Here is a 144,179-nt window from a genome sequence, read left to right as displayed (position 1 = left end):
TATAGAAGAATCTAAGAAAATGCGACATGGACCCCCGACACATAAAAAATCTGTACGCTAACAAACACGAAAAACTGGCAAAATCGCCTAATTCCTATTGCGTCGCCAATAAAATGCTTTTAAACCCCTCTAAATTACCACCGGGGCTACTGGAGTCATTTCCTAGGTCGTTACGGATGCTACTATGGAAGAATCCAAGAAAATTCGACCCGGACCCTCGGCACCTAAAAAATCTGTGGGCTAACACACACAAAAAACTAGGAAAATCGCCAAATTCCTGTTGCGTCGCAAATAAAATGCTTTTAAACCCCTCTAAATTACCACCGGGGCTACTGGAGTCATTTCCTAGGTCGTTACGGATGCTACTCTGGAAGAATCCAAGAAAATTCGACCCGGACCCCCGGCACCTAAAACATCTATGGGCTAACACACACAAAAAACTGGGAAAATCGCCTAATTCCTATTTTGTCAGCAATAAAATATTCCTAAACTCTTCTAAAGCGCCGCCGTGGCTACTGGAGTTTTTCCCTAGGTCGTTACGGACGCTACTATGAAAGAATCCAAGAAAATTCACCCCGGACCCCTGACACGTAAAAAATCTATGGGCTAACACACACGAAAAACTGGCAAAATCGCCTAATTCCTATTTCGTTGCCAATAAAATGCTCCTAAACCTTTCTAAAGCGCTGCCGGGGCAACTGGAGTTGTTACCCAAGTCATTACGGACGCTACTATTAAAGAATCCAAGAAAATTCAACCCGTACCTCTGGCACCTAAAAAATCTGTGGGCTAAAAAAACGAAGAACTGGTAAAATCGCCTAATTCCTATTTCGTTGCCAATAAAATGCTCCTAAACCCTTATAAAGCGTCGCCAGGGCTACTAGAGTCGTTCCCTAGGTCGTTACGGACACTACTATAGAAGAATCCAAGAAAATTGCCTAATTCCTATTGTGTCGCTAATAAAATACTCCTAAATCCTTCGAAAGCGTTGCCGGGACTACTGGAGTCATTACCCAGGTCGTTACGGATGCAACTTGTAACATTCCCTAAAAACGTTGTATACGATGTTTCAATTTTTGCCTAAACATGATACAGCCTCTGTATTTTGGTCATAACTTTTCATAGGAATATCCAAATTGAGTGATTCAAATTTCTGAGTAACCACAAGATCATTACCTACAACTTTTATGAGGACCATATTTTAAGATTCGGAGGTTAAGTAGGTCAAATAAATTAATTTTTGTAAGGTAGAATGCTGTGACGGAAATGAGTGTTTATAGAAGAAAAATCATATCTCACTGTAGGTTTATCCAAATTAGTTGATTCTTGAACGATAGGAAACAAGACTTCCATATCTACAATTCTTATGAAGACACCAAATCCTAATAAAGAATTTATCTTATTCAAACGTAGCTCCCAAAAAGAGTATTATGTCAAAGATAACTCATTTCACCTACCATAGAAAGATCTAGATACATTTGACATCACTCATGACATAAATTGTCCTCCATTTAACATAATCCATGACATCAATATATTCCACTAAATTTTCAGATTTTTTTTATAATTATTTTATTTATTATTAGGTCCCTCTTTCCCACCTATAAATACCCACCTTATTTCCTCATTTTATTCATCAAGCTTTCTCAAGCAAATCGTATCTCTATACACTTCTTTACACATTCTCAAATATAGTTTTAGTTCTTAGTAGTGACGAAATACTATTCCGGTGATTCATATACTCCGGGTAGTACACAAAACGTTCCGGCGAGAAGAGAAGCTAGGAATCAAGAGTGTTCATTAAGTCTTTCGGTACCAACTAAAGCTTCGGTTTCCAGGTATGTAAGGCTTTAATGAGAGTATTCCTTTCACTCTCATGTCTAAATTATTTTGATTATATGATAAATTATATTTATTTTCTTTAAGTTCTACTCTAAGTTATGTGTGTATTTATCCATGGGTTCTTCCACCCATGTAGTCCAAAAACACTTTCAATTAAATATCTTGATTTCAAGTAATATTTTCTTATGGTAAATTCTTATTTTTACTTAATAGTATGAATCATGGTTAAACTAATGATTATTGATCTATTTTGATGCAACATAATTTCATATTATGAATTGATGATTTGCAAGTAATTCCTCTATTTATCTATTTAAAGGTTCTTGAAATTCATGGTAGGTTGTTTAAAGCATGATTTTTAATTAATGGATTTCAAAGTATTTATGTATATTTATTTACATACATATTTGCAAGTTGAAGTGATTTGAACCCACCTAGTTTTACTATGTTTTTAATAAAGTTTGACTTGAAAGCTTTGACTCCAAATAAATGTTTATGAAAGCAATATCTATGATCAAAAAGGGAGTCTTATAAAATGAAAGAATGATGAAATGATATGAATGATGGATTATCTATGCAATAAGGACAATTCTTGCATATTTGAATTATCAAATGTTTTAATGAGCTATTTTACCGAATATGATGTTTGAATTCTCAAGTTATATGCTATGAATATTTTGAAGTATTAAACTATTCCGTGGGATTGACTTAGCACCGAATGAGGCATTGAGGTGGGATTCGATAAGGGAATCCTAGTAGCAACCCCTTGTCTCATTAACTATGTGTCAACATAGGAGCCCTTGTAGGCTTAGGCTAATGGATCCATAAATAGCCCTTAAAGTTAAAGTTAAAGAAATGAATGAAGTTGACGGAGTTCTACTTGGCAAGTAGTCTCCCCGGTCAACGTAGGGGGTTATGTTGGATTCCATGTAATAGCTCGAATGGTCTTAAATGTCGGTTATGGTTAATTTCCCACAAAATGAATATTTTAAAGGATATATATATGATTTATTATGCATACATTAAATTATGTTTCATATTACATAAATGTTTTAAGGTTTCCTCAATGTTCATGCATCCTTATATACTTAGTACATTCAAAGTACTAACGCATACTCTTTTGCCTACATGATATCACCATGTAGGGATCGGTGCTCCTCCTCGTTCTCCTCCACGTGGCTAGTTGATATTCCATTGAATACTACTTTTGGTGAGTTCCCATGTTCCGGGAACAATACTCCTTTATCTTTCTAGCTTATGATATGTTAAGATATTTTATTATGGCATTTCTTCTATTATGATTGAGGGTGAGCTAGGAACTTGTCTTAGCCCCATTAAATCTAATAATTAGAGGTATTGTTGGACATATGTAAGTTGAAGATTTATTACTATGAAAGGCTAAAAGAATGCTAAGAGGCTTGTTTGAGTTACTTTCGGGTTCCTCATTCGCCATGTCACGTCTACGCCCTAGGTTTGGGTCGTGACAAACTTGGTATCAGAGCCTGAGGTTTTGAATGATCCTTGGAGTCCAACATACCGCATCAAATAGGGTCTTGTTCATGGTTGTGAAGCGCGCCATAATTATGAATAGGAGACTATAAGGCGTTTAGGAAACAATTTCACTTCTTTCAAATTCATGTCATGCCTTAGAGCATCCTAAGCTTTCCTTTAACTAACGACCCATTTTGTGTGCTCTAGATAATGACTCGTGGAAGACCACCTCGAAGAGCAAGGGTTGACGATGAAGACCAAACTCCTCCGGTTCCCAATGCCCAATATCATGAGGATGGGGTAACCCATGCTGAGTTTCGCAGTGTTATTACTTTGTTAGCTCAAGTCGTAGCCAACCAAGGGAATCTAGGTGTTCTACCTCCCCAAATGCAAAATCCAGCCTCTAGGATTCGGGATTTCCAAAGGATGAATCCACCCGAGTTCGATGGTTCTAAACTAGATAAGGACCCTATGGAGTTCATTAATGAGGTATACCGGATTGTGGCTATCATGGGTGTGCCACCAAATAAGAAGGCTGAGCTAGTGGCCTATCAACTCAAAGGTGTGGCTCGAGTGTGGTACGAATAATGGATTATTGAGAGGGATGAAGAAATAGGGTCGATAGGATGGGAAGAGTTCAAAGGTGCCTTCCTAGACCGCTTCTTCCCATTGGAGCTAAGGGAGGCCAAAATCCAAGAGTTCATCAACCTCCGTCAAGGAAGTATGAGCGTGAGGGAGTATGCTCTCAAATTTACTAAGTTGTCAAAGTATGCTCCCTTCATGGTCTCCGACCCAAGATCTAGGATGAGCAAGTTTATTTTCGGTGTCTCAAGCTTGGTGTCCAAAGAGTGCAAAACGGACATATTGATCAAGGAGATGGATATCTCTCGGTTAATGACTTACGCAGAACATATTGAAGAAGAGAAGCTTAGAGAGAGATCAAGGGGGTTCAAAAAGGCTAGAGTAGATGGTGGAGGGTTTAACCCTCAAAGGTCCGATCATAGTAACAATGGCAAAGGCCAAGGTGGGCAACGATTTGTGGGACAAGGTTCCACCAATACTCCTCCTCCAAAGTTCAACAAGGACAAGAGTGGTAAACCAATGATTCCAAGAGATAATGTTGCTACTCAAACTTTCCCCACTTGCAAGAAGTGTGGAAGGACTCACAAAGGGGAATGCTTAGCCGGCTCCAATGTATGCTTTAAGTGTGGCAAGCTGGGCCACCATGCTAAGGATTGTAGAGATGGTGGTGGTAGGACTCAAGGACAAATTGCTCATGGTCAACAAGTCTAAGGAGGTGTCCAACGCACCAACCGCTTTTACGCCTTGCATGGGAGACAAGAGATTGAGGATGCACCCAATGTCATTACCGTTATATTAAAGGTCTTTTCTTTTGATGTGTATGCACTATTAGATCCGGGTGCAAATTTATCTTTTGTTACTCCATTCCTTGCTAATAGATTTGATGTTTTACCTGAAATGTTATTAGAGCCTTATTTGGTGTCTACCCCTGTTGGTGAGTCAGTTATTGCTAGAAAGGTCTATAGGGGTTGCCTTGTGTCTATCTTGCATAAAGTTATCCTTGTGATTTCATTGAGCTTGACATGATAGATTTCGATGTCATTCTTGGGATGGATTGGTTACATGCATCTTATGCTTCCATAGATTGTAGGAATCGTTGAGTCAAGTTCCAATTTCCAAATGAGCCTGTTATTGAATGGCAGGGTCGTGATTCGGTGGTAAAGGGTCAGTTTATTTCTTATCTTAAGGCTCGCAAAATGATTTCTAAGGGATGTATTTACCACATTGTGAGGGTTAGGGATGTCAACTCCAAAAGTCCTTCTCTTGAGTCAGTTCCTATAGTCAATGAATTCCCCGATGTCTTTCCCGATGACCTTCCCGGTGTCCCTCCCGAAAGGGAAGTTGATTTTAGTATCGATCTCCTCCCCGATACCCAACCTATCTCTATTCCTCCTTACCGTATGGCCCCAGCAAAATTGAAAGAGTTAAAGGAACAATTAAAGGACTTGTTGGAGAAGGGGTTCATAAGACCAAGTATTTCGCCATGGGGTGCTCCCGTTCTATTTGTAAGAAAGAAGGATGGGTCACTTCGAATGTGCATAGACTACCGGCAATTAAATAAGATGACCATTAAGAATAAGTACCCACTCCCTAGAATAGATGACTTATTTGATCAATTGCAAGGGGCAAGTCACTTCTCCAAGATCGACCTTCGGTCCGGCTATCACCAACTACGGGTAAGGGAGTGTGACATTCCCAAAACAACCTTCCAAACAAGGTATGGTCACTATGAGTTTGTAGTGATGAGTTTTGGGTTGACGAATGCACCGGCGGTGTTTATGGACTTGATGAATAGGGTGTTCAAACCTTACCCTGATACTTTTGTAGTGGTCTTCATTGATGATATTTTAATTTACTCTCGGGGTGAAAAAGAACATAAAAATCACTTGAGAGTTGTTCTTCAAATATTGAGGGATAAACAATTATTTGCAAAATTTAGTAAGTGTGAATTTTGGTTAAAGGAGGTAGCATTTCTTGGTCACGTAGTGTCCGGTGATGGAATCAAGGTTGATCCTAAGAAAATAGAGGCAGTCAAAAATTGGCCTAGACCATTATCTCCTTCAGATATTAGGAGCTTCTTAGGTCTAGCCGGGTACTATAGAAGGTTCGTCAAAGGCTTTTCTTCCATCTCATCTCCTATGACAAAATTGAACCAAAAGAAATCCAAATTCATATGGACAGATGAGTGTGAGAAGAGTTTCCAGACCTTAAAAGATCGACTTACCTCTGCTCCTATTTTGACTCTCCCAGAAGGATTAGAAGGGTTTGTAGTTTATTGTGATGCTTCAAAGATTGGTTTAGGCTGTGTCTTAATGCAAAAAGGCAAGGTAATAGCATATGCTTCTAGGTAATTAAAGGTGCATGAGCGCAACTACCCTACCCATGACCTTGAATTGGCGGCCGTTGTTTTTGTTCTAAAGATTTGGAGGCATTACCTCTATGGGGTGCATGTGGATGTGTATACTGATCATAAGAGTCTGCAATATGTGTTCACCCAAAAGGACCTTAATCTAAGGCAAAGGAGGTGGCTAGAACTCCTTAAGGACTATGACATGAGTGTGCACTATCATCCGGGTAAAGCCAATGTGGTTGCTGATGCACTTAGTAGAGTGTCTATGGAGAGTGTGGCCCATGTGGATGAAAGTAAGAGGGAGTTGGTGAAAGATGTTCACCGATTGGCTAGATTAGGGGTGAAGTTGGGTAGTACTAATGATGGGGGTATGGTTGTTCAAAATAGGTCTGAATCCTCTTTGGTGGTGGATGTTAAAACAAAGCAAGATCTTGACCCAAAGTTTATCGAGTTAAAGAAGTTGGTAAAAGAAAAGAAGATAGAGGTCTTTTTCCAAGGGGGAGATGGGGTTCTATACTACCAAGGTCGGATATGTGTTCCAGATGTTGATAGCCTAAGGAGTTTGATCTTGATGGAGGCTCATAATTCTAGATACTCCATTCATCCCGGTTCAACGAAAATGTACCGAGACTTAAAGGAGTTGTATTGGTGGGGTGGCATGAAGAAGGACATAGCAAGGTTTGTGTCTGAATGTACAAATTGCCAACAAGTGAAGGCCGAACATCAAAGGCCAGGTGACCTAGCCCAAGACATTGAAATCCCTACTTGGAAGTGGGAAGATGTGAATATGGATTTTGTAGTGGGTTTGCCTCATACCCGGAAGCGTCATGACTCGATTTGGGTAATTATTGATAGAATGACTAAGTCAGCTCACTTCCTACCAATTAAAACTTCCTATAGTGCCGAAGACTATGCCAAGTTGTATATTCGGGAGTTGGTGAGGTTGCATCGTGTGCCGTTATCCATTATTGCGAATCGTGGTACCCAATTCACTTCTCATTTCTGGAGATCATTTCAAAAAGGCCTCGGTACTAAGGTAAAGTTGAGCACAGCATTCCATCCTCAAACGGATGGGCAAGCCGAAAGGACAATTCAAACACTAGAGGATATGTTAAGGGCTTGTGTGTTGGAGTTTAAAGGGAATTGGGATGATCATCTACCTCTCATCGAGTTTGCCTATAATAATAGTTACCACTCAAGTATTGAGATGGTGCCGTTTGAGGCTTTGTATGGGAGACGATGTAGATCACCAGTTGGTTGGTTCGAAGTAGGCGAGATGACCTTGTTGGGCCCCGATTTGGTACTTGATGCTTTAGAGAAGGTGAAGATCATTAGAGAAAGGTTGAAAATGGCTCAAAGTCGTCAAAAGTCCTATTCTAACACTAGAAGAAGAGATCTTGAGTTTAATGTGGATGATTGGGTGTATCTGAAGGTTTCACCCATGAAAGGTGTGGTTCGATTTGGCAAGAAAGGGAAATTGAGCCCTAGATATGTAGGGCCTGATAGAATCGTGAGACGTGTTGGTAAGGTTGCATATGAGTTGGAATTACCATTGGAAATGGCCATGGTTCATCCGGTGTTTCACGTGTCTATGTTGAAAAAACGTGTGGGTGATCCTAGTTCCATTGTACCTATGGGAGTAGTGAATATTGAAGAAAACTTGACCTATGAAGAAGTTCCTGTAGAAATTTTGGACCGGCAAGTTAAGAGATTGAGGAATAAAGAAGTTGCATCTGTTAAAGTCCTTTGGAGGAATCAACAAATAGAAAGTGCAACATGGGAAGCGGAAGCGGATATGATTAAGAGATACCCTCATCTTTTCCCCTCTACCCAAACCTAAGGTATTAAGTTGCCCTTGCTCAATTACTTGAAATCTTTACATCTCAACTTTTCTTGTCATATGCTTGCAAAATTATGAAATATGTTTTAAATGATCTTTTAAATTATATTGTTGCATTAATGATAGGTTGTTTGTTAACACTCTACTCTACTCAAGCTAAGTCTTTTCTCATTCGAGGACGAATGTTCCCAAGGGGGAGATAATGTAACATCCCCTAAAAACGTTGTATACGATGTTTCAATTTTCGCCTAAACATGATACAGCCTCTGTATTGTGGGCATAACTTTTCATAGGAATATCCAAATTGAGTGATTCAAATTTCTGAGTAACCTCAAGATCATTAACTACAACTTTTATGAAGACCATATTTTAAGATTCGGAGGTTAAGTAGGTCAAATAAATTAATTTTTGTAAGGTAGAATGCTGTGACGGAAATGAGTGTTTATAGAAGAAAAAGCATATCTCACTGTAGGTTTATCCAAATTAGTTGATTCTTGAACGATATTAAACTAGACTTCCATATCTACAATTCTTATGAAGACACCAAATCCTAATAAAGAATTTATCTTATTCAAACGTAGCTCCCAAAAAGAGTATTATGTCAAAAATAACTCATTTCACCTACCATAGAAAGATCTAGATACATTTGACATCACTCATGACATAAATTGTCCTCCATTTAACATCATCCATAACATCAATATATTCCACTAAATTTTCAGATTTTTTTATAATTATTTTATTTATTGTTAGGTCCCTCTTTTCCACCTATAAATACCCACCTTATTTCCTCATTTTATTCATCAAGCTTTCTCAAGCAAATCTTCTCTCTATACACTTCTTTACACATTCTCAAATATAGTTTTAGTTCTTAGTAGTGAAGAAATACTATTTCGGTGATTCATATACTCCGGGTAGTACACAAAACGTTCCGGCGAGAAGAGAAGCTAGGACTCAAGAGTGTTCATTAAGTCTTTCGGTACCAACTAAAGCTTCGATTTCCAGGTATATAAGGCTTTAATGAGAGTATTCCTTCCACTCTCATGTCTAAATTATTTTGATTATATGATAAATTATATTTATTTTCTTTAAGCTCTACTCTAAGTTATGTGTGTATTTATCCATTGGTTCTTCCACCCATGTAGTCCAAAAACTCTTTCAATTAAATATCTTGATTTCAAGTAATATTTTCTTATGGTAAATTCTTATTTTTACTTAATAGTATGAATCATGGTTAAACTAATGATTATTGATCTATTTTGATGCAACATAATTTCATATTATGAATTGATGATTTGCAAGTAATTCCTCTATTTATCTATTTAAAGATTCTTGAAATTCATGGTAGATTGTTTAAAGCATGATTTTTAATTAATGGATTTCAAAGTATTTATGTATATTTATTACATACATATTTGCAAGTTGAAGTGATTTGAACCCACCTAGTTTTACTATGTTTTTAATAAATTTTGACTTGAAAGCTTTGACTCCAAATAAATTTTTATTAAAGCAATATCTATGATCAAAAAGGGAGTCTTATGAAATGAAAGAATGATGAAATGATATAAATGATGGATTTTTTATGCAATAAGGACAATTCTTGCATAGTTGAATTATCAAATGTTTTAATGAGCTATTCTACCGAATATGATGTTTGAATTCTCAAGTTATATGCTATGAATATTTTGAAGTATTAAACTATTCCGTGGGATTGACTTAGCACCAAATGAGGCATTGAGGTGGGATTCGATAAGGGAATCCTAGTAGCAACCCCTTGTCTCATTAACTATGTGCCAACATAGGAGCCCTTGTAGGCTTAGGCTAATGGATCCATAAATAGCCCTTAAAGTGAAAGTTAAAGAAATGAATGATGTTGACGGAGTTCTACCTGGCAAGTAGTCTCCCCGGTCAACGTAGGGGGTTATGTTGGATTCCATGTAATAGCTCGCATAGTCTTAAATGTCGGTTATGGTTAATTTCCCACAAAATGAATATTTTAAAGGATATATATATGATTTATTATGCATACATTAAATTATGTTCCATATTACATAAATGTTTTAAAGTTTCCTCAATGTTCATACATCCTTATATACTTAGTACATTCAAAGTACTAACGCATACTCTTTTGCCTACATGATATCACCATGTAGGGATCGGTGCTCTTCCTCGTTCTCCTCCACGTAGCTAGTTGATATTCCATTGAATACTACTTTTGGTGAGTTCCCATGTTCCGGGATCAATACTCTTTTATCTTTCTAGCTTATGATATGTTAAGATATTTTATTATGGCATTTCTTCTATTATGATTGAGGGTGAGCTAGGAACTTGTCTTAGCCCCATTAAATCTAATAGTTAGAGGTATTGTTGGACATATGTAAGTTGAAGATTTATTATTATGATTTCCGCTTGTCTATTTATCATCATTACCTATGAAAGGCTAAAAGAATGCTAAGAGGCTTGTTTGAGTTACTTTCGGGTTCCTCATTCGCCATGTCACGTCTACGCCCTAGGCTTGGGTCGTGACAAACTTGGTATCAGAGCCTGAGGTTTTGAATGATCCTTGGAGTCCAACATACCGCGTCAAATAGGGTCTTGTTCATGGTTGTGAAGCGCCACAATTATGAATAGGAGACTATAAGGCGTTTAGGAAAAATTTTCACTTCTTTCAAATTCATGTCATGCCTTAGAGCATCCTAAGCTTTCCTTTAACTAACGACCCATTTTGTGTTCTCTAGATAATGACTCGTGGAAGACCACCTTGAAGAGCAAGGGTCGACGATGAGGACCAAACTCCTCCGGTTCCCAATGCCCAACATCATGAGGATGGGGTAACCCATGCTGAGTTTTGCAGTGTTATTACTTTGTTAGCTCAAGTCGTAGCCAACTAAGGGAATCTAGGTGTTCTACCTCCCCAAATGCAAAATCCAGCCTCTAGGATTCGGGATTTCCAAAGGATGAATCCGCCCGAGTTCGATGGTTCTAAACTAGATGAGGACCCTATGGAGTTCATTAATGAGGTATACCGGATTGTGGCTATCATGGGTGTGCCACCAAATGAGAAGGCTGAGCTAGTGGCCTATCAACTCAAAGGTGTGGCTCGAGTGTGGTACGAACAATGGATTATTGAGAGGGATGAAGAAATAGGGTCGATAGGATGGGAAGACTTCAAAGGTGCCTTCCTAGACCGCTTCTTCCCATTGGAGCTAAGGGAGGCCAAAATCCAAGAGTTCATCAACGTCCGTTAAGGAAGTATGAGCGTGAGGGAGTATGCTCTCAAATTCACTAAGTTGTCAAAGTATGCTCCCTTCATGGTCTCCGACCCAAGAGCTAGGATGAGGAAGTTTATTTCCGGTGTCTCAAGCTTGGTGTCCAAGGAGTGCGAAACGGCCATGTTGGTCAAAGAGATGGACATCTCTCGATTAATGACTTACGCGAAACAAATCGAAGAAGAGAAGCTTGGAGAGAGATCAAGGGGGTTCAAAAAGGCTAGAGTGGATGGTGGAGGGTTTAACCCTCAAAGGTCCGATCAAGGTAACAATGGCAAAGGCCAAGGTGGGCAAAGATTTGTGGGACAAGGTTCCACCAATACTTCTCCTCCAAAGTTCAACAAGGACAAGAGTGGTAAACCAATGATTCCAAGAGAGAATGTTGCTACTCAAACTTTCCCCACTTGCAAGAAGTGTGGAAGGACTCACAAAGGGGAATGCTTAGCCGCCTCCAATGCATGCTTTAAGTGTGGCAAGCTGGGACACCATGCTAAAGATTGTAGAGATGGTGGTGGTAGGACTCAAGGACAAATTGCTCATGGTCAACAAGTCTAAGGAGGTTTCCAACGCACCAACCGCTTTTACGCCTTGCATGGGAGACAAGAGATTGAGGATGCACCCAATGTCATTACCGCTTGTCTATTTATCATCATTACCTATGAAAGGCTAAAAGAATGCTAAGAGGCTTGTTTGAGTTACTTTCGGGTTCCTCATTCGCCATGTCACGTCTACGCCCTAGGCTTGGGTCATGACATCAATATATTCCACTAAATTTTTAGATTTTTTTATGCAATAAGGACAATTCTTGCATATTTGAATTATCAAATGTTTTAATGAGCTATTCTACCGAATATGATGTTTGAATTCTCAAGTTATATGCTATGAATATTTTGAAGTATTAAACTATTCTGTGGGATTGACTTAGCACTGAATGAGGCATTGAGGTGGGATTCAATAAGGGAATCCTAGTAGCAACCCCTTGTCTCATTAACTATGTGCCAACATAGAAGCCCTTGTAGGCTTAGGATAATGGATCCATAAATAGCCCTTAAAGTTAAAGTTAAAGAAATGAATGAAGTTGACGGAGTTCTACCTGGCAAGTAGTCTCCCCGGCCAACGTAGGGGGTTATGTTGGATTCCATGTCATAGATCGCATGGTCTTAAATGTCGGTTATGGTTAATTTCCCACAAAATGAATGTTTTAAAGGATATATATATGATTTATTATGCATACATTAAATTATGTTCCATATTACATAAATGTTTTTAATGTTTCCTCAATGTTCATGCATCCTTACATACTTAGTACATTCAAAGTACTAACGCATACTCTTTTGCCTACATGATATCACCATGTAGGGATCGGTGCTCTTCCTCGTTCTCCTCCACGTGGCTAGTTGATATTCCATTAAAGACTACTTTTGGTGAGTTCCCATATTCCGGGAACAATACTTCTTTATCTTTCTAGTTTATGATATGTTAAGATATTTTACTATGGAATTTCTTTTATTATGATTGAGGGTGAGCTAGGAACTTGTCTTAGCCCCATTAAATCTAATAGTTAGAGGTATTGTTGGACATATATAAGTTGAAGATTTACTATTATGATTTCCGCTTATTTATTTATCATCATTACCTATGAAAGGCTAAAAGAATGCTAAGAGGCTTGATTGAGGTACTTTCGAGTTCCTCATTCGCCATGTCACGTCTAGGCCCTAGGCTTGGGTCGTGACAAACTTGGTATCAGAGCCCGAGGTTTTGAATGATCCTTGGAAGTCCAACATACTGCGTCGAATAGGTTCTTGTTCATGGTTGTGAAGCGCGCCACAATTATGAATAAGAGACTATGAGGCATTTAGGAAAATTTTCACTTCTTTCGAATTCATATCGTGCCTTAGAGCATCCTAAGCTTTCCTTTAACTAACGACCCATTTTGTGTTCTTTAGATAATGACTCGTGGAAGACCACCTTGAAGAACAAGGGTTGACGATGAGGACCAAACTCCTCCGGTTCCCAATGCCCAACATCATGAGGATGGGGTAACCCATACCGAGTTTTACAGTGTTATTACTTTGTTATCCCAAGTCGTAGCTAACCAAGGGAATCTAGGTATTCCTCCTCCCCAAATGCAAAATCCAGCCTCTAGGATTCGGGATTTCCAAAGGATGAATCCACCCGAGTTCGATGGTTCTAAACTAGATGAGGACCCTATGGAGTTCATTAATGAGGTGTATCGGATTGTGGCTATCATGGGTGTGCCACCAAATGAGAAGGCCGAGCTAGTAGCTTATCAACTCAAAGGTGTGGCTCGATTGTGGTATGAACAATGGGTTGTTGAAAGGGATGAAGAAATAGGGTCGATAGGATGGGAAGAGTTCAAAGGTGCCTTCCTAGACCGCTTATTCCCATTGGAGCTAAGGGAGGCCAAAATCCAAGAGTTCATCAACCTCCGTCAAAGAAGTATGAGCGTGAGGGAGTATGCTCTCAAATTCACTAAGTTGTCAAAGTATGCTCCCTTCATGGTCTCCGACCCAAGAGCTAGGATGAGCAAGTTTATTTCCGGTGTCTCAAGCTTGGTGTCCAAGGAGTGCAAAATGGCCATGTTGGTCAAGGAGATGGACATCTCTCTGTTAATGACTTACGCAGAACAAATCGAAGAAGAGAAGCTTGGAGAGAGATCAAGGGGGTTCAAAAAGGCTAGAGTGGATGGTGGAGGGTTTAACCCTCAAAGGTCCGATCATGGTAACAATGGCAAAGGCCAAGGTGGGCAAAGATTTGTGGGACAAGGTTCCACCAATACTCCTCCTCCAAAGTTCAACAAGGACAAGAGTGGTAAACCAATGATTCCAAGAGAGAATGTTGCTACTCAAACTTTCCCCACTTGCAAGAAGTGTGGAAGGACTCACAAAGGGGAATGCTTAGCCGGCTCCAATGCATGCTTTAAGTGTGGCAAGCTGGGCCACCATGCTAAGGATTGTAGAGATGGTGGTGGTAGGACTCAAGGACAAATTGCTCATGGTCAACAAGTCCAAGGAGGTGTCCAACGCACCAACCGCTTTTACGTCTTGCATGGGAGACAAGAGGTTTAGGATGCACCCAATGTCATTACCGATATGTTAAAGGTCTTTTCTTTTGATGTGTATGCACTATTAGATCCGGGTGCAAATTTATCTTTTGTTACTCCATTCCTTGCTAATAGATTTGATGTTTTACCTGAAATGTTATTAGAACCTTATTTGGTGTCTACCCCTGTTGGTGAGTCAGTTATTGCTAGAAAGGTCTATAGGGGTTGCCTTGTGTCTATCTTGCATAAAGTTATTCCTTGTGATCTCATTGAGCTTGACATGATAGATTTCGATGTCATTCTTGGGATGGATTGGTTACATGCATCTTATGCTTCCATAGATTGTAGGAATCGTCGAGTCAAGTTCCAATTTCCAAATGAGCCTGTTATTGAATGGCAGGGTCGTGATTCGGTGGTGAAGGGTCAGTTTATTTCTTATCTTAAGGCTCGCAAAATGATTTCTAAGGGATGTATTTACCATATTGTGAGGGTTAGGGATGTCAACTCCAAAAGTCCTTCTCTTGAGTCGGTTCCTATAGTCAATGAATTCCGCGATGTCTTTCCTGAAGACCTTCCTGGTGTCCCTCCCGAAAGGAAAGTTGATTTTGGTATCAATCTCCTCCCTGATACCCAACCTATATCTATTCCTCCTTACCGTATGGCCCCGGCAGAATTAAAAGAGTTAAAGGAACAGTTAAAGGACTTGTTAGAAAAGGGGTTCATAAGACCAAGTATTTCGCCATGGGGTGCTCTTGTTTTATTTGTGAGAAAGAAGGATGGATCGCTTCGAATGTTCATAGACTATCGTCAATTAAATAAGATGACCATTAAGAACAAGTACCCACTCCCTAGAATAGATGACTTGTTTGATCAATTGCAAGGGGCAAGTCACTTCTCCAAGATCGACCTTCGGTCTGGCTATCACCAACTACGGGTGAGGGAATGTGACATTCCCAAAATGGCCTTCCGAACAAGGTATGGTCATTATGAGTTTGTGGTGATGAGTTTTGGGTTAACGAATGCACCGGCGGTGTTCATGGACTTGATGAATAGGGTGTTCAAACCTTACCTTGATACTTTTGTGGTGGTTTTCATTAATGATATTTTGATTTACTCTCGGGGTGAGGAAGAACATAAAAATCACTTAAGAGTTGTGCTTCAAACTTTGAGGGATAGACAATTATTTGCAAAAGGAGGTAGCATTTCTTGGTCACGTAGTATCCGGTGATGGGATCAAGGTTGATCCTAAGAAAATAGAGGCAGTCAAAAATTGGCCTAGACCATTATCTCCTTCAGACATTAGGAGCTTCTTAGGTCTAGCCGGGTACTATAGAAGGTTCGTCAAAGGCTTTTCTTCCATTTCATCTCCTATGACAAAATTGACCCAAAAGAAATCCAAATTCATATGGACAGATGAGTGTGAGAAGAGTTTCCAGACCTTAAAAGATCGACTTACCTCTGCTCCTATTTTGACTCTCCCAGAAGGATTAGAAGGGTTTGTAGTTTATTGTGATGCTTCAAAGATTGGTTTAGGTTGTGTCTTAATGCAAAAAGGCAAGGTAATAGCCTATGCTTCTAGGCAATTAAAGGTGCATGAGCGCAACTACCCTACCCATGACCTTGAATTGGCGGCCATTGTTTTTGCTCTGAAGATTTGGAGACATTACCTCTATGGGGTGTATGTGGATGTGTATATTGATTTAATAGTCTTCAATATGTGTTCACCCAAAAGGACTTTAATCTAAGGCAAAGGAGGTGGCTAGAACTCCTTAAGGACTATGACATGAGTGTGCACTATCATCCGGGTAAAGCCAATGTGGTTGCTGATGCACTTAATAGAGTGTCTATGTGGAGTGTGGCCCATGTGGATGAAAGGAAGAGGGAGTTGGTGAAAGATGTTCACCGATTGGCTAGATTAGGGGTAAAGTTGGGTAGTACTAACGATGGGGGTATGGTTGTTCAAAATAGGTCTGGATCCTCTTTGGTGGTGGATGTTAAAACAAACCAAGATCTTGACCCAAAGTTTATTGAGTTAAAGAAGTTGGTAAAAGAAAAGAATATAGAGGTCTTTTCCCAAGGGGGAGATGGGGTTCTATACTACCAAGGTCGGATATGTGTTCCAAATGTTGATGGCCTAAGGAGTTTGATCTTGATGGAGGCTCATAATTCTAGATACTTCATTCATCCTGGTTCAACAAAAAATGTACCGAGACTTGAAGGAGTTGTATTGATGGGGTGGCATGAAGAAGGACATAGCAAGGTTTGTGTCCGAATGTACAAATTGCCAACAAGTGAAGGCCGAACATCAAAGACCGGGTGGACTAGCTCAAGAAATTAAAATCCCTACTTGGAAGTGGGAAGATGTGAATATGGATTTTGTAGTAGGTTTGCCTCATACCCGGAAGCGTCATGACTCGATTTGGGTAATTATTGATAGAATGACTAAGTCAGCTCACTTCTTACCGATTAAAACTTCCTATAGTGCTGAAGACTATTTCAAGTAGTATATTCGGGAGTTGGTGAGGTTGTATGGTGTGCCATTATCCATTATTTTGGATCATGGTACCCAATTCACTTCACACTTCTGGAGATCATTTCAAAAAGGCCTCGGTACTAAGGTAAAGTTGAGCACAGCATTCCATCCTCAAATGGATGGGCAAGCCGAAAGGACGATTCAAACACTAGAGGATATGTTAAGGGCTTGTGTGTTGGAGTTTAAAGGGAATTGGGATGATCATCTACCTCTCATCGAGTTTGCCTATAATAATAGTTACCACTCAAGTATTGAGATGGTGCCGTTTGAGGCTTTGTATGGGAGACGATGTAGATCACCAGTTGGTTGGTTCGAAGTAGGCGAGATGACCTTGTTGGGCCCCGATTTGGTACTTGATGCTTTAGAGAAGGTGAAGATCATTAGAGAAAGGTTGAAAATGGCTCAAAGTCGTCAAAAGTCCTATTCTAACACTAGAAGAAGGGATCTTGAGTTTAATGTGGATGATTGGGTGTATCTGAAGGTTTCACCCATGAAAGGTGTGGTTCGATTTGGCAAGAAAGGGAAATTGAGCCCTAGATATGTAGGGCCTTATAGAATCGTGAGACGTGTTGGTAAGGTTGCATATGAGTTGGAATTACCATTGGAAATGGCCATGGTTCATCCGGTGTTTCACGTGTCTATGTTGAAAAAACGTGTGGGTGATCCTAGTTCCATTGTACCTATGGGAGTAGTGAATATTGAAGAAAACTTGACCTATGAAGAAGTTCCTGTAGAAATTTTGGACCGGCAAGTTAAGAGATTGAGGAATAAAGAAGTTGCATCTGTTAAATTCCTTTGGAGGAATCAACAAATAGAAAGTGCAACATGGGAAGCGGAAGCGGATATGATTAAGAGATACCCTCATCTTTTCCCCTCTACCCAAACCTAAGGTATTAAGTTGCCCTTGCTCAATTACTTGAAATCTTTACATCTCAACTTTTCTTGTCATATGCTTGCAAAATTATGAAATATGTTTTAAATGATCTTTTAAATTATACTGTTGCATTAATGATAGGTTGTTTGTTAACACTCTACTCTACTCAATCTAAGTCTTTTCTCATTCGAGGACGAATGTTCCCAAGGGGGAGATAATGTAACATCCCCTAAAAACGTTGTATACGATGTTTCAATTTTCGCCTAAACATGATACAGCCTCTGTATTGTGGGCATAACTTTTCATAGGAATATCCAAATTGAGTGATTCAAATTTCTGAGTAACCTCAAGATCATTAACTACAACTTTTATGAAGACCATATTTTAAGATTCGGAGGTTAAGTAGGTCAAATAAATTAATTTTTGTAAGGTAGAATGCTGTGACGGAAATGAGTGTTTATAGACGAAAAATCATATCTCACTGTAGGTTTATCCAAATTAGTTGATTCTTGAACGATATTAAACTAGACTTCCATATCTACAATTCTTATGAAGACACCAAATCCTAATAAAGAATTTATCTTATTCAAACGTAGCTCCCAAAAGGAGTATTATGTCAAAAATAACTCATTTCACCTACCATAGAAAGATCTAGATACATTTGACATCACTCATGACATAAATTGTCCTCCATTTAACATCATCCATAACATCAATATATTCCACTAAATTTTCAGATTTTTTTATAATTATTTTATTTATTGTTAGGTCCCTCTTTCCCACCTATAAATACCCACCTTATTTCCTCATTTTATTCATCAAGCTTTCTCAAGCAAATCTTCTCTCTATACACTTCTTTACACATTCTCGAATATAGTTTTAGTTCTTAGTAGTAAAGAAATACTATTTCGGTGATTCATATACTCCGGGTAGTACACAAAACGTTCCGGCGAGAAGAGAAGCTAGGACTCAAGAGTGTTCATTAAGTCTTTCGGTACCAACTAAAGCTTCGATTTCCAGGTATATAAGGCTTTAATGAGAGTATTCCTTCCACTCTCGTGTCTAAATTATTTTGATTATATGATAAATTATATTTATTTTCTTTAAGCTCTACTCTAAGTTATGTGTGTATTTATCCATTGGTTCTTCCACCCATGTAGTCCAAAAACTCTTTCAATTAAATATCTTGATTTCAAGTAATATTTTCTTATGGTAAATTCTTATTTTTACTTAATAGTATGAATCATGGTTAAACTAATGATTATTGATCTATTTTGATGCAACATAATTTCATATTATGAATTGATGATTTGCAAGTAATTCCTCTATTTATCTATTTAAAGGTTCTTGAAATTCATGGTAGGTTGTTTAAAGCATGATTTTTAATTAATGGATTTCAAAGTATTTATGTATATTTATTTACATACATATTTGCAAGTTGAAGTGATTTGAACCCACCTAGTTTTACTATGTTTTTAATAAATTTTGACTTGAAAGCTTTGACTCCAAATAAATTTTTATTAAAGCAATATCTATGATCAAAAAGGGAGTCTTATGAAATGAAAGAATGATGAAATGATATAAATGATGGATTTTTTATGCAATAAGGACAATTCTTGCATATTTGAATTATCAAATGTTTTAATGAGCTATTTTACCGAATATGATGTTTGAATTCTCAAGTTATATGCTATGAATATTTTGAAGTATTAAACTATTCCGTGGGATTGACTTAGCACCGAATGAGGCATTGAGGTGGGATTCGATAAGGGAATCCTAGTAGCAACCCCTTGTCTCATTAACTATGTGTCAACATAGGAGCCCTTGTAGGCTTAGGCTAATGGATCCATAAATAGCCCTTAAAGTTAAAGTTAAAGAAATGAATGAAGTTGACGGAGTTCTACTTGGCAAGTAGTCTCCCCGGTCAACGTAGGGGGTTATGTTGGATTCCATGTAATAGCTCGCATGGTCTTAAATGTCGGTTATGGTTAATTTCCCAAAAAATGAATGTTTTAAAGGATATATATATGATTTCTTATGCATACATTAAATTATGTTCCATATTACATAAATGTTTTAAAGTTTCCTCAATGTTCATGCATCCTTATATACTTAGTACATTCAAAGTACTAACGCATACTCTTTTGCCTACATGATATCACCATGTAGGGATCGGTGCTCTTCCTCGTTCTCCTCCACGTGGCTAGTTGATATTCCATTGAATACTACTTTTGGTGAGTTCCCATGTTCCGGGAACAATACTCCTTTATATTTCTAGTTTATGATATGTTAAGATATTTTATTATGGCATTTCTTCTATTATGATTAAGGGTGAGCTAGGAACTTGTCTTAGCCCCATTAAATCTAATAGTTAGAGGTATTGTTGGACATATGTAAGTTGAAGATTTACTATTATGATTTCCGCTTATTTATTTATCATCATTACCTATGAAAGGCTAAAAGAATGCTAAGAGACTTGATTGAGGTACTTTCGAGTTCCTCATTCGCCATGTCACGTCTAGGCCTTAGGCTTGGGTCGTGACACTACTATTGATGAATCCAAGAAAATATAACCCGTACCTTCGGCACCTAAAAAATCTGTGGGCTAACACACACGAAAACTGCCAAAATTGCCTAATTCCTATTTTGTCGCCAATAAAATACTCCTAAACCCTTTTAAAGTGCCGCCAGGGCTACTGGATTCCTTCCCTAAGTCGTTACGGATGGTACTATAGATGAATCCAAGAAAATTTGACCAAAACCCCAGCACCTAAAAAATCTACAGGCTAACACACACGAAGAATGGCAAAATTGCCTAATTCCTATTTTATTGCCAATAAAATGCTCCTAAACCCTTCTAAAGCGCCGTCGGGGTTAATGGAATCATTCCCTAGGTCGTTACGAATGCTACTATGGAAGAATCCAAAAAATATCGACCAGGACCCCGGCACCTAAAAAATCCGTAGGCTAACACACACGAAAAACTAGGAAAATTGCCTAATTCCTATTTTGTTGCCCAATAAAATAGTCTTAAACCCCTCTAAAGCGCCACCGGGGTTACTAGAGTCATTGTCTAGGTCATTACAGATGCTACTATGGAAGAATCCAATAAAATTCGACCCGGACCCCCGGCACCTAAAAAATCTGTGGGTTAACACACATGAAATCTAGAAAAATCGCCTAATTTCTATTGCATCGACAATAAAATGCTCCTAAACCCCTCTAAAGCATCGCTGGGGCTATTGAAGTCATTCCCTAGGTCGTTACGAACGCTACTATGGAAGAATCTAAGAAAATTACACCCGAACTCCCGGCACCTAAAAAATCTATGGGCTAACACACACAAAAAACTGGAAAATTGCCTAATTCCTATTGCATCTCCAATAAAATATTCCTAAACTCTTTAAAAGCGTTGTCGGGGATACTGGAGTCGTTACCCAGGTCGTTACAAACTCTACTATTGAAGAATGCAAGAAAATTAGACCCGTACCTCTGGCAGCTAAAAAATCTATGGGCTAACACACACGAAAACTGGCAAAATTGCCTAATTCCTATTTCGTCGCCAATAAAATGCTCCTAAACCCTTTTAAAGCACCGCCGGAGCTACTGGATTCCTTCCCTAGGTCGTTACGGATGCTACTATAGAAGAATCCAAGAAAATTTGACTCAAACCCCCGGCACGTAAAAAAATATGTGTACTAACACACACGAAGAACTGGCGAAATTGCCTAATTCCTATTTCATTGCCAATAAAATGCTCCTAAACCCTTCTAAAGCGTCGTCGAGGCTACTAGAATTGTTCCCTAGGTCGTTACGGATGCTACTACGGAAGAATCAAAGAAAATTCGACCCGGACCCCCGGCAACTAAAAAATCCGTTCGTTAACACACATGAAAAACTAGGAAAATTGCCTAATTCCTATTGTGTCGCCAATAAAATGCTTTTAAACACCTCTAAATTACCACCGGGGCTACTGGAGTCATTTCCTAGGTCGTTACGGATGCTATTATGGAAGAATCCAAGAAAATTCGACCCGTACCCCCGGCACCTAAAACATCTGTGGGCTAACACACACAAAAAACTGGGAAAATCGCCTAATTCCTATTTTGTCACCAATAAAATATTCCTAAACTCTTCTAAAGCGTTATCGGGGCTACTTGAGTGGTTCCCTAGGTCGTTACGAACGCTACTATGGAAGAATCCAAGAAAATTCGACCCGGACCCCCGGCACCTAAAAAATCTGTGGGCTAACACACACAAAAAACTGGGAAAATCGCCTAATTCCTATTTTGTCACCAATAAAATATTCCTAAACTCTTCTAAAGCGCCGCCGTGGCTACTGGAGTTTTTCCCTAGGTCGTTACGGACGCTACTATGAAAGAATCCAAGAAAATTCGCCCCGGACCCCTGACACGTAAAAAATCTATGGGCTAACACACACGAAAAACTGGCAAAATCGCCTAATTCCTATTTCGTTGCCAATAAAATGCTCATAAACCTTTCTAAAGCGCTGCCGGGGCAACTAGAGTTGTTACCCAAGTCATTACGGACGCTACTATTGAAGAATCCAAGAAAATTCAACCCGTACCTCCGGCACCTAAAAAATCTGTGGGCTAAAAAAACAAAGAACTGGTAAAATTGCCTAATTCCTATTTCGTTGCCAATAAAATGCTCCTAAACCCTTATAAAGCGTCTCCAGGGCTACTAGAGTCGTTCCCTAGGTCGTTACGGACGCTACTATGGAAGAATCCAAGAAAATTCGACGTCCACCCCCGGTACCTAAAAAATCCGTTGGCTAACACACGAAGAACTGGCAAAATCATCTAATTCCTATTTCGTTTCCAATAAAATACTTCTAAACCCTTCTAAAGCGCCGTCGGGGCTACTGTAGTCATTCCCTAAGTCATTACGGACGCTACTATGGAAAAATCCAAGAAAATTCGACCTGGACCCCGGCACCTAAAAAATCTATGGGCTAAAACACACGAAAAACTGGCAAAATTGTCTAATTCCTATTTTATTGCCAATAAAATGCTCCTAAACCCTTCTAAAGCGCCGTTGGGGCTACTGAAATCGTTCCCTAGGTCATTACGGATGTTACTAAGTATGAATCCAAGAAAATTCAACCCGGACCCCCGTCACCTAAAAAATCTATGGGCTAACACACACAAAAAACTGGCAAAATCGCCTAATTTCTATTTTGTCACCAATTCAATATTCCAGAACCCCTATAAAGCACCGCCGGAGCTACTAGAGTCGTTTCCCAAGTCGTTACGGATGCTACTTGGGTAGAATACAAGAACATTCGACCCGAATCCCCGGCACCAAAAAATATCAGTGGGCTAACACACAGAACAAACTAGCAAAATCGCCTAATTCCTATTGCGTCCCCAATAAAATGCTCCTAAACCCCTCTAATGCACCGCCGGTGCTACTGGAATCGTTCCTTGCGTCTTTACAGATGCTACTATGGAATAATCAAGGATAATTCGACACGAAACACTGGCACCTAAAAAATCTGTGGCTAACACAGACAAAAAACTGGCAAAATTGCCTAATTCCTATTGCGTCGCCAATAAAATACTCCTAAACCCCTCAAAAGCGCCGTCGGAGCTACTGGAAGCGTTCTCCGAGTCGTTACGGATGCTACTATAGAAGAATCTAAGAAAATTTGACACAAACCCCCAGCACCTAAAAAATCTGTGGGCTAACACACACGAAAAACTGGCAAAATTGCCTAATTTCTATTGCGTCGCTAATAAAATACTTCTAAGCCCCTCTAAATCGCCGGAGGGGATACTAGAGTCGTTCCCTAAGTCGTTACGGATGCTACTATGGAAGAATCTAAGAAAATTTGACCCGAACCCCCAGCACCTAAAAAATCTGTGGGCTAACACATACGAAAAACTGGTAAAATAGCCTAATTTCTATTGCATTGCCAATAAAATGCTCCTAAAAACTTCTAATGCGCCGTCGGGGCTACTGGAATCATTCTCTAGGTCGATACGGACGCTAGTTTGGAAGAATCCAAAAAAATTCGACCGGGACCCTGGCACCTAAAAAATCTGTGGGCTAACACACACGAAAAATTGGAAAAATTACCTAATTCCTATTGTGTCGCCAATAAAATACTTCTAAATCCTTCAAAAGCGCTGTCGAGACTACTGGAGTCATTACCCAGGTCGTTACGGACGCTACTATTGATGAATCCAAGAAAATTTGACCCGTACCTCCCGCACCTAAAAAATCTGTGGGCTAACATACACAAAAACTGCCAAAATTGCCTAATTCCTATTTTGTCGCCAATAAAATGCTCCTAAACCCTTTTAAAGCACCGTCGGTGCTACTGGAGTCATTACCTAGGTCGTTACGGATGCTACTATAGAAGAATCCAAGAAAATTTTACCCAAACCCCCGGCACGTAAAAAAATATGTGTACTAACACACACGAAGAACTGGCGAAATTGCCTAATTCCTATTTCATTGCCAATAAAATGCTCCTAAACCCTTCTAAAGCGTCGTCGGGGCTACTAGAATCGTTCCCTAGGTCGTTACGGATGCTACTATGGAAGAATCAACGAAAATTCGACCCGGACCCCCGGCAACTAAAAAATCCGTTCGTTAACACACATGAAAAACTAGGAAAATTGCCTAATTCCTATTGCGTCGCCAATAAAATGCTTTTAAACACCTCTAAATTACCACCGGGGCTACTGGAGTCATTTCCTAGGTCGTTACGGATGCTACTATGGAAGAATCTAAGAAAATTCAACCCGGACCCCTGGGACCTAAAAGATCTGTGGGTTAACAGACACGAAAAACTAGGAAAATTGCCTAATTTCTATTTCGTCGCCAATAAAATACTCCTAAACCCCTCTAAATCGCCGTCAGGGCTACTAGAGTCGTTTTCTAGGTCGTTACGGACGCTACTATGGAAGAATACAAGGAAATTCAACACGGATCCCTGGCATCTAAAAAATCTGTGGGCTAAATCATACGAAAAACTGGCAAAATAGCCTAATTCTATTGCGTCGCCAATAAAATGCTCCTAACCACTTCTAAATCATCGTTGGGGCTACTAGAGTCGTTCCCTAGGTTGTTACAGATGCTACTATGGAGGAATCCAAGAAAATTCAACACGGATCCCCGGCATCTAAAATATCTGTGGGCTAAAACATAAGAAAAACTCGCAAAATAGCCTAATTCTATTGCGTCGCCAACAAAATGCTCGTAAACCCTACTAAAGCACTGTCGGGGTTACTGGAATCGTTTCCTAGGTCAATACGGACGCTACTATGGAAGAATATAAGAAAATTCGACTGGGACCCCCAGCACCTAAAAAATCTGTGGGATAACATAAACAAAAAACTGGCAAAATTGCCTAATTTCTATTGTGTCGCCAAAAAAATGCTTCTAAACACCTCTAAAGCATCGTCGGGGCTACTGGAGTTGTTTCTTAGGTCGTTGCAGATGATACTATGGAAGAATCCAAGAAAATTTGACCCGGACCCCCGGCACCTAAAAAATCTGTGGGTTAACACACGAAAAACTGGGAAAATCACCTAATTTCTATTGCATCACAAATAAAATGCTCCTAACCACTTCTAAAGCATCGTCGGGGCTACTGGAATCGTTCCCTAGGTCGTTACGGATGCTACTACGAAAGAATTTAAGAAAATTCGACCCAGACCCCCGACACCTAAAAAATCCGTTCGGTAACACACACGAAAAACTAGGAAAATTGCCTAATTTCTATTGTGTCACTAATAAAATGCTCCTAAACCCCTCTAAATTGCCGCAGGGGCTATTGAAGTCATTCCCTAGGTTGTTATGGACGCTACTATAGAAGAATCTAAGAAAATTCGACCCGGTCCCCCGGCATCTAAAATATCTGTGGGTTAACATACACGAAAAACTGGGAAAATCACCTAATTTCTATTGTATCACCAATAAAATGCTCCTAAACACCTCTAAAGTGTCGCCGGGGCTACTGGAGTCGTTCTCTTGGTCGTTACAGATGCTACTATGGAAGAATCCAAGAAAATTCAACACGGATCCCCGGCATCTAAAAAATCTGTGGACTAACAAATATGAAAAACTGACAAAATAGCCTAATTCTATTGCGTCGCCAATAAAATGCTCTTAAACCCTTCTAAAGCACCGTCGGGGTTATTGGAGTCGTTCCTTAGGTCAATACGGACACTACTATGGAAGAATATAAGAAAATTCGACCGAAACCCCCGCACCTAAAAAATCTGTGGGCTAACATACACAAAAAACTAACAAAATTGCCTAATTCCTATTGCGTCGCCAATAAAATGCTCCTAAACACCTCTAAAGCATCACCGGGGCTACTGGTGTCGTTCCCTAAGTCGTTGCGGAATATTATGGAAGAATCCACGAAAATTCGACCCGGACCCCCGGCACCTAAAAAATCTGTGAGTTAACACACATGAAAAACTAGGAAAATCACCTAATTTCAATTGCATCGCATATAAAATGCTCCTAACCACCTCTAAATCATCGCCAAGGCTATTGGATTTGTTCCCTAGGTCGTTACGGACGCTACTATGGAAGAGTCCAATAAAATTCGACGCAGACCTCCGGCACCTAAAAATTCCGTGGGCTAACAAACATGAAGGACTGGCAAAATCGCCTAATTCCTATTTCATTTCCAATAAAATGCTCCTAAACTCCTCTAAAGCGCCGCCGGGCTATTAGAGTCGTTCCCCTTGTCGTTACGGATGCTACTATGGAAGAATCCAAGAAAATTCGACCCGTACCTGTGGCACCTAAAAAATCCGTGGGCTAACACACACGAAGAACTGGCAAAATCGCCTAATTTCTATTTCGTTTCCAATAAAATGCTTCTAAACCCTTTTAAAGCGCCGTCAGTGCTATCGGAGTCATTCCCTAGGTATGTACGAACGCTACTATGAAAGAATCCAAGAAAATTCAACCCGGACCCCTGCACCTAAAAAATCTGTGGGCTAACATACACGAAGAACTGGCAAAATCGCCTAATTCCTATTTTGTTGCAATAAAATGCTCCTAAAACCTTCTAAAGCGTCGCCGGGGCAATAAAGTCATTCCTTAGGTCGTTATGGACTCTACTATGGAAGAATCCAAGAAAATTCGACTCGGACCTCGGCATCTAAAAAATCCGTAGGCTAACATACACGAAAAACTTTTAAAATTGCCTAATTCCTATTGCATCGCTATTAAAATGTTCTTAAACCCCTCTAAAGCACCGCCAGGGTTACTGGAGTCGTTCCCTAGGTCGTTACATTCGATACTATTGAATAATCCAAGAAAATTAGACCTGGATCTCCGGCACCTAAAAAGTTTGTGGGCTAACACACACAAAAAACTGGCAAAATCGCCTAATTCCTATTTTGTCACCAATTCAATACTCCAGAACCCCTGTAAAGCACCGTCAAGGCTACTGGATCGTTTCCTAGGTCTTTACGGACGCTACTATGGTAAAATCCAAGAAAATTTGACCTAAAACTTAGGCACCAAAATAATCCTTGAGCTAACACACACAAAAAATTGGCAAAATCGCCTAATCCCTATTGCGTCGTCAATAAAATGCTCATATACCCCTCTAATGCACCGCAGGGGCTACTGGAGTCATTCCCCAGGTCGTTACGGATGCTACTATGAAAGAATCCAAGAAAATGCGACACAAACCCCCGGCACCTAAAAAATCCATGGGCTAACGCACATGAAAAAAAAAAAGCAAAATTGCCTAATTTCTATTGCGTCGCCAATAAAATGTCCCTAAACCCCTATAAAGCGCCGCCAGGGATACAGGAGTCGTTACCAGGTCGCTACAGATGCTACTATAGAAGTATACAAGAAAATTCGTTACGTACGATACTATTGAAGAATCCAAGAAAATTAGACATGAACACCCAGCACATAAAAAATCTGTGGGCTAACACACATGAAAAACTGGCAAAAGCACCTAATTCCTATTGTGTCGCCAATAAAATGCTCCTAATCCCCTCTAAATCACCGCCGAGGCTACTGGAGTCATTCCCTGGGTCATTACGGATGCTACTATGGAAGAATCCAAGAACATTCGACATGAACCCCAGTACCTAAAAAATCCATGGGCTAACACACACAAAAAACTAGCAAAATCGCCTAATTCCTATTTTGTCACCGATACAATATTCCAGAACCCCTGTAAAGCACCGTTGGGGCTACTAGAGTCGTTCCCCAGATCGTTACGGATGCTTCTATAGAATAATCCAAGAAAATTCAACCGGACCCCAGCACCTAAAAAATTCGTGGGCTAATACACATGAAAAACTGGCAAAATCGCCTAATTCATATTGCATCGCTAATAAAATACTCCTAAACCCCTCTAAAGTGCCGCCAGGGCTACTGGAGTCTTCCTTGGGTCGTTAAGGAAGATACTATTGAAAAATCCAAGAAAATTCGACCTGAACCCATGGCACCTAAGAAGTCTGTGGGCTAATACACACGAAAAACTGACAAAATCGCCTAATTTCTATTGCGTCGCTAATGAAATGCTCCTAAACCCTTCTAAAGCGTCGTCGGGGCTACTAGAGTCATTACATAGGTCGTTACAGATTCTACTATGGTACAATCCAAGAAAATTTGATCTGGACCCCTGACATCTAAAAATTTTATCGGCTAATACACATGAAAAATTGGCAAAATCGCCTAATTCCTATTGTGTTGCAGATAAAATGCTCCCAAACCCCTTTAAAGCACCATCGGGGCTACTAGAATCGTTCTCTAGGTCGTTATGGATTCTACGATGAAAGAATCGAATAAAATTCGACCCGGACCTTGGCACCTAAAAAATCTATGAACTAATACACATGTAAAACTAGCAAAATCGCCTAATTCCTATTGTTTCGCCAATTAAATGCACCTAAACCCCTCTAAAGTGCTGCTAGGGCTACTGAAGTCGCTCCCTAGGTCGTTATGGATGCTACTATGGAAGAATCCAAGAAAATTGGATCCGAATCCTCGACACCTAAAAATTTGTGGCTAACACACACAGAAAATTGGCAAAATTGCCTAATTTTTATTGCTTCGCCAATAAAATACTCCTAAACCCCTCAAAAGCATCATCGGGGCTACTTGAGTCATTTCCTAGGTCGTTACGGATGCTACTATTAAAGAATCCAAGAAAATTCAACCCGAACCTCCGGCACCTAAAAAATCTATATGCTAACACACATGAGAAACTAGTAAAGTTGCCTAATTCCTATTGTGTCACTAATAAAATACTCCTAAACCCTTCAAAAGCACCGTCGTGGCTATTGGAGTAGTTTCCTAGGTCGTTACGGATGCTACTATGGAAGAATCCAAGAAAATTCGACTTGGACCCCCGGCACCTAAAAAATCTATGGGCTAACACACATGAAAAACTGGCAAAATTGCCTAATTCATATTACGTTGCTAATAAAATACTCCTAAACCCCTGTAAAGCTCCGCCGAGACTACTAGATTCATACCTTAGTCATTACGGACACTACTATAGATGAATCAAAGAAAATTCCACCCAAACCCCCGACACCTTAAAAATCTGTGGGCTAACACACACGAAAAACTAGAAAAATTGCTTAATTTCTATTGCGTCAAAAATGAAATGCTCCTAAATCCCTCAAAAGCGTAGACGAGGGTACTGGGTCGTTCTCTAGATTGTTACGGATGCTAATATGGAAGAATCCAAGGAAATTCGACCCAAACCCCAACACCTAAAAAATCTGTGGGCTAACACACATGAAAAACTAGCAAAATCGCCTATTTCTTATTGCGTCGCCAATACAATGCTCCTAAACCCCTCTAAATTACTGCCGAGGCTACTGGAGTCGTTCCCTAGGTCATTATAGACGCTTTTATGGAAGAATCCAAGAAAATTCGACCCGGACCCGTGGCACCAAAAAAATCAATGGGTTCACACACAAAAAATTGGCAAAATCACCTAATTCCTATTTGGTCGCCAATAAAATGATCCAAAACCCCTCTAAAGCACTACTGGGCAACTGGAGTCGTTCCCTAGGTTGTTACGGATGCTATTATTGAAGAATCTAAGAAACTTCGACCCGGACACCCGACACCTAAAAACTCTATGGGCTAACACACATGAAAAACTTGCAAAATCACCTAATTCCTATTGCATCGCCAATAAAATGCTCTTAAACACCTCTAAAGCGCCACCGGGGCTATTGGAGTCGTTCCCTAGGTCGTTACAGATGCTACTATAGAAAAATCAAACAAAATTTGACCCAGACCCCCGACACCTAATAAAATGTGGGCTAACACACATGAAAAACTGGCAAAATTGCCTAATTCCTATTGCATCGCCAATAAAATGCTCCTAAACCCCTCGAAAGTGCCTTCGGGGCTACTGGAGTTGTTCCTTAGGTCACTACGGATGCTACTATGGAAGAATCCAAGAAATTTTAACTCGCACCCCCGGCACCTAAAAAATCTGTAGGCTAACACACATGAAAAACTGGATAAATTGCCTAATTCGTATTGCGTCGCCATTAAAATACTCCTAAATACCTCTAAAGCACCGCCGGGGCTACTAGATTCATTCCCTAGGTCGTTACGTACGATACTATGGAATAATCCAAGAAAATTAGACCTAGACCCTCGGCACTTAAAAAATCTGTGGGCTAACACACACGAAAAACTGGCAAAATCGTCTAATTCCTATTTTATCACCAATACAATACTCCAGAACCCCTGTAAAGCGCCACCGGGGCACAAGAGTCATTCCCCAGATCATTACGGACTTTACTATGGTAGAATCCAAGAAAATCCGACTCGAACCCCAGGCACCTAAAAAGTCTATGGCTAATACACATGAAAAACTGGCAAAATCGCCTAATTTCTATTGTGTTGCCAATAAAATACTCCTAAACCCCTCTAAAGTGCCGCCGAGGCTACTGGAGTCGTTTCCTAGGTCGTTGCGGACGCTATTATGAAGAATCCATGTAAATTCGACCCGGACCCCCGGCACCTAAAAAATCTGTGTGCTAACACATATGAAAAACTGGCAAAATTGTCTAATTCCTATTGCATCGCCAATGAAATGCTCCTAAACCCCTCTAAAGTGCCGCTAGGGATACTGTAGTCATTCCCCAGGTCGTTACGGACGCTACTATGGAATAATACAAGAAAATTCAACCCGTACCCCTGGAACCTAAAAAACTATTGGCTAACATACACAAAAAACTGGCAAAATCGCTAAATTCCTATTGCGTCACCAATAAAATGCTCCTAAACCCTTCTAAAGCGATGCTAGGGCTACTGGAGTCATTCTCTAGGTCTTTACGGATGCTACTATAGAAGAATATAATAAAATTCGACCGGGAACTCGGCACCTAAAAATACGTGGGTTAACACACACAAAAAACTAACAAAATTACCTAATTTCTATTGCGTCGCCAATAAAATACTTCTAAACCTCTCTAAAGCACCGCCGGGGCTACTGTAGTCATTCCCTAGGTTGTTACGTACGATTCTATAAAAGAATCCAAAAAAATTAGACCTGCATCCCCGGCACCTAAAAAGTCTGTGGGCTAACACACACGGAAAACTGGAAAAATCACCTAATTCCTATTGCGTCGCTAATAAAATGCTCTTAAACCCCTCTAAATCACCGCCGGGGCTACTGTAGTCTTTTGCTAGGTCGTTACGGATGCTACTATGGAAGAATCCAAGAAAATTTGACCCGAACCCCCGACACCTAAAAAATCCATGGGCTAACACACACGAAAAACTGACAAAATTTCCTAATTTCTATTACGTCGCCAATAAAATGCTCGCTAACCCTTATAAAGCACCTCCGGGGCTACTGGAGTGATTCCCTAGTTCGTTACGGATGCTACTATAGAATAATCCAAAAAAATTCAACCACACCCCCAGCACCAAAAAAAATTGTGGGTTAAAACACACGAAAAACTGGCAATATCGCTAAATTCCTATTGCGTCGCCAATAAAATACTCCTAAATCCTTCTAAAGCACCATCGGGGCTACTTAGTCGTTCCCTAGGTCGTTACGGACGCTACTATGGAAGAACCCAAGAAAATTCGACTTGGACCCCCGGCATCTAAAAAATTCGTAGGCTAACACACATGAAAAACTTACAAAATTGCCTAATTCCTATTGCGTCGCCATTAAAATGCTCCTAAACCCCTCTAAATTGCTGCCGGGGCTACTGGAGTAATTCCCTAGGTCGTTACGTACGATATTATGGATTAATCCAAGAAAATTAGACCTGGACCCCCGACACCTAAAAAATTTGTGGGCTAACACACAAAAAACTGGCAAAATCGCCTAATTCCTATTATATCGCCAATAAAATTCTCCTAAACCCCTCTAAAGCGCCACCGGGGCTACTAAAATCGTTCCTTAGGTCATTACAGATGTTATTATAGAAGAATCCAAGAAAATTCGACCCGAACCCCCGGCACCTAAAAATTCTATGGGCTGAGACACACAAAAAACTAGCAAAAATGCCTAATTCATATTACATCGCAAATAAAATGCTTCTAAACCCCTTTAAAGCACCACCTGGGCTAATGGAGTCATTCCCTAGGTCGTTACAAACTCTAATATAGAAGAATCTAAGAAAATTCGACCCAAACCCCAAGCACCTTAAAATCTGTGGGCTAACACATGAAAAACTGGCAAAATTGCCTAATTCTTATTGTGTCGCTAATAAAATGCTCATAAACCCCTCTAAAGCACTGTCGGGGCTACTGGAGTCGTTCCCTAGGTTGTTATGGACGCTACTATGGAAGAATTTAAGAAAATTCAACCTGGACCCCCGGCACCCAAAATATCTGGTGGCTAACACACACGAAGAACTGGCAAAATTGCCTAATTCTTATTGCATGGCCAATAAAATGGTCTGAAACCCCTCTAATGCGCCTCCGAGGCTACTGGAGTCATTCCCAAGGTCGTTATGGATGCTTCTATGTAAGAATCCAAAAACATTCGACCTGGACGCCTGACACTTAAAAAATCAGTGAGTTAACACACACGAAAAACCAGCAAAATTGCCTAATTCCTGTTGCATCTCCAATAAAGTACTCTTAACCCCCTCTAAAGCACCGCTGGGGCTGCTGGAGTCATTCTCTAGGTCGTTACGGAAGCTACTATAAAATAATCCAAGAAAATTCAACATGGATCCCCGGCACCTAAAAAATCTGTGCACTAACACACACAAAAAACTAGCGAAATTGCCTAATTCTTCTTGCGTCGCCAATAAAATGCTTCTCTACCCCTCTAATGCACCTCCGGAGCTACTGGAGTCATTTCCTAGGTCGTTACGGACGCTACTATTGAAAATTCCAAAACAATTCAACCCGGACCCCCGACATCTAAAAAAATCCATTGGCTAACAAAAATGAAAAACTGGCAAAATCGCCTAAGTCCTATTGCGTCGCCAATAAAATGCTTCTAAACTGCTCTAAAGCACCATCGAGGCTATTGGAGTCTTTCCCTAGGTCATTAAGAACGCTACCATAAAAGAATCTTAGAAAACTCGACTCGAACCCCCGGCACCTAAAAAATATGTGGGCTAACACACATGAAAAACTGGCAAAATCGGTTAATTCCTATTGCGTCACCAATAAAATACTCATAAACCCCTCAAAAGCATCGCCGGAGCTACTAGAGTCATTTCCTAGGTCGTTATGTACGACATATGGAAGAATCCAAGAAAATTAGACCTGGACCGCCAGCACCTAAAAAATCTGTGGCTAACACACACGAAAAACTAGTAAAATCGCCTAATTCCTATTTTATCACTAATACAATACTCCAAAACCCATGTAAAACACCGTCGAGGCTACTGGAGTCGTTCCCCAAGTCATTACGGACGCTACTATGGTAGAATCCAAGAAATTTCGACCCGAACCCCCGGCACCTAAAAAATCTGTTGGCTAACACACAAGAAAAATAGACAAAATCGCCTAATTCCTATTGCGTCGCCAATAAAATGCTCCTAAACCCCTCTAAAGTGCTACCGGGGCTACTGGAATCGTTATCTATGTCGTTACGGATTATACTATGGAAAAATTCAATAAAAACGACCCAAACCCCCGGCACCTAAAAAATCCGTGGGCTGACACACACGAAAAATTGGCAAAATCACCTAATTCATATTGCATCGCCAATAAAATGCTTCTAAACCCTCTAAAGCACTGCCGAGGCTACTAGAGTCATTCCCTAGGTCATTACAGATGCTACTATGGAAGAATCCAAGAAAATTCGATCCGGACCCCCGACACCTAAAAAATCTGTGGGCTAACACACACAAAAAACTTGAAAAAATTGTCGAATTCCTATTGCGTCGCCAATAGAATACTCATAAACCCCTCAAAAGCACTGCCGAGGCTACTGGAGTCGTTCCCTAGGTTGTTACGAACTCTACTATTAAACAATCTAATAAAATACGACCCGAATCCCTGGCAACAAAAAATGTATGGGCTAACACACACAAAAAACTGGCAAAATTGCCTAATTCCTATTGCGTCGCTATTAAAATGCTCATAAACCCTCTAAAGCGCTACTGGGGATACTGGAGTCATTCCCCAGGTCCTTACGTACGATACTATGAAAGAATTCAAGAAAATTAGACTAGAACCCCCAGCTCCTAAAAAATCCGTGGGCTAACACACGAAAAACTAGCAAAATCGCCTAATTCCTATTATATCGCCAATAAAATTCTCCTAAACCACTCTAAAGCGCCACCGGGGCTACTAAAATCGTTCCTTAGGTCATTAAGATGTTACTACGGAAGAATCCAAGAAAATTCGACCCGAACCCCCGGCACCTAAACAATTTGTGGGCTGACACACACGAAAAACTGGCAAAATCGCCTAATTCCTATTGTGTCGCCAATAAAATGCTTCTAAACCCCTGTAAAGCACTGTCGGGGCTACTAGAGTCGTTCCCTAGGTCGTTACAGACACTACTATGAAAGAATCCAAGAAAATTCGACCCGAACCCCCGGCACCTAAAAAATCTGTGGGCTGACACACATGAAAGACTAGAAAAATTGCCTAATTCCTATTGCGTCGCCAATAAAATGCTCCTAAACCCCTCTAAAGCGCCGCCTGAGCTACTGGAGTCATTCTTTAGGTCGTGACGGATGCTACTAAGGAATAATCTAAGATAATTCGACCCGAACCCCCGACACCTAAAAAATCTGTAGGCTGACACACGAAAAACTGGCAAAATTGCTTAATTCCTATTGTGTCGCCAATAAAATGCTCCTTAACCCTTCTAAAGCACCGCCGAGGCTACTGGAATTGTTCTCTAGGTTGTTACGGATGATACTATGGAAAAATCCAAGAAATTTTGACCTAGACCCCCGGCATCTAAAAAATTCGTGGGCTAACACACAAAAAACTGGCAAAATCGCCTAATTCATATTGCGTCACCAATAAAATGCTCCTAAACCCTTATTAGGCGTCGCATGGCCTACTGGAGTCATTCACCAGGTCGTTACGTACGATACTATGGAATAATCTAAGAAAATTAGACCTAAACCCCCGACACATAAATAAACCATGGGCTAACACACATGAAAAACTGGCAAAATCACTTAATTTTTATTGCGTCGGTAATAAAATGCTCCTAAACTCCTCTAAAGATCTGCTAGGGCTACTGGAGTCATTCCCTAAGTCGTTACGGATGAAACTATGGAAGAATCGAAGAAAATTCTACCCGGACCTCGGCACATAAAAAATCCAAGGGCTAACACACGCGTAAAACTGGCAAAATCGCTTAATTCCTATTGTGTCGCCAATAAAATGCTCTTAAACATCTCTAAAGTGCCGTCGGGGCTACTGGAGTCGTTTCATAGATCGTTACGGATACTACTATGGAAGAATCCAAGAAAATTGAAATCGAATCTCTAGAACCTAAAAAATTTGTGGCTAACACACACAAAAAATTTGCAAAATAGCCTAATTTCTATTGTGTCGCCAATAAAATACTCTTAAACCCCTCAAAAGCACCGGTCCCGACCCTTACGAGTGAGAAGAAAAGGGAGGAGGAAAGAGGCCCTAGTGAACCGTCATAATTAGTGAACAAGTGTAAGCTTCGCTGCCCGATAGTGGGCTACTGGAATTATTACCTAGGTCGTTACGGACGCTACTATTAAAGAATTCAAGACAATTCGACCCGAATCTCCGGCACCTAAAAAATCTGTGGCTAACACACACGAAAAACTAGCAAAATTATCTAATTTCTAATGCATCACCAATAAAATGCTCCTAAACCTCTCTAAAGAGCCACCGAGGCTACTAGAGTCGTTCCCTAGGTCGTTACGGATACCTCTATGAAAGAATCCAAGAAAATTCAAACTGGACACCCGGCACCTAAAAATTCTATGGGCTAACACACATGAAAAACTAGCAAAATCGCCTAATTCCTATTTCATCGCCAATAAAATGATCCTAAACCCCTCTAAAGTGCCGCCGAGGCTACTGGAGTCATTTCCTAGGTCGTTACATACGATACTATGGAAGAATCCAAGAAAATTAGACTTGGACCCCCGACACCTAAAAAATCTGTGGGCTAACACACACGAAAAACTAGCAAAATCACCTAATTCCTATTGCGTTGCTAATAAAATACTCCTAAACCCCTCTAAAGAGCCGCTGCGGCTACTTGAATCGTTCCCTAGGTTGTTACAAATGTTACTATGGAAAAATCCAAGAAAGTTCGATCTGGCCCTCCGGCACATAAAAAATCCATGGACTAACACACATGAAAAACTGGCAAAATCGCCTAATACCTATTGCGTCGCCAATAAAATGCTCCTAAACCCTTCTAAAGCGCCGTCGGGGCTACTGGAGTCGTTCCCTAGGTCATTACAAATGCTATTATAAAATAATGCCAGAAAATTCGACTTGGACACCCGTTACCTAATAAACCTGTGGACTAACATACACGAAAAACTGGCAAAATGGCCTAATTATTGTTGCGTCGCCAATAAAATGCTCCTAAACCCCTCTAATGCACCTCTGGGGCTACTAGAGTCATTCCCTAGGTCGTTACGGATGCTACTATTTAGGAATCCAAAAAAATTCTACCTGAACCCCCGACACCTAAAAAATCCATGGGCTAACAAACATGAAAAACTGGCAAAATTGCCTAATTTTTATTGCGTCGCCAATAAAATGCTCCTAAACCCCTCTAAAGCGCTGCCGGGGCTACTGGAGTCATTCCCTAGATCGTTACAGATGCTACTATGGAGGAATCCAAAAACATTCGACCCGGACCCCCGACACCTAAAAAATCTGTAGGCTAACAAACACGAAAAACGGGCAAAATCGCCTAATTCCTATTGCGTCGCCAATAAAATGCTTCTAAACCCTTTTAAAGTGCTGCCCGGGTACTTGAGTCGTTCCCTAGGTCGTTACGGATGCGACTATTAAAGAATCCAAGAAAATTCGACCTGGACCCCCGCACTTAAAAAGTTTGTGGGCTAACACACACAAAAAAAACTGGCAAAATTGCCCAATTCCTATTGTGTCGCTAAGAAAATGCTCATAAACCCTTCTAAAGCACTGCCGTAGCTACTAGAGTCGTTCCCTAGGTCGTTACAGACACTTCTATGGAAGAATCCAAGAAAATTCGACCTACACCCCCAGTATCTAAAAAATCTGTGGACTAACACACACAAAAAATTGGCAAAATCGCCTAATTCCTATTGCGTCGCTAATAAAATGTTCCTAAACCCCTTTAAAGCACTGTCGAGGCTACTGGAGTCATTACGTAGGTTATTACGGATGCTACTAAGGAAGAATCGAAGAAAATTCTACCCAGACCTCAGCACCTAAAAAATCCAAAGGCTAACACATACGTAAAACTAGAAAAATTGCCTAATTCCTATTGTATCGCCAGTAAAATGCTCCTAAACCCCTCTAAAGCACCACCGAGGCTAATGGAGTCATTCCCTAGATCATTACAGACGCTACTATGGTAGAATCCAAGAAAATTCAACCTAATCTCCAGCACTTAAAAAAATTGTGGGCTAACACACAAAAAAAACTTGCAAAATTGCCTAATTCCTATTGTGTCGCCAATAAAATAATCCTAAATCCCTCAAAAGCACCACCAGGGCTACTGGAGTCGTTCCCTAGGTCGTTACGAATGCTATTATGGAAGAATCTAAGAAAATTCGAACTGAATCTCCAGCACCTAAAAAATCTGTGGGCTAACACACAAAAAAAACTTGCAAAATTGTCTAATTTCAATTGCGTTGCCAATAAAATACTCTTAAACCTTTCAAAAGCACCGCCGGGGATACTGGAGTCATTCCCTACTTCGTTATGGATGCTAGTATTGAAGAATCAAAGAAAATTCGACCCGAATCTCCGGCACCTAAAAAATCTGTGGGCTAACACACACAAAAAAAATTGGCAAAATTGTCTAATTCCTATTGCATCGCCAATAAAATACTCCTAAACCCCTCTAAAGTGCTGCCGAGGCTACTAGAGTAGTTCCCCAAGTCGTTACGGACATTACTATGAAAGATTCCAAGAAAATTCGACCCGTACCCCTGACACCTAAAAATTCCATGGGCTAACACACCTGAAAAATTGGCAAAATCGCCTAATTCTTATTTCATCACCAATAAAATGCTCTTAAACCCCTCTAAAGCGCCGCAAGGGCTACTGTAGTTATTTCCTATGTCGTTACGTACGATACTACGGAAGAATCAAAGAAAATTCAACCTGGACCCCCGGCATCTAAAAAATCTGTGGGCTAACACACAAAAAAAACTGGCAAAATCTCCTAAATCTAATGCGTCGGCAATAAAATGCTCCTAAACCCCTCTAAAGCACAGCCAAGGCTACTAGAATAGTTCCTTAGGTCACTACGGACACTACTATTGAAGAATTCAAGAAAATTTGACCCGAAGCCCCGGCACCTAAAAAATCTGTGGGCTAATACACACGAAAAACTGGCAAAATCACCTAATTCTTATTTTGTCACAAAGACAATACTCCAGAACATCTGTAAAGTGCCATCGGGGCTATTAGAGTCGTTCCCCAGGTCATTAAGGACGCTACTACGGTAGAATCCAAGAAAATTCGACCCGAACCCCTAGCACCTAAAAAATCCGCGGGCTAACACACATGAAAAACTGGCAAAATTGTCTAATTCCTATTGCATTGCCAATAAAATGCTCTGAAACCCTTCTAAAGCCTCGTCGGGACTATTGGAGTCGTTCGCCAGGTCGTTACGGACGCTACTATGGTAGAATCTAAGAAAATTCGACCTAGAGCACCGGCACCTAAAAAATCTGTGGGCTAACAGACACGAAATACTTGCAAAATTGCCTATTTTTTATTGCATCACCAATAAAATGCTCTTAAACCCCTCTAATGCACCTCCGGGGCTACTGGAATTGTTCTCTAGGTCATTACGGACGCTACTATGGAAGAATCCAAGAAACTTTGACTCGCACCCCCGGCACCTAAAAAATCTGTGGGCTAACACAAATGAAAAACTGGCAAAATTGCTTAATTCCTATTACGTCGCTAATAAAATGCTTCTAAACCCCTCTAAAGAACTGTCGGGCTTCTGGAGTCGTTCCCTAGGTCGTTACAGACGCTATTATGGAAGAATTCAAGAAAATTCGGCCCGGCCTGTTGGCACATAAAAAATCCATAGGCTAACACACATGAAAAACTGGCAAAATTGCCTAATTCCTATTGCATCGCCAATAAAATACTCCTAAACCCTTCTAAAGAGCTATCGGGGCTATTGGAGTCGTTTACCAGGTCGTTATGGACGCTATTATGGTAGAATCCAAGAAAATTCTATCGAGAACCCGAGCGTCTAAAAAATCTATGGGCTAACAGACACGAAATACTTGCAAAATTGCCTAATTCTTATTGCATCGCCAATAAAATACTCTTAAACCCCTCTAATGTGCCTCCGGGGCTACTAAAATCGTTCCCTAGGTCGTTATGTACTCTACTCTTGAATAATCCAAGAAAATTCAACCCGCACCCCCAACATCTAAAAAATCTGTGGGCTAACACAAATGAAAATCTGGCAAAATTGCCTAATTCCTATAACGTCGCCAATAAAATGCCTCTAAACCCCTCTAAAGCACCGCTGGGCTACTGGAGTCATTCCTTAGGTCGTTACAGATGCTATTATGGAATAATTCAAGATAATTCGGCCCCGCCCCGTCGGCACATAAAAAACCGTGGGCTAACAAACATGTAAAACTGGTAAAATCGCCTACTTCCTATTGCGTCACCAATAAAATGCTCCTAAACCCTTATAAAGCGTTGTCGGGGATACTGGAGTCGTTGACCATGTCGTTACATATGCTACTATGGTAGAATCTAAGAAAATTCAACCTGGACCCCCGGCACCTAAAAAATCTGTGCGCTAACAGACATGAAAAACTGGCAAAATTGCCTAATTCTTATTGCATTGCCAATAAAATTCTCTTAAACCCCTCTAATGCACCTCCAGGGCTACTGAAATCGTTCCCTAGGTTTTTATGGTCGATTCTATTGAGGAATCCAAAAAAATTCGACCCGGACCCCAACATCTAAAAAATCTATGGGCTAACAAACCCAAAAAAATGGCAAAATCGCTTAATTTCTATTGCGTCGCAATAAAAATGCTCTTAAACCCTTCTAAAGTGCCGTCATAGCTACTAGAGTAGTTCCCTAGGTTGTTACAGACGCTACTATGGAAGAATCTAAGAAAATTCGACCTGGACCTCCGGCATCTAAAAACTCTGTGGGCTAACACACACAAAAAACTGACAACATCGCCTAATTCCTATTGCATTGCCAATAAAATGCTCCTAAACCCCTTTAAAGCACTGTCGGGGTTACTAGAGTAATTCCCTAGGTCATTACGGACGCTACTATAGAAGAATCGAAGAAAATTCTACCCGGACCTTGGCACCTAAAAAATCCAAGAGCTAACACACACGTAAAACTGGCAAAATCACCTAATTCCTATTATATCGCCAATAAAATGCTCCTAAACCCCTCTAAAGCGCTGCCGGAGCTACTGGAGTCGTTCTCTTGGTAGTTACGAATGCTATTATGGAACAATCCAAGAAACTTCGAACCGAATCTCCGGCACCTAAAAAATTTGTGGGCTAACACACACAAAAAACTTGCAAAATTGCCTAATTCCTATTGCATCGCCAATAAAATACTCCTAAACCCCTCAAAAGCGCCACTGGGCTACTGAAGTCATTCCCTAAGTCTTTACAAACGCTACTATGGAAGAATCCAAGAAAATTTGACCCGAACCCCCAGCACATTAAAAATCCGTGGGCTAACACACACGAAAAACTAACAAAATTGCCTAATTCCTATTGCGTCACAAATAAAATGCTTCTAAACCCCTCTAAATCACTACCGGGGCTTCTGGAGTCGTTCGCCAGGTCATTACAGACGTTACTATGGAAGAATCCAAGAAAATTCGACCTGGCCCACCAGCACCTAAAAAATCTGTTGGCTAATACATGAAAAACTAGCAAAATCGCCTAATTCCTGTTGCATCACCAATAAAATGATCCTAAACCCTTCTGAAGCGTCGTCGGGGCTACTAGAGTCGTTCACTAGGATGTTATGGACGCTACTATGGTAGAATCCAAGAAAATTCGACCGGGAACCCCGGCACCTAAAAAATCTATGGGCTAACATACACGAAAAACTCACAAAATCGCCTAATTCCTATTGTGTCGCCAATAAAATGCTTCTAAACCCTTCTAAAGCACCGCTGGGATACTGGAATCATTCCCCAGATCGTTACGGATGCTAATATTAAAGAATCCAAGAAAATTCAACCCAAACTCCCGGCATCTAAAAAATTTGTGGGCTAACACACACTAAAAACTGGCAAAATTGCCTAATTCCTATTTTGTTGCCAATAAAATACTCCTAAACCCCACTAAAGCATCACCAAGGCTACTAGAGTTGTTTCCTAGGTCGTTACGTACAATACAAAGGAAGAATCTAAGAAAATTAGATCTGGACCCCCGGCACCTAAAAATTCTGTAGGCTAACACACACAAAAAACTGGCCAAATTACCTAATTCCTATTTTGTCACTAATACAATACTCCAGAACCTCTGTAAAGAACCGTCAGGGCTACTAGAGTTGTTCCTTAGGTCGTTAAGGATGCTACTATGCTAGAATCCAAAAAAATTCGACCCGAACCCCCGGCACCTAAAAAATCCATGGGCTAACACACACAAATATTGGCAAAATTGCCTAATTCTTATTGCATCAATAATAAAATGCTACTAAATCCCTCTAAAGTCTGTTGTGGCTACTGAAATCGTTCCCTAGGTCGTTACAGATGCTACTATGGAACAATCCAAGAAAATTCGACCCGAATCCCGGCACCTAAAAAATCAGTGGGCAGACACACATGAAAAACTAGCAAAATTGCATAATTCCTATTGCGTCACCAATAAAATACCTCTAAACCCCTCTAAAGCACCGCCGGGGATACTGGAGTCATTCCCTAGGTCTTTACAGATGCTACTATAGAAGAATTCAAGAAAATTTGACCTGGACCCCCGGTATCTAAAAAATCCGTGAGCTAACACACACACAAAAATGGCAAAATCGCCTAATTCCTATTGCGTTGCCAATAAAATGCTCCTAAACCCCTATAAGGCACCGTCGGGGCTACTAAAGTCATTCCCCAGGTCGTTACGAATGCTATTATGGAAGAATCCAAGAAAATTTGACCCGGACCTCCGGCACCTAAAAAACTATGGGCTAACAGACACGAAAAATTGGCAAAATCGTCTAACTCCTATTGCATCGCTAATAAAATTCTCCTCAACCCTTCTAAAGCGTCGTTGGAGCTACTAGAGTCGTTTCCTAGGTTTCTACGGATGCTACTATGGAAGAATCAAGGAAAATTCGACCTGGACCCCCGGCACCTAAAATATTATGGGCTAATAGACACGAAAAACTAGCAAAATCGTCTAATTCCTATAGCGTCGCCAATAAAATGCTCATAAACCCCTCTAAAGCGCCGCCGGGGCTACTGGAGTCGTTTCGAGGTCGTTACGGACTCTACTATGAAAGAATCCAATAAAATTCGACCCGGACCCCCGGCACCTAAAAAATTTGTGGGCTAACACACACGAAAAATAGGCAAACAATTGCCTAATTTCTATTGCGTCGCCAATAAAATGCTCCTAAACCCCTTTAAAGCACTGTCTGGGCTACTGGAGTCATTTCCTAGGTCGTTACAGACGCTTTTATGGAAGAATAGAAGAAAATTCTACCCGGACCTCGGCACTTAAAAATCCAAGGGTTAACACACACGTAAAACTGGCAAAATTGCCTAATTCCTATTGTGTCGCTAATAAAATGCTCCTAAACCCCTCTAAAGTGCCGCCGAGGCTACTGAAGTCGTTCCCTAGGTCGTTACGGATGCTAATATTAAAGAATACAAGAAAATACGAACTGAATCTCCATCACCTAAAAAATCTGTGGGTTAACACACACAAAAAAACTTGCAAAATTGCCTAATTCTACTGCGTCGCAAATAAAATATTCCTAAATCCCTCAAAAGAGCCGTTGGGGCTATTGGAGTTGTTTCCTAGGTAGTTACGTATAATACTATATAAGAATCCAAGAAAATTATACCTAGACCCCCGACATCTAAAAAATCTGTGGGCTAACACACACGAAAAACTGGCAAAATCACCTAATTCTTATTTTGTCACAAATACAATACTCCAGAACGTCTGTAAAGCCCCATCGGGGCAACTAGAGTCGTTCCCCAGATCGTTAAGGACGCTACTATGGTAGAATCCAAGAAAATTCGACCCGAACCCATGGGACCTAAAAAATCTATGGGCTAACACACACAAAAAATTGGCAAAATCATCTAATTTCAATTGCGTCGACAAGAAAATGCTCCTAAATCCCTCTAAAATGCCGCCGGGGCTACTAGATTTATTCCCTAGGTCTTTACGGACGCTACTATGGAACAATACAAGAAAATTCAACCCGAACCCCCGGCACCTTAAAAATTTGGAGGCTGACAAACACAAAAAACTGGCAAAATCGCCTAATTCCTACTGCATCGCTAATAAAATGCTTCTAAACCCCTCTAAAGCACCACCGGGGCTACTGAAGTCGTTCCCTAGGTCGTTACAGATGCTACAATGGAAGAATGCAAGAAAATTCAACCTGAACCCTCAGCATTTAAAAAATCCGTGGGCTAACACACACAAAAATCTGGAAAAATTGCTTAATTTCTATTTCGTCGCCAATAAAATGCTTCTAAACCCCTCTAAAGCGCCATCGGGGCTACTAGAGTTGTTTCCTAGGTCGTTACAGATGCTACTATGGAAGAATCCAAGAAAATTCGACCTGGACCCTCGACATCTAAATAATCTATGGGCTAACACATACAAAAAACTCGCAAAATCACCTAATTCCTATTGCGTTGCTAATAAAATGCACCTTAACCCATATAAGGCATCGTCGGGGCTACTGGAGTCGTTCCCCAAGTCATTATGAATGCTAATATGGAAGAATCCAAGAAAATTCAACCCCGACCTCTGGCACATAACAAACTGTGGGCAAACAACAACGAAAAACTGGCAAAATTACCTAATTCCTATTGAATCACAAATAAAATGTTCCTAAACCCCTCTAAAGCGCCGCCGGGGCTACTGGAGTCGTTCCCTAGGTCGTTACAGACTCTACTATAGAAGAATCCAAGAAAATTCGACCCGGACCTCCGGCACCTAAAAAATCTGTAGGCTAACACACACGAAAAACTAGCAAAAGCGCCTAATTCCTATTTTTCGCCAATAAAACGCTCCTAAACCCCTCTAAAGCGCCGCCGAGTCTACTGGAGTCATTCCCTAAGTCGTTACGGACGCTAGTATGGAAGAATCCAAGAAAATTCGACACGAACCCTAGCACCTAAAAAATATGTGGGCTAACACACGAAAAACTGGCAAAATTGCCTAATTCTTGTTATATCGCCAATAAAATGCTCATAAACCCCTCTAAAGCGCCGCCGGGGCTACTGGAGTCGTTTCGAGGTCGTTACGGACTCTACTATGAAAGAATCCAATAAAATTCGACCTGGACCCCCGGCACCTAAAATATCTGTGGACTAACACACACGAAAAACAGGCAAAATTGCCTAATTTCAATTGCATCGCCAATAAAATGCTCCTAAACCCTTCTAAAGCGCCGTCGGGGTTAATGGAATCATTCCCTAGGTCGTTACGGATGCTACTATGGAAGAATCCAATAAAATTCGACCTGGACCCCCGACCCCTAAAAAAATTGTGGGCTAACATACATGAAAAACTAGTAAAATTGCCTAATTCCTATTGCGTCAACATTAAAATGCTCCTAAACTCCTCTAAAGTGCCTCCAGGGCTACTGGAGTCATTCCCTAGGTCATTACGTACGATACTATGGAAGAATCCAAGAAAATTAGGCCTGAACCCCCGGCACATAAAAATTCTGTGGGCTAACACACACGAAAAACTGGCAAAATAGCCTAATTCCTATTTTTTCACCAAAAAATACTCCAGAACCCCTATAATGAGCCAGTGGGGCTACTGAAGTTGTTCCCCAGGTCGTTACGGCCGCTACTATGAAAGAATCCAATAAAATTCGACCCGTACCCCCGGCACCTAAACATTCTGTGGGCTAACACATACGAAAAACTGGTAAAATTGCCTAATTCTTATTTCGTCGCCAATAAATGCTTCTAAACCCCTCTAAAGCATCGTTGGGGCTACTAGAATCGTTTCCTAGGTCGTTACGTACGATACTATTAAAGAATTCAAGAAAATTAGACATGAACACCCAACACATAAAAAATCTGTGGGCTAACACACACGAAAAACTGGCAAAATGGCCTAATTCCTATTTTTTCACCAAAAAAATACTCCAAAACCCCTATAAAGAGCCGCTGGGGCTACTGAAGTTGTTCCCCAGGTTGTTATGGACGCTACTATGAAATAATCCAATAAAATTCGACCCGTACCCCCGGCACCTAAAAATTCTGTGGGCTAACACATACGAAAAACTAGTAAAATTGCCTAATTCCTATTTCGTCGCCAATAAAACGCTTTTAAACCCCTCTAAAGCATCGTCGGGGATACTAGAGTCATTTCCTAGGTCATTACATATGCTACTATGGAAGAATCCAAGAAAATTAAACATGAACACCCAACACATAAAAAATCTATGGGCTAACACACACGAAAAACTGGCAAAAGCACCTAATTCCTATTGTATCGCCAATAAAATGCTCCCAACCCCTCTAAAGCGCCGCCGAGGCTACTGGAGTCATTCCCTGGGTCATTACGGATGCTACTATGGAAGAATCCAAGAAAATTCAACACGAACCCCAGCACCTAAAAAATCTGTGGGCGTTCACACGAAAAACTGGAAAAATTATCTAATTCTTGTTGTATCGTCAATAAAATGCTCCTAAACCCCTCTAAAGCACCGCTGGGGCTACTGGAGTCGTTCCCATATCGTTACGGATGCTACTATGAAAGAATACAATAAAATTCGACCCAGACCCCCGGCACCTAAAAAATCTATGGGCTAACACACACGAAAAACAGGCAAAGTTGCCTAATTTCTATTGCGTCGCCAATAAAATGCTCATAAACCCTTCTAAAGCGCCGCCGAGGATACTAGAGTCGTTACCTAGGTCGTTACGGACGCTACTATGGAAGAATCCAATAAAATTCGACCTGGACCCCCGACACCTAAAAATATTGTGGGCTAACATACACGAAAAACTGGCAAAACTGCCTAATTCCTATTGCGTCAACATTAAAATGCTCCTAAACTCTACTAAAGTGCCTCCAGGGCTACTAGAGTCATACCCTAGGTCGTTACGTACGATACTATTGAAGAATCTAAGAAAATTAGGCCTGAACCCCCAGCACATAAAAAATCTGTGGGCTAACACACACGAAAAACTGGCAAAATGGCCTAATTCCTATTTTTTCACCAAAAAAATACTCCAGAACCCCTATAAAGAGCCTCCGGGGCTACTGAAGTTGTTCCCGATGTCGTTACGGACGCTACTATAAATAATCCAATAAACTTCGACCCGTACCCCCAGCACCGAAAAATTTCGTGGGCTAACACATACGAAAAACTGGTAAAATTGCCTAATTCCTATTTCGTCGCCAATAAAATGCTCTTAAACCCCTCTAAAGCATCGTCGGGGCTACTAGAGTCATTTCCTAGGTCGTTACGTACGATATTATGGAAGAATCCAAGAAAATTAGACCTGAACACCCAGCACATAAAAAATCTGTGGGCTAACACACACGAAAAACTGGCAAAAGCACCAAATTCCTATTGTGTCGCAAATAAAATACTTCTAAACCCCTCTAAAGAGCCGCCGAGGCTACTGGATTCATTCCCTGGGTCGTTACGGATGCTACTATGGAAGAATCTAAGAAACTTCGACACGAATCCAGTACCTAAAAAATCTGTGGGCTAACACACACGAAAAATTGGCAAAATTGCCTAATTCTTGTTTTATCGCCAATTAAATGCTTCTAAACCCCTCTAAGGCGCCGCTGGGGATATTGGAGTCATTCCCCAGGTCATTACGGACGCTACTATCAAAGAATCCAATAAAATTTGACCCGGACCCCCGGCACCTAAAAAATCTGTGGGCTAACACACACGTAAAACAGGCAAAATTGCCTAATTTCTATTGCATTGTCAATCAAATGCTCCTAAACCCTACTAAAGCGTCGCCGGGGATACTGGAGTCGTTCCCTAGGTCATCACAGATGCTAATATGGAATAATCCAATAAAATTCGACCAGGACCCCCGACACCTAAAAAAAGTGTGGGCTAACATACACGAAAACCTGGCAAAATTGCCTAATTCCTATTGCGTTAACATTAAAATGCTCCTAAACTCCTCTAAAGTGCCTCTAGGGCTATTGGAGTCATTCCCTAGGTCATTACGTACGATACTCTGGAAGAATCCAAGAAACTTAGGCCTGAACCCCCGGCACATAAAAAATCTGTGGGCTAATACACACGAAAAACTGGCAAAATGACCTAATTCTGATTTTTTTTTCACCAAAAAATACTCCAGAACCCCTATAAAGAGCCGACGGGGCTACTGAAGTTGTTCCCCAGGTCGTTACGGATGCTACTATGAAAAAATCCAATAAAATTCGACCCGTATCCCTGGCACCTAAAAATTCTGTGGGCTAACACATACGAAAAACTGGTAAAATTGCCTAATTCCTATTTCGTCGCCAATAAAATGCTCCTAAACCCCTCTAAAGCATCGTCGGGGCTACTAGAGTTATTTCCTAGGTCGTTACGTACGATACTATGGAAGAATCCAAGAAAATTAGACCTGAACACCCAGCACATAAAAAATCTGTGGGCTAACACACACGAAAAACTGGTAAAAACAACTAATTCCTTTTGTGTCGCAAATAAAATGCTCCTAAACCCCTCTAAAGCGCCGCCGAGGCTACTGGAGTCATTCCCTGGGTCATTTCGGATTCTACTATGGAAGAATCTAAGAAAATTCGACACGAACCCCAGCACCTAAAAAAATCGTGGGCTAACACACACGAAAAACTGGCAAAATTGTCTAATTCTTGTTATATCGCCAATAAAATTCTCCTAAACCCCTCTAAGGCGCCGCCGGGGCTACTGGAGTCATTACCAGGTCGTTACGGATGCTACTATGAAAGAATCCAATAAAATTCGACCCGGACCCCCGACACTTAAAAAATCTGTGGGCTAACACACACAAAAAACAGGCAAAATTGCCTAATTTCTATTGCATCGCCAATAAAATGCTCCTAAACCCTTCTAAAGTGCCGCCGGGGATACTGGGGTCATTCCCTAGTTCGTTACAGACGCTACTACGGAAGAATCCAATAAAATTCGACCTAGAACCCCGACATCTAAAAAAATTGTGGGCTAACATACACGAAAAACTGGCAAAATTGCCTAATTCCTATTGCGTCAACATTAAAATGCTCCTAAACTCCTCTAAAGTGCCTCCAGGGCTACTGGAGTCATTTCCTAGGTCATTACGTACGATACTATGGAAGAATCCGATAAAATTAGGCCTGAACCCCCGGCACATAAAAAATCTGTGGGCTAACACACACGAAAAACTAGCAAAATGGCCTAATTCCTATTTTTTCACCAAAAAATACTCCAGAACCCCTATAAAAAGCCGACGGGCCTACTAAAGTTATTCCCCAGGTCGTTACGGACGCTACAATGAAAGAATCCAATAATATTCGACCCGTACCCGTGGCACCTAAACATTCTGTGGGCTAACACATATGAAAAACTGGTAAAATTGCCTAATTCCTATTTCGTCGCCAATAAAATACTCCTAAACCCCTCTAAAGCATCGTCGGGGCTACTACAGTCGTTTCATAGGTCGTTACGTACGATACTATGGAAAATTCCAAGAAAATTAGACCTGAACACCCAGCACATAAAAAATCTGTAGGCTAATACACACGAAAAACTGGCAAAAGCACCTAATTCCTATTGTGTCGCCAATAAAATGCTCCTAAACCCCTCTAAAGCGCCGCTGAGGCTACTGGAGTCATTCCCTAGGTCGTTACGGATGCTACTATGGAAGAATCCAAGAAATTTCAACACGAACCCTAGGCAAAATTGCCTAATTTTTGTTATATCGCCAATAAAATGCTCCTAAACCCCTCTAAAGCAATGCCGGGGCTACTGGAGTCGTTCCCAGGTCGTTACAGATGCTACTATGAAAGAATCCAATAAAATTCGACCCGGACCCCCGGCACCTAAAAAGTCTGTGGGCTAACACACACAAAAAATAGGCAAAATTGCCTAATTTCTATTGCGTCGCCAATAAAATGATCCTAAACCCTTCTAAAGCGCCGCTGAGGCTACTGGAGTCATTCCCTAGGTCGTTACAGATACTACTATGGAAGAATCTAAAACAATTCAACCCGGACCCTCGGCATCTAAAAAATCTGTGGGCTAACACACACGAAAAACTGACAAAATTGCTTAATTCCTATTTTGTTGCCAATAAAATGCTCTTAAACCCCTCTAAAGTGCCGCCAGAGCTACTGGAGTCATTCCCCAGGTCGTTATGGATGCTACTATGGAAGAATCCAAGAAATTTTGATCCGGACCCCTGGCACCTAAAAAATCCATGGGCTAACACACACGAAGAACTGGCAAAATCGCCTAATTGCTATTTCGTAGCCAATAAAATGCTCCTAAACCCTTCTAAAGCACTGCCGGGGCTACTAGAGTCATTCCCTAGGTCGTTACGGACGCTACTATGGAAGAATCCAAGAAAATTCGACCCGAACCCCTGGCACCTAAAAAATCAGTGGGCTAACATACACGAAGAACTGGCAAAATTGTCCTTGTGATTTATTTCTCCCTTGAGTTCCAATTTCCATCAAATCATGCTTCTAATGTCCATTTGTACTCACTTAGACCTAAAAATTTCTAAACATGCTATTTAGTTACAATAATACAAAATATGCACAATATGAACTCAACTATAGGAATTTTGTTTTCTAATCTAGCAATAATTTATGGGTTTTAGTTGTTATTGGACACGTAAATGTGCCCAAGATAAAACTACAAGGCTAAAAAGCTTCTTGTATATGGTATTGGAGCTGAAGAATATAATAGAATCTCATCACGTGAGTCAGCTAAAGAGATTTGGGAATGTTTGAAGAATGATCATGAGGGAACTAAGCAAGTTAAAGAATCCAAAGTTGATATGCTAATCACCCTGAATGAGAATTTTGTCATGAAGGAAAGAGAGACCATTCATGAAATGTATGCCAGGTTAAAGAGAGACCATTCATGAAATGTATGCCAGGTTTTTTTCTATAACCAATGAGCTGAGATGTTTGGGAGAACTCATTATTCAAAGAAAGTAGGTCCGAAAGGTTCTAAGAGTTTTTCCAAAGTCATGGGAAAGCAAGGTGGATGCTATTACTGAGGCCAAGGATCTGAAGACCCTTACCATGGATGTACTTATTTAAAATCTTCAAACCCATGAGTTAAATAAGCAGCATGATAGTCATAAAAAAGACAATAATAAGGACAACTCCTTAGCTTTAAAGTCTAGTAAAAGTTATGATTATGATGAATAAGAGGATATGACTTACTTGACTTGCAGATTTCACAAGATTATGAGAAAGCACGGTGGGTTTATGAAGAAGGGAAACACCAGTAGGTCAGCAAATAGAAATGACCTATGTCACAAGTGTGGAAAGTCTGGACATTTCATCAGAGATTGTCCCTTGAAAAAGCAGGAATACAAAGAATACACCAAGCCTGGAGGAGACAGAAATAGAAGAAGGGACCAAGTCCCTGAGAGGTCAAGAAGAAGGGTTGCTGCTGACTATGTGGTAAAGAGAACTCTAGCTGTTTGGGGAAATTCCTCAAGTGATTCTGAAGAGTCCGAACATCCAGAGGATATCTCCATGTTGGTTGTCAAGAACGATGAAAATGTGTTTGATATCATGTTTGCCTTTATGGAAAAATCTAAAGATGAAGCTGATGAAATGGTAACCTTGCTTGACCTCAAAGAAAATCTTGACTATTATTCCATCATGAAACTAAGAAAACTGGTTGGTGTCTTGATTGATTCACTCTGTGAGTTAACTGTTGAAAAATATTTTCTCAATAATAGCATTGATATATTTCAAGATAAGAAAATTGCTTTAGTCACTCAAATAACTGAGTTGGAACAAAAAATTGCTATGCTGGATCCTGAGAATAACCATCTCAGTGAAATGATGAAGAAAAACCCTATAACTGATGTCAAGTTAAAGGGTAAGACAAATAAAATTGAGATGGAACTTGAAGAGAGTTTGAAGAACTCTGAGTTAAAGTTAGCATTATCACTAGAGAGAAATCTTCAACTAGAAAGAGACCTGGTTAGAGTCAAGCAGGAGTTAGACATGGCTCTAAAATGGGACAACTCTTCAAAGATGTTGACTAATCTAATCAACCAGGGACAAAATAATGTAAGAGGTCTTGGATGTCCAAGAATAAAATGTCCTTCTAATCCACATAGCAAGCATGTGTCTGTAGTTGATGACCTGTTGTGCATTCACTGTGATAGAAATGGGCATCTTAAAAGGGATTGTGAAGTATTCAGAATAAGTGTAAATAAATCCTTAGAATATTCTAAGTAGAAAGAAAACCTGAAGAAGGGACCTGGTCCTAGCATTAAAATGAGAAAACAAAACTTGCCCTTCTGGACTAAGAAAGCACTGATTACACCATTATCTGTGTTTTGGGAGCTCAAGCTTAAATGGGTTCCCAAACCTAACAGGTAATCTATTTAGCAGGAGAAGTCTAGAGAAAACAGTCAGTGATGGTTCAAGGATAATGGATGTTCCAAGCACATGGCTGGAAGGACTAAAAACTTTCTCTCACTTAAGGCACTGCAGGGTGGTAGAGTCTCTTTTGAAAACGGAAAGAAGGGATACATTCTTCGTTTTGGTAGAATTGTGGCATAGAAGACTGGGGAATGTGAGCACATCCTTATTGAAAAAACTTGTAACACGGGACCCGGTCCGTCCCAAAATGCTGAAGAAAGTGACCAAGCTCAACTTGAAGCTGCAGACTGATCAGATGTTGAAGATTGTGATCTTCTCAATTATGTGCTAAAAGTTGACAAAGATCCTTATGAACTAAAACAGGGGACCTAGCCTATAGAAAAAGTAACTCAGAAATTACTCATTTTTTTCCCTTGATTTCATGGGGCACAAAGAAGCGAAATTTAGTGGATCATCTCATAGCTAAAACAGAATACATAGCAACCCCATCATATTGTGCTTAGCTCCTATGGAACAAGCAACAACTCGAGAATTTTGAGATAGTCACCAATATTGTCCCACTCTTGTATGACAACACTAGCACATTGAACATGGCCAAGAATCTAGTAAATCACAAAAGAACCAAGCACATTGATGTGGGGCATCACTTTTGAAGGTCAATATGGAGAAGAAAAATATTTGCATTCAATTCTCCAAGACTGAAGATCAAGTGGCTGACATCCTCACAAAGACTTTTAACAGGGATCAGGTTGAGAAAAATAGGTTGAAGTTAGGGTTGATCAAGTTGAATTGAGCTATCCTGGCTGATATTTTCAACCCTCATATTGGTTATGATTAGAGAACAGGTATCTTTGTTAGTAATATACTTCTTTTGGTCTAAATTCAGTCTCATACCTTTTGTAGGTATACACACATGGTGGACTAGCAAAGGAAGAAAGGTTAATGGGACAGACTCAAGGCAAATCTTTTAGAAGTTCTGAAGAGGGACCAGGTCCTTTCTCAAAGGTTAGTATCAAACTTATTATTGTTTAAAATGCCTTTGAGAACTATTCAAAAATGCCACGTGTCTTCTCATACCTTTCTGAAGTGTTGTCACATTCTTACCACCCATTGATTTCTATTGTGTAAAATTCTCAAAATTCCTACAATGTCTAAACCATCCTCTCCCTCAAAGTCATTCTTTGGCAACAAGTCCCTATCTCTCCCTCACCTGAAATGTCCTTTACTCCTTTTCTTTCTTCTTCCAAGACGACCTTTATTCCTTTCGAGGCTTCGTCAGTTTCAGATTCAACTATCTTAAAACCTCTCTCAGAAACAGCTCTCTAGTTCAACCTGGTCCCTTTCCCAAAGGTGTAACAGAACGTATGTTTGAGGGTGACCTATTAGAAAAAATGAGGGATAGATCAATTATCCTAACAACTGAAAAATAGTGGGTAGTTTAGAGTTTGACTCAAATGAGCAAGAATCCTAAGGAAAATCTCAATGAGCAAGAATTTCTATATTCCTATGCACAAGGTTATGACTTCATGGGATGGAAAACATGAATTTTCCTACAGTTAATTCTTGAACAAGGTGTTTTCCCACTACAAGATGATTCTTGCATAAGATATGTAGGGATAGTGAAACAATCCTTCTTATTAACCACTCTCATTGAATGTGAGTGTGTTGAGGGAAGAATGGACAACAAAACAAAGTCCCAAGTGTCAAGACTTTTTGGGACAACAAAAGAAATTAAAGGCAGACTGACTCAGGGACCAGGTTATGATGAGACTTTTCAGAAATAAAATGATTATTTGAAGGCAGAAGTTCATGTCTTAACTGCTGAAAGCAAGAGTCTCACTGTGAAGTGGAGGACCTGACCAAACAATTGTTATATGCTTATGCTGTTGAAAATGAGCGCATGATGATGGTTCTCCATTCTCTTCATCCTCGTACTCCTTCTTTCTAGTCCAATTTTTTTTGCTTTCTATCCTAAGTGCATTTCTTTGCTATCTCCATGGCTATAATTGATCAGTTCCCTTATGCATTTTTGTCAATGCAATATTTTTTATGTTATTTACGGGTTCAAGCCTTGGAAATAGCCTCTAGCAGAAATGCAGGTAAGGCTGCGTACAATAGACCCTTATGGTCGGGCCCTTCCCTGGACCCTACACATAGCGGGAGCTTAAGTGCACCGAGTTGCCCTTTTTTTTAATGTTTTTTATGAGCTTATGTCGGGTTGTAAGATTGTCGATCGGAATGACCTTATAGTCTGTGCACAGACCTTTATCATCCTTCCTTAAGAGTAAAAAATCTATCTGAGTCTTAGCCACCGAGGTACGGAAGGTTACTAAGTGGTCCTCCTTCTTTGGAAAACTCAAATTGGCTATCACCAACCCAAAAGCTCTTGCAAAATCCAAAAGTGAAACTCCTCCTCCATTTCTGTCCCCGAAGCCAATGCCTTCATGCACACCATCATACCCTTCCGAAATAGACCCGATGTGCCCATTGAAATCCCCCTCCCCCACGAAAAGCTTCTCAGTAGGCGGTATGCCTCCCACTAACTCGTCCAAATTCTCCCAAAAGCGCCTCTTATCCTCCTCGCCTAGGCCCGCTTGCGGCGCATAAGCACTAATAATGTTCAACATGATCCCTTCAACGACCACCTTAATCGACATCATCCTATCAGTGACTCTCCTAACCTCCACCACCTGATCCCTTAAATCACTGTCTACTAAAATGCCTACCCCATTTCTATACTTCGATTTACCAGAGCACCCAAGGTTATACCCGTCTAGCTCCTTAGCTTTAGAACCTACCTATTTGGTCTCTTGGACACAAGCTATATTAATCTTCCTCTCTTTTAGAATCTTAACTAACTCTATGGATTTTCCCGTTAACGTCTCAATGTTCCAAGAACCTACTCTCAGTCTAGACGCTCCTTTAATCCACTTACCCCTCATTACCCTCGTCCCCGTCTCCGTCCTTGAGCGAGAACATGACCATAGTCTATCATCACTATCCAAAGCCACAAAAACGCGTATGAACTAATAAATTATTCAAAGGTCTAAAGTCAGCAAAATGTAACTACAAGTGTATGAGCAAAGAATAAGTATGAAAAGATATGAAAACCGGAGGTACCAACTCCAGTTGAAATGAACCTGGTTGCCGCCGGAAAACGCTATTCACGTCGGAGTACTGTTCACGTCGGAGTTACTCGAACTTTACCAATAAGCTCCTTTTCCTCTTACACAATTTATCGAACAGATGGGCGCATTAAATTCTCTTACTCTTCTTCACAGCTAGGCAACGATATTACTCTTCCAGAAATTACAAGAATTATTGGTCGCAGCCCAAGTATCACCAGTAAGCAAGAAAGAAATCAAACCCAACTCCAAAAAGCTTAAATCAAGAGCCTAAGAATGAAATTGCAGTGACTATATGAAAGTACTCCACTAAATAAAAAGTTCAACAAACAACAGTTATCAATGATCTAGAGATGCACATACAACAATGCCAAGATTGGAAACTGTTAATAACTATGGTAAAGATACAATTTTTAGAGAGAAATTGAATAAAAATCTGATCTTGAAAACGCCCACAAAGAGAAAAAGGGAAAGGAACAACACATGAAAAAAGATAAAAGAAAAGAGAAATCAAAGGTTCCTCTTCTACTCCTCATAAATAATATATAAATATCCTCATAACTTATATATATTTTAGCTACGTAAATTTCAAAATTGTTGTTTTATACGACTATCAAATCGTTAAAATTAAAATGAAAACATTAAATTTCATGTGATTTTAATATAGTTAACTAAACCATTTTTTTAAAAAAAAATTAACTTGTAAATAACTGGAAGGCTAATCCAACCCCTTTAAAAATGGATTAACTGAAGGCTCCTCAGTTTACTGTTTTTCTTTTGGGGGAAAAATATCCGTAAAATGTCGAGGAAGAGAAAGTACAGCGAAGACGACGACGAAGACGACACCTTTTACTATCGATACTCCTCCGCACCATCACCGGCGCCGTCGTCGTCGTCTTCCGCCGCATCCATAACCGTTTCCACTTCAAAATCCTCGCGCGGCGGTGGCGGAAGCAGCGGCAGCGGTGGACTAGCTCCATCAAAGTCAACAGTTTACGTGAGTAATCTCGATTATACCCTGACAAATTCCGACCTCCACACAATCTTCTCCACCTTCGGCAAGGTAGCAAAGGTAACTGTAGTTAAAGATCGAGTCACCCGAAAGAGCCGTGGGGTAGCATTCATCCTTTTCGTTTCTAGAGAAGACGCAATCAAAGCCGTTAAAGGAATTGACAAAAAAGTCCTGAATGGACGAACCCTAACGGCTTCAATCGCATCCGATAATGGCCGTGCAGCTGAGTTTATTAGGAAGAAGGTTTATAAGGATAAGAGTAGGTGTTACGAATGTGGGGAAGAAGGGCATTTATCGTATGAGTGTCCGAAGAATCTGCTTGGACCAAGGGAAAGGCCTGAACCACCGAAGAAAGGGCGGAGGGGTGGTGGTGGTGGTGGTGATGGAGGAGGAGGAGGAAGAGGAAAGGGGGGTGATGGGGGTGGGGAGTGGGAGGACGACGAGGAAGAGGAGGCGGATGATGAAGGGGGAGCGCGTTTTGATGACGATAATTGGGCTTCTGTGGTGGATAGAGGAGCAGAGGAGAGGTTATTGAAGGGAGATAATGAGGAATTCAAGAAGGAGGAAAGGAAGGAGAAGAGGAAAGGTTATTTTAGTGATGAGAGTGATGAGGAAGATTGACAGTTTTTTCTTTTTTAGTGGAATTAGATGAGGAAAATGGGTGCTTTTAAGCTTGTTTCTGAAGTTGAGGAAGGATTTTCAATGGTGTTAAGTGAAGGTATTTTTATAATTCCCTCCTTTCTAGTCTTTTGGTAATTGTTGAGTGTTATTTGATTTCATTGGTAAATATCAATATGATGTTGTATATATATGATTGTGGAACTAGATAGTACATAGTAGTTTGTATAGAAATATAGAACTTACATAGCTTGAAGTTGTGTGTTATCAAAATGTTATTCTTGGTAGAAGTTCCATTTTATGAACAATGTGGTTCTTTTGTTTGCTTTTTTCCCTCTTCCTTTGGAGTTTGAGTTGCTCCCAAGTGCTGAGAGTCTGCCTCCAAGTAAATGGTATTATGCTATTTGTAGGTTTAACTAAATTATGGTAGCATTATAGAAGTACTCATATGCGGTTTCAGGTTACAAGCCAAATTAGATTTAAATCTATTTCTTTTTGCAATCAAATCGTAACCACGGTTCATTGGATCTGTTAGTAAGTTTATAACTGCATTTATTTGGGAGGTCTTCACAGTTCAAACTCTCCTGAAACTGACTTGCAAGAATTCATCTTCTTGCTATAAGGCAGTCTTCCCTTGATATGTCGTATTGAAGATATCTCTCCAGAGACTTGACGGAAACTGAAAACATTTGAGAATTTCTAAGTCCATTAGGTATGGCGGTGTATCTGGATACTCCATTATTTCTTATGTACGTCTCTTGGAAACCGTTGTTGACACCGAATACCTTTGTATAATGTTTATTCCCGTTAATGCTTCTTTTAAGAGTGTTTTCCTCTTAAAAGTGAAATAGCAATCAAGGTGGCCTCCTTTTTGGCTGTCGTGTCATAGTGGGGTTCCTAACCTCGCCAGTATTAACATACCCTCGACCTTCTGGCATCCGTCCTCAGATTTCTTTATTAGATAGTGAGAGAGAGGGCTAAAGAAAGAAAGCAACCACCATCAACTATAGTAACAATTGTTCCTCAATCCCTAAGTAGGCGTGTTTGGCTATATGAATCCTCTATATCCATTCGAAACCAACATTTGTGTAGCTTTGCTGAAAAGTTGCTTTTTCTGCAGCTTGGTAATGCTATAACTATAAACAGTGGAAAGTAACCAAGAAATAAGGTTGCTTGCACTTTCTGCATTAAGAGTGTGCCTCGTGACACCATCTTACAAGAAATAAATTTTGCAGAATACAGTTGCTCTCTTTCATTTATAACCAGGTGTTACTTTAATCTAACAGCTCCAATTCTGCAGCTGTGTGCTTAGCGATGATGTCTTATTTCAACACTCTTCCCAGAGTTCGCCCCTCATCCTAGCTTAACATACTTCATTTTGTATTCACTGTTAGTGCGCTGTTATTCATACATAGTCTCTTGCCACTCAGCTCCTTGGATGGAGAAGATCTATTTGTTACTTACATCAGCATCTATATCTGGAGGCTAGTGGTTTTTCTTCTCAAGTGGCTTAATTTCTCTTTTTGCTAGTAAAGAAGAAAGTAACGTGTTTATTCACGAGGTTGCAACATGTTTGTTGTCAGTCATATCTCCCTCGATCTTTGTCATTTTTGGTCAGGGAATTAGAGCTTGCAAAGATTTTTGATGTCCCTGTTATATTTCAAGAATCGCTTCAAAGTTTACTTCAGTGGAATAGAACAACTCACTGAGAGCACCATATTCAGGTACTCCAAGCATGGCGATGCAAGCCATTGTATGGCACTTCTGTTTCTCTGTGGATCAACAACTTGAAAAGTTAGTTAGGTTGTTCTTTACTTAAGGAGGAACTTATACAGAATATTGCCTGTAATATCGAACTTACCTGAAAACAAAATGCAAAATTTCATATGCTTTGAAGATGTAATGTTACCAACTTCATGGAACTTCATTGTATTATTAGCTGGTCCAGCTTGATTTTCTTTCTGAAAGGAGTACAGATAATATTGGTTTGGTTTGTCAGACTGAAGCAAGATAGCACCTGGAACTTTTGTTCGCAACCGTTTGGCCCCAATAGTTTTTGGGAAAAACTTGAAAAATTCTTGCATGAGTGTTTGTCCATATAATTTGAGTTCCAAGTTCGAGAAAAAACTAAACTTGGGAACTTGGGGAATTTTTTAAAATTATTTCAAACTTTTATATTTTATAAAAACACCCACCACCATTATTTCAATTAATATTTATCTACCAATTTACTCCATTAATGTTGTCAACCAACACCATTATATAATATCTCTATTTATTAATAAAAGAATAGTTTGTTACTATCTTCTCCGAAAAAGAATAGTTTGAGTGATAAGATTGAAAAAAAAGAATAATTTATTTTTAATTCGATTAATGTATTGTTCTTGCTCATATTGTTATTTTGTTCTTGTTGATTGTTATTAAATATTTTTTAAGGTTTTTTTAACGGAACATGTTCATTATAAAATGATTGTACAAACTTATGGGTATTTTAAATAATTTTTAGAATTTGTGGATATAAAATAATATTTTTTGAAACAGACAAATATTCTTGGGAAATTTGTGGCCAAATACATGGCAAAATTTTACCAAGAATACTTGAAAACTTGGGGTCAAACGCTTATTAAAATTTGTGTAAATCCTATTCTTTTCAGATTTTACTTATAAAATTGCACCGACTATATTGTTGTTGCAACTAACAAAAGAGACTAATGTCAGCAAAATACATGAAGACTTTTATCTAATTAACTGAAGTACAACGTTCTCGCTAATTCAAATTTCAATTAAATAGTGCCTACAAAAAAGGAATATTAATTAATTGAAATATTTGAATCATTTTTTATGTTGAGAATTTGAGATTACACCATTTTATTTTTTTTATTCACGTTAAAGCAAACAAAAGTTCTTTACGTTTGGTAGATTTTAGCATGCGATATACTACTCTCCCTCTGTTTCAATTGATTTGTCTAGTTTTGATTTGATATAAAATTTTAAAAAGTAAAAAAACAAGTTGAATTTTTTGGGTTTAAATTAAAGATATATAGAATATATCAAAATGTATTTTAATTGTGTGGTTTTAATTTAAACATATCATGTGAAAAATTGAAATTAAAGAATTATAAAAAAAAATTGTTTAATGGACTAAAAAAAAAGTAAAACAAAGAAATCGAAATGAAAAAACAACACATTAGGTCGTATAATAAGAAATTTCACAAATAGCTACTATAAGCATCTGAATTATGTTCCTTAGTTATAGTTTTTCTAATTACGTTCCATAGTTATAGTTTCGTTGGTTATGAGGATTTTCCTTTATATAGTTCGTTGTCAATATACAAATATGGTAAGTATATACAAATTCAGTATTTATACATTTAGAAATTTTTAAAAATTTATACAAATTAAATGTATCAACATGATAATTATATACAAGTTAAGATAAGTATATACAAATTTTAGATTTATATTGGGAGCCCAATTATATAAATTCTGGACTCAAATGATAATTTAATTAAATTATAGTTATATTAATTAATTAATATATATTTATTTATCCGCGTAATTTTTCTTAAAGAAATTTGAGTAATATATCAAAGTTGGGCCACTTTTAACATTCAACAAATAGTCCAACTAATGTACATTACTCTGTTCAAGTTGTACCCGGTACCCCTAACTCCTATATGATAACTAACAGCTAGCATTAATACGTATTGTTTCATAATATATCGAATCATATTAAATTATAATATATTATATTATTTTGATAAATATAATATTTTAGTAGATTGTATTAATTTTTTTCAATACACACTGTCCGACATCAATAATTGATAAATTTAAAAGAAAATTAAAATAATAATAATAGATAAAGATAAAATCAAAAAAAAAAAGTAATAAGGCAATTATCCTAAATCTTTCCTTACATAAAATGAATTTTTTTTGCGATTTAGGTATTTTTCGTGTTACCTAATGATAAAGACGGATTCAAGATTTCGAAAAATAAAAGAATCGGTACTCAAAATAACGACCAAAAAAGGTAAAAAAACGAAAAGTAGTTTTCCTTTTCTATTGTTTTGGTTTTCAACATCTAACATAGTACAGACAAATACCTAATTCTCTTACCTATAATTACTACATTAAATAGCCTTATACAATTTTTGTCGAAACTCATCAACAGGCCGAAGGAAGCTCCAATTTTTCTACTTTGATCTGTAAGCTACTCGATTTTGCACTTTTTTTTTTTTTTAATAATGTTGTACCATCTATGGGTGTTTGAAGGAAGAGATGAAAAATTTCTTGTGGGATGTTTTTTAATTGGCTTATTGATAAAGAATTTGAGCTAAAAATTGGTTTTTGAGAAGTGGGTTTATTGTTATATGTAAGTGGGTATTGGTTGATTGTTAGATAATTGATAGAGAATTTGAAATAGAAAATGTTTTTTGAGATGTGGGTTTTTGTTGTATCTTGGTGGGTATAAAGTATTGGTTGATTGTTAGCAAATGATAGAGAATTTGAGGTCAAAATTGATTTTTGAGAAGTGGGTTTCTGTTATATCTAGGTGGGTATTGGTTGATTGTTAGCAAATGATTGAAAATTTGAGCTAAAAATTGATTTTTGAGAAGTGGGTTTCTGTTATATCTAGGTGGGTATTGGTTGAGTATTAGCAAATGATTGAAAATTTGAGCTAAAAATTGATTTTTGAGAAGTGGGTTTCTGTTATATCTAAGTGGGTATTGGTTGATTGTTAGCAAATGATTGAAAATTTGAGCTAAAAATTGGTTTTTGAGAAGTGGGCTTTTGTTATATCTAGGTGGGTATTGGTTGATTGATTGAACACTTTACTTTTGGGTAGTTTAGAGTTTTTTCGAGGTCAAATGGAATCTTGGTTGGAGAATCTTAGTAGATCAGTTGGTTGGCTAGCTGAACTTTCACCTTGTTGGTGAGGATTCGATTTCTCACCTTGTAATTTCTACTGCCAAAAAAATTGAAGCTTGGTTTTTCTTTTCCTCTTTCAGTTTTACAGGCTATAGATTTGCATTGATAGGAAAAAGAATTTCAAGAATGTAATGTAAACAGATACTCCCACCGATTCACTTTGTCGCTGGTTTTGACTTGACACGGACGGCATTTAAGAGAGTAAAGAATATTTTTGACTTTTGTGGTCTTAAACGAAAGATATGTTGGATATACTCAAATTCTGTGTTCTTAAACATGTCATGGAAAGTTGGAATCAAAGAGTTGTCAATGAAGGAAAGCGACATTCTTTTTGAAACAGACTTAAAAGGAAAGTAAAACAAACAAATTGAAACCGAGGGAGTACTAATTTAGAATCAGTAGTGATTTTCTGAACTTGGAATGTGTTTGTTGTTTAATTAGGTAAGGTTCATTATTGGGAGAAAGGGAAAACCTGGTATTTAAGGTGTAAACAAAGTAGAAAGTCTCTTTTTAGGTTACTTCACCCTCAGCAAGTTCTCAAAATCGAGAACAATTCTTAGTGTATTCCTGTTTTGTTTTTTCAGTGTAGTAGCTTATAGCCAAAGACGGATGCATGGTGCAGGTACCGGGCTCATCTGAATCCAGTACTTTTCACGCAAAGTATAAATTTATGTGTTAATATCCACTAAAGTTGCCACAAATAGTGGATATGAACCCGTAACTTCAAAACTATAATGAGTGTTCAATACTAAGAACTTTGAACCCATTGGATCTGACCCTGCTTATAGGTGAATTTTGAAAACGCTGGAACGATAGAATTAACATTGCTGAATCAATGACCTAATTGCATGACGCCTGGAGTATCTTTTATCGGCATAATATTTTCAAATTTACAAAATGGAGTTAGAATTATGGATGTTTATTGATCGTTTTTTTTTAAGAAAAAAACAAAAGATATGAATCCTCTATTCCAATTATTCCTTTTTGACAGGAATCGAGAAGAAATAAGAAATATTTCAACGTTACCTACTTTATTCTGCAGGTTGCATAAATCATAGTGTCTCTCAACTTCAAATTGGCTTATCGTTGGACATGATCTATGTTCAAGTAAGATATTTATGGAAAAAGAAAATTTGGAACTATATTCCTTTTTCCGTTTTTCTTAGGAAAGTATTTTATTACATTGAATTGCTATATTTCATTGAATTGCTATCTCTGACCATAAGTTGCATCTTATTTGCAACCTGCTGTTATTGCTAATTGTTGTGCCAAGAATGATATGTTCTTACAAGATAATAAAATAAAAAGAAGCTGCAAATCAAGTTATGAAAATCTAAAGAAAATTGTAATGATAACAAACGGAATTAATCAAATTGCTACTCTAGTGGAGTTTCTTACTGGTGATGTATTGGGACTAATTTTATGCTCAAAGGGAATGAACAACACCTGATTACTATTTTTGGACTGCTAACCGGCTAAACAGTTTTAATGTACACTTTCCTTTTTTGGTGATTCATCGGTATTGTTGATGTCGCAGTTCACTTCAAAAGGATGTGGGCAGGCACTTCTTGTTTCTGAATTTGCTGTGTCCAGTTTGATTTTCCAAAGTAGTAAACATATTCCTGTGTATAAACGACTTCTGTACACCACCAAGGTAGTCGACTAGTCGTAAGTTTTGCGTACATCCTATCTTCCCCAAGACCCCACTTGTGCCATTACACTAGGGATGTTGTTGTTGTTGTAAACATATTCCTCTTGAGCTAGATAAGACAACTGCTTGGGTCTGATTTGAGGTCATACTGGATCAGGCCTTTAACAGAGCCTAATGCTTTGAACTGTTTTTCTTTAAGGCGAGGGTCTATCAAAAACAACCTCTCTACTCCCAGGTAGGGTAAGGTTTGCATGTACTCTACCCTTTCCAGAACCCACTTTGTGGGATTACACCGTGTATGTTGTTGTTGTTGTTGTTGTATGGTGGGGTTGGGAGTTGTGGAGAGGCTAATGTTGGGTCTCACTGTAGTTTCTGTTTTCTTTTGTCTCGTTGATAAGTTGATTTTGGTTCATTCCCCTTCTTGTTCCCATCATCAGCTTGTTTGGTATGTGATAATCACAGTCTATGTTCACATCATATTATCAGTTTCCTCTCGGAAGTGTCTTTCTAGAATGTATTAAGTGTAATTCATATTATGTTAGTCTGCTAAAGTAAAAAAAGAAAAACCCATCTCAGGTTTCATACCCGATATCAACTCCAAACCATGTCTATCGAAGGAGACCTTAGAAAGTTGTAAAAAAACATGCCTGAGTTGGCATGACTTTTTTGTGAAACATGAACAATTTTAAGTTTTCTTTGTCGATCTATTATATTAAATCTGTGCAAGCAGTTCATTTTTATGTTTGTCTACACTTCTTTTGAGCCGAGGGTCCATTGGAAATAGCCTCTCTACCCCGCAAAGCTTGGGGTCTACGTATATCCTATCATAACTCCATCGTCAACCTTAGTAGGAAAGACTTACAGCACTTGATAACGTGTAATTCAACCTACTAACACCTTCCATATGTAGGGTTGCTTGAAAGGATAAAAAAGTGGTTAAATACACTTACCATATAAGGGAAACCTTGTCATTAAGATTCACATCAGTTTGATAAAAATTAAGAGGTAACCAGAAAAACTTTTTTGAAAAATTAAAAGGTGTGGAAATAAACGAGCCCTTTTTGTTATTTCTTAGTGTTTTCTAGGAATTTCCTAGGAAGCATGTGTTGCTAAGAACTGTCCAGCTTAGGAACATCTCACTTGTCATTGTTTTACTATGTAAGAGTCTATGTCTAACCTTTCTTAACAAACAAATTTAGGGCTCGCTGATGCTTTTGGTATTCCAAAACACGCTTAACAAGAGCCTAGAGATATAGACATGGAGCGATTCCATTACTGAAATAGAAAATCTAATCACATAACGGGAAAGTTCATTTTTTGAATATTAATTATGACAGCTGTTTTTGACTATGATTATTGACATTTTCGGCACAAGCTTAGATCCAAAAGAATTTCCTCGATTTTTAGTTTTTACCCCTCAAATATTTGCCCCTTGCTGATGCTTTTGGTATTCCAAAACATGCTTAACAAGAGCCTAGAGATGTAGACACGGAGCAATTCCGTTACTGGAATAGCAAATCTATTCACATAACGGGAAAGTTCGTTTTCTGAATATTGATTATGACAACTGTTTTTTACTATGATTATTGACCTTTTTCGGCACAAGCTTAGATCCAGAAGCATTTACTGGCTTATTAGTTTTTACCCTTCAAATATTGTCTCTCACATGATCATTAAACCACTAATACTTCTAGAAGTGGGATGAACCGTCCCAAGAAATCTGCATCGTATAGAAAGGTAGGGGTAAGTCTACGTACATCCTACCCTCCCAAACCCCCACTTGTGGGATTGCACTGGGTATATTGTTGTTGTTGTATTCATCCTATACAATACACACATAATGTAAAGAAAATTCCCGTTTCTGACTGTTGAATTATTTATCTGAACAAGCTTTCTCATTATATTTCTTGCCCGACCAGTGATGATGAACTGTTGGCCTTCAAAAAGATGCATGAATTTTCCACAGTGGACGGCTTTGTAGAGATAACTGAATCCTTGGCGGAGATGATAAATTTCATTGCAAATGAGCCCTCTGTGGGGCTTTTCTATATTCAACAGCATACCGAGAAAGCAGCTCCCAACCTTGTAAAGCTTAAAAACAATACCGAATTGAAATCCCGCGAAATGGCTCTCCACTCAGAAGATTCAGAGGATTCCATCACCGTGATCAGGTCGATGAAAGAGTGTGGTGTTCCAATTGCTAACGATATGATCAAAGATCTCAGACATACTCTGGCTGTCATTTCAAAGAAACAACCAAAAAAAGGATTGATTAGCAGACCCAGTTCAAGTTTCCCAATTGGTATAACTACCTCTTGGAGTCCTTCCACCTGGGTTCGCAATACAGGTTCAGAAGAGGATGATGAAAGGACAGCTGGATATCTCTCAAACGTTTTTAAGTCCGCAAAACAAAAGGCTAGTAACTTTAAGTGGCCTCAGTTAGAGACTGGAGAATCTCAACTAGCCAAGAGTGAACCATCTTCCTCGGACAAGGATGAACTATCTTTGACCTGTAGTAATGATGCACTATTAGCTGCAGATGTGAGCTCTTCTTCCTCAATTGGACGGGCTAATAGTGAAGACTTAGCATTGTCAAGTCAAACCGTAAATGAGCTACAACAAGAACAGGTAAACAAAAGCATGTCCTATGATCAACTGCTGTCTTTATCCGATAACTTTGATGAATTTAAAGCTGATAAAGAAGTGAAATTAGAAGAGTGGTTGGGAGGGACATTGAAATCATAATGCTGGTCCGGAGAATAAGGAACGCTGAAGTCCTTTAGCTCGATTGTACTCTTTAACCTCGACGATACTTTTCTTATGGAGGACTCTCCTCCTGTATCATGATTCATATACTTTGTTATACTAGATGAAAAATGTAAAAGTGAGAGCTCAAAGTAGTCAGGAAAGAGAAGAAAAAGGGATCTTGAATTTATGACCATTCTAGTTGTGTTTGTAAAAGTGGAGCATTGTTCGTTTTTGAGCAACAGTAAAGTTGTCTCCGTGTGACTTATAAGTTGCTCTGGATAGGCTGGCTACATTACGGGGTACTCAGTGCACCGGACTGCCTTTTCCTCTTTTCCGCCCTAGTTGTGTTTGTCCATTGAGGAATGTATTGTTTGTAGACTGCTTTAGCTGATTCTTATGTTGTGTTCTAAATACTCAGCTTCATGGTTCAAATATGAAACCATGTACCTAAGGGTCGTTTGGTTCATATACTAGTTATGCAGATATTCAAACGAATGGATTGTTTTGCGAGGATTACTAATGAAAGGATTGTTATGAGATTATTAGTAATAATAATGCAGTAAATCTTCTTTTTTAAAAAAAAAAATTGTTTCAATTTCCCAAGTTTTTAATACTAGAACATTATCTAGTATTTAGAATTTTGAATCAAAATAGTCTCACATTCATACATATTAATAAAGTTTTTATCAGAACACAAACCTATCTGCACCACATTGCTGACATATGTACTTGAGCTAACACTCATCATTATAAATAAAAATTATTACAAGTTTATAGTATGAAGCTAAATGTATTATGTCTTGAACAGAATATGATGTTATAAATTATAAGAAACTACATTCTTACATTTTTAAATTTCTATTTTATAACCCAAACAAAATAAAATTTTAATTATATTCGAATTCAAAAGAAATTGATTTTGTTGGCTAGGACATAAAGAACTACCTAGGAATATATCAAAGGGTTTGTGAAGTTGTCTATACTATTTTTTTTACAAAAATATATGTCAACGGCAAATATAGGATAAAATTGAGATTATAATAGGAACAATATTCATGAAATTAGATCAATTATGTCCAAACTAGGAATATATCAAAGGATTTGTGAAGTGATTTTAATTACACATTTATGATAATGGTGTTTTTAGATACACGACTTCAAGACCCAGTTCAGACAAGTTTCCCTTTTTAAACCCTAATTTCAAAAAAAAATTAAAACAAGCAATTTCAGTTATTTTTACATGAAATTCAATACATATAAACTGAACTCCAATCATTATTGCAATAAAATTCAAGTCATATAGTGCTTGCTGAACCAAGGATCCATCATAAACCACCTCTCTACTTTCTACCTCAAACCTCACTTGTGAAATTACACTGGATATGATGTTATTGTGCAAATCCAGGAAAAAGTAGTATATAATTGTCATGGTCAAATAAGCCCATTCTTTTCTTCAGTAAATCTATACTGCTTCTAGATATTAAAAAATAAATAAAAAAAGGTTCCCCTCTTGGGGATAAAATGTAGAACTGTACCAAGAAATTGGCAACTAAAACTGCTAGTTAGTGAACTCCTAAAATTTGCACTATATACAAAGGGATTGAAATCCCAAAAGGATGCCCTGCCTTTTTAAGTTACCCAGTAGTATAACAAGCACACTAAACAGAACAACTGCAGACTGCAGTATTATAAGATGGAAAAGCAAGAGAGCTTTTTCTTGGCGTGGTCATTCAACCTCCGGTTCTCAGCTGTAAAATATACATAGCGCATGAAGATGAGGAGCAAGCAAGTGAAAGGTGTCAAGACGACAATCACATCCTAGATTTCCCGTTAAGCACCATAGTTGCAAAAGATGTCAAGCTGACAATCACATCCTAGATCCCTCGTTAAGCACCATAGTTGTGAAAGGTGTCAAGCTGACAATCACATCCTACATTCCCCGTCAAGCATCACACTCTCCATATCCCCATCACCTGATAGCCGGCATATAAAGGTCAACAATCAGTGAATCAGATAGAGTTAAATTGCAGTTTTTCGTCCTCACGGCAGCTACTTTTACAAGTACACACTACGTATGCTAGTTTGCTATAACATGGAGACGACAACAACAGAACTTAAAATGCCACAACAGAATCTAAGGAGCATAGTGGGAAAATGGCATAAAGATAAATTATATAACAGGCAAGCAAAGGAAAGTGTCTGCTACCGTAATATACCTGATGTATGCTGACTAGCCGAATTTCCACTAGAAGGCGGAGCACATGTATCCGTGCTATTATCATATGCACTCCTGGGATAAATAAGCCCAGCACTATTGCTTCCTGTCTTTCCTACAACATTCAAAATCGGAGCAGTAGAACTACCAATATTACCCTCAAACTTGTCTCCAATGCTTGCATTAAGAAGCAGGTGTACAGAATTACTGCCCGCTGGTTTTGACCCCATGTTGTCATTTACACTAATATTCAAACTTGGAGAACTTACAGATCCAATAGCGCAAACTGGTTTAGGTTCCAAGTCAACATTTGTCAGAGGGATCGCGGTAGTGCTGCTGCCAACTGCTTTAATCCTGTTGCTAGAAGCAGGGGAAGAAGTGCTTCTATTGCCTCCGCTTACAACTGTAGCCTTCCTGAAATAGTTCAAAAACAGGATCCAGAGAAAGCTGAGATTCACGCCCAACAAGAAAAGAAAAGAACAAACTAGAGATAAAGGGAGGAAAGGGAAAGAGAAAGAGGGTGAGTGCTCATACCTAACTATTTTTCGCTTGAGAGTGGTGGCTTTTGACTTCATGACACCTATTTAAGGAAAATTCTTTAGGCTTAAATTGATATGTGCCACGGTTTCTAATCCTCTATATTGAGAGAGGGAGGGAGAACGAATATATATATATATATATATATATATATATATAGAGAGAGAGAGAGAGAGAGAGGATGACATGCCAGATTTAAGCTTACCAGGTTTGCGCCTTCCCCTCTCAGCCTTAATTGAAGCAATTATAGAATCAACAGATGGACCCAAACCTTTTCTACCAACCAGCTTCACCCCAAGCTTCTCAGAAAGGAAACTCAGCCTCATCTCATCACCACCTCTAACCTCTCTAAGGTCTAGAGCTTGTTGCTTGGACAACAAAGTATAAACATGAAGCTCATGCTGGTTATTAAATTGGGACTGAAGCTGCTGAAAGAGTAATTTATTAGAAAGATGTCGACCAGGTCTTATCCCATCATGATTCCGTGTTTGGGGCCCACTGAAAGTCACCCTCAAAATTGCTGGCGACTCGAGATCAGAACTCTTTCTAGCAAAAATTATAGAAAAACTACCAAATTCCAAGTCTGGCTCCCTAAATAAGTCATCCAGAACAGAAGCATAATAATGAGCGTTCTTTGATGGTTTTTTCTCAACCTTCAAACTCATGGTTCTAAGCTTAGCATGGTGGGCAATGTTCCTAGCTTCTCTAAGCCCACTAAGAAAAGCTCCGTGCATAGTGGCTGGATAGCGCCTATTTGTGGCCTCACCAGCAAAGAAAAGTCTGCCATCGCCCACACTTTCTGCTAATATATCATAGTCATCTCCTGATGCCCCTACTGCAACATTAGAGTAAGAACCCAAGCTGAAAGGATCACTTCCCCATCTCGTACATACAGTTTGGATTGGCTCTGGCACTTCAATTCCTTGTGGTTCATATATACCTGATAGCAATGTCCGAAATTCTCATTACTACATCAGAAGCAAGAACCTTAACAGCAAGCTCCATGTAACAATGCCTTTTGAAAAGGCCACAATATTTTATCTTTACTGAAACAGAGAGATACAACCACATATTTCTATCAAATGCAAAATACTGAAGAAGATTGATTAACTCAAGCATAGAGTCTAAGAAGAAAAGATATAGATTCATTCTTTCAAGAAGGTAAAAAAGTGGCAGTATGGCAGATACGAAGTATGTTCTGCAACATATTATGAGAGTTCAGTGGGCAATACACTTTGAAGGACACACCATTAAAAAGATACATTTTGAAGGAACTTTATTGGTTGGAGAAAGAGGAAAGGCAGCTCGGAACACTTTGGAACACTGCCCTTTATGTATATTCAAATAGCTTGTGAAGAGAGGATCAGTAGAAATTTGTAGAAAAAGAAGATACACTACATTTTGCAATAAAAAAATAAAATTGATTGGTATGTTTTGTAAAATTTAAATGTTTCAAATCTTTAGCTTATTGGTGTAATTTGGAAAATATAATCATTTGATTCTTGTGGGATTACATTGGGTATGTTGTTGTATATTCATTTTGATTCTAAGATGGAATTCTAGAAACCTTGCTTAGTTAAAAGAAGAAAAAACCATCTCTCTTTTTGAACACCATCAGCACTTGCTTCATGACTTTTTTCGTAAATAATACAATTCCAAAAGAAATCATGCCAAGTAAAAAAAGACATTTAATTGGGAAGGAGAGTGGAGTTTAGCTCTTGCTACCGACAAATAGCTTTTATCTCTTATATTAGTGTAATTACCCAACTTGAAACTGGGTTAAAATAAATCCTAGGACCCATGGTTCATTGTTAACCAACATAGAGTGGTCAAGTTGTTGAAGCCACTTCTTCTCAAGTTTTGTGAAGAGAGGTAAGAATGGAGGGACTTTGATTTCCATATAAGTAACAGTTTTTGAAATCAAGAAAAAGTGTCAATTGGAGACAAAACGCGCCAATGGGAGTAAAAAAGGGTAGCCTAGTGCATAAAGCATCTCATGTTAGCAGGGTCTGGGGAAAGCAAGGGAGTACTGAAGTTTATTAAAGAGCTAGCTCACAATAACTACGTTTGTCCCCCGGGTGCTGAAGTACAAAGTGCAATGTTACTCCATCTGAACCAAGTTTATAATCACAAGTAAGAAATTTAAAGGCTAGTTAGCTCAAGCTTCAATGATCATGATATTTGACAAACTTTATCAGCAGGAAAGCCAATCTTCAAGTAACCATTCAATGTGAAAGTGCATCTTTTCACATACAAGCAATTACACCCAAGATAAGGAGGAATCATCATTTTCATAATAAATCGATTTGTATGATAAAAGATCATATCTATAACATTTTAAAAATATTATCTTTTTGGTTTGATAATGAATAGAGTTCAGAATCATTTTCTTTTTTTGTAATGAATTAATTGGTCATTTTTATATGAATTACCTTTTATTTTCCATGTTAATAGGATTATTCGATACTTCTTCATACTACACCTTTTCTAAAGTATCAACCTAATGAAAAAATTAATTCGAAATTGAGAGCATTGAACATAAAACAGTCACGTCACTGTTACTCAGTATCTCTTTTTAACCAAGACAACCAAGAGAAAATGGCACAATCTCCATTGAAAGTTTAATTTTTCTGCTCACCAAACTATTGTTCTTTTCTTCTTGTTCCAATGCTGAATTGTATCTTATACAACAGAATGAGAAATTAAATTTCAGGACTAAGGAAGTAAGTAGCAACAAAAATTGCAGTTTACCTTTCAGAATTTGAAGAACTTTTGTCACTGCATCAGTCGGAGGCATGGTCTCAAACTTGTGTGCAGCTTCCCCAGCAACAAGAGCTAACAATAAGGGACCGCCAGCAACAGTTGCATAGCTATAGAACAGAAAGAATTCACCCCTGCTACTAGAATTATCAGTAAGATGACCAAAAGTATCGAGATCAGTGCCCCAGAACACATATGGGAAAAGCATTGCAACCTTATTTAATAATCCAAATCCCAATCTTTTTATTCCATCAAGCTTCCGCTGAGGCAACTCTGGACTGAACTTAATCGAACCACCTTTCAGAACTCCTAGTGGAACAGTGCACAGCGCCATATCTCCCTCAAATAGTTGGCCCCCAGCGACAACCTGTACTCCATCGGTACCATAACGAATGGTATGCACAATTTTTTCATAAAGAATAGGTACATTTTCGGACAATGCATGCACTAGTTTTCCATTTCCTCCAGGCAGGAAGCAATGATCCCCTCCCATGTCAAAGGGGTCATCTTGGTCCCAAAATGCTAAGGAAAGCTTAGAAATCAAACCTGCATTTGCATATTCCAGATTTGCCAGATGCCAATTAAACAAACCCATCTCCTCTTCATTCACGGCATCTTCATAATCCTGACGGAAAGTCTCCAATGCTGCTCCAAGAGAAACATCCTGAGAAACTTCTCCCATTAACTGCCTGAGCTTGCTTGCCTTCTCCAAAAGTAGATTATAAGCAGTCTCCACCTTGCGATCTAAATCTTGATCAACTGGCTTCCCATCCACACGATAAAGAGGGCATTTGTCTCTGACCTTGTGAAGTGTGTAAGAAAGCTGCCGTGCCAAAAGACCTAGAGGGTTCCCTAGTGTACCTGTCAACACACTCCCTCCTAAATCAGCAGCAGCTACCTTGTTCCCACCTTCCATTTTTTTCGAGTACACCCTTCCACCCGGACGTTTTCTTCCCTCCAAAACTGTAACCTTAAACCCAAACAACATCAGCTGCCTCGCTGCAGCTAACCCTGCAAGTCCCGCCCCAATAATGATAACACTAGGCTTACTCGGCTCAGCTGGAATCCTATCCTTAATAGCCGGCGCAACTCCAAAATTAATATACCCACGTGATACCAAATAATTATGAGCAGAATCCAGCAGAGCCCTACAATGCTTAGGTATAACGTCAAAAAACATCTCTTTCGTTATCCAAGTCGACACATTTACGCGCCATTTAGTAAGTATATGGTTTCTAATAAGAATGTAATTAACCTGTTCAATACCACCCACTACAGAAACAACCTCAGCTTCAATCTCCTCATCAGTCAAGGAATCAGCTGGAAACCCCGCAGTTAAAGCAATTAACGCCTCAGTCGTAGCTTCTTTGTTAATTACAATAATCTCATCCGAAGCATCAGAAGAAGCAGTAGTTTTTCTAGCAGTCAAATTACGCACAAGATTCGAATTTTCCACAAGGGTTTTGCTAAACTGAACAGAAGAATGCTACTGTAAATTACCATTAGGGTTATAACTGATCAAAATCATTAGAGGAATTAGGGGAAATTGTCATACATATATATACCTGGTCCAAAGACGACGTCGTAGTACTTCGAGGTCTACCTCGTCTCCTTTTCGTCGGAATGGAGAGGGAAAGAAGCTGGTCTGATATTGAATCGGAATGAGAATATGGGTTCGGGTTCGGGTCAGGGTTAGGGTTAGAATTTGGAATTGAAGTGAAATTGGGAGTAGAATTGGGCAAATGAATGGTGAATTGAAGGGGATTGTTACTAGTAATATAAGGTAAAGATTGTTGAGAAGGAGAAGGATTGTTATCCGAAGGATCCATGGCTGTTTTTCTTCACTTTTTCTGCAACTGTTACAGTAATGGAGAAGTGAGGAAGATGAAGAAACAGAGCTATGGTTATGAGTAGTAAAACTTATATGCTGGATTATTTTTGTTTTTTCAACCACTTGTGCTTGAAAAGACCGACTAAATTCAAATTCATATCAAAAAATTTATATTGGGGTAAAGCTTTTTTTAATAGAGGCAATTTCATATTTAGGATATTCAAACCCAAATTTTTTTTATTAAAAACAAAAAAATACTTATTATAAAATGTGTTAATATGTAGCTGTACCTTTTATTAATTTTAGATAATTTCTTCCTTTAATTTTTTTCTTATAATATAATAATATTTATTTTAAAATGAGTTGAAAGATAAATTCTTATACGCGTGAGATTTATCGTACATAATTAATAATAAATTCTTATTAAAAAAAAAAGGGCAGTCCGGTGCACTAAAGCTCCCGCTATGCGCAGGGTCCGGGGAAGGGCCCGACCACAAGGATCTATTGTACGTAGCCTTACCTTGCATTTCTGCCAGAGGCTGTTTCCAAGGCTTGAACCCGTGACCTCCTGGTCAAATGGCAGCAACTTTACCAGTTACAATAATAAATTCTTATTAAGTAGGAAAAATATTGAATTATTTTCGATCAGTTAAATAAATTGTAATGTGTTGACGATCGTATTTTTTGTTAGTAATTAAAGTTTTATCCAAATCTATCTCGATAAGAGGGAGTTTTTTGACTTATGAACACTTCATTATTGAGAAAACACATGATAAACCAAAATCTTGCCATTATACTTGCTTATGTTAAGTTGTCTAAAATTTCCTTAAAATCTTAGCTTACCAATTCATAGCCATAAGCAAAAGCATATATGAAATTAATTTGAATGTTCGAAAGTCATATGTTACTGTTGAATGGAGACATGTCTATCAATGGCATTTGATGACTAGTGATACGAATCGTGGTTATTGTAGACTTGTTTTCGGATTGAAAAATTGAAAAACTTTCCCGATTCAATTACAGCTGTTCTCGCTAAAGCCCGACCAAATTGAAGAAACTCTTGTTTAGTCAGGACGCGTTGAACATATCTATTATTTTTAAGAATAGACAATTCAAATCGTAGTCAGTGTCCATTATTTGATTCATTCTTTCTCACTATTCAGAACAGTTGAGCTTTCGATCAGCTCTTCTTTCGGGAAAACAGTCTTTAATAACGCTCTTACTAGATTTTTCGTGATTTGTGGCCTTAAGAAAATCAGGAGATATTTAATAGTTTCGATCAGTCAAGCTTCCTTGTTCCTTAGTGTAGTCTCGGGCCGTGTCCAGATCTGATCTATTTACTCGGCAATTCATTTTTCGTTAAAAAGAAATTCACAAAATCTCTTAAAATACGATTCAAATACAACAATATTGATAGAATATCAATCCATGCTTTAGTATGATTTATGATTGTCAAATAGTGATAACTTCTTTTCTTTATACTAAATAACGTGAAACTAAATGATTTAAGATAGAATTTTGATGAATCTACAAAATCATAAATGAGATTTGTGAATTCTGATTGCTCTACTTAGCCTATTTTATGCCCAAGTTCTACTTATCATTGTTTCTTATTTTGAATTTATGGACAACTTTTATGACATTATATTAGATAGCAGTTCGTAAAGTTAAAACAAACTATCATAAAAGATCGAGTCAAAATTTAAGTTTTATGAGATTGTTTGATTGGTAAGATAAGAATAATAATTTTGTGATGAAATGAGAAATGATTTAATCAGACGCATTAATTAATCTTGAGATTAACTCATGCATGTGATATTTTTGTTTATTCCATCTCACCTGCCAAACGATTTTTATGAATTTCAAATTCTAGGCTGGATTCATCTGTCGGTTTTAGCTTTGGCCCACTCAAAATGTCATTCATAAGTCTTATATGAAATCAAATCCAATTAAATGTCAGTTCTTACTGAAGTATATTTTTTTAAAATTGATAATTTTAATCATGCACAATATTTACATCAAATTAAATAATTTAATCATTGCAATTATATCATATATATTAAAATTATATCATATGTATTATTATTTAACTGATAAATATGTATATAAAAGATGCATATCCTATATTTATTGATATGATCTAAATACATTGTACTACCTATGTAAGATAACCACCTTTTCCCTACTTTTTGGTGAAGACTTGGTCTAATTCTTTTGATTTGAAAATCATTGATCCGAAATAAAAGTTTGAATAAAAAATCACAAGAGCTTTTTCATGTTCCTTTTTTACTTTGTTATTATTAATTATGTGATTAATGATTGTCTAATACGTGGGTGATAATTAAAAAAAAACATGTTGCTTGCTGTGTTAATTGCCAATTCTGAAGGCAATATACTTGTTGAACGGTATGAGTTTTGATTTCACAATAATTATTCCCTAGCCTCTATATCTCATTTTATTGTTGTGGTTTTTGTGTGTTATCGTTATTTCTTTATCATCGTTAGTTTAATCGAGGGTTTATCAAAATAATTAATCTAATTTTTTAAGATAGGGGTAAAATATGTATACACTCTACCTACTTATGAGATTACACTGGATGGATTGAAATATTTTTTTAAAAAAAACTAATGCGCGATGGGGAGTTTCGATTGGTGAATTCAAGTCTAAGTTAGACACATTTCGATTAAACTAAATCAAAACGTTTTCTTGTTAGTGGTGTGAATTATTTTATTGAAATATATAAGGTATGATAATAAAATTTGGTAGTCCTCAGAAATGTAATATGGGTATTTCCATTTATTTTTTCGTGCTTAAAAGTTGCTACACATTTGAGTCTATTGTACCTTGCCATTTTTGATCTATTGTACCTTGTTATTTGTTATAGTTTATCTATAAAATGATATTTGAGATTGAAAGGATAATGAAAAAGTGGATCAAAGAATAGTCATCGATTGAACGAATCATGAAAAAGAAGCAACATGTACTTACTATTTTCATGATTTATTTAATTGATGTCTATCGAAATCACTATCAAACACTAAGTTCAATTATATCTCCTTTTTTTTCATGCAGTTTAAATGGAGTCCCTATTGAGGAAAGTCTACATTGGAGATCTTTCTTAGTTAGATTGGGAGCAGAAAATCTTAGGGGAGTAAAAAATGAGGAGCTCCTTGTAGCTTGTCACAAGTATGTATATTTTGAAAATAATTTTAATTTATTGCCTAAGTTTATAATGTAATTTAATAATTCGTTGGATTATTGATTGTTACATGATGGTTACGATGTAATGACTTTCCTTAACATGCATAGGTGAAGTTAGGTAGGGCCAATGAATTCATTCCGAACACTTTTGATGAATAATATTATTAATACATAATTAAAATTATTTTTTATGTGATATAGTAAATGTTAAATTTCTTTTGACTTCTTTGTGAGTTTACTTTTCATATTTAATTTGAATTTTCGGAGTAAAAATAATACTCCCCCACTATTAATATGAGGTTTTGAATTTGAACTTTGAGAAATGAAAAAACTTCCAATAACCTTACATTACTCAGAGTTTGAATTAATTAAGGCCCTAGTTAAAATGAGTATCGGACACCGTGAAGAAAAAAAAGGAAGAGAAGATTTGAAAGATTTGCAATTAATTTTTTTTCTTTCTTTCTTGGTAAATTGTAGCCATGAAAACATTAATTCTTATGTTTCCATATTTTAATTTTACTTAATATATGTTTTGATTTTTATTTTTTCTCCAGATCAGTGTATATTGTATACACTATATTAGGAGGTGTCAGTATTTATGTGGTTGGCAAAGAAGACTATGATGAACTTGTTTGTAAGTGTAAATATTATACTTGGTACTACTTAATTTCTTGTTTTACATAAAATTAGAGAATTCAAATTCATTTTTATTTCATACTTTTTTTAATGGAATTTATGTGACAATTATTCATTTAAAATATTTTGGTTTCTTTTGAAGTATCAGAAGTAATGTATACTATTACTTCAATTGTGAGAGATGCATGTGGAAAAGCTCCAAGTGAGCGTCTTTTTCTAGACAAGTATGGAAAAATTTGCTTGTGTTTAGATGAAATCGTTTGGAAGGTAGGTCTTAATTCACATCATTATATTATGGAAAAATGTATTATGTAACGGTTTTAATTCAACGGTTAAAGTATTGTCTGTTTTGGATCAAGCCTGCACATATTTATTTCAAAGGCGCCTCAAGGGTCAAGCCTTACACGAATTTATTTCAAAGACGCCTTAACAGTTGATTCTGAAATCAATCTTATAAAGTCCCTAACTTTCTTCTCAATTTCAATCTTAATTCGCTTAAGTTATAATGTGCACCCATCTTAATAGATTTGCCCTTAGTCATGAGCTTCATAGTACAAAATATATAGTCATTTAGTTGAATAATTAATCTCTTTGTTATGCTGACATCATCCTTAAACTCAAATTTATACAGAGCAAAATAAAGTGATAAATCATATACGAAAAGAGGTCATAAATCACCTATTTTAAAAAGTGACAAGCATAAAAATTTTGAGTTTGTTATTTTATTTATCATGTCATAATGTTTTTCAATTAACATGTTTATCGTTTGTATTTTGAAGGGTTTGTTTGAAAATACAGAGAAAGACAAAATCAAAAAACTTGTGAGATTGAAACCACCATAGAGTTTTGAGTGGATAATGCCTCAATTTCAAAATTGTGACATTAGCAATTGTATCTTAGCATGCATGATCATATTTGCATCACTGTAACACTTGAAAGCATAGTTATCAAACTTTTAAAATTTATTTTTTCTCTTATAATTTTAGCGCAAATTAGTGAATTCTTGCAATTTTTGGTGTTTAGCCTTCATATACACTTTGTTGGCAATATCAAAAGAGGCCAGGATATATAATTTGCATAATTGATTTGTTACTATTTATCTAATGATGAGCTGCACATGTGTGTCTCGTATAATTTACATTGAGTTCTTTGTTAGCTTTGAATTTCGATGTTAATAATGTTTAATGAGTTTATTATGACCAAATTGTGTTGGTTATTGTAACCATTAAGAATCGATTCACTAATAAAAATTTAATCTCATTGTTTATCTAGTTCGTATTAGTATTAAAAGAAAAAATATCTTCTAGTGATTTACATTGTCTATCATATTGAATATCGCAAAATATAACATTATGGGATTGTAAGAGAAGTAAATAAATAAGATGATTATGTCATCACAAAAACAAACTAAAGAACAAATACACATACTAATATATTATTCAAAATTGCTAAAATTGAACGAAAATAGAGATGAGAAATTTTATTGTGTTTCACATTATCGTAAATTATGTGAGGCACTTTAATTATTTTGATAGTATTCTCCTCAATTAAATCCTACTGAATCAACTTATTTAAAGAAAGAATAGACCTAAAGTTATCAAAATTCAATTAGACGTACATTATTCTTATGACAGTGACAAAATAGACATTTCTATTTAACACAAATATATCTCGTAAATATATGAATCCAACAATCTTCAGGTATGATTTGGCATCATGAATAACAATATATTTGAGTTTTGAATTCTTGCTAGCAGTACATAACAATCCCATTATTCCTCTCGTGCAAGTTTATACTTATCTATTAATACCTTGCAATTGAAGTATTTTATAACTTCTTCTTGACAACATATTCATAATATTGAAGAATGTATACAATATATTTTACATGCATTGTTGTATAAACAATATGTATTCTCCTAAATTAAATCCTACTGAATCAACTTATATTTGTATAGTATAAAGTTTTTTTCATGAGCAATTAATTTCAATATGAATATTCACTTTTGAGATTTATAATTATTACATACCAGCCTTCTTTATAACATGTTGAGCAATTGAAAATATAATATTTTATAGGCACGTGAATAAAAAAAAGTAAAATTACACAAAATAAATCAATTGTGAAAGTATTTATCTAAATTGGATCCAATCCAAACTATTTATCCTCAGTAGACTCATGCCTCAAACTATTTACCCTCTTACCCATTTTCTCCCTTTTAATTTCGTACATGACGTCATGCTGGCATTAGCATCACAGCTCCTCTTTGTTACCATCAGAATATATTCTGATGGTATCAAGCAGTTTCTTAATACCGTCAGAGTATATTATACTCTGATGGTAACAATCAGTTTTGCTGAAACATTGTTTCTTCCTTCTTAATACCATCAGAATATATATATATATATATATATATATATATATATATATATATATATACTATGGAAATGTTTGGAGGCTAAAGATGTACCTGTGGCATACATTAGGGTGATCAAGGACATGTATGAGGGAGCCAAAACCAGGGTAAGGACAGTAGGAGGGGACTCAGAGCATTTCCCAGTTGGGATGGGGTTGCATCAAGGATCAGCTCTAAGTCCATTTTTATTTGCCTTGGTAATGGATGCATTGACGCGACAAATTCAAGGTGAGGTGCCATGGTGTATGCTTTTCGCGGATGACATAGTCCTGATTGATGAGACTCGTAGTGGAGTTAATGCTAAGATGGAGGATTGGAGACATACCTTGGAGTCTAAAGGGTTTAAGCTGAGTATGACCAAGACAGAGTACTTAGAGTGCAAGTTTAGTGAGACACCTCAGGAGGTTGGCGTGGAAGTTAAGCTTGGTGCCCAAGCTATTCAAAAGAGAAGTAGTTTCAAGTATCTTGGGTCTATCATGCAAGGCAGCGGGGAAATTGACGATGATGTCACACATCGTATTGGGGCAGCGTGGATGAAATGGAGGCTCGCTTCCGGAGTGCTATGCGATAAGAAGGTGCCACCACAACTTAAGGGCAAATTCTACAAAGTGGTGGTTAGACCGGCTATGTTGTATGGGGCAGAGTGTTGGCCAGTTAAGATCTCTCACATTCAAAAGATGAGAGTTGCCGAGATGAGAATGTTGAGATGGATGTGTGGTCACACCAAGAGCGACAGGATTAGAAATGAGGCTATTCGGGACAAGGTAGGAGTGGCCTCGGTGGAAGACAAGATGCGGGAAATGCGACTGAGATGGTTTGGGCATGTGAAGAGGAGAGACACAGATGACCCAGTGAGAAGGTGTGAGAGGTTGGCCATGGATGGCTACAGAAGAGGTAGGGGTAGGCCGAAGAAGTATTGGGGAGAGGTGATTAGACAGGACATGGCTCAGTTACAGCTTACCGAGGACATGACCTTAGATAGGAGGCTGTGGAGGACCCGCATTAGGGTAGAAGGCTAGTACATAGTCTCGTTATTCTTTCCTATTCATAGGCGCACTAGCACATTACAATTCCTTGTACTCTCATTTCTGCTATTTCTGTTACTATTTATTGCTTTCAGTACTTTTGATTACTCTATTTTATCTGTGATGCCTTCGTGATTTATTTTTCTATAGCGCTTTGAATTTTTTTAACTTTATCTGACCCCCTTTTCCGCTTTTTTTTGAGCCGAGGGTCTCTCGGAAACAGCCGTCCTACCTTGGTAGGAGTAAGGTCTGCGTACAATCTACCCTCCCCAGACCCCACGTTGTGGGATTTCACTGGGTTGTTGTTGTTGTATATATATATATATATATATATATATACACTCTCATAGAATAAAATGTGTATTCACGCCAGGGCCCCTTTCCTTGTTTCTCTTTGATACCATCAGAGTATATTAAACTCTGATGATATCAAGCAATTTATCAAGTTCTTGATACCATCTGAGTATATTATATGTATCAAATGCGTGAGATAGTTAAAAACAATGGGCATGCAAATAATGAGGTATCTAATGATATTTTTTTTTTTTGGGTATAACAATAATTATCTCTAAAATAATATATTCTACTTATTAGTTATTTGAAATATGTTAACTGTCTCTTTTATATTTTTATTTAAAAAATATTTCGATGTTAGTCAACTAGTTCAAAAATATCCTCTAATTAGCCAAATAACTTAAAAATACCTTTTCAACTAACAATTATTCCATAATAAAATAAAATAAAAAACAAATTTTACTCTTTTAACTATTATAGTGCAATTTTACCAAAACATCTATGTTTGATTAAAAATATTTCTTAAAATGAACATAATTTCAATGCTTGACCAATTAGGCCCTACCCATAAAAACCAACCATAGGAATTTCTAGACAAACTTTTCTTTTCTTAACACCATCATTTAATAAGGTCAATGTAAAATAAAATAAAATAAAAATTCTCCTATTGAAGAATAGTCCATGCCTAGAAAATTATTTTGGTTGATTTTTTAATAATTCTTGTATTTATTTATTTATTTATAATAATAATATTACTAAGGCAGACCTTAATTATTTTTTTAATTTCTCACATCATCACCTTCTCCATCTCCATCTCCAATCTCCAGCTCTGCTCCTCTCTGGAGCTCCCCACCCCACCCCCACCCCCACCCCCACACCCCACCTCACCCACCACCTACCCCCAGCACACTGTATCAGTCGTTTCACTGTTATTTGATCAATTTACTTCTCGTACTGTTTCTTAGATCCGAGTAAAATCCTTCTCCGGTACTACTTCTTCTCTTTCAAATGCGAAATGTACACACAATTTAGATTCATATTTTGAGCTATCTGAATTATCTGTATAATCCCTTGATGCGATTTTCTTTTTTTGGTGATTTCGTGCAGTTGAGTATATTGAGATGGGGAAATTTGATCTACTACCCATTCCTAAAGACAAATCGGTGAGTTTAGCCTTAAATTTTCACTGGAATTGGAGATTTCGCAGTTGGGTTTTGGGATTTTGATGAATTTAACTGGAAATTTTTACTCTTTATGACATGCTGCCGCTTACCTTTTTTTTTCCTTTCCTTAATTAGCTTAGAATCTTTCTATTTTGGTAATTTGTATTGAAAGTTAGAGCAATTTATTGGATTTCATCTATTATTTTTTGTGATCATATACTCTATAGTAATTAGCTTATATGAGGTTTTTCTTTTCTCTTATTTGAAATTTGGTAACTTTTAATGACATTTATAGTATTTGTGGTTTATATGTTATGATACTCTTGGGATATTTCTTTGGCGTTTTTTTTCTTAGTAAGCAGCTTATAGTCTTTCCTATTAGTAACTTGTAATGAAATATATATTATTTGGGTTTTATCTATTACTAAATCTTGGGTTATTTCTGCCGCATTTGTTTGATTATATGCTTTGTGGTAATTGCAGTACTTAAGGGAGGAACTTGCTAGAGTAGATGAAAACTGGGCTGCTGCTCGGTTCGATTCACTTCCTCACGTTGTTCGTATATTAACGTCGAAAGATCGTGAAGGTGATGTCCACGTCTTAAAGGAGCAGAGTGAAATTATTGAGGAAGTCGTGGATGAAGTCGTGCATGCCTACCATGGTGGCTTCAATAAAGCTATTCAAAATTATTCTCAGGTGTCTTTTTACATCTTCTCTTATTTGTCGATTTTGTTTAGTAGTGAATTTCCTAGATATGCTAATTTCTAGTTTCAAGCAAATGTTTATTTATGTGAACTGTCCAACAAAGAGATACTCACACTCGTTCTTGATTTTTGCTTTGGTATCTTTTCATGGATCTATACATTGAGGAATTGAAAAAAGATATAAACAGGGAAAGAAAGCTAACTAGTGCTGATACATAAGATCCCATCATCTTTACTTTCCTCATATTTATGGTGCACTCAATGGCATGTATAGATGATGGAATTGATTTGTTGAATAGGACTCCTACCCAGTGCTTGAATCCTGCATACAGGGTTTCTTTTATCATTTTCTTTTTGTCAATAAAAGTTACTTTTGTTTCTAGAAAAAATCTTAATGAAGAAAAAGTTGAAGCAATGAGTTTGACTTTAGCCCTTCCTTTGGGCCAAAAAAGAAAAGAAAATTAAAGAACACAATAACCAAAACATTTGTTTTCTGTGATAAAGTAGTAATTTATTGATATACTAAAATGAAAGATACTCGTGTATACAAGAATTCCAAAAAATTCTAATCATTTATCCATTACTTATGAAACTTGAAGATAATTTTTCTTCAATGCATCTATCAAAAAGTAAAATTCATTGGTTTGCTGTTCTCATCTCTAACTAATGCTGGCTGCCAACATACTTTTGACCTTGGAACAAGAAGTAACTATTCCTTAAAAAAAGAAAAGAGAAACAAGAAAATGTTTTACCGAACATGTAGAACCATATGCTAGAATAATTCATTACAACTTTTTCATTCTTTCCCTTACCGTGGTGAGAATTATATATCTTTTGACTAGCACTATTCTTGGAGAATATAGGTAAAAGGACACTCTTAATTATTTTATAAGGTTAGTTATCAGGCTTTGATTGTCAGCATACATTTTTACGGTTTATCACATTGTCAGGGAATTGTTCTCCGGTTTGCCACTAGGGTGAAAATTGCAACGGGTGATGTAGCTTTATCTATTTAAGCTAGTTACAGGACACAAGACTGCTTGGCCCCAGAACATGTTTATTCGTTGACCATCCTTAAACATTTATTATTTTGAGATTTATTTTGAAGAACCTTGAGCTCTGATTCTCTAATGTACAGTGACTTACTCTTTTCTTGATCAGAAAAACCCCTGTGCTCTGATTTAGCTGTTAGGCTATATAAAACAGTAATCTCTTTTTGTATTTCATATATCTTTGAGCGATATGTTTTCATTTGGCATAGAATTGCTCTTTCAACCCAGTTAACAACCTAATGCTAGTTGGAGAGGTCCCTGTTTTAAATTCTAGACCAAAAATGAGGTACTTGGTGATAGATGCTGCCTCTTCTATTTGTTAATTAATTTGGTGAATCTTTTGTTTTGCTAAAGGAAAAATACAAAAGTTAAACCAACCTAAACATGTTGTTGTTAAGTTCACAATGTCTGATATCAATTGAATTTAAGTTTTTGGTCTTTCTGAAAGACGCAAACATTTAAAGGTCTTATTACAGTTCCACTATAGCTGTTACGTGAAATAAAAAATGACTTAGAGCGTTTGAGTTAGCTGATTGTAAATAACTGATAAGTTTCAAGTGCTGAAACTGATTTTATAAATAAACAGTTACATGTACTGATAATAAGCAGTTGTTGTGTTTAGTATAAAGTGCCGATAAGGTATATTTTGTTAACGTGACTAAAATACCCTTAACATTTCCACAAAGATCATAAATTTGAAAGTCCCTTTATAAAGAAAAGGAGGAACTCCCCTATACATGCAAAAGCAATCATAGAAGTATTAGAATCATGCTAGGCTTGCTGTTTTTGTTCCGACATTTTCATACTTTTTTGTAAAAGGGGTTTTCAGTAGTACCTAAGTACTGGTTTATAATACAAATTGTTACCTTCTCAAAAAAAAAAAAAAGAAGAAAGAAAAGGAGGAACAATGATATGGGGTAGAGAGGAAGTTAGGAGTTTTGTTTTGGAAAAGGTATTTTGGAATTAGCAAAAATATTAAAGATAAAATAGTAAAAAACTTGGTCAAACCAAAAGTGCTTATAAGCTGAAAACCTAAGAGTTGGGGATGATGAGCTTATGACTTTAGGCTGATTTTGGCTTATAAGCACTTGACTTATAAGCACTTTGAGTATCTACCAAACGCTTAAATAAGCGGAAAGGTTCCTATAAGTTTGTTTGACCAGCTTATAAGCTTAGCCAAACATCTCTTATATCTGGTGAAGTTGATGCTACTTCTGGAGTAAGCACAGAAGCGGGCTTCTCTCAGCATGACCTGAAACATGGCATGTTGTTTATTTATGTATGTAATTTGTTTAAGCCAGTGCTGAAGTCTAGTTTTATGTTTTTCTTTTGCCTTTTTAATATTCTTCTTATTCTTATATATCAAACGATATTCATCTTATTCTTTTAGTCTACCTTACTTTCAGATTTTGCGGTTATTCAGTGAATCCACCCAAAGTATTGGTGTTTTAAAAGGTGACTTGGTGGAGGCAAAGAAGCTTCTTGGTGCCCATAACAAGCAGTTGCATCAGTTGTGGTATCGGTCTGTTACATTGCGACATATTATCTCTTTGTTAGATCAAATAGAAGGCATAGCTAAGGTCAGTTGTCTTTGTTTATATTTTTTCTACTAGTGTTGTTGCTATTATTCTTGCTCCAGTCCCTGCTAATTGGGCAGGGATAGTGTTAGGTGGTCCTGCAGATCATTCGGAAAAGGGTAGCCTTGTGTGTGCCGCATTTCTTGCAATGCACCCTATGTTAAGAATGAATAGGTGCATACTAGCATTGAAATTAATGTTTACACTTCATGTTACCAAGAAAAATGTCTAAACTGCTCTGTTTGGAAGATAATATAGTCTTTTATCTTTGAGTCGTCTCAGAAACATATTTTTTGAAATAGGTAAGGGTTTTATAAATAACAGCCAAGCACTAAGACAGTGCTTGCGATGACATGTTTTAGGATTCCCTTATACAGAACAAAAAGAAGGGTTCTTATCTGTACAAAAAAAAAACCTAATCCTGTCCTGAATTGATGCAATCTAGTACAATGTCGTCATCCTTTACATCTTGCAAGTCGCACCAAAAAGCCAAAAACCATTGACATCTGAAGTTGGATTGTACTTCTAAGCAATTGAAGGATTCAAAACATAGAATTGCAATATTCCATAAAGAGTAAATATAGTTTTAGTTTGTCGATAAATTAAACTACCAAATAGCTTGATCTGTGTCTCTGCTGCTCGGTGCTATAAATGTGAAGCTATAAGAGGACCTTTTCAGCTCATCCAAGGGTGAGACTTGGAGGTCGATGAAGTTGGAATAAAGACCATGAGTGACCAGGGCTCGAATTCCTGTGGAGGCAGAAAAAAAATTAGGTGATTCCTTTAATTTTTTGATAAAAAAGTTGGGTGTTCTTTCCATCCGCCTAAGTTTTGGTGGAAAAAATTAGCTGATATCTGAATTAATGAGAGGATGTTATTCCCAGTGGTATAGTCTAGTTGTCCCAAAAGTTGACGCTGACTTCACCATTATAAAAAGGAAAAAGAAAATAGGACGTTGTAGTAGGTATTAGCATGATTAAAATGTTCGTATTGTTAAACTGTTTTTTTTTTTGAAATTGGTAAATTGTATTCATCAGCAATAAGGGTATGCTGTCCACCTCCAAAAGAGAACAATTTACATGCTTCCTATCAAATCTACAATCTGATCTACATCTTCTATACAAAGTTGTTTACACCAAAAAAGTAAAGATTCAATACAATTCCATTTTATTTTATGTATGGAATTGGACCTATCTCTAAAGCATCTCCCATTTCTTTCCTTCCATATTGACCATCATATACATGATGGTATTAATCTCCACCATCTCTTTTGACTTTTACTTCCTCCCCTCCTAATCCAGCAACTCAAAAGATCTGATGTGTGCTCTGGCATTATCCAGCTAGTGCTTGTAATGTTGAGGAAATGGTTCCATAACTGAGAGGTGAACTTGCAATGTAAAAACAAATGCTTATTGGTTTCCCCTGTTATGTTGCAAAGAAAACACCTGGGAACTAGTTGTCTACCTTTCTTTTGTAAGACAAGCTCTCTCAATCACTAACCAAGTAAAACATTTCACTTTGGTGGGCATTACACTCTTCCAGAAGTACCTCCAAGGATATTGTGTTTCCCCAGTCATCTCATGTAGACCACTCTTATATGCACTTTTGACTGAGAAAGCCCCATCCTTGCTGAGTTTCCACAAGACCCTGTCTGTAGCTGTTGGGATAATACAAATTCCATCTAATTTTCCCAGTAGAGCTACCACCCTCTCTAATCTCTATTTCCCAATCATTAAGCATTCTCCTAAATGCTATGTCCCATCCCTGCTCTGTCCAGCAATCACACACTCTATCTTCAGTATTCTCACAAATGAGGAACAAATCTGGGAAAAAAATAATCCTTGAGAGAGGTTTGATCAACCCATCCATCCTTCCAAAATTTTGTTTTGTTTCCATTCCCCACTTTGAGATGTAAATTTGCTTCCATCTGTGGCCAAAGATTTTTGATTGTTCTCCACACACCCACACCATAAGGTTCAGAAACAGTTTCTGTACACCAGGGGTCTAATTCACCATACTTTGCCATTACTCCTTCCATAGAGCTCTTTCCTCACCAATGTATCTCCACAGCCACTTCATCAGTAGACTCTCATTTTGCATCCTCAGATTTCTGATTCCCAGACCACCTCTTTCTTTACTGAGAAGCACAATCTCCCAGTCTACTAAACAATAGCCTTTCCTTTCTTTGTTTCCATGTCACAGAAAGTTCCTCCTTAGCCTATCCAGCTTTTCCACAACTTTTACTGGGATTGGAAATAAAGACATCACATAGGTGGGTAAGGAATCTAGAATGGAGTTTATTAAGATCAGTCTTCCACCTAAAGACAAATATTGAGCTTTCCACCTAGTTAATTTCCTTTCAGTTTTTCCAGGATACTATCCGAGATATCCAGTGCCTTGTGATTGCTACCCAGAGGCATGCCCAAGTAAGTGGTAGGCATTTGATCAACTCTACATCCCAAATTATTTGCCAAATTTTGAATCTGCTGAACCTAATTAATAGGAAACAGACTGCTTTTTCCCCAATTTACTCTCAACCCTGATACAGCTTCAAACAGAACCAGAATCACTCTAATGTAGGTAATTTGTTCAGCTACTGGCTCACAGAAAATGAGAGTGTCATCCGCATATAACAAATGACAAATTTCCTTCTCCTCCCCCACTCTTCCTCCAGCTTGGAATCCCCTGATCCACCTGTTTTGTGATGCAATCTTCATCATGCTATCAAAACCTTCCATTGCCAGAATGAAAAGAAAAGGAGAAAGTGGGTCACCCTGTCTCAGCCCTCTTTCTGAAGTAAAAAAACCCACAGGTTCTCCATTCACTAGAACAGAGAACCTGACTGTTTTGATACAAAATTCAAACCACTTCACCCATATGCTACCAAATCCCATATGTTTGAGAGTATTCAAAAGGAATGTCCAATTAACATGATTATACGCTTTCTGTATATCCAACTTACACATTATGCGAGGTGTTCGTCCTTTCATTCTTGAATCAATGCATTCATTGGCTATGAGTGCTGCATCCATGATTTGCCTCCCTTTTATAAAAGCCATTTGGTGCTTGTTGACCAATTTACTTACAACCTTTTTCAGCCTTTGTGCCAGCAGTCTAGCAATAGTTTTGTATACTCCTCCTACCAAGCTAATTGGTAGGAAATCTTTCAACTCTGAGGCTCCTGGTTTCTTAGGAATCAAGACAATGAAAGTTGCATTAAAACTCTTCTCAAAAGTTTGATTGGAATGGAAAACCTGAATGGTGTTAATGATGTCTTCCTTTGAAATACCCCAGAATGTCTGCAAGAATACCATAGGGAAACCATCTGGACCAGGCGCCTTCTCCATAGCACACTGGTTGAGGCATCCCAATATTCTTCTTCCTCAAAAGGCCCCTGAAACCCTATCTGTTCTTCTTCAGTAATCCTAGATACATCATGAAGTCTCAAACCAGGCCTCCACTGCTCAGTCTCCTTAGAAAGGCCTTCATAAAATTTCTGCACTGCCTCCTTAATAGTATCAGGGTCCTTGATGGTAGCTCCATCCACCTCCAATTGTTCCAAGGAATTGAACCTCTTGTGAGAAGTTGCAATTCTATGGAAAAATTTTGTGTTCTTGTCCCCATGTTTTAGCCATTGGATCCTTGATCTCTGTTTCCAGGCTATTTTAGCCATTGGATCCTTGATCTCTGTTTCCAGGCTATCTCTTCTTTCGTAGCTAACTCTTCAAATTCCATTGTTAGGTGAGTTTTTAGGATCAACTCATCATCTGTGAGTGTTCTCTGTTCTTGGATTATTTCCCAACTTGAAATCTGATTAAGAATGTCCTCTTTCCTTTGTTTCCAGTTGCCTGTATTGACTTTACTCCACTCCTTAAGCTTTACTTTAAGCATTTTTTGTTTCTCAGCCTAAATATGGCCTGGCCTGCCATTCACGTGGAAGGATTCCCACCACTCTTTCACTCTATCTTTGAAACCTTCCACTTCAAGCCACCATATCTCAAATTTAAAATAGGATTTCCTCCACTCTTCATCCCCACATGACAAAACAATAGGATTGTGGTCTGATGCTATTTTGGGAAGGCAGCTTTGTTTGATGTGGGTAAAATTTCCCCCCCACTCCGCAGAATACAAAATTCTATCAATCCTAGATGCACAGCTATGATCCTCCCCTGTTCTCCACGTAAAAGATCCTCCAAATAAAGGAGGATCCACCAGCTCCAGTTCTTCAATACAGGATGAAAATTCTGCCATAGCACCACTCAGCCTGCGACAATTTGCTCTATCCGATGGGTATTTGGTGATATTGAAATCACCACACACTACCCATGGCCCATTGATATTGAAATCATCACACACTACCCATGGCCCATTGAAACTGTTTTACAATACTGATAGTTCCTGCCATAGTGCTCTCCTAGCCACTCTGTTACAATCTGCATAAAGACGCCAACAGAAGTCATCATTTACTCCTGAAAATCTTTCGGGTATACATTGATTTCCATTCGACACCAACTCCCCGTTCCAAACTCTTTTGTCCCATAGAACTAGTATCCCCCCCACTGCTCTCCTGAGCTTCTTTCTAAAATACCCCCATCCATCTGTTGCTCCATATGCTCTGCAATATGTCATCGACTGATCCCTCGAGTTTTGTCTCAACTAAAACTATGATATCAGCCGCCCATTGCTTTAGTAATTTTCTAACAATCTCCCTTTTATCATCCCCATTTAACCCCCTTACATTCCAAGAGATAATCTTAACTCTCATTGATGACTAAGAGATCAGATTCTCCCGCTGGATCTTGGTTCTCCATCCTTGAAATTCATATCGAAAAATAAGTTTCTGACCTCTTTCGGAACTTTACTACTTGTATTTATGACCATCTGGCTCTCCCCCAATCCCTGATCCTCTTCTCTCCTCTGGTCTAGCTTCATCAACAAAGTATAAGCTTCCTTTCTGCATCCCTTGAGATCAACTCCGAAGTGCCGACTCAATTTGACCATGTTTGATTGGACCCATGCAGTTGCACTTGCTGCTAAATTTTCCTCATGCGAACTGCTATCAATCTGTAGAGGTACTGGATCCTCCTCAGAGTACATCACTGCTAATGTATCTGAGAAATCTTCTTCCTCCTCTGTCCTCTGTTTTTGCTCTGAAACAGGTTTCTCAATTGCTAGAATTTCCCCTTGCTTTCGTTTCTCTGATTGAACACCACCTCTTTTCTTTCCCCGTTGTCGCCTTCCTTCCCTTTTTCTTCCGATGCAGAGCTCAATCACCTTGTCCCCTTCGAAATACACAAAATTGTTTTCCTCAGAGATCGACTTCTTAGTGAACCGAATGTCTTCCGTAAAAGGTTCTGTAAAGAGCTGGCTATTTTTACGTGTAGCCAGATGACTTGGGCTAAAATCTAATTGCCCAAGATTGGGCTCTATTAAGACTGAATTATTGGGCTTTTCTTTATTAAGCCCAGTAACCACTATATGGACTTCTGTTTCCCCCCTTTTCTCTCTGGCACATATGTTATCTCTGCTGCCCCCCCCCCCCCCCCCCCCCCTCTTTGAATCTTCTGGCAATTTAAAAGGGCTCCATCCCTAGTCACGTGACCCATGTCAATTGTACTTTCCTCTTTCTTGTATATATCAATATCCGATATATCATCACCTTCTGTAACCAAACTTCTTTTGTGCAAAGTCCCAGTCTCCCAGTCCTTTCCATGACCTAGAGCCCGTTTGGATGGGCTTAAAAAAGTAACTTTTATGTATGAAGTGCTTTTAGAACTTTGAAGTGCTGAAAGTTATTTTTATAAATAAGCAGTTGAGTGTTTGGATAAAAGTTCTTAAATGAGGAAAATGATGTGAATTTTAGGGTTAAAAGAATAAAAAGGGTAGTTTGGGAATTTAGTTAAAATATAAGGGATATAAAAGTAATTTCCATGGTCAAAGAAAATGACTTTAAGCACTTAGAAAAAAGAAGTTAGGAATCCTAACTTTTCATTTTTGACTGACTTTAAGAACTTTATGGCTTAAAGTTAGCATTAGGTAAACACGTCCAAAAGCTAAAAGGAGCTTTAAGTTGGTTTTGACCAACTTAAAGCCCATCCAAACGGGCTCCTAGTCTGAAACCTAGGTTTTCACCTTGATTCTTGGGCACGACGGCTTCCTTTTTCTGATAAGTCGCCGGAACCTCACACTATATCGGAAGGGAATAAATTAGATCTCCATTGTCCACTTCGATTACCAATGGAGTCTTCTCTCTCGGCCCTTTAACCCTGATCCTTGCCCATCTCAGATGATTTTTAAGCTCGGTTTCTTCTTCATTCTCCAGCCATCCACCACATTCATCCCCTATATCTTCATTACCTTTGGGTTCCATGGCTGTAGAGGAAGACCCAATATTCTAATCCAGAACCACTCAAATCTAAAGGACTCCGGTAATGCACCTTTAGTAGGTGACCACCAGTCAAGATTTAGGGTCTGTTCTTGTCTTCTCCATACACCTATGAGGATGTGCTCCGCATCTCTTCTCGACTGAAATTCGAAGAGGAAGTGGAGCCCACTCATGTCATAAACCTGTAAGTTTGCGACACCTTTCCAGGTTTGAGATGCCCACTTCCTCACGTCATTTATCATAGGGGCCTCTTTGCCACCAGTGAAATTCCCTACCAAGCACCTGCACAGCAAAGGATTGTCCTCCTGGGAGCAGTTCTTCAGCTGAAGCTTATTTTCCATCTGATGATTCCATTTACTTCTTGTAGTAGCCTCTTTGTAGTCTCCTTTCCCAGTAAATGTATTCTGGATCAAATTTCCTATTGAAATAACTGCTCCGAGTGTGCTTGCCTTTTTATTAATGAAGTCGAAGATTTTGACAGCTAGTCTCCCCCATCCTTCATTAAATTTGTTCGCTGGAATAATTATAACTGTCATGCTATGTCCTTTGACTGTTATTACTGAGATCAATCGGCCATATTTATTGAACTTCTGAGTGCAATAAATATAGGTGGAAATATCCCTGTATTTCCAAGACTTAAAACTCTTCCCTTTGTTGTCGGAGGCTTTAGTAGATCTCTTACAAAGCCATAACAGAGCACCCTTGCTGAGGACCAGCCTTCTCATTGAGAGTCTAGAGCTCTCTACCCAGTCAAACCAGTCCCTGAAGCCGAGAAGGAGACTGAGATCATAAGATTTGTTCCCCAATCCATCCCGGCTGATCTACAAATTTAATCTATGAGATTACTTCTAATTTAAACAGTTATCGCGGGATGTAAAAACTGAGTTGTTTGAAAGAAAGATGATCAATTTCCGGCAAGTCTACCGGAAAAGGGAAGTTCTGCAATCCTAGAAAGTAGGAGAGAGAGTGTCATTGGTAAATGTGGCTGGGAGCATTTTTTTTTGGTTAAACTGTTCATTCTAATATCCATGCAGTTGTGGTCTGGGTCAATGGTTTGGTAGTAGAAGCATAGTGGAAGATAATCACCATGTGTTTTAGTGGCCTATTAAGTAATTAATCCAATAGAAACAGTAGAGCATATATTTAGAATACATCAATCATATAAACTCATCCAAAAAAGGAAAAAAATAAATACATAGAGGTCAGTGCTCAGGATTCAATATGATAAGTAGTTCATCGCAGTTGGAAGTCGTGATACACTCTGTCCTCTGTTTGACATATGAATATTTCAACGGTATTTCTTCCTTTCCTTTTCTATCTTTTGCTCTCTTCTTCTGCATCAGAGCAACGTAATCTACCTCTTAATTTTTTATTGACCTGATGCTTCTTATACCCGTGAGAAGATGTTTGACCAGAATTATATTCTCCTCCTAATCAGATAAAAGGAAGGGCTAGCTCTAGGATTGCTTGGTGGGTAAGATCAGTAAAAAGATGAGGCCCTACGGATATTATTGATTGGTCTAGATTAGTTGACAGGAAAGTATACGGGTGGTCTGTCTGCTCTTTTACTGTATTTTCTGTTGTCATTAAGACTCACGGAGCTGAAAGAATTCTCTATTAAGAGTGTCAGGGTGGGAGAGGCTAGGTTGATGATAAAACTGTTGAACCTGTCCTTGTGGGGAGCTCTAGTGGGTTCTCAGTTCTCAATAATGAGAACATTCTGCAAATATTTTCAAGTCCATGACGTTAGTTCAACTTTTAATAAACGTCATCTGAACATTTGTTCTTCCAGTTGTGGTATGAATTTTCCATCTTGGACTTGCCTTATATTTATATTATGTTCTTGGCCTCTCAAATGCTTATGATATTGCGGTCCTCGCAAAGATAGACTGTACAAGCAATTTTAATCAAGAAGAGGCTGCGCGTGTTGATGATGCTATGCAGATTCACAGATCCCTTCAGCCTTTTTATTTTATCATCATTTTCCATCTTCATTCTTGTTGATGCATGACCTTGTCTTTTCTACCTCAGGTTCCTGCTCGTATTGAAAAGCTGATCAATGAAAAGCAATTCTATGCTGCCGTGCAGTTGCATGTTCAATCAGCTCTTATGCTTGAACGAGAGGGCCTTCAAACGGTGGGTTAACTAAAACTTCATAACTGATTCTACCTTCACACTTCCCTGTGGCTGCTTGAAAGAGACTGTGGACACAATTTCAGCCTACTGAGTTTTTTTGTTACACGGTGGTCAATTTTTTCTATTAGAACTGATTTTGTTAATAGCTGCTGCGGGTTTCCTTTGTCATAAAAAAAAAACAAACTGATTTTGTTAAAAGAGGCAGCTTCTTGCTCTATGGTCCAATACTATTACAAATGCTGCATCTCCTGTGGTCGACACAACAACACCAATTTCCAGTTGATAAACAAGTTTTTAGCACTAATCTTTGTAACGTTTTTTGTTGGCTATTCTTACTCAATGCTGAAAGGATAGCTTGATGTACTTACTGGATATTGTTGGCATCACATAGGTTGGTGCTTTACAAGATGTCAGATCTGAGTTGACAAAGCTACGAGGAATTCTCTTCTATAAAGTCTTGGAGGATCTGCATTCCCATCTTTATAATAAGGGTGAATACAGGTACATATTAGTTACCCTTGGTCTATAAAAACCTTCTTGCTGTTTGAGGTTGTATACATGTCAAGTCTTTCATTGTAGACATTGTTGTTTTTTCTATCAATGAATTTGAAGTTTGATATATATATATATATCACGCTGTCCTTATCCACTTAAAATATTGAAGCTGAGGCTACCTCTAGCAATGCAACTTGATATTCTGTTTGTTGAGATACATAATTGGGTGATTAACTAATTTGTTTGTGCTTGCAATTAATGAAGCACGGTTTTGGAGGTGATTCTTCTTGTACTTTGTTATCCTCAACTTTCTGTTGAGAGGAGCCACATGTCTTTTATTTCGATTTTAATTTCAGATGTTGCTTTATATTGGCTTAACACTGGCCTTCCTTTTGCAGTTCAACTCTCTTCAGTATCAGTGAAAGGGATGATGAAGTACCAACCACTGTAGCTGTACCCTTGTCCATGAACAACTCACAGCCTCTCTCTCGAAGAACTAGATTGCTAAAAGGTGACAATCAGTTTGGTTCATTTGGAGCTGGGGATGGATCTCACAAAACTAGTTCTATTGATGGCAGGTAAGACAAAAAAGAAAAATTTAAGTGATGTGGTTCTGTTGGTAATTTTATCCTCAATATTGTTGCAGATGACCACATGTGAATCTAGACCTACCTCTTCATTGGTCTCATCTTTAAACGTACTCGATAGCATCCTCCATAAATCCCTTTCAGTAATAGTTTAACTTTATCAATCTTTTGGTAGATTTCTGCATCTATTCCTCTTTATGGTACAAGTGATAGCAATTGAGTTCCTTTCTTCTGCTTTATTTGCAGCTCCCTAGTAGAAGGTCATGATGAGGATGGTGAAGATACTGTGTCAGATGGCAATCCTACCTCTTTAAGGATTAATGGCACCGATGGTGCTTCAAAGGATGTAAAATTTATCTCTCATCAAGTTCCGACATGGCTTTCAGATTCTACACCAGATGAATTTGTTGTAAGAAAGATGCCAAACCCAGTTAGTTTGGGGTTGTGGCATAGTTGATTGATTGATATAAAGTTGGCTTCTGCATGCTTGTCAATATCAAACTTTTGATATTTATTCACAAGAGTTTAATGCGCTCCAATATATTTCAAATGTAGGAAGCAATCAGGAAAACTGATGCTCCGTTGCATGTGAAGTACTTGCAGACCATGGTTGAGTGTCTTTGCATGCTTGGGAAAGTTGCAGCAGCAGGAGCCATAATATGGTTAGTTCTCATCTTTCATGCTTTTGGGCCAATTGGAAGCAAAGCTCTGATTTGATTATCGCATACTTCTCATCTTGTTCGGGCAGAGATATGTTTTAGAATATCCTCGTAGGCTGTGCGATGCAAATAGGTGCTAACCAAAAGGATGATCTGTAATTGGAGAGGTGAATTTGCCATCAGAAATTATCAAGGGAAGGTGATAAATCTTTGCTCTACACTTGAGACAGAGGAGCTCTTTTAAAACTAGTACACGAGCTGGCTAAGATCCAATTTCTTCTGTGTGGCATTCATTCTCGTTCGGCTCTTGGAATCACATCCAGCAGTGGTTGGAACAGCTCGCAAAATCCAATCACTTCACGTACTTCATTTCCCCCAACCGTTTCTCGTACCTCTATTGAAACAGAATGGTTTCATGTTCTTTCATCGATTGGTTATTCCTCTCCATTCGTATCTCTTTTTCCAATTTCGGTCTCGATTAGTTCATCAATACAACAAACCATGTCAATTAAAGGATGCTACTCATGGTCTTAAGCCAAATTTGCACTTTTGCCCATCGTATTAGCAAATAAACATATTCCGTTAATTCTTGCATACTATGCTAATGGCGGTTACCAGAACTATGATTCGATCCTTGCTCTAACTTATGATGATTTCTTGTTTACTTTTCATGATTGAATTGGTTCAGTCTTATATTTGTTTCTATGTTTCTGTATAGAGATTATCTTCTTCATGTTTCATTTGTGGTGTTTGAATATGGTGTCTCTAATTACTTTGTTTATTTTTATTGTATTTCTTTCAACAGCCAAAGATTACGACCTACTATTCATGAGATAATCACAACAAAGATCAAAGCTCATGCAGAAAATGCTTCACGACCTCGCATTGGCCAGGCTGCTCAAGCAGCCATTACAGGTCTTCACTATCTAAAAGGGCAATTGGAGAGTTTTCAGTCTTCAAAACAGAAGCATCAAAATGGGATATATCTTGCAGTGCTACTAGCAGTCAGTCCTGTTTCACCTGTCATGGCTCCTACAGGAACAGCACAGGCTGCTGCAAAGGAACTCCTTGATTCAATTCTTGATGCTGCTGTTCATATATTTGGTAAGTGTTAAGGTCTTGCAAATTTCTTTTATCATTTTTGCCTTTTCTTTCCCTTATTGATTTTGCTTCTAGTACTCTGCATTCAGCTCAACAATCTTTTACTTTTGGTTTTAATTGCAACTGAACAATTTCCAGAGAACCATGTTATTGTTGGAGAACTTCTTGAGTCAAAGTGCTCGCAACAAATTGACTTGAACACGCCTAAGTCCATGCCTACAGACATCAGTTGGAACCCTGATTCAGATGCATCTCATGCCACTGGAGGCTATAATATTGGCTTTTCATTGACTGTCTTACAGGTCAGTTTCTTCCATGTCAATCATTTGCATTCTGATGCCCAAGATCCCTCTAGTTGGTTATAATACAGATATATGGTGTAGTAACAAAGCAGTGCCTATTCGATTATGGATGATACAAATATATTCACTAATGTTATTGTGCAAATAGAGTGAATGCCAACAACTCATATGTGAGATCCTGCGAGCTACTCCAGAGGCTGCATCCGCAGATGCTGCTGTCCAAACAGCAAGACTTGCAAGCAAGGCCCCTTCAAAGGATAAGAGGCAAGTTAATGGACTGCTTATCACTGTTGTCCTTAAGCTTGTGATCTCTATATTTTATGTTATTTTACTTTCCCGTCTTCTTATTTCAATTTTACTCAATTTATCTTTAAAAGGAAAATATGTTTACTTTTGCTCCCTTTTCCTGTTTTCTTTGTTTTATAGGTTGTTCTCTTCTTGTTCTTTTGTTTGGGGTGTTTCCTATGTTAGGGGGAGGAATTGGTCAATTCATGTGCATTCATTCATTCAGCTTGACCTCAACTAGTCAAGTCCGTTTTGACTTATCTCTTGATACTTGTAACCATACTGGAAAGGCCTAAGTGCTAACTGATGTAGCCCAATTCTCTTAATGGGGTAGAGTATCTGGAAAGTGGCAACTACTCATAAACTTAAATCATTCATCTTTTTGTATTTGTTGCAAATTATTAGTTAGTTGGGATTATAAATGGACAAACCAAAGGCTTTCAAAATTATAACTTGTCAGAGTGTTAATGTTCTGGATTTAGAAGAATTAGCCAAGCTGGAAGGAGTATCTTAGAGATAGAAGTCAGGTGGTTATGGCTGAATCAAAGTGATAAAGATAACAGTTTTTTCACGGAGTGGCAAATATACATGAAAGATAGAACCACATTTAAAGGCCAGAGTAGGGGAGAGATAGCTAAAGACCCAGATTCCGTCAGAGGAGATTCTAAAATTTAGAACTAGCAGTATCATGAAACTGAGGGATGGAGACATACTTATATATGGACACTATTCCCAAATTATCTACAGGAGAAAGTGACTGAAATGGCCATTCACAGAGGAAGAGTGCTAGAAGTGGTGAAAAACTGTGATGACTTTACGATTAAGGATGATGAGTTGAAGGCTCTTTATGAAAAAAAGGGGGTGATTTGCTGAAGGGTGTAAATTACTTTCATCAGTTGGAATGTTAACAGAAGAAAGAGCCTAAATGCTTCATACATTGCACTAATTACCAACATATGTTGAATAAAAGAGCTAAAGGATTGTAGGCTTATTGATTCCCCAAGAAATGTGGAATTCTTCCTTTAGAAGTCATAAAATGTTGGAGCTATGAGGATAAGTATTCTAAGGCATTATCACTACGAAAAGTGCGAATTGGAACACCAAATTGATTTTCTATTTCAACACAAAAACATTGGAATATAGGAAACAACTCAGAACGATCTTTCTTTAATAAAATTCAAGTACATCTTGAATAATCATCATTTGAAACTAACAAAACAAGATCCCGAGGTTGAGCCAACTCTACTAGGACCACATATATCAAAATGAATTAAAAAAAGAGACAATTTCAAATATATACAATAAACTAATTAGTTTACAGCAAATTTAGCCATCTTTTATTTACATTACTTATACCTGAGCTATACACTGAATATACATTATGATACACTCAAAAACTGAATATAGCTTGACTATACATGAAACATATACTGACTATACATGCCTATACAACAAATGACCATTTTTTTGGTAATTACTTTTGCCGAATGGCCATGTGGAAGAATTATCCCTTAAAAAAATCATACTCTGCTCGGCTCTCATCACTACGTGGAAAAGTGGCTCAGGTGTGTTCCCCAAGCCGACACGACTCACAATATAATGTAGACAAACTAGGCATAATCTTCTGAAGCTTGGATAAACTGGATGTCCCAAATGTCTTTGAATTAAGTCAGGAGGATCAGTTGCTGGCCATGCTGTGGAGAAATTGGAGAGGTAAGGTAATAAAGGCCTTGTGATTCACGCCCTGCGCCGATCGTTTGTCCTGTACTGTGGTCCTGCATATTAACAAAATCATCCAAGAATTATGACACAATATAGGGTATCAGTCATACTACTGACCAATGCAAGATTAAAAGGACAACCAAAGACCTAAAGAACAAACTTTAGAGTGACGGGATAGGGAATGAACTTGTCCAACTCCTTTCGCCTTTTGGTATCCATTGGCTAAAGTAACCGTGAGAAGAGATTGTGAATAAGCCATATTATACAATTGATTTATTACCAGAAACATGATCAGAAGCGTTTTGAGTCGAGGACCCATGGTCCAAGAAAGTTAGGCTGTGGTCTGTGAAACATAAGAAACAAGATTACCAATAACAAAATTATCAGCCTGACCAACAGAGGCTACCTGGGGAGACATCTGCTTACTTGATATTGAAGGAATTCATCATATTCCCCTTCAGTTAAAGAATCTTTAACCCCTGGTTACATGCAATGTCGGTTTGAGCAACATGAACTTTTTCGGGTGGTCGATCATGCAAAGGGTAGCATACTGCACCGGTGTGTTCATGCTTACTGCATTTACTAGAATCAAGATTTTAGAAAATGACCTCCTTTTCGTTGATTCTCCATAGTTCGAGATGTCCTATTTTTCATTGTCTGAGATGCGAGAACAGAGGAGTCAACAATTTGTGATGAGATCACTGTGTAATGGGGTGGCTTAACAAGGCCTGGTAATCCAACATCTTGCCCACAAGCCATTAGAAGTTTTGGGCCTAAGATTTGTTTAAATGGATCAAAGTGCAGAACATAAGCTTCACTTTGGGCATTTTGTAGTTCTCCTATGGAAATTCATGTTTCACTTTGGCTCGTAGAAGTACATCCAATTTTAGATGGTCACAACGTTATGATAAAGGAGAATCATAAAGTAATTGCTTTTCTGTTTGTGAGCTAAGTGGTGAAAATGCTTTGTGCCTTGCAATAATCTAGAGTGGTGAACTGTTGTGAAACTTGGATATTTAATGCAATTATATAGTGTTCAAATATTTCATGCTGAGACATGGAGGCCATCTTTGAAGCCTTGTCTGGCCTTCATGTTAATTGTAGCAGAAGTTCGCTCTACCTGATTAATCAGGTCAATGATCTTCAGAATCTAGCATGGAACCTAGGCTGTCAATTGGGCTCTTTCCCCACTAAATACCTAGGGCTGCCTCTAGGTGCCAAAAACTAGTACAAAGAGATCTGGAATGAGGTCTTGGAGAGATGTGACAAAAAGTTGGCAAGGTGGAAAACCCAATGCCTTTCCTTGGGTGGCAGTGTTACACTCATTAATTCGTTCTTGGATGATCTTCCCACTATATGTCTCTCTTCTCAATTCCCAGAGTAGTAGAGGGAAAGATTGACAGACTAAGAAGAGATTTTCTTTGACAAGGTAATAAGGAAAAGAGATGCTTCAACCTGGTCAAATGGTACTCACTCACTTTGAACAAGAAGCAGGGTGGACTGGAGATTAAGAATTTGAGGTTACACAACATAAGTATGGTGCAGAAATGGCTATGGAGGTTCAACTCAGAGGACAATGCATTATGGAGAGGATTCATCTCCCAAAAATATGGGATGTTGAATCAATGGATCACAAGGTCCCTATGGTACTGGTGTATGGAAATCTGTTAGAAACTAGTGGCATGAATTCTGGGCTAAATTTGACATAGTTTGTGATGGCAAAAAGACTACCTTTTTGGAGGATCACGCCATAACAACCTAATAGCCAATATCCCTGACTTATATCTGTAAGTCTTCAAGCTTAAACACATGTCAATCAAGTTTGGAACCCTCAAATCTGGGATCTTCTTTTCAGAAGAGAAAAGAAGAGGTCTTCGGATTTGTTCTCAAGATGTCCCTTATGTGGTCAAGATGGTGAAATCAATGATCACTTTTTCTTATACTGCAAGATAACTTCAAATTTGTGGCACGTGTTTTGTATTCTTGGCATAAACTCGACTATGCCTAGTTCTACTATGGAACTTCTCAGATGCTGGAAGAGTGTAGGGAAGAAAAATGGTGGTGGATCATCGCGGCTTGTGTATGGTGGATGATATGGAAGGAAAGGAATTCTAGATATTTTGAGGATACCAGTAGTCCTATTCAGAAAATTAGGATGAATTGTCTTAGTCTTTTCTATTTTTGGTGTAACCAAAATATGTGGGGGGAGATAGGTGACCTGGTAGATTTAATAGGAAAAGTGTAAGTTTTTGTTCGGTGCTCCCTTATACTTTTGCTTGTAAAGATCACATCTCAGCTCCTTTTGTAGCCCAGTTTTACTGTTAATACAAGTTGTTACCAATTTCAAAAAAGAAAATATTTCATTTCTGATGCTTTAGTTATCGCATTATTTTGTTGTTACTGTTCCTTTTTTGTTGTTGATAAATGTTATATAAGGCTTTCCCTAGAATTTGCCATGTGTTCTTTACTTTTGTATCTTCTTTTCATACTGCGTTGATATGCGTTACCTGTGTTGAGGGTTTTTCGGTATGTTGTTGTATGGGAAAGGCACTACTTTTTGTTCTGTAAGATATTGTGTGTCAACTTTCTCTCTAGTTGATACCATGTGTCAACTTTCACTCTAGTTGATCATGGACCATCTTTGATTTGTATTGGTTTCAGGGATGGGTCAGAAGATGGTCTAACATTTGCATTCCGTTTCACAGATGCTACTGTATCCATTTCAAATCAAGGTATGTCAGGAGAATTACCAAAACAACAAAGTATACTGAGTTGTAGATTCGTTTTCTTGGGGTTTTGTTACATGTCTATTTTCCTACCTATCTTGCTACTTAACTAATGAGCAGGCGAGAAAGATTCTTATTGCACCTTCATCTCTTTTTTGGTTTAGCTTAATGATTTGACTCTATAACAATTTAAACTCAGGGGTTGACCTCATTAGGCAAGGATGGGGTAAGAGAGGCTCCAATGTACTCCAAGAAGGTTATGGTACATCAACTATTTTACCTGAGCAGGGAATTTATTTAGCAGCCTCGATATACCGACCTGTTCTTCAGGTTTGATCTAATCATAATGCTATAATCAGTCCAAGAGTACTGGAAAGTTCTTTACTAATATACTCCAACATTCTATCAACAGTTTACAGATAAAGTCGCTTCCATGCTGCCACAGAAATACTCGCAACTTGGGTAAGCTGGATTTTTTTGTACCTTATCTTGTTTGATGGGATTATGTTCTTAATTCTTATGATAAATGTAATGGTCATTGATGATAAGTAGCCTTCTTTTCAATCGATCCTACCTTGAAATGATTTGTCTACTAACCAGCAGAACCACCTCCCCTCCAAAGTTAAAAACAGAAATAAGGATTAATTTCATCCCACCTTGTTAATTCTACTGCTTTGGTAGAGAGAAATCTAATTGTTGAAGAAACAGTTAATGATTTAGCATATTTTTGTTTGGTGATTACTGTTCGTATCTCCATGTTTCCATTATAGTAGTACAAAATAAATTTCCCAGTGTTATGGAGGAATTTTTTGTGTCTATATGTTATTTGGAACCTGTGTTTCCTTAAAATTTTGATGGATTAATTATAGGGATAATTACTGTAGATGGCCATTCAGTCATTTAATTACTAAAAGAATGGCCAACTTTTGGCAAGCTATATTGTATAGTCACTGCATATTTTCTATGATTTTTGGCTATTTTTTATGTAAATAAAACATGACTATATTTGTTGTAAACTAATTATTTTATTGTATATATTTGAAATTGTCCCTTAATTATATTCGCCGAGGGAACATTTGGTCTAGAAGCAAGTGATGTGGTGATTAGTAATATAGGAATTATAATACTAGAGAAGTGATGTGGTGATTAGTAATATAGGAATTATAATACTAGAGATGTAATACAAGGAGTAATAATGCAAGGATTGAAATGTTGAGATTAGTAATGTAGGGAGTGTTATGCAAGAGATGTAATACAAGGAGTAATTTTTTGATAAAGGTAACATTTGTATATCAATCATCATCTCAAAGCTGGTATCCAAAATTTACATAATATCCTACCTCCACACCTGTGTCTGGCATAAACAAACGATAAAGAGAAGAAGAGAAAGAAAAAAAAAAACTATCCCCATATCCTCCTCCATCTGTTTCTCCAGTGCAGAATAACATCCCAACTGTGGAGGATTTTCATTAGTCTCTGGGGTTTTGTTTGGGCTATGCCTAATAGAATCACACATCTTTTGTACAATTGGGGAGAAGTAGGGGTGGGAGCTGCAGATAGAGATAGATGGAGGATTGTTCCAGCCTATATTTGGTGGATTGTTTGAAAAGAAAGAAATTCTAGATGTTTTGAGAGCAAACATTGTGATCTTCAAAAGATCAAACTAAATTGTATCAAGCTTTTTTGATTCTGGTGCAAACAGATGTATTTAGAGGACACTGAATCCATTATAGATATCCTAGGTTCATGTTAGGATTCAAATTCAGTTTTTCTTACTTTTTTGACAAGCTGTAAATATGGTTTTCGATGCAACCAATGTACTAGTCAATGGATATACACAAATGTTACCTTCTCAAAAAAAATTGATTTATAGTTTTCTAACGAAATAACATATTGGTTGCTATATGAATGGTTATGCTATAGTATGCACCTATGTACCATTTATAGCAATGGGACCTCTTTTACATAAGATAGCAATATTTTGTTAAAGAATTACATGCAATTAATAAAATTGTATATACAACAACAACAACAACGAACCCAGTGTGATCCCACCATGTGGGGTCTGGGGAGGGTAGAGTGTACGCAGACCTAACCCCCACCTTAAAAGGTAGGGCGGCTGTTTCCGAAAGACCCTCGGCTTAAGAGAGAAGAACAAGGGAGGAGAAACAAGGAAAAACAAGGAAAAACAAGACATAGGTCAGTAAAGCCAGACATATAACAGACAATATAAAGATATAAATAATGAGAGCGATAAAGCGATAAAGTCAGGGTAGGAAAGATCGGGGATAAAGGGGCATTAACTACTATAGATAAAATAGGATACCCAAAGTAGACTGGGCCAACTAATATAAGCAGTAATCCCATGCAAAATCCTATGTTAAGACAAATGAGCGCGACTACGACTACTATGGAGAACCGATCGGCCACCTAGCCCACTATCTTAGTCTGAGTCCTCCATAGCCTCCTATCTAAGGTCATGTCCTCGGAGAGCTGCAACTGTGCCATATCATGTCTAATGACCTCTTCCCAATATTTCTTCGGCCTCCCTTTGCCCCTCCTGAAACCGTCCATAGCCAACCTCTCGCACCTCCGCACTGGAGCATCTATGTCTCTCCTCTTGACATGCCCAAACCATCTCAGTCTCGCTTCCCGCATCTTGTCCTCCACCGATGCCACTCCTACCTTGTCTCGGATATCTTCATTCCTAATTCTATCCATCCTAGTGTGCCCACACATCCACCGCAGCATTCGCATTTCCGCGACTCTCATCTTCTGGACATGAAGTTTCTTGATTGGCCAACACTCCACCCCGTACAATAGGGTCGGTCTAACCACCACTTTGTAGAACTTGCCTTTGAGTTTGTAGAATTGTATATAATTCTTTATTTTTATAATTTCTTAATCAAAAAATGTTTCATATACAATTAGTAAATAGAAGACAAAAAAGTTGATAGTTGTTTTGATTATCACACGCAATTAACGGATTCATTTAAGAGTTTTCCGTTATTCCTATATATCTCCCACAACTCCTTACAATTGTTTTCACCCAAAAATATCCCCATGTTCACGCAATCGCATATCAAAATCTTCTATTAAGGATACCGAGAAAATTACAGAGATTGGTACTTTATACAATTTCGTGCACATATCTTGAGAGATTGATACAGGAGATCATACGCAAAATGTTTGTTGCTGATTTTGAAGGATTTACAGTCCATTTGAATTGTTCAATCAGTGCGGTGGTGACACTGGCTATGATACTTTTCCACAATGGATGCTGGGATTGTTGTGGGAAATACGTTGATTATAGAGTGGTGATAAGCACTGAATCAAGCTACGAGGCACTGGTTTCAGCAATTGGACTCAATTATCATTAGACATCTATAAGTGGAGTCGAAGTCGAATACATTGTTAATGATCGGTCTCCTCCTATGGAAATCTGTAAAGATATGGGGGTTCGAGTGTTTGTGGAAACAAAAAAGGATTACAAAGATATTTCAATGTATCCTCTGTGTATCACAACAAAGGAATTACTCATTGAGGAGAACTGCTCAACCTGTTTCCATTGTTGTATACAACTGATAAAGATGATTCAAGTAATGTACAAAATTCAGTAGTCCTCACATGAGCTAGCTTTTTGGGTTGAGTTAGGGCCAAGGTCCATTTCTTTACATGGGTAAGCTACTTATAACACTTGATTATCCTTTTTAACGGTAGTTCTATTTAATTATTCTACATATCAAGGTTTCCCCTTAAATAGCAAATATAGGAAAAGAGTGTATCCCACATTTTAAGGCACTAAAATATCCTCTTTAGCTGAATCCCTAATTTTTCGGACAAATTAATCCCTCCAAGTCAAAAAACTTCCTCCCAAAGCTTACCATTTCAAATCAGATTTCTCCCTCTTCGTAGTCGTCTTCCACCTTCGACTTTTCTCCCGTTGCTTCTCACTTTACAGTGATGATTTTCGCTTTGTTTTTAGGTTGAAATTGGCATCTTGCAGAATGCTCTTTTTTGGTGTTTCTACTGATTTCGAACATCAATGGCGGATAAAATTTCTCGAAAGAGAAGCCCAAGGAATTGAAATCTTACTGGTAGCAGTGTTCTGATTAGTGTTTCTTCTGGTAGTGGCATTCATGGCAGTGGTGATCTTCCTTGATGCAGAGCAAGGAAGAATGCACCAGTTGATACAGAGAAGAAGAGTCCATTTACTCCTAAAAAAGTATGAAACGAAATCAGATCAAAGTTAAAGAACGATAAAACTTCAAATTAGGCTGTATAGAACATGCAAAGAGAAAGGCTAAACAAGGCAAGGAAAGCGATGATAATTTTAAAGACGAGGATTCTCAACCAAAATCCAACAGGAAAAAACATAATGTTGTTAAAATAAAGGGAAAACAAGTAATGTTCTCTAGGTACATGAACACCGGTCGGGCGTCCAGTGCCATAATCCTTATCAGACACCCTTTCCTCAAAAAATTTGCTAAATGAATCTGAGATAAACTTTAGGAGAGAGAGGTAGGCCAAAGAGATATTGAGGAAAGGTGATTAGACAAGACATAACTGATGGCACAACTCCAAGTTTTTTTTTTTTGATGACAAGGGAAACCCGCAGCCGCTACCCTTTGGGTGCGCACAGGGTAAAACCCCCGCTCATATGCAATAGCTCGCAAACCACACAGGAGAAGTAACCCACACTAGGCAAGCCCGGTGCAATGAGCTCGACCCAGAAGGCAAATCCCTTGTTTTCTCTGACAAGGGGTTTTGAACTTGAGACCTCAAACCTAGAAGTCCCAAGCCCAAACCACTGGGCCACCCAACTTCCCGATGACATGATCTTAGATAGGAAGTTATGGAGGTTACGGATTAGGGTAGAATGTTAGTAGGTAGTTGAGTGTTGTCTCATTTCCTAGTAGGATAGATTGGTGCATTGTATCTGTTTCCCGATTTTTATTTTTTACTAGTAGTAGTAGTAGCATTTGTCTCATAGTTGGCCTATCTTATGCCTTTGTTATCTATGTTTTTTACTGTTCTTCAGTTATCACATTAGTTGGTTATAGTTGTTGCCCCTCTTTGGTATGTTATGTTATGTTTTCCTTATTATTTTCTATGTCCTCTTTACTTCTGTATTATTCTGTTAGCTTCTTTGATGTTCGTTACTCGAGCCAAGGGTCTTTTGGAAACAACCTCTCTACCTCCTCTAGGTAGTGGTAAGGTCTACTTACACTATACCCTCCCCAGACCCCGCTTTTGGGACTATACTGGGGGGTTGTTATTATTGTTGTACTCTTCCTTCACTTTTACGCATAATTATTGCAGGAATGATGGACTTCTGGCATTTGTAGAGAACTTTGTGAAGGATCACTTCTTACCAGCAATGTTTGTTGATTATCGGAAAGCTGTACAGCAGGCAATATCAAGCAAGTCTCTTTACATGCTACATTCTCTGCTAGCTAATGAGAGTTATAGAAGTTGGTAAAAACACAATATAGGGATTTTAATGGTAAACAAGAAGCAAGCCTGCTCACGTTAAATGGGAAAATAATGAAAAGTGAATATTGCATTGCATGTTGTTGTCAAAAAGAATATTGCATCGCATGATATAGAAAGAGATTTGAAGATGTGGTACATATTGATTGGACAAGTCCTAATCCAGAAAGTTGATTGTTTTTTAAATATCCAGCCAAATACCTTCAAAGAACACCTTTGATTGCTTTTTGTTGCAAAGCTAACTGATGCGGATCTTTGGGTCTGATCTCAAAAGTTCCCAGGTCACACCCACACATTGCAACTAGTGACATATTTCCTTAGCATCGATAACCTTGTCTATTGCTGCTTAGTTCTCGGTAATAAAGTCTTGCATCTATCTGTCCATGTATAACATATGAACACGTGGTATTACTAAATAATATGCATAAAAAAATAGGCATCAACAATACTAGCTCTTGACCCGTGTATTGATGACTTCAACCTTTATCCGACATACTGTGAAAATTGCAATGAATGGCAGTTACTTGATATCTTTACTTATTAATCACCATTAGATGTTTGGCTATAGTAAATATAAATGGAGTTACATTTATATTAAAATATACTAAGCACCACTAATAATCTGCTAGACCATATTGGTCTGGTGGTGATAGCACAACATGTGATATGCGGGTTAAGCACATGTCACAAATTCAAACCATGCCGCTGACAAAAGCCTGGTATTTAAGTGGAGAAGGGTAGAGAGGTGGAAGACCATTGTACCCTAAGTTTTGAGCGTGTGCAACTGCTCCCTAGGGATTTCTCAGTTATCAAAAACAAAAAAATCAGCTAGACCGTATTTAGAGATAGAGTTAATGGTGATGCTTAAAATTTGCAATTTTCCTCAAATGCTCTAAAAATATAGTCTGCTTACATTGTTGAATTATGTAAATAGATACTAGGCTATGAAGTTGTGATACTTAAAGTTCTTTTATAGGCCCAGCGGCATTTCGTCCACGCGCACATGCTGTAACATCTTATACCCCATTGATTGAGAAAGGTCGGCCAATCCTGCAAGGACTTTTGGCAATAGATTTCTTAGCAAAAGAGGTACTATATGTTCATTACTTTTTCTGATAAATCTTGTATGTTTGTCATTTCGTTATTTTCGAACAGTCAAGTGCCTTGGTTGATCTGTTCTATGCTTTTAGTAAGTATGAGCGTCATTAACACTATAAATTGCTGTATACAAGTGAAGACATCGTTGTTTTTGTCCTCTTATGATATCTTAAGTGTTGCAATTTCATTCGTTCTCCGTCTTTTCTCTCCTTGGGTTGCATCAGCCTGATTAATATCTTTTCCAGTTCTCTTACTTGGATCAGTCTCCAGCATTTAAATGTTTACATTCACACAGGTGCTTGGATGGGCACAAGCAATGCCAAAGTTTGCTGTTGCTCTTGTGAACTATGTTCAAACTTTTCTGGAAAGAGCATATGAAAGATGTCGCACTTCATACATGGAGGTTTGAACAATCCTTCTCATTTGATGGTTGTTTCTGTATAGGTAGCGGGGGGTGCTTATTAATATTTCTTGTTATCTGGAAGATAGTCTATGGAATGGAAGTTTTAGTTCTCTATTGTTCTTTAATCAGAACGACTCTATATATCCAGATGAGAGAAGTTCTCTACAAGAAGATTTTTACAGCTAATGCCTAAACGAAAAGCTTCCAAACAACAAGCAGATCATAGAGTTACCTTATGAGAATCCCCCCAATTGTTACATCTTCAAGTTTTATGATCTTTTTCCTCATAGAAGGGGAAACTATCACTTTGTGGGGCATAGTTAGAAAATGGAGTAGAGTACAGAAGTAGAATATTATTAGGTTGCCTCAATTTCCTCGTCCCCCCTTTATGCACTTGACAATCCTATATCTTATTTATTCAGGCAGTTCTTGAGAAGCAAAGTTATATGCTCATAGGCAGACATGACATTGAAAATCTGATGCGACGTGATTCAGCTAGTGCATGTTTACCCTGCTCAACTGGTGAGCTTAGCACAGAAAATGGTGCTGCCAATGGTGAAAGTTCAGAGGTTGAAATGGAAATCAGTGACGCATTATTGAATTTGCGGCCAATCAGACAGGTATCTTTTTGAGGGTCCTTTTTCTTGGGCGGGGGGGGGGGTGTGTGGAGTGTCTGTGGCTATGTAGACAATAGCTAAACAGGAAGATGAATACTAATGTGAAAAGAGGTGGAATTATTACTTGGTGCATTATCGCATAAATGAGATGAATCTGAAAATAATGGAGCGACTGATGATAGCATAGAATTGACATTGATTCAGCAAACTTGGCAAGTGAAATTTATTGTATATAATTTTCAATGTCAAATATTTTGAGATGCTAAGTTAGTTTCAATACATTTTTGCAGGAAAACTTGATTCGTGATGATAACAAGCTAATTTTACTAGCATCATTAAGTGATTCATTGGAATATATTGCTGATTCAATTGAAAGGCAAGTTCTTAAATCTCTTTACAGTATTGTTCTTCGTTTCAAATGTTTGCTTTAGTCGGGAGAACATAGTTTTTCATGGGTTCTCACATAGTAAGCGAGAGCACTGCCGTGCAGACAAGCATTTTTGAGTAACTGCTCTCATAACAAGTATTGGCAAAAATATGTTTGTTCATTTGGTTATTGGGGCACTAAATTAGTCAGAGCATACAGTAGATGCCACATATTTACCTATCGTTCGTCATTACCATTCAGCAAGTAATTAATGTTGGGTGTCTTACTTTGATACTCCTAACAGACGTCTCACCCTCTTTCAAGTTTATCATAATATTTTTAACAATTTGGACCCATCATTTAAGAGTGTCAATACTTAGAACCGTCTAAATTTTAATTTGACCACATGTCTTCTATGGGAAACAAAAGGAAGGAGTTGTCTTACTGAAAGGAAGAAAAAGGTTTCCTAGAGAAAAAGGAGAAGGAAAAGTTGTCTTGAAAACACGGACACCTGAGACACTGGTACCCATAAAATTTCCGCATCTGCTTCCTCTCTTCCTCACAAGCTCTTTCCCCTCCCCACGGTGGTTGGCTAAATGCACCATTTCTTATTTAGGGGAAGCTTTGGCATTGGTTATTGTTTGAATATAATGAAATTTTTGGTACAACTGAACAGGTTCTGTTTGAACTTTGAATACTTTTTTATGGCTTGTCAGCTTGTTTCTGATGCAAATTACAGGCTTGGGAAGATTTGCCATAGCACATCAAATCAGGTAGAAGAAAATGGGGGGCAGAAAGCTCCAAAGCATTCTAGAATAAGCAGTATGCCTCCTAAGGATTTGGCATCTTTTGCTGAAGAATATAGGAAACTTGCAATTGATTGCCTCAAGGTTCTTCGTGTGGAGATGCAATTGGAGACTATTTTCCATCTGCAGGTTTGTGGGCATGAATGGTGATTTTGATTAACTTTGTTGTGGAAGAGGGTAGTATTTACGACCAACAGTGTGTGCAACTCTTCTACAGGAAATGACCAGTAAGGAATTCCTGGATGATCAAGATGCAGAGGAACCAGATGATTATATAATTTCAATAACTTCCCTGGTAAATTTTCCTGCAGTCTTTAGTGTATAATAACTTTTCCTATCATTTTCTGTTAAAGATCTCTTTTCTCACCCCTACAAAGTCTCCTTACGGTAGTAACTATGTGTGGATGTTGTGATCTACCACATGGTCTCTTTCTATCTTCTCCTTTGAGATTCAATTTTTTACTTTGTAGATTAGCTAAATTCAAATGTTGACTGTTCTCTTGGGAGGGTAGTATGATGATATCGTGTTTCATTTATTTTTATTTTTAAATCCTGACTTCATTACAGGGTCCCATACCTCCTCAGTACCCCATCTGTGATATTAATTCTAAAGAAATACTACCTCTCTTTTAATTTGTTTGTCTGATTTCGACTTGAAACGGAGTTTAAGAAAGTATAGAAGACTGTTGAATCTTGCGGTCTTAAGCTAAAGATATGTGGAATGTACCAAAATTCCCTTTAATCTTGTGGTCTTAAACATGTGGAACGTTATAATAAAAGAGTTGCCAAAAAAGGAAAGAGGTAAGACAAGCAAACTGAAACGAAAGGAGTATTAGCAAAATCTATACATTAGAAGCAAACCAATTGAAGATTATCGCTCATTTCGATTTAGTTCTTCATTCTATTAGAACAAAGTTAAAGAACCAAATTACATATCTATGTTTTTCTCTGGTTTCTGTAATCCAGATAACACGCCGGGATGAGGAAATGGCACCCTTCATTGCAGGATCAAGGCGGAACTATATATTTGGCGGTATATGTAGTGTTGCTTCAAATGGATCTATCAAGGTCTGCATAGAGCGGTTCTGTTGATTAAATTCTGATATTCGATTGAATTTCCGACCACCTGCCATCTTATTCTTCTCTTTATCGCCTCCTAGGCTTTGGCCGATTTGAAATCTATCAACCTGTTTGGAGTTCAGCAAATATGCCGTAATTCCATTGCACTGGAACAGGTGGTGTCTCTTTCCTTGAAAGGATTTCTTTACGGTGGTTCCATTTAGAGAGCTAAATGCAATTCAATTAGTTTGATCTCTAAAGTAACACCTCAAGGAAAGCAATCTGTCTACTCATTGATTCGATGTAATTTTCATTTTTTCTTTCTAGCTTGGATGCTTGCGTTGTTATTTTCTCACACAGCATAACTAATAGTTTTCTTCCAAATTGTTTAGGCTTTGGCTGCTATCCCCTTGACCGATGGTGAAGCTGTGCAATTGAGATTAGACCGTGTTAGAACTTACTATGAGCTGTTGAACATGCCATTTGAGGTAATTAAGTCTGCAAGTTCACGACGTTGAACTTTATGATGTTCTGCTTCTGGTTTTTTAGTTACAACATCTGTGTAATCATTGGGTTCCTTTTCTCAGGCCCTTCTTGCATTTATCGCGGAGCATGAGAACATGTTCACATTTGCAGAGTAAGTATTTTTTTTTTATGTTAGTGCAGTTAATTGATGTGACAATTGGCTACAAGTGGTAATGAAAACAAACATTCAATATCTTCTCTTCAGGTACTCTCACCTTCTTAAGGTTCAGGTTCCGGGTAGGGAAATTCCAGCTGATGCACAAGATCGTGTAGCTGAAGTATTGCCCCGCTAATTCAAACTGAAGTGCAGAACACTGCCTTTCATTGGAACTTGCCGGACAAGAGTGTTTGCAGATTGATTCTTTTTATGTTGCAGAGCTTTGTGAAGTGAAGGCATATGTATAGATGGTTGGAAGTAATTACATGGAAGAAGCTTAACCAGAATGTTCATAAATGTTCATGGTTTTGGTCAGGGCTGTTAGACTTATTGTTGTTATTATTCTTTTTGTAGTCATTCTTTTGTGTCCTGCTTCATTTTTTGGCTACCTTTAATTTTCTTCCTGTCCATATGAAGGGCTTCTTTAGTTTGGATGAAATGAATCATGTTTGTAAAATTCTGTATCGAGTAATAAAAGATCTTTGCTTCAAACACGAAATGCGGAATGCAAGTGGATCATCAACACACTGGCTAAGAAAAAGTATGTAAGTGATATGCCTCACCATCTCATATTTTAAGCACGAGAGAACAATTCCAATTTTTTGGAATGAAATATTTTCAGATATTTATCTTTTATAATTTGGTTTAAGGTCAATTCCTTTGATAAGAGCTTCTAGTTATATTTTTAGTCCTTATGCTGGCATGTAATTCGTCATTGGCTCTCTTTTGTCTGTAAAGTGAATTATATCAAAAGGAAATGAACTTAAAAGTTAGAGCTGTAATTGATTGTAAACTATTTTATACAATAAGTTAGTTGAAGTAAAAGTTGTTTTTTTTCTGACATGCATTTTGGTTAATTAAATAATGTGCAAGCTAGTCGTTGTGAGTTATATTACTTGTGAACTCTTCCAAAATTGTTGCATCCATGTCAATTCTCTAAAAATGCACTATACCTTGTAAGGTTTCAATGCACACCTAACATCATTTTTGAAGAGTTCTGAGTGTAACGAGTACAGAAGATTCAACTATAGGATGATCTGTTTGATTACAGTGCAGCATGAATCAAGGACAGTTTTTTTTTTTATCCCCCATTTTGGAGGATTTATAGTGTTTCCGCACTTCCCCTCCAATGTGACTCGAACCCAGGACAGTTGTAGATCAATACTTAATGGTTTACCCCAACACGTTAGTTCATATGTTAAAATTTCCACTACATTTCAAACTTGTAAATCAAATGGATTGTGAAAACTAGAAACTTAGATCTAGGGGTGTTCATGGTTCGGTTTGGGTCGGTTATTGATTAAAACCATAACCAAACCAATTTAATCGGTTATTAAATGTCTAAAACCATAACCAAACCAAGTAAAATAATAACCACGGGTTTGGTTATTGTCGGTTTGGTTTGGTTTGATTCGGTTATTCGGTTTATGACTAGCCGAGATAATTCAAATATTCTCTCTCTACATTCTTCAAATTCTTATGAAGCTCTTTTTTCCTCACGACCCACAGAGGTTCAAAACAGAAAATGAAACAACTTAAACATTCGGGAAAAAAAAGAGAAAACAACTTAAAATCAATTTAAAATTTGAAAAACTCCTTACAAACCTTCTCAAAATTTGACAATCTTATGCTTGGGGTTAAAGAGTTAAGGTTGCTCTTGAGCCTTCACTGTTAGTCTATGACTGTGAGTCTATGACTTTGTGAGAAACCAACGTGAGAGAAACAAAAATGTAAAAGGAAAACAGGTACTAGGGTTTTAAAGTTTTAACTTTTACTTTATGTTGCTGTTTGCTGCTCAAGTGATTAATGCTTATTAGAAATTTAGAATTTAGAATTTAGAATTTAGAATTGGGCTTGAGAGTTGGGCTAATGGGCTTGGATTGTTGGACTTGGACCGTTGTTTAGTGTTTATTAGAATTTATAATTGGGCTTGAGAGTTGAGTTTGTATTGTTGGGCCTTAAAAATAAGTATATTAATATTAAATTAATAATTAAAACGTATAAAATATCTTTAATTATTTATGAAAAACTAATATTATACATATAAATAATTATAAATTTTAAGTATATAATTATCGGTTTGGTTCGGTTATTTATTCGGTTATTTTTTTCTATAACCATAACCAAACCAAATACTATCGGTTATTCAAATTTAAAACCAAACCAAACCAAACCAAACCAAACTGAATGCCGGTTTTTTTATTCGGTTTGGTTAAATTTTCGGTTTGGTTTTAGTTTTAACCAAAACTGTGAACAACCCTACTTAGATCCATAATGTTAAAATCCAAAATCATCGAAAATTTCTTTTTGTTTCCATCGACACGCTAGTCAAATAGGAATGTTGATAAATTAGTAATGCATATGTATAAGAATGGTATATAATTTACAATATCATAAAGCATCTTAGTTACATTTTGTTGGGCTACTTACAAGATTGTTGTAAATACATGAGTAAAAGAGGGTACTTCATAATGCCCTACTTCTGTAGACTCAAAAAACTGGGATTCCCTTATATTGGTGAAGTATTGCATTCACTATGCTCTTATCTGAGCTTGAAATGTAGAGCTCAACTTTAGTGTCTTCTTAGCCAAATTGCGAATATCCTCTCGTGAAGATTCGTTTGATATTCGTACGATTTCATCCAACGCTCCACTTGACACGAAATCTCTAGCATTACCCTCTGCCATAGCCATAAGAAGACGCGTCACTATTAATAGATATCTTTACCTTTTTAGTGTTGTGAAGAACTTCATATATCGGAATTTTTTTTTGAGGCAGGGGGCATTAGATCCCTAGAGTAGACTAGCACTTGCCAAGGAGCCAAGGTATACGACTACGCCAGAAGGTTTAGCTGTTTTTAGCTATATCTTAAAAACTGTATATACATGTGCATATTATTCTAATAGGTTTCCTAAAATCATAACAACAGCTATAACAAGACATAAGTTTGGACAAGTAGCTAACCATTTTGTGCCAAATGGCAGAGAGCAAGCTCAATGTGGCGCCTAGTGGAAGAAGAAGCACTGTTAGAGTTGGTTATCAACCATCTCAGTACACCATCTTCCATAAGAGTAGAACGGCCTTTCCTATGTCCTGGAAAATGTAATACTAGTCAAGTGTACGCTCACAGGAAACACAGTAATTACATCCATGTCTGAACCACACAAACCTTGAATTGTTCCTCGCGATTCACACTTTGCAAAGTTAGCCAATCCTCTGGCAACCTGTGCAATGACTTCAATATTTCCAGATCTAGCCATTTCTAACAATGCTTTGACAGCTCCATCTTCCCTTAATGTAACATGTAACTTTTCTGCCATGAGATAGATCCTTATCAATGTTCAGCATAAATGAATAGATCATCCAGCATCAATGAAACAGAATGTTCCTTAAATTTTGTAATACACAAAACGCAAGGCCAACATGGAGTTGAGGAATATAATGCATAGCAAACAATTTGCACTAGTCATTCCAACAATGCACACGAAAGTAGAAAGCTTCAGGAACATAAATGCAAATCAATTGTCATCTTCTGTGCAGGAGTGACTGCACATACTACAGCAGATAATGACCTACACTTACCGTTTCCACACAAATTTGCAATTGCCCCTGCTACCATTCGAAGAGTTTGGGCGTCTTCAGTTTTGACAGCTGTATTGGCTAAAAGTTGAGCACCTCCTTTACTTGATATCAATCCTTGATTCATTTCTGAACAGGTTAAAATTTGAAAATTTTCAGTAAAACGCAAGTGAAAGTTGATCGATCAGACCTTAACAACAGATTCATGTGAAACGAGAAAGAAATTTCGGAGGGTTAAAACATCGAGCTGACTGGATAATAGCCGAACTTTGCTTTCCTCCAGAACATCATGGCGAGCTTAGATCACAGATGCAACTATATTTTGATGTTTACACCTTTAATCTGAAAAATTATATATACAATATGGATGATTATACAGTCTTTGTATAGTCTTTATTTATATATAAAATATATGTTACGTGTTCCAAATAATCTGAAAAATTATAAATTACCGTCACTTGAACGTTCTACCATATTTGGTTTAAAGGAAGTTCCTGTGCTTTTTGAAAGTCGAAGCAGGCAATGTAAACAAAGGAGTTTTTATATCCTGAATGGTTCTAGAGCTTGGCAGCCTCCTTTTGGTTGTCTTATTGTTAGCTTCCTAGAGTATTTTTCTTGCCACCTTTTCAATTGTCTTGTTTTTCTAAATTGATCAGTTTAAGGACTCGAAGCTCCTTGGCTCAATTAACTGGAAAATTTGGAATTTAAATGACTGAGAATGCATGACTAGCATATCCACACTTATCATTGTGCATAAAATCTTTCTTCCTATGACCAGCACAAGGAAGACTATGCTAACTTAACTCATCGACATCTCAACAGAGACAGAAACGTCGTTAAGAAGGATCCAATGAATGACAAAATCCACATCAAGGAAATTCTAAAACTGAGAATGTAATGAAGAAAAGATTCACAAGTACCATTCATTGCCAAATTGGCAATAGCTCCAGAAGCCACTCTGAGTATAGTTGCATTTTGGGATGATTGTAGCAGCATGAGAAGTGCATCTAAACCACCTTCCTGCACAATCTTTTCCTGATTGCTGTCTGAAACAAGAAAATAAGACTCAGGCTTTTCCTCTGCATATTATCTGTTGATTTCTTTTTCCATAACTGAAATGACAATAACTTGTTCATGTCAGTCTTGTGAAATTGAATCAGATTATGGACCTAGTAGGAATGGAAGAGTACGTAGAGATACAATGGTGGACGAAAAAAATCTCTAATGCACTTCTCTTCAATCTCAATTCTGATTGATTAGCTTCCTCTTTTGTGCACGGTCCGCATAACAGATATGTTAAAATTAGGTCTTTACGATTAAAAGCAAACAGATCTGACTGGTTTAAGAATGATCAATTAAGAAGCAAAGAGCCCAAGAAAGCAAAGCAAGCACAGATTTTCTAGAATTTCTCCAAGCAGTAAAAAGAAGAGATTTCTGCTAACCAATTTCACATTTGACACATAACATTAAGCATCAAAATCCTGCGTTAATACCAGAGAAGTAACCTAATGCCATTCACCTCAAATGCACACATATTATTTAATATGTTTAAAGGTTTTGGAAAAATATTTTGCTTTGCAACATAAACTTTATGCTTTAACTCTAATTTAACGGCTTTTTGCAAAGTCCCAAGAGGTAATTCAGTTTATCTGGCCAGCCAAAGAACCATCATTTTCAGTTACCATTCCAATAAAGTTTTCTATCAAGCTATTCTGTTTAGTGCTATTGACAAACATACCATTGTTTTGACACTTGAATATAACTCAAGAGAATAATACAGACCTTCAGCTGCAAGATTGGCTACCACTTTCACAGCATGGATCTGGACGTCCAAATCAACTGATGACAACAAAGAGATTATCTTCTGGATGCCAACTGAATTGCAAAGTCATTAAACCCAGTTAATTTAAAGAATCCAAAAGATAAATTGAAAGAAATAGACATGATTATGCTATTATATAACAAGACCGATCTGACTGTAGCATTTAAAGAGTTTTACCTTCTTCAATTATCTTTGACATTGTGTTCTGATGGGCAAAAATTCTTTCTCTTGATTCAGTTGATCTGTGCATATTGAATGATCTACTGGGTGTATATTGCTTCATATATGACTTCTTCTCCTGTAAATATCAGATGTTAACTCTAATCCGGGTTATAGTTGACAAAAGAGATAAAAGAACCCCAAGAAAGGACTTACCTCAAAGCCATCTTCACTCTCAGGTACAAGCTTCTTTATATTAAACAGCTCATTTTCAGCAGCTTTCCTTCGCTTTTCCTCAATTAGTAGTGTTTGTCTCACATTGTGAAGTTCGTCATGCAATTCTCTCTAAGGGATCATGTTGAGGAAGCAAAGATTATTATAAGTAAATTTTCCACTAACATAAATTATGTTTTTTTCCTTGTGAGTAGAATGCACATTTTTCTTGTCTTGCTGTTTTCTTTTCACCTTTTCTTTTCTTTTGCAGGAGGGTTGGGAGGGAAGGTGGGCATGGTAAGTTAGTTTAAGTGAAATTAACATTAATGAGAACCTTGAGGGGACAAACATTAAAGTTCTTTACATACCTTTTCTGATAGAAGAACCTGATATTCTGTTTTTAATGCTTGAAGTTCCTTCACAGTTGGCTCATAAAGGTGATTCATTTCTTCTAATTTTGATCTAAGTGCACCTGACTCTTTTTCCCTCTGAATCTACAATCAGGAAAAGCAATAACAATTGAGGCAGAAAAGAACTTTAACATAGAAGATTAAAGCCAAAACTGTTGGAACAACTACTCCTCAGCATCACCTATATGAATTGTCACTAACCATATTCCCAATTTAAATTCATCTCAAGCCAACATTATACAAAATAAAAATAAAAATAAAGTACAAGAAGTTCTCCTATATTTCCTCTTGGCATAAGAATCTCTAATAGGGCTTAAAAACTCCTAGAAGCACAGGACCTACCGTAAACACACTACATGACTAACATATTCTCCCAACTGATTGAAAGTGCCTACATAAATCTTCTTCTTCCATCGTTCCCTATGTTTTGCTAAGTCTGCATTGATTCCAAGATATTATAGGTTTTTCAAGTTTTGAGACAACTTCCTTCCAAATGATTTTCAGTCTACCTCGTCCCTTTTAACACTGTTAAGATGTTATATGATTACATTTATGAGTTGATTAGGATTGTTATTAGAATTCTGATTGTTTAGTTATACACTTACCAGGATTGTACATATTGTAACTACTATAAACCACAACCAAGCTTGAGGGAAATAATCAAGCTTCCGGTACAAATATCTTTAGTTTAACATAGTATCACAGTCAGGTCCATACTTGTTATTTTATGTCCCATTTTTGGGCCCCAATACTATATGATCCATACTCTAATTGGCATGCCTGGGCATGCTGGGAGGGGGGAGGGGGTGTTAGGACACATTAATTGAAGGATTTGTTGTTAGTCTCCTTATATGGTCTTGGACAATTCTTATGTCATGAGCTAGATTTTGTAGTTGAGTTAAGCCCTCAATTTTGAACGCCTTCTTGTTGAGCCTTCAGTAGGAGTTTTCCCCTCAATTAAAACATAAGTTCTTGTTCATTTTAGTATGCCTTCAACATTCTCTTGTTAACTTTATCCTGAGTAGCACGTAAAGTATTGATGAAAGGGCAGTGGTGTGAATGGACGCAATTTTGTCTACTTAAATACTTGTCAAGTTATATTGCTCCACTTCATCTATTTATTTATACATTGAGATGTTGAGCACAAACTGTCTTAATTACAGTTACCAGTTTCAAAAAAGAAAAAAAAGAACAATAGCTTAATATTTAGATGTGTATTCACATGCAAACATCTTAATCTTTATATAACCAAGCGGGCTTAGTTAACTTCGTCAACTGAATAAGAGTGCAAGTCATGAAGATGCTTCGGATCACATCCTATAGATAATCTAAATAGTACAGAGGTTAAATGGTTATTCAGCTATACCTTCGTTGAGGTTTCATGATCTGTAAATTGTTCTTCAATTGCATGAAGTTGTTCCTTCGCATTTTCAACACGAGCATGCTCATCTTTTAGTTGTTGTTCTAATTGTGCTATTTTCTCCTCATACATCAGTGTAGTGTCTGCAAGTTCCTTCTGATATATAGATGCTTCCTTCTGATGATGCTTTTAGGGACAGAAAAAGACAAAATTAGATACTTTTTTATAGCAACCTAGTACAAATAAAAACTAAAATGGGCTCCTGGTTAGTTTAAGCATGACGGAAAAAGAATATTAGATTAACTTCATTCCACATAGTAGTTATAGGCTTTTAACAACTTAAGTACGTGTAAGTTGAATTTTATGGCTTAATAAACCAGTCAAATTAAACATAGTAGGAGTTATGGATTCAGAAATGACAATTGCAAGTTGATTTCTTATAAAGAAAATAGACCATTCCGGTATAAATGGTCAACCTGCATTAATTCCTGAAGGCCAGTTAATTGCTCCTTCGTCAGTTCTAATTGTTGTTCAGCACTTTCACAGCGAGCACGCTCATCTTGTAATTGCTTCATCAGATCAGTTATCTTCTTTTCGTGCATTTGGGTGTTCTCAGCAAGTACTTTCTGATATGATGAATTCTCAGATTGTTGTTGCTACAAACACCAAAACAACAAGATTAGTGCCTCAGCTGGCCCAATGAAAAGATGTCCAGTTTATGACAGAAAACTAGATGCGTAGCTACTAAATAAGCTCAAAATCATAACCACGAAGCAAATTAAGGTTCAACTCTCCAAAAATGTCAACTACTTCAAAACATCACATCAAGTACTACTTGCAATTTCCACAAGCCCATTTCAAAGAACCTAACTCATCTTAAGTTAAAAAAAAAATGAACGATTTAACCTTTTAACCGGTGCTTGCTAAGTAGTGGCAATAATAATCCGAACTTTATGAAATTCGAACCATAACTTGAATAGGAAAACAAATGGACACATCCGCAAGGAAACCCATCTTGAAACGAATGAGTTGCCTAAAACCTCCATTGTTGTCTTGCTTGATTTCGGATAAGAAAGACTATTCACCTTAACCTACCTTCCTAGCTTTAGTTGCCTCAAGGCTTGTCTTTCTTTCAGACCCTTAATACTTTTAAGCTGTCTTTTTCCCTGAGGCTTTCAGAAAAGACACATTTCTTACAGGTGACTTATTTATAGCAACTCTGTACAATGTAGAGAAGGGGCAAACACAAAGGAACAAAAAGGTATAATGTCATGTTGAAATAGTCTGCCAATACAGGTCACAGTACATATTCAAACTTCGGAAGAAACTGAACCTCCGGACATCAGAAAATCACCAAGACAGTCTCAGTTCTTCTTTACTGAGATGAGTCTACACAGGACTTGGAATATCTAGCATAAATGCATCTGAAAATACATAGCTCAACTCATTGCCACAGCTTTAAATCTAATTTCAGAAGTATGTTAAATGAACATAATTGATCAACCCTAGATACCTTGCTATGTTTTAAACTCATTTGTAGGCGTGCAACCTCATTCTGCAACAAATTATTATGATTTTTGTCTCGGTTGAATTCTTTCAGCACGTTTTCCAACTCCAATTTCAAACAACCATTCTCCTTCTCCAGAAGCTGAAATTACACGGGACATATTTAGGAGCTTTAGCCACTGGTTTGAGAAAGTTCAAAGTTTGTAGAGATTAGGACTAGATGCTCATTGTTAGTAAAACATTTTTTAAAAGAGAAGTCATTCTGCCCATGTACCTTGTTATTCTTCAAATCTGATTCTAGCTTCAAATTCTCATTCTTCATCGAATTGATCTGTTGCTTCTGGCAATTCAACTCCTCCAACAGATTTTCCATATCTGACACCAGGCAACTATTTTCTTTCTCTAGAAACTGCAGATGAAACAACGCATGAACGGAAATTGAAAGCATGGTAGTAACCAATATCAGTTCACTGCCCCACTAGAATGAAATGAAATATGGAAGGACAAGATGCTATAAGATTCCTTTTTTAGCAAGCTCAACCTCAGAGAACGAAAATGACAGAAATCCTATTTCAAAAGATTGAAAAAGAGGCCAAAAAGTTACCTCGGACCTGGCAACTATACTTCTTTCTGTTTCGGTAAATGACTTTTGACACTCTCTTAGTTTTTTTTCCATGGCCATTCGGTCATTTTCCCTAAACTTTTGCTGCCTATCAACCTCCACGGTGAGGTGCTCCACTTGAGTCTCTAGTTTCCGGCATAAGTTCTCGTAATCAAATTCTTCTCTCAACTTCACCATGTTAACTATTTTCATGGCCTGTATAAAACAATTAATTCTAGCTCATGTGGCATGAAAGATTCAAAGTGTCAACTATAAAACAGCACATATCCAGATATAATATACCAGCGAAGCGCACAACTTTTGGGTCATAAATTGGCAGAGATGTGGTCTGTCATGTCATGGTTAGCAAGGAATGAAAAAGCAGCCAATGATAATTTTTGTCAAGAAAAGCTATTAAAAGATCATATTTCACTTTCATAATTGCTTAGCTTCTTATAGGAAGGTTCTCTGTAGATCAGTTCATATGATAAGCAGAAAAAGGATATGACGCATAGTACATTAATCTTTCAAAACAACTTCTTTCTCTGACATATGCCACATGTTATAGATAAAAGTGAGCTTAAGCATTCAAAAGAGAGACAAGATTCAAGTTGGCTGAATCTCTTGTAACGGGATAAGAAATTTTATCCACCACTGGAAGTATATTTTTCTCTGGATTTAAAAACAAGTTAGACCAAATGGTTGAACACTCCTTAGATATGAGAGATACGGCTTATCGAAACTGCTACTAGATGGAAAGAACAAAGGGAAGTCTAAAGCATGAGTCTTTGCGGAATCAGATTAAAGATGAGATAACAGATTGCTCAAGTATAATTCAGTAGGAAAACTGAAGACAGTTGAGATTTGAGAGGCTAAAGGACTATAAACAAACTGCCAGAAAAGAATGCAAATCTCACCCTTTGTCCAAACATTATTGTGCTTGTGGTCTCTGGATAGTGTCGAGAAGATGGTCCAATGGTTATTATGAGTGAGGTTCGAGCAGAACCTGTTTCATTAGCTTGTATTAATAAGAAAATACCAATAAAGATGAGAAATGCATTCACGTAATACAAACTTACACCCTAGGCTGTCAAACACAACATAGATACACACCATGGAAGCCATCACAATCCAAGCACGTGTAATGTATACAGAAGTAGTCCATCCAGTAATTACAATAGATTCAGATTATTTTAGCTCTGAGGAAAGGACGGAACAGATGTTAATCACAGCTTATCTTCAGTAGCTACTAGAATCTTTTCACCTACAGCATACAATCTAAGAATCCCATAACCCGTTTCTCTAAACAAATCTTTTCTATTTCATAGCCGCCACGATGAATTTCATTCAACGTAGAAGATTCACTCTTTCTCATATGCAAGCCCTCATAGATAATCATTTTACCGAGCTTTAGCTTGAATCAACTTTGTTATCATCCTTGTGACTTCATAAGGACCATATATTGTTGAGAACGTGAATGTTATTTGAAGAAATCAATAAGGGACAGGTCAAACTGGATGGACTCTGTGTTATTTGAGGATAAGGAGAGTAGTATGCAACAAGTCAAACTGAATTGCATTTTGACTCTCTGTTTTTGGTGTAATCAGATTTACTCAAATGATACTGTCTCTATCATTGATATCTTAGACTCATTATAGGGATAGGTCAGTATTATTAGAGTTTCCTTATGTATATATGGTTTTCAGTACAACCTATGTACTGTTTTACAGAAATAGAAACAATCACCATTTTCAAAAAAAAATAATAAATAAATAAGGGATGGGTAGTGGTGGATCTAGGGTTCTTTTTGTAATGGCAGTGTCTACCTCCCACCAACACAAATACTGACTAACTCTACCCACCAAGGCTTATGCAATTCTAAAGAAATTAATTAGTCTTTTTTTCACTCTGTTGCAAATTGAACCCCTGGTCTCCCATGGTGGATGTAGGGTAATTATTTGAGGTCATAGTAAAAGAAATCTATTTGGGAGGCTAAATAATAGATTTTTGAACAGTGTTCAGACCAGAATCATTGGGCCAGGATACTTCTCACTAATATCGAATTGCATGTAGCAAATGACTAAGTCAATTAAAGAGTTAAGAAATTATATAGTAGTGAAAAGCCAGAAATTACTAACTCCATGGACTGAGAGGACAAGTAGTTCGTGTACAAAAAGTCACACATTAGAGTGAAAGAACAGGGCATAAGAACACACTTACTTCCAAACAATCACACACAACAGGGAACGTTCAAGGAATAAAAGCACACTTACTCTCAAACAACCTATGCAAGGTGATGGACAAAATATTTTGAGATCTAAATTAGCTAAATTAAGAACATAAAAAGATAGCTAAATTAAATGAGAGAACTTTGAATAACCTCCAAATGAATCACGAAGAAGTCGTGTTAGTTTAGAATCTCTTGTAGGTATATGAGGACTGTTCTCAGCCAGTGCGTTTATACATTTTCCCAGAGAAGTAAGAGACAGATTAATAAACTTAGCCTCTTCCAACAAGCGACCTTCACTCCCTGCAAGACAGTCAAATATGTTTGTTTATTAATCTGAAGAATGAACCAAATAAAAATAAGAGACATATGAACATGTATCGCATGCTTCCATCACCACATTACCACAATATCCCTACCTCCCAGAAACAGCCTATGTGTGAAGATGTCAAATAAGAAATCAAAATGAACTGGTAAGTGTGAAATAATAACAAACCAGATTTGTCTATTCGCTCTGATCCTGCAAGATCAACTATTAGTAGCTTGCTTTTACGAACAATAGGCATCTGATTGCCATGTCTATCAGTTTTGCTGTCTTTCGCTTGAAAAGATGAGCCGGTTTCTTCATCATTTTTAACAGATTTATGGATGTTAACCTGTAAAAGAAGGAGAAATAAGAACAAATTAATACACAAGTTGCCTGCCTTGTAATAGATTTAATCTTTTTAAAAGCATGCTACAGTTCAGTAAACTATTCCATGCACATTCCGTGACCAATATGGGACACTCTAACAACCTCCGAGATACCAGGACAAAATTGGAGCATGAAAAAAATAACACACGAGTCCAACACTGGACAAACCAAGAATAAGAATGGGTTTGTCTCTAATACCATGTAAGGAAATCGAAACTAGTCCCAACTTAATCCCAAAATTAGCATATGAAGTAAAAGTTGCCAGAGACCATGTAAAGGAGACAACATTGCAATCCTTCACCAATATCGCCATATCGGACACTCTCACACCTTCCGACACAGCCAGGGCTAGAATCTTCCAGACACAAACAAAAGAACGTGCGAATCCAACATTGCATAAACCAAAAATAGGAATCGCTCCAAAGCTTATACCATGTAACGAAAATGGACATTGAACCTAACTCAACCCTACAGTTCCAGGTGTTTTTTGTGCAATGAAACCAGTGAAACCAACAATCACCCATTCCTGCATTGCAAATTTAAAACTCAACAATGGAACTTGTTCTTTAGTCTCACAGAGATCAAGTGGTCAATGCCTGAACATATTGCAGACCTGATGAGCTGCTGGATTAGAAGAGGGGGTAGCAAGAGTCAGAAAAAGGGGTGGAGGATAATACCTTCCTGCATTTGGTGGGTAGTATGGAAGGAGAGAAATGGTAGATGCTTTGAAGATAAAATTAAGCCCATTCATTATGTGAAATGGAACTGCATTGTTATATTGTTTTGGTGCAAAGAAAATTGTATAGAGGAAGTAGATGAGCTTGTAAATTTTTTAGGCGGCTTGTAAATCTGGAACCTTCATATTTTTTCCCTGGAACCTTCTATTATGAAGGATGCTCAAGTCCTAAAGATCCTAAATGCATGAGTGGGAACAGGAGAACTTCCAAAATAAAGTTGTGTAACTTCATTCCTCAACTTTTTTGCCATAAGAGAATAGCTTAGGAAATTTTTAATATATACCATAAGAATGGCATGGCTACGTGATGATTCGGTATTTAAGTTGGTATTTGCTGCAAGACGGTTGGCTTCTCCTATTTGCAGTAGTTGCAAGAAATGGTCAAGGTCCTGAATCTTAACAACTGTAGCACCAGGGACAGATACTTCTCCAGTCTTAGCATCTTCGACAATTGGAATGTTTATCTTTTCAGGAGCAAGTAAATCTTGGATAGACTCCATGTACAACTGTTGCATAAATTACAAATGTTAGTAACTAGCAGTAAAACTCAAAGATATAACAGTCTCCGTAGCAACTAACAAATAAATGTTAGATTATTCTGAAAAAACATATGTATGTATAAATTTACACCACTATTGGTATAATGTTTTTCTGATAGATTTAATATTGTGCGATTGAATTTGAAAAGTAAGTGGGTGGAAATATCCTAGGCGGCCAATAAGGTACAGTAATGTTGAAAAGTTTCTTTGACGTGTTTCTTTTTCAGTTTTCTAATTGAAAATTCTGACCATGTGACAGTATCAACATCTCTAAAGGTTCTTAATCACTATAACAGGGCTGGTATCTCAAATCTTTACGAGTTTAATATAGTTATGATAGGTACTGGACATATCTCTATACTAACATGTGAAACTTGGCAAATCAATTCATTCAAAAGGTTAATTATGCATTCAATTTAATGGATCCTGAATGTCTGTAGAGTCTATAACCTAAAGATCAACATGAAAGTTATAGTGACCATTCTATCAAATATCGAACCTCAAAAGCTAGGATTGGTCATCAGTCATCAAGCTACACAGTTGAGAAGTGTAAACATATGAACCTTGTGCCTGACTAAACCCAAAAGCTAGCTCCTGAGGAAAGGATTGCTCAAATCCATATAAACAGACCACTAGTCCATTCCCCAATCAATGTGGGACTCTAATACCCCCTTTCATGCCCAGGTCCAACTGGAGTGTGTATAATATAACATAACATGGGGACCCAAAGAAGGAAGGACCTGACTCTAATATCATGTAAATGGCCTTGAGACTCTCTCAACCCCATTAGCTAGCTCGTGCTTCATGTGGTATTTATTAGGATTAAGGCTGACAACATTACCACTTATTTCAACCTGGACCATCATCAACAGGTCCAGCAGCAAGAATGATATCTTTTAATCTTTAATTCCCAACAGAACTTAGCATTGGACAACAACAACAACAACATACCATGTGTAGCCCATAAGTGGGGTCTGGGGAAGATAGGATGTAGGTAGACCTTACCCCTACCTTTATGGGGTAGAGGTTGTTTCCGATAGACCCTCGACTCAAAAGAGAAGTTTTCAGAGTAGAAAAAATACGATAGCAAAATACAAAGCAAATGAAACAGCAGATAGTACCACATATTGAAGAATAAGAAACTAAACGATTACTAACTACTACTACTAATAGAAGGGGAGAGGATGAGGCTACAACCTTGCCTCTCCCACATAAAGTACGAGAACACTCGGCTACCTACTAACAGTCTACTCTAATCCTCGTCCTCCTTACCTTCCTATCTAGGGTCATGTACTTAGTAAGCTGGAGTTGAGTTGGGTCTTATCTAATCACCTCCCCCTAGTTAATCTTCGGTCTACATCTACCTCTCCTAACTCCTGTTATAGACAACCTCTCACACCTCCTTGTGGGAGAAGTATCTGCTCATTGAAGAATAATTTCAAGATAATGCTTTTTCTTGAGAATGGTAACAATATTATATACAAGTAGCACGATTTCAAGATAATGCTATCACATGAACTCGTTTTGTAGATTATGTGTAAGCCTTAACTGATTCAAAAGAATAAGAGAACTTTAAACAAGCATTGCATTTAAGGGCAATCCACCTGTTGTCCACTTCCCTTACATATTTCCCTTTTCCTGATCAGATGCAATGGCTACATCTTATGACAAAATTAGGAAGGACTAGATGACATTGCATATGGAACACCCAATTGAACAATTGTAATGTAAGGTTATAAATCTATCCATAACAACGAAGTTTTTGGCCAAGGTCAGACCACCTTTATCTAGAGTTTGGCAGTAGTAGGAGAAATTTTGCCTCTAAGAGCGAAATCGAGGATGTCAAGAAGCCAATAGAAACATCTGATGTTGGCTATCACTAATACACCGACAGTGTTGAATGTATGAGCTTAGCAGTTAAAACTTCAAGTTATTCAACAAAATTTATACCAAATGAACAACCATTGTGTTTAAATTTTCTAAATACAAATGCAAATTGCTCAACAAAACCTGCAAACAGCATTAAAAATCCACATTCTTGCATTTTTCTTAGTCTTTGCTCTCAGTGTGCATGGATGCAATAATTTGCATGTCTGTAGCTTCATAGTTTTAATGTAGTGGTCCACTACAGAAGATGCAAAAATGGATACTTATACAAACAGATTTTATCATGTTAACCAATACGAATACCTGCAAAAACGACATTTCCACACTATCAGATGTGGGGGTTGTATTGACAATAATGTCCTCCAAAGCTCTAACCATGATGCCACGCTCTGATACTTCATCTTTACCCAATCTACCAAGTGTATAAGTCTTGCCAGTACCTGTTTGACCATAAGCCATAACTGTCCCATTATACCCATTCAACACGCTCTGCAAAATCAATCAAATGTCCTTTATGCAGATTAAACACATAAAAATAGTTAGACACAAAATCCAACAACGGTTTCGTTTCCTTAAAATGTAAATCAAGAAGGAAGAGATCCATAGTTGTATCGCATAAATAAAGTTCTGTTGGTTTTATTCAACTAGAGAGCCACATAAACCCTGCTAATAATTGCTTTCAAGTTGTCAAGAGTCGAAATAGTTTTACTACTCCTTGAGAATTGGGATCGAGGAATGTAGCATATTTTTCACCAACATTAGTTCATAACATTAATCTCTGATACACCTTTAATTGATCAGTTTAACATGTATTTAGGATGACATAAACTTTAACAGATGCAAATCACTTTGACAATCAACTAAACTGAACAATCTTTAGAATTTATCCACTAGCTGAACATGATACCATTCAACTCTGACTATTATCAATCAGCATAAGGTAACTTGAAATTTAGTCTATATAAGTTAATACTAGTAACAAAATATTAGTAAACAAAAAGAAAGTAGCAAGAGCACTTCTTCACAGAGCAGGAACATGATATTGATGTCTGTCTTTGGGAAGGAATGTGTCTCATGGAAAAGCAGAGAACACAAGTGCTCTGTCTTGAGATAAATGCTTCCTGGAAATTTGGTTTCTGTTCTTTGGGGGCTTGGACCCCTCTCGATCTTTTACGTAGTTAGAAATAAGGAATCTCAAAAAGGCCAGAAATGACTAACACTTGGCAGGTTTAAATAAAACGCCTACATCAAAACCTGATATGGCTTTCCAGAGTTATGAATCTTAGCTTGCTCTAACAGCCAAGTGATGATTCAAGTTTGTGTTGCATGAAGCTGCACCTTGCTCTCTTTTTCTTTTCAAGTAGTTTTTTCAAATGTCTAGTTAGCCAGTGGGGCATTGGTAGTGGAAATTCATAGATCTGATTAGAAACTGGAAGCTAATACAACAGATAATATCCATCGTGGTGAAACATAATGCCCTAATTATTGAATACAAGAGTATTTGTCTTCCCAAGTCAAGCGAATTATATGCATAACTACATTGCATAGCCGATCTGTTACACTCATCATCAACGAAACCAAATAACATAAATGCTCCAATAAAAATATAACACAACTCATAACTAAAAGCTACTAGCTTTCATGACTGAATTATTACCAAGAAGTTTTATGGAATTAATGCAAACAAATTCATGAAACTTGCTACTTTCTGTGATAGCAGAATACACTTCTATATATAGTTCAACCCATTATAGTCGCCATTGTACCACTTACCTCAACTACAGGCTTTGCAACTGTCTCATATATGCGCTTTTGTGATGCACTTTCAGCAAAAACTTCATCAAACTTGTAAAACTCAGAATTCCAGTTGTTTTTTCTCAACTTTAACTTCTTGAGCTGCATGATATAGGAAGTAGTTTGATTGTTTAGCAAGTTATTACAAATTACACAGATAGAGGGAAAGACACCAGCCATGCAAATGCGTTCTAGAGGTTAATCACCTCAGGCTGCAGTTCAACACAATCCGCATAATCAGCATCTGAAAGCTCCTGGGCATTTCTTGGTCGAACTCTGATGGCAACTCTAACTCTTGCAGGTTCTAGGAAATTTCGTTACGTTTGCTTAATATGTTGCGCGATTTTGACAAACAAATTTAATGATGGCACAAAGTATATACAACATGTATAATTGCATAGTAGATAATTCCAAATATCCTAATGAGGGTGTTCAGTGGTTGGTTCGTGCAAAAGATGATTTTCTTCTGCACACTACTTGAGCTTGTAGACCATCCATTGTTTTCCTACCAATCAATTCTTGAAAATTCCTTTATTACTCACGCCAAATTGGGCACAAGGTGAACCTTAGAAGTGGAAGAAAAGCAAATCTATATTGTCTGCAAGAAAAGAAATTACGCAGCTAACAAGTACATTCCCAAGCAAAGTGTAACCTTTTTATTGGAACCCGTACACAACAAAATGATTCTTCTCTTGATAATTTAGTAGATGACTAAAACTTTGTCAATAAACTGACATTTTCCTATCTGCTTTCCACTTCTAGAAAACTTCATTTAAATAGTCTCCACATTAAATAATCAACCTCATGCTCCACCAGACTTTACCAGTTTGGATTTATGCCGGGACGCTCAACTACAGAAGCCATCCATCTTATGAGGAGACTGGTGGAGCAGCATAGGGAGAGGAAGAGGGACTTGCATATGGTATTCATCGACCTAGAAAAGGCTTATGATAAAGTCCCAAGAGAAATACTATGGACATGTTTGAAGGCTAAAGGTGTACCTATTGCATACATTAGGGTGATCAAGGACATGTACGAGGGAGCCAAAACCAGGGTAAGGACAGTAGGAGGGGACTCAGAGCACTTCCCAGTGGTGATGGGGTTGCATCAAGGATCAGCTCTTAGTCCTTTTTTATTTGCCTTGGTGATAGATGGATTGACGCGACAAATTCAAGGTGCGGTGCCATGGTGTATGCTTTTCGCGGATGACATAGTCCTGATCGATGAGACTCACCGCGGAGTTAACGCTAAGCTGGAGGATTGGAGACATACCTTGGAGTCTAAAGGGTTTAAGTTGAGTAGGACAAAGACAGAGTACTTAGAGTGCAAGTTCAGTGAGACACCTCAGGAGGTTGACGTTGAAGTTAGGCTTGGTGCTCAGGCCATCCAAAAGAGAAGTAGTTGCAAGTATCTTGGGTCTATCATGCAAGGCAGCGGGGAGATTGACGATGATGTCACACATCGTATTGGGGTAGGGTGGATGAAATGGAGGCTCGCTTCCGGAGTGCTATGTGACAAGAATGTGCCACCAAAACTTAAGGGCAAGTTCTACAAAGTGGTGGTTAGACCGGCTATGCTGTATGAGGCGGAGTGTTGGCCAGTTAAGACTTCTCACATTCAAAAGATGAAAGTTGCTGAGATGAGAATGCTGAGATGGATGTGTGGGCACACCAGGAGCGACAGGATTAGAAATGAGGCTATTCGGGACAAGGTAGGAGTGGCCTCGGTGGAAGACAAGATGCGGGAAATACGACTGAGATGGTATGGACATGTGAAGAGGAGAGACACAGATGCCCCAGTGCGGAGGTGTGAGAGGCTGACCATGGATGGTTACAGAAGAGGTAGGGGTAGGCCGAAGAAGTATTGGGGAGAGGTGATTAGACAGGACATGGCGCAGTTACAGCTTACGGAGGACATGACCTTAGATAGGAGGATGTGGAGGACCCACATTAGGGTAGAAGGCTAGTTCATAGTCTCGTTATTCTTCTCTATTCATAGGTGTAGTAGTGCATTACGATCTCTTGCGCTTTGACTTCTGATTTCTGTTATTTCTGTTATTATTTATTACTTTCTATGCTTTGCTTACTCAATTTTACCTGTGACGCTTTCATTATTTATTTAATCGTTATTTGTTATTAGTATTTATTTATTTGTATTTATTTGTTATCTATTCGTTATTTGTTTGTTGTTTTTCTCATAAAGCTTTTAATTTTCTATTCTTATCTAACATTTTTTTATGCATTTATGCTTTTACTGAGCCGAGGGTCTCCAGGAAACAGCCGTCCTACCTTGGTAGGAGTAAGGTCTGCGTACATTCTACCCTCCCCAGACCCCATGTTGTGGGATTTCACTGGGTTGTTGTTGTTGTTGTTGTTGTATGTGTATTCGGGAGAGGAGGCCATATCCTGCTCCAATTGTAATTTTTCATGTGCAATAGAAGAGCCCAATCAGAGGTGTGATTAAAAAAACTACTTTTTTTTCCTGAAATTAGAATCTTTTTTAGCATCCGCTGTAACATTAAACGGACAATAGTATTACCCTCAATAGAGAGGAACAAGTAAAGAGTATTCATATACTTGATACCAACTAGTTTAAGATTGAGGTACAGTTGATTGATTGATCCCTAAATTTTTCAGCACATTTACTAGCACCAATAAAGTGAGCAGAATAACGATGCATCAAATGACTACTCCACTTTACAAATTTTCCAACATTTGTTAATCAAAATACATATCATCACCCAAATCTAGCTGGAGAACAGCTATCTTCAAACACTTCAAATCTAAAGTGAAGATAAAACAAAAACAAAAAAGCATCTTTACATCCCAAATTCAACTTAGTTTTTCTCCTTTCTGTTTTTTTCCCTTTTCAGACATGAAAGACCCTCTTCCCAAAAGAAAACGTGATACAACTGTCACAATACCAACTTCAATTCTGAATATTCAAGACTATTACAACTCAATCCTGGGTCTATCAAAAACAGCCTCTCTAACTCCCAAGCAGGGGCAGTGCTAGCTCAGCGATTGTGAATTTGGACAAACACAGTAGCTTTGGTCCAAAATGTTGTATTTGTATTAAAATCTTTATTGATTATGCACAAATTATAAATTTAAAACCTAGTAACTACTTTAAAGAACTAGAATCTTGACCCCATAAATTCTAAATCTTGGCTTTGCCTCTACTCCGAAAGTAGCAGTAAGGTCTACCTACACTCTACCTTCCCCAAACCCGACCCAGACCCAACTTATGAGATTATACTGGATATGTTATTATTGTTGTTGATTACAACTCAATCCCCAATATCTATAAAACCAAACAAAACCACAAAGTTCTAATAACACAAAAATGCTCAATTTTTTCCATAATAAACAACAATAACAAAAACAAAAATTCAAAAATCACAAACACAATGTAATCAACCAACCATCCATTAAAGCATTTAAACAACTAAAATTAAAACCTGGGTCATTCTCCTGAGGAGGAGAGCGAGTTCGTGAAGTGGGTGTAACAGAACGCCTTGAATTAACTGATGAATTTTTCGAACGCAAATTTTGCGATTGCTGCTGCTGTTGTTGGCTATTAACACTAAAATTAGCAACCCCATTTCTTCCATAACCATTATTATTAGCAGCATGATGAGGAGGTAACCTTTCGGACCTATGTGAAGATGATGGTCTACCAGTAGTAGCACTAGAACTCGCCATTTTTTTCAAGAAATGAACAATACCCACAAACCAAAAAATGGTGAAAATGATTCAGAAATTGATGAAGAAGAACATAGAGAAGAGGGATTCACGTTTTTTGTGAAGAAAAAAAAAATATTGTTAATGGAGAAACATAGAAGAGGCCGGCACGTACAATTTTTTGAAATTGATTGACAAGTAAAGTACTACTATAAAAAGAGAGTTGAAAGTTTTGAGATAAAAATTGAATCTTTTTTTCCTTTTAACCTTTTCTTGAAATTCCCGCGTTGTGTTACTCTGTAACTCTCTTAACATTTTATCGGGACGAGGGTTGTCGTGGAGTAGTTAGTATACTAGAGATTTTGGGTTTGAATTTTACTTGGTGTAGAGTCATTAGTCTTTTTTGTGTAGGAGTGTTTTATCTTTCAATTTGAGATTTTTCGAGGTGAATTTAGATTAAATTAAGTTCAAAAATTTGTCGTGAAGTGGTTAATACTTTAGAGGTTTTGGGTTCAAATTTTTATTGGGTACAGAGTCATGGGTCGTGTTTGTCAAAGCGCATTTTATCTTTAATGTAACACTTTCGATGCAAATTCAAATTTAGTCAAGTTTTAATACAACTATTGAACATAATGCGAGAAATCAAAAAAAGAAAAAAATATTTTTTCTCTTATAATCCGATTGTTTACTTCAAACCAATGATAAAGTCATATTTGTATATTTTTTCCTCAACCATAGTTAATTACTAATATTAAAAGTTACGTCAATATGACTTGACGTAAACATCTGATTCGATAAAAATTTAGGTATTTTGTGTGGGGTACCTTAATTAAATGGAATTTAAGAGATGTTTTTTTTTTTCTATTTTGGTCCATGTACTAATCTACCTCTAAATCTGGAGTTAGAACTTAGGAAAAAATCTTTATGGATTTGATATCGTTATTTTGAAATTTGAAAAGATGTACTTTGCTACCTTTTTTTGTTTGATTTTACATCTTGACTATTAGATAGGAAAACAAAATTAATTTAACATTTTTTGTAATACATAATTTCAGTTGCTTAATTTGACTATCTAGGATAACAAATTAAGTGCAAATAATTGGGAATACATTCCAAAAGAAAATTACCCTTAATGTCAATAATCAATGAAACTATTTAATTAATTATGAAATGATACTTTTTATGATCGACGTTCTAAAGATTTAATTCAATCGAATAAACTATTAATAAAGATGACCTTTTTTTCCTCCTTTGTCTAATTCAGTCTAATCTCTTCTAGCAATGAACATCTTCCTACTACAAGACAAGGCTCTAATCTTCTCTTAGAATTCTTTAGGGTTCGAGGATTAACTAGTCAAACTGCATTCTAATTAAGTATTTTTGACTCGACAAACTCTTTAAAAATTACTATATCACCCTTAATTGTTATATGTAATCTCACTCATTGAGAAATGAAATACTTAAAATCAATATAAATTTACAAATTATTTTTAAAATTTTTCAAATCAAACAAGTAAAAATGGAGGAGGAAAATATTATTTGTTCTTTTTATAATAACAATTCATGTATTACAATTTACAAAAAAGGAAGGGAAAATGAAAATGAAAGGTATCTTGATGGTTGGAAAATGAAAAAGGATACTCCTATTACCTTTTATGATGAAATCTGTAGTAATCTTTTTCCAAGATTGACTGTAGATTGATGTGAGCTTAAAAAGAGAAGTAAAACAATTACTACCAACTTTACATGACCACTTTTTAACTACCATTCATAGATATTATCTAGAAATTAAAAGATACTTTAACTATTAAAATAATAATAATAATAATAATAACATGTTTAGTATAATTTTAAAATATCTTAAAGACTTTATTCTTATTTTGTAAGTAGATAAAGAGATTGTTTTTTATGAACCATCGGCTGACGTAGTCTATATAAAAAATAGTAGGAAACAAATTGAAGTATTGCATAATAGAAGCAATGTTTTGTCACTTTTTAACAAGTATAATAATTTTATGTATAGAACATGTGAAGTTTAACATGGGTTGCCGGCCTAAGCCAACTTGTATAATAGATAGCTCTACAAATACATCAATATGTCACAATCAATGTGACTTTGACCACATCCTTGCTATTTTTCTTCAATAATTCAATTCTTCTCCTTTTTTTTTTTTTGGTCTTGTTTGAATTTTTTTATTCAATAAAAAAAAATAGAAGGTTTAATTTTTTGCCTTTTACTTTGAGAGAAGTTTAAAATCTTACATTGTCGGTTCTATGTTCAAATAAAGAGAAGAATTATTGATGGTCAATCGAAAATAATTTCTTTAGCTCATAAAGGTAAGAGTAGCGGTGCATGCGTATAGCTAATCTTCCACAAATCCCACTTGTCGTGTTACATTGAATTTGTTGGTGTTGTTATACTTTTGGGATCATTTGATACGCGCGATGAGATAAATAAAGATATCCCACGAATTGAAAAATAAAATTAGTTTATCCCACCTTCTATATAGGATAACAATCCACTATATTAGTACAAATGATGAATAAAATAACTTCAAAATTAACTAATACCTTAAACCAAATATAAAATAAAATTAATTCTATTTTTTTTATAAAACATCATCTTTATCGCACGTACCAAATGACCGCTCCAAAGAAGTTTAGTAGGTGGGCTGGAGGTCCGAAGAAAAATACTTCTCTTTTTAAGGACAGAAAAAGGACAAAAGAATAAAGAGTCAGATCCAAGAAGGTTCTATTTATGCTTTAATATTAATTTAATTAAATTAAGCTTTTTTTTAGTAAGTTTCTAAATCTTTATGTTCCATATTTTATGGGCAATATTAAAGAATGGCCATCAGGTCCATGTGGTTTCTTAGTTTGGACATTCCTTCCTCCATGTTCTAGTCAATATTTTCATGACTAACGGCGGAATCATAAATTTTACAGAAGAAATTCAAAATGTAAGAAGAACCATGACTTGAATCATCAGCGTACAATTACTAAGGATACGCAGTATCATCTTAATTAGAAGTCTCAAATTCAAATAGAAAAAACAGAATTACTTTCTATCGAAAGCGTTTTACCCTCCAAAGTATATTTTTTGACATAAATCAAGATTAATTAGGCCCCACGTGTAGTGTCGGCTGAAAACCAAAATAAAAATACTAGTGTACGCATAAAAACCAAATCCAGGATTGAACTACAAGACAAAGAAATATAAGTTGCTGGCAAAAAACATAACCTGAATCATTTCCTTCAATCATGTAAACTATTTCAATAAAAGCAACATAGCCCCGAATCCAAACAGATTCAATTTGGCCAGAGACGCACCAAAAAATAAAATAATTCCCAGTGTTCATATTGTTCCATTTTAATCAACTCAGTCCAATATTATATAAATAAAATTTTAAAAAGGACAAAATCGCTATATATTTTCTATTGGCATATAAATCTCCGATAGGTTTAAGAGTCGTTAAAAAAATTGTACATTTCATTCATCAACATAACTGTGCTATGTACAATCTTACTCTTACAGACCTGTTGCTTGTTAATTGGCATATAGGCAGAGAGATGTACTCAATGGAGATACTAAGCACCCAATTTCGGGAATATTTACTGTTGACAGTCGACATATGGTGCACTCGTCTTGGAATGATTAAAACCTTATACCTTATCAGATCTGCAAGATTTGGAATGTCGATACGTGCAGAAGTGCAGTCACTGCCTAATTTTTTCTGCATAATTCTCGATTCTTATGCCCATTGGATGCATGATGTTCTTGGTTCTGATCGCAACCAACTTTAACTCTTCCAACCCAATGCCTTCAGATTAGCTTGATTTAATTCAACATGCTTGCTAAGCCTGCAAAGTTTGAGAATTTAACATTGCCGTACTATTACATAAGGAACACTAAGAAATGTCACCCAGAGGGCAGAAAATCAAAGGAACCAATGGAAACAAGTGAATAGTACAAATTCCCAATCACTAGGCCTATATATGTATCAGCTGTGGAACTTGGTAAGTTTTTAGCCTAAATAGCATATAGGAGACAGGAGAGAGAATATTTAAATACGGAGGCCTCATGGATGGACAGTAAATGAAAGCAAAAAGCATTCTATGCAGCAGAGAACACAGACAATATCAGCTTCTAGAGAGTCCTCCTTGCTTCGTTAGCTTGCTGTTTTGACAGCAAGCATCTGACGCTGACTGCATGAATATACGCAGAAGATAGAGAAAACCACAGCTCAAAGCAAAAACAGAGAGCAAATGGTAATTTTAGGCTTCAAACAGCAGCAGCAAGCTAAGCTCAAGATGAGCCCAAACACAAAATATTCAGTCAGGCTAGACTGCACAGATCCCCACACTTACTAATGACGAATACTGACTAACTAAATAACTCAAGGCACAAGTTCTTCCTAGCCTTCGGGAAGACCTACATGAAAGCACCCACTCTGTGTTAAGGCGTGGTATACTTCACAATTAGAGCTGAGGCGTGGCCGCGTAGCATACTTCACAATTAGAGAGCTTCAAATATGTGTTGTCTAACTAGACTGCACAAATTGGCTTTTATACGGATTGAAGTTGTAATATACATTATAATATGACCTTCCTGATCATATTACTGCTTCACCAAAAAAAGTTCAGAAAGAATTACTGCAAACTTACGCAAGATCAGCAGGGAGCCTGAAACCACCTATACGTATACGCTTCAGTGAACGCAACTGAAATACATAAAAGAAGCAGAGTTGAGGTCAACACAAGTAACATCAGAAAATTAAGAACAAAATTGAACTTACAATAAAAGGAAAAACTGATATAGTTATATATGAAAAACACAGCAAACAAGTAGCAGCAATTAATCTGGCGCAACACTGAAAGAAACAATGCTGGACAGAATGAAGAATGAAGTTGACCCATAATAATACATCCAGGAATCTTTTTGGAAGTGAGCATGTAAGCTTCCGACAACCAAAAGTTGAACATGTCTAATAGCTACACCACAGTATAATCATATGAACTTGATTTTTCAGATAGTGTTATCTTTGCACAAAAAAATCAATTTCTTTAGCTCTCACTAAGATATGATCCATTATGTAAGAACGGGTATGTTCGCCATAATAAACTCGTTAGAACCAAAATACCTGAAGTCCAGCATTTTTCACAAGTTCACGAACTTCATGATTCCGTCCTTCATGAACCTATATCATTAGGAAAAGAAGAAATTTAGGTCCACTCAAGCAATTTCTCACTGGTGGATACAAAATCAACAGCATTATTAGAGAGGGTTGGTTGCCTACATCACACCCCTTCAGGTGCGGCCCTTCCTCGGACCCTGCGTGAATGCAGGATGCTTCAAGTGTCGGGCTGCCCTTTCTTTTTTACTAATAGTATACAGCAGATTGGAGGAACTAGGATATACAAGGTCTATCAGACAAATATATTTGCATCGGTTCCAGCTAGACTGGTCTATCTTGTAGAACTTACTTTCTTGTAGGACATTGTTTATAAGTAAGTGTATATCAGTAACTCTAACAGTTCAGTACAACCCACTTTAAAAAGCAACTAAAATCAGCGAGACTATAGCGAGAAGAAATGGAATGAACAATTTTATCTATCCTTCCGTAAATTTTGTAGCCTGATACTTTAGCCTATCCTAGACAGGTTTGGCCCAACTTCTGCTCAAGCCCTAAACATACATGCACAAGATAAGAACTAAACTAGCTACAAGTGCATTAACATGCATATTATTCAAGGAAAACTAAGTTATATTCCAATTATATAGCACAATCACAAACAGTACTGGGTAAAAAGAATAAGATTGTCAAATTTGTTTGACCAGTATCGCCACTAAAATAAGCATAATAAAGCTCATCTTTTGCTCATTTTCTCTAGTATCCTGCTCAAATGAAAATGTGTACCGAAAAAAATTGTACAGAAAAATTTTCAACAGAATACTCTATATTAACTAGTTCAGGATTTAAAGAAAACAACATGAAGCTAAGGTATCTTCTAAAAGACAAACAAACACAAGTGACCGAACAGTAAACAGTACCACAATACGCAGACGAGGTCTTGCTAAGTCAGGTTGCCCTGGTAGTAGTTCCACATTATCTGGGGTGCAATGGACACCGTCGATAATTGTTCCCTCACTAATGGCTATCAAGTGTCGCTTATGAACTTCACCATCGATAGTTGCAATGTATCTAGAACAAAATCATCTAGTCAGTGACGATCATAGCAGAAAGGCTGGTTGAATGCTTAAAATTTCAAACTATACACATGTTTTGAAGAAGAAAAGAACAACTATTGCAGAAGACAAGTACAGTAAATGTCAAAAAGATATCATCACATTGTACAGATGATTGTGTATGTGACCCAAAAAAGAAAAGCAAAGCATATAAACTCTAAAGAGGGAAATCATCATAAGACCATACTCCTTTGACAAATTAGACGAAGGATGTGAAATCTGGTGCGCGAACTCCCCTGAAAGAGAAACATAACCAGATTACTATGTAGGTAGCATTTGAAACGAACCTTATGGAGGTTATCTTTTCTTAATAAGATCTCGGTGAGGTCACAAATAACATGAGCTTTGATATTATAAAAGAAAATTTCATCTATACCATCATTAGTCACAATAATCAAGCCAGTCGTGGCAACATCAAGTCTTCCAACTGTAAAGAGCCGAGGTTTTGGTTGTCCAGGATACCTTTTATCCTTTAAAAAAGAAGGCACAACAGATATAAAAAGTCGTGTATGGTACAAGAAATGCTATTCGAAATCAACAGCTTCTCTTTATGCACACAACAATTAGAACTATCTGTGTATGAAACATAATTCCTATAAATTAGCTCTACAAAACAGCTCATTATTCCCAGGACACAGTTTTCCCAAAAGACAGACATTTCAAGAAGACCCATACAAGCAGAAGACAACGTACCCAACTCTTTATAAAATCATCAAAAAGGGACATAACTGACTTAGTTTCTTTCTCCCCTGATGAGCATATGTACCTGTAATTTAGTTAAACCTGAATCAGCTTGACTAACAGACATAACAAACAAAAGTCCAAACTCCTCCATTGTCATTGATAAAGAGAGAAGGATAGACACACCCTTTAGGCTTGTTAAGTGCAAGATAGACCTTTGAAGGCAATTTCTTAGGAAGACGATTTCCGTTGACATAAATTACATCCCTAGCTGGATCAACTTTAGTCTGCCAACAAGCAGAATAGATGTCAACTATCTATCCAAACAAAAAAATGCACAGGATTCAAAACCTAACTCTTTTGCAATATGGGAGCATTTCTGAACTTGACCTGTGGAGTCTTGCAAACAGAACCATTCACAGTGACCCGGCCTTGAAAAATCAACTCTTCACTGCTCCGTCTGGATGCCACTATAAAACGAATTCTCAATTTCAGATAATCTACTAGCATTGTCATTGTTCTTAATATGCTAACTCTCATAATTTTAACATCTCATTAGTAGCCCATACATAAACTACAGAGCAAGCCCCGTAAACAAAAAAAATAATACTTTCTATTTTCTAGCACCAGTAACATCCAAATGAGTACTAAATATTATTGCCACCACAACGACTTTTTCTTCTTTTTGATAACCAAAAATCACCAAGGGCCAGTAGGTCACAGTTTGAAACTCGGTGAATAATGGACCCACCCCTCAACACAATCTATGGCAGCAGCAACTATCTGTCAACACAACTTAAGATATTGATAATGCCACTTCAATTCTCTTTTAAATATCGCATAACACAATCTATGGCATCAGGAATAATTAGCAAAACACAAATTTTTTAGTCACTTCTCTGAATTCTTTTAGTCTAGTCTCACTTAATGATTATTGAACTGAAATGGGCTCAAATATCTATTACCCCAACTAGTTTGGAATAGAGATTCAATTATGCCGTGGTTATCAATATCTATAGTCTGTTCCCTCCTGCAGAATGCATATATAGGATTCCTATAGCCAACCTAATAAGATTCCAGATTGAGGCATAGTTGCTGTCATTGTCTTGTGTTGTTAGTCTTACCGTTAAATACAATGTTACATAACAACAAAAAGTCCCATTTTATGTAACAACCTATTTAGTGTGATCGCATGGTTGCCTTATTTTTTATTCTCATTTTATCTTTTCTTATTATCTAATAGTCCTACACTTTTCTTATAGGTTTGTCCTCCAAATCGTTTATGTGTGGCATTATGTATAGAAGGAAAATGATACAATCCATCCATACTTTGTACTAAACAAAACAATACTGTATAACACAATACATACAATCTTATCGTTAGAGATGCTTAAGTTACCTCCGGCAGCAGCAAGGATTTTACTGAGGCGTTGAGGAGGGTCTCTAAAGTTCTCATTATAGAACCGGCGAGCTGCCTTTGAATGCTTAGGCTCAGGTGTCGGAACCACCGTGGAAGCTTTGGAAGAAACCTCTTTTCCCTTCTTCTTTTTCTTGCTGGTGCTAGCATTAGCCATCTCATGGAGCAGACGTGCAGGAGGTGTAGACTGAAGAGTGAGATTACCCTTTTCATCACGGACAATCCATGGGATATAGATTTGATCAGCGAGTTCAGCATCTAAGTTCGGGACCGAGCCGGAGTCGGAGTCGGAGTCGGATTCGGAGTTGTGATTTATGGGAATTGCGGGTTCTGGTTTGGGTTTGGGTTTCGGTTTTGGTGGAGCAAAAGTGATGTTGAATTTAGTTGAGGAAGAGGAGAGTGAGGAAGTGATGAAGGTACGAATGTGGTGGCGCGTGTAGGGAGTTGCGCGAGTGAGGTGGAGGGAGGTGAAAGCGGATGTCACCGCCGCTACGGCGGCTGCAATCACCGCCATCGCCGGTGGGTTTTATTGATAAGGTTTTGTGAAGGTTTTATTTGAAGATGATAGGAAATTCAGGGGGGCAAAGTGCACAAATAGCCACTCCAAAATAATCTTCCCTTTTACGTCGGAATTATTATATTTTATATCTCATATTAAACGATTTCTGAATTTCATGTATTAATAATAGTATTGATATTAATAATATTAAATTTAATAATGTTGTGATTAGTTAAATTTATTATGTATGAACAGATAAGGTGTAGAACTAACTAATACTATATTTTATGATGTAAGGTGTAAGAAGGAGATAATTTTTTTTGAAATTTGTGATTTAAAATATCATAGAAATTTGTGTGGCATAAATTATTTTATTAGGATAAACATACATTTTAAAATCGTGAATACTAAATATAAATATATATCATAATTCAAATGAAATACTTTATACATTAGATATAACACTGAACCTTTTTAAAATTGACTTAAAAAGAAAGTTCATTATATAAATTGAAACAAGGAAAGTAATTTGTTATTTATGAACTAAAAAATCGTACCAAACAAAGCATTCAATAATATCATGACTAATATATGCATTTAAATTTTCCAATTCATCCTAATGGTCCTTTTAAGAAATAGCCAGAGTTTCATTTAAAACTTTATGTTGCAGTCTATTTTACATGTTAAAATATTTTCGACTCAATTTTTGAATAAGTTTTAAGCTTCTACTACCTATATAAGTTAATTATTTTCTCACATAAATACCTTTGAGAATTTGATTGAAAAATATTGATTTCTTCTTCTATTGATGATTTACCATCTTTGAAGCTTGATTGAATGCTTGAATCCTAGCATTAATCATAATCCATTTCTATTTATTTTTTGGGAAAATCATAAATATGTTACCAATAAAAGAATTTTTTATAATTTGACCTAATTAGTATTGAGTACTGACTAACAAAAAATAACACACTGTTATTTTCCTTAAAAACCCTCTTCGATATTAAAATTATAGTATTCAATTTAAATACACAATATTCACTTTGAAACCACAATAGTCAATTCAAGACTACGATATAAATAGTACAATATCCAGTTTGAAACTACATTCATGATAAAATTCAATTCAAAAATAAAATATTTAATTAAAAAATGACAGTCCTATATTTTTTAGTTGTTTCTCTTTTCCCGCGTTTTTTTTCTTGTAGTTATAAGCACCAACTCTTTATTTCGAAAATCTTAAATTTCTAACTTGTAAAATGCATATTCTTTGTCACGACCCATCCCCGTAGGCCGCGACTAAGGTCCAATCGGGACCCCCGTGTACATAACTATCAACTGTAACAACAAATAAGACTCATACATGGGGACCTCAATGGGTCATACATTTTCACATACACGTAGCCGCTTCCGTTGTCTCCAGAGAAGTTACATTACTCGAATTATGAAAGTGCG

General features: G+C 37.6%; 7 protein-coding genes across 17 annotated transcripts; 4 read left to right on the top strand and 3 right to left on the bottom strand.

The window, feature by feature from the left end:
- Positions 1-56,114: 56,114 nt before the first annotated feature.
- Positions 56,115-59,008, top strand: LOC129899177 (U11/U12 small nuclear ribonucleoprotein 31 kDa protein). Of its 8 annotated transcripts, none has more exons than XM_055974087.1 (2): positions 56,115-57,103; positions 58,728-59,008. In XM_055974087.1, the coding sequence occupies exon 1, from the start codon at positions 56,173-56,175 to the stop codon at positions 57,004-57,006; it is 834 nt and encodes a 277-aa protein (XP_055830062.1). In that variant the 5' UTR covers positions 56,115-56,172; the 3' UTR covers positions 57,007-57,103; positions 58,728-59,008. The 8 variants fall into 8 exon arrangements, with proteins under 8 accessions (XP_055830062.1, XP_055830045.1, XP_055830054.1 ...); XM_055974070.1 differs by having other exon boundaries at positions 58,669-59,008; XM_055974079.1 differs by having other exon boundaries at positions 58,622-59,008.
- Positions 59,009-61,058: 2,050 nt separating this feature from the next.
- Positions 61,059-66,847, top strand: LOC129899170 (uncharacterized). The gene is made up of 3 exons (XM_055974016.1): positions 61,059-61,211; positions 62,978-63,042; positions 65,506-66,847. The coding sequence occupies exons 2-3, from the start codon at positions 63,035-63,037 to the stop codon at positions 66,329-66,331; spliced, it is 834 nt and encodes a 277-aa protein (XP_055829991.1). The 5' UTR covers positions 61,059-61,211; positions 62,978-63,034; the 3' UTR covers positions 66,332-66,847.
- A 909-nt stretch (positions 66,848-67,756) lies between these two features.
- Positions 67,757-73,789, bottom strand: LOC129899153 (protein FLOWERING LOCUS D). 3 transcript variants are annotated; one of them, XM_055974006.1, is made up of 7 exons: positions 73,412-73,789; positions 71,838-73,332; positions 69,292-70,026; positions 69,084-69,129; positions 68,819-68,963; positions 68,551-68,664; positions 67,757-68,307 (listed from the first exon to the last, which is right to left on the bottom strand). In XM_055974006.1, the coding sequence occupies exons 1-7, from the start codon at positions 73,673-73,675 to the stop codon at positions 68,284-68,286; spliced, it is 2,823 nt and encodes a 940-aa protein (XP_055829981.1). In that variant the 5' UTR covers positions 73,676-73,789; the 3' UTR covers positions 67,757-68,283. The 3 variants fall into 3 exon arrangements, with proteins under 3 accessions (XP_055829981.1, XP_055829964.1, XP_055829972.1); XM_055973989.1 differs by having other exon boundaries at positions 68,551-68,963; XM_055973997.1 differs by having other exon boundaries at positions 68,551-68,963; positions 71,838-73,317.
- A 2,241-nt stretch (positions 73,790-76,030) lies between these two features.
- On the top strand, positions 76,031-78,357 carry LOC129886269 (uncharacterized). Its single transcript, XM_055960877.1, has 5 exons — positions 76,031-76,083; positions 76,751-76,864; positions 77,434-77,513; positions 77,658-77,782; positions 78,295-78,357. Exons 1-5 carry the CDS (start codon positions 76,031-76,033, stop codon positions 78,355-78,357), a joined length of 435 nt encoding a protein of 144 aa, XP_055816852.1.
- A 3,740-nt stretch (positions 78,358-82,097) lies between these two features.
- LOC129899147 (exocyst complex component SEC8) lies at positions 82,098-113,169 on the top strand. Its single transcript, XM_055973977.1, has 27 exons — positions 82,098-82,238; positions 82,359-82,414; positions 82,898-83,110; positions 85,577-85,750; positions 94,164-94,268; positions 94,660-94,769; positions 95,162-95,341; positions 95,597-95,759; positions 95,906-96,012; positions 96,815-97,113; positions 97,249-97,412; positions 97,561-97,676; positions 102,081-102,151; positions 102,345-102,475; positions 102,558-102,607; positions 107,468-107,568; positions 108,615-108,727; positions 109,032-109,139; positions 109,562-109,759; positions 110,047-110,132; positions 110,863-111,058; positions 111,147-111,224; positions 111,896-111,997; positions 112,090-112,164; positions 112,381-112,476; positions 112,576-112,625; positions 112,719-113,169. Exons 2-27 carry the CDS (start codon positions 82,373-82,375, stop codon positions 112,804-112,806), a joined length of 3,216 nt encoding a protein of 1,071 aa, XP_055829952.1. The 5' UTR covers positions 82,098-82,238; positions 82,359-82,372; the 3' UTR covers positions 112,807-113,169.
- Positions 113,170-115,034: 1,865 nt separating this feature from the next.
- Positions 115,035-134,113, bottom strand: LOC129899131 (kinesin-like protein KIN-UC). Of its 2 annotated transcripts, XM_055973956.1 has the most exons (22): positions 133,658-134,113; positions 130,404-130,501; positions 130,177-130,299; positions 128,707-128,892; positions 126,262-126,483; positions 125,044-125,203; positions 124,701-124,850; positions 123,238-123,326; positions 122,324-122,536; positions 121,994-122,128; positions 121,727-121,861; positions 120,690-120,869; positions 120,220-120,399; positions 118,812-118,937; positions 118,447-118,575; positions 118,249-118,369; positions 118,032-118,124; positions 117,170-117,295; positions 116,253-116,378; positions 115,840-115,983; positions 115,635-115,763; positions 115,035-115,350 (listed from the first exon to the last, which is right to left on the bottom strand). In XM_055973956.1, exons 1-22 carry the CDS (start codon positions 133,899-133,901, stop codon positions 115,205-115,207), a joined length of 3,255 nt encoding a protein of 1,084 aa, XP_055829931.1. In that variant the 5' UTR covers positions 133,902-134,113; the 3' UTR covers positions 115,035-115,204. The 2 variants fall into 2 exon arrangements, with proteins under 2 accessions (XP_055829931.1, XP_055829939.1); XM_055973964.1 differs by lacking the exons at positions 130,404-130,501; positions 133,658-134,113 and having other exon boundaries at positions 128,707-128,843; positions 130,177-130,254.
- Positions 134,114-137,337: 3,224 nt separating this feature from the next.
- LOC129899120 (putative ribosomal large subunit pseudouridine synthase SVR1, chloroplastic) lies at positions 137,338-142,857 on the bottom strand. The gene is made up of 10 exons (XM_055973945.1): positions 142,208-142,857; positions 141,199-141,278; positions 140,995-141,095; positions 140,821-140,893; positions 140,504-140,597; positions 140,315-140,363; positions 139,933-140,083; positions 139,022-139,078; positions 138,546-138,601; positions 137,338-137,741 (listed from the first exon to the last, which is right to left on the bottom strand). The coding sequence occupies exons 1-10, from the start codon at positions 142,737-142,739 to the stop codon at positions 137,681-137,683; spliced, it is 1,254 nt and encodes a 417-aa protein (XP_055829920.1). The 5' UTR covers positions 142,740-142,857; the 3' UTR covers positions 137,338-137,680.
- Between the last annotated feature and the right edge of the window lie 1,322 nt (positions 142,858-144,179).

The sequence above is a fragment of the Solanum dulcamara genome, chromosome 1 (assembly GCF_947179165.1).
Source record: "Solanum dulcamara chromosome 1, daSolDulc1.2, whole genome shotgun sequence".
In the NCBI taxonomy this organism is placed as follows: Eukaryota; Viridiplantae; Streptophyta; class Magnoliopsida; order Solanales; family Solanaceae; genus Solanum; species Solanum dulcamara.
This window is presented reverse-complemented; position numbering and strand designations above follow the sequence as displayed.

Excerpts from the sequence above, each read along its gene's own strand:
- LOC129899177 (XM_055974087.1), top strand. The coding sequence starts at position 56,173 with ATGTCGAGGAAGAGAAAGTACAGCGAAGACGACGACGAAGACGACACC.
- LOC129899131 (XM_055973956.1), bottom strand. The coding sequence starts at position 133,901 with ATGGCGAGTTCTAGTGCTACTACTGGTAGACCATCATCTTCACATAGG. Across the intron at positions 122,129-122,323 it reads GTATAGTTGCCAGGTCCGAG|TTTCTAGAGAAAGAAAATAG; the intron begins GTAACTTTTTGG and ends TTTCATCTGCAG. Across the intron at positions 118,125-118,248 it reads GTCAAAGATAATTGAAGAAG|TTGGCATCCAGAAGATAATC; the intron begins GTAAAACTCTTT and ends TTTGCAATTCAG.
- LOC129899120 (XM_055973945.1), bottom strand. The coding sequence starts at position 142,739 with ATGGCGGTGATTGCAGCCGCCGTAGCGGCGGTGACATCCGCTTTCACC. Across the intron at positions 140,894-140,994 it reads GCACTTAACAAGCCTAAAGG|GTACATATGCTCATCAGGGG; the intron begins GTGTGTCTATCC and ends ACTAAATTACAG. Across the intron at positions 139,079-139,932 it reads GACCTCGTCTGCGTATTGTG|GTTCATGAAGGACGGAATCA; the intron begins GTACTGTTTACT and ends CTAATGATATAG.
- LOC129899147 (XM_055973977.1), top strand. The coding sequence starts at position 82,373 with ATGGGGAAATTTGATCTACTACCCATTCCTAAAGACAAATCG. Across the intron at positions 83,111-85,576 it reads CTATTCAAAATTATTCTCAG|ATTTTGCGGTTATTCAGTGA; the intron begins GTGTCTTTTTAC and ends CCTTACTTTCAG. Across the intron at positions 111,225-111,895 it reads TAATTTCAATAACTTCCCTG|ATAACACGCCGGGATGAGGA; the intron begins GTAAATTTTCCT and ends TCTGTAATCCAG.
- LOC129899153 (XM_055973989.1), bottom strand. The coding sequence starts at position 73,675 with ATGGATCCTTCGGATAACAATCCTTCTCCTTCTCAACAATCTTTACCT. Across the intron at positions 73,333-73,411 it reads CGACGTCGTCTTTGGACCAG|CATTCTTCTGTTCAGTTTAG; the intron begins GTATATATATGT and ends AATTTACAGTAG. Across the intron at positions 70,027-71,837 it reads AGTTCTTCAAATTCTGAAAG|GTATATATGAACCACAAGGA; the intron begins GTAAACTGCAAT and ends CATTGCTATCAG.
- LOC129886269 (XM_055960877.1), top strand. The coding sequence starts at position 76,031 with ATGTTGCTTGCTGTGTTAATTGCCAATTCTGAAGGCAATATACTTGTT. Across the intron at positions 76,084-76,750 it reads GGCAATATACTTGTTGAACG|TTTAAATGGAGTCCCTATTG; the intron begins GTATGAGTTTTG and ends TTTTTCATGCAG. Across the intron at positions 76,865-77,433 it reads CTCCTTGTAGCTTGTCACAA|ATCAGTGTATATTGTATACA; the intron begins GTATGTATATTT and ends TTTTTTCTCCAG.